General features: G+C 34.6%; 1 protein-coding gene across 1 annotated transcript; it reads left to right on the top strand.

The window, feature by feature from the left end:
- Positions 1–3,622: 3,622 nt before the first annotated feature.
- On the top strand, positions 3,623–105,615 carry LOC143227384 (histamine H1 receptor-like). The gene is made up of 2 exons (XM_076458836.1): positions 3,623–4,669; positions 103,885–105,615. Exons 1-2 carry the CDS (start codon positions 4,331–4,333, stop codon positions 105,613–105,615), a joined length of 2,070 nt encoding a protein of 689 aa, XP_076314951.1. The 5' UTR covers positions 3,623–4,330.
- The last annotated feature ends 38,564 nt before the right edge of the window (positions 105,616–144,179 follow it).

Consider the following 144,179-nt stretch of genomic DNA (forward strand, 5'->3'; position numbering starts at 1 on the left):
CCAACGAATAGTGGGATTGATTGTCACATTATAACTCCCCCACAATTGAAAGGACGACCAAGTTTGGTGTGACGGGTATTCAAACTCGTGACCCTCAAATTACGAGTCGAGCGCCCTAACCACCTAGCAACGCCGGGGCCTGTCACTACTACAGACAGAGGCTAGCAGTCAGTAGCACAAACATTACGTGAATAAGTGGTTCATTTTTATTTCTCATGTATATCCAGTATTTAGCAATGTCTAGTATTATCTTTGTATTTTTGCACAGATATCGAAACAAACGAAAATAACAAACAACCAACATGGGTACGTGTATAGTTCGTGGTATTAGTAAAACATTAAAAACTTAAATACCAGGCTTAAAAGAACGAATGTTATTAAAAGTTCTAGATTTCCAGATACCTTGAAAGCCATTGAGTAAAGTAATTTGTATTATAAACCATAATTTCTCTAGATCATATGCATATTTTGACGTAGCCATTGATTTCAAAATTAATGTGGTTAAAGTTTTACTCAAATGGGTTTACATAATTGTGATCAGCTGTACTTTACTGGGGAGGAAAAAAAAGAGAGAAAAGGATACAAAAAGTGTTGAAATTAAATACAATTTGCACATCTTTAGTGAAAGCTACTACCCCTTAGTTGTGCAGTCTGCCGTTTGGTTTGTTTTGAATTTCGCGCAAAGCTACACGAGCAATGAAAGACTATAGGGAATGCAGTTAGTCATCATCACCCACCACCAGCTCTTGGGCTACTTTTTTTATCAACGAATTAACCACGTAAATTATAACGCCCCCACGGTTGAAAGGGCGAATATGTTTGGTATGACGGTGATTCGAACCCTCGACCCTCGGATTACGAGTGAAACGCTTTAACCACCTGACTGTGCTGGGTCGCAGTCTTCTGTCCCACCCAAAAACAACAACAACAACAGGAAAACAAACATTAGTCGTAGTTTTACCTTGAACAGATCAACATCAAACGTCTGTAAAGAAAACATTAACTACTTTATAAGGTTGTCTATGCAATATCTTCAAATATGGTGTATCCTTGCATCTGTCTTAAATAAACAATTTAGTTGGAGTTAAATACGCCATCCTGAAGGCTAAGCGACCTTTTAAAATGCAAATGTACTCAGAGATGAATTTTGGATCCAATACTAGCTAGCTGGTCACAATTATAAGCGAATAAACGTCAAAACAGCTGAGAAACACTCGTTTAACTATTTACAACATTTTGATAAAACATCTCATTCGATTGGGTCACGTACAACAAAGTTTCTGTTGGGTTGGTAGACGATGTTAATACGACATCTTAGCTTATGGTACAGGATTTAATAGTTCTAATCCACTTTCTGTGTTGTTTTTTATCATTATTTCCATTAAACTTTTTATATATTTTCCTTGAACTACTGCAATTCTGTGGTGCGAATAGGTCTAATGACCTAAAATACGTAACTTAAACGTTAAAATCGATAAATACGTGCAGTTTAACTCACTACGTCCAAATAGATTGCAGCATTGTTATTTCAATTCACGATGTAAAGTGCTCACACATGGGTCAGCTGTAAACTTAAGAGCTTGAAACGCTAAAATCTGGGGTTCGATTCCCCAAGAGGTTGTGAGAAAGCGAAGATAGCACACTAGGAAGCTCTGTACAAAGAAAACAACAACAACAAATCACGTGACCCTCACGTGTATCAGTAGTAAGTTTACGGGCTTAAAAATCTAAAATCCAAGGTTCGATCCACCCGGGGATAGAGTAGGTAGCTTTGTACTAAGAAAACAATGACATTGTATGTAAAGATGAGGGCGAGATTAAACTTAAATTAATTACTACATACTACATACTACAACAAATTCTGTTGTTCAAAACTCAATACTGAAAACATACGATAATTAGCACTAAATAATTGAATTTTGCATTTTTACAGAGAAAAGAACGAAATGTTGGTTTGATGTTTTTTGTTAACAAGCAGCAGACAGATTTATCGAGTTACAAAGATTCTAAAATTTTATCAGGTATGTCAGAAAAACTAACATAATGTTTGTTGTGTGTCTAGAAGTAAAACAGTTTTTATTTCTTTTGAAAATAAAATTATAAATTGTTGTTCGTGTTGCGTTTCCTCTCTGCCTCTGTCGTTAAGCGCAAAGCTACACAATTGACTACTTATGTTGTTACAACAGCCGGTATCGAAACCCAATTTTTAGTTATAAGCCCCCAGACTTGCCGCTGACACACCAGGGGTCGAACCGATTAAAACGGTGGAATTATGACCAGTTATGATATTCAAATTCTATATTTTTGTCATCGTGAGAAATTTGTTTTTAATAATTTATAATAAACGCAGCAAGATGATTTCTACTTATTTGCTTCCCAAATGATATATATATATACATAACTCTAACAAAACATGCACTCAAACAGCTAGTTCGTACTTTATTTTTGTTATACTTTCGCGCATAACTACACAAAGGCTACCTGCGCTAACCGACCCTAATTTAGCAGTGTAAGACAACAAGAAAAGCAGCTAGTCATCACCACCCATCGCCAACTCTTTGGCTACTCTTTTACCATTATATAATACCCCCACGACTGAAAGGGTGAGCATGTTTGGAACGAAAGGGATTCGAACCTCTGACCCTCAGATTAATAGTTGAGTGCCTTAACCACATGGCCATGCCGGGCCTAGTACGAACTTAAATAACATTTTATTTTATAATAGCTCTGGCTATGTTGTTAGGTCACTTGACTCGCAATCTTTCATCAGTGAGTTCGAATCCCATCCCTAGATGCTTACCTTTTCACCCGTGGGGGTGTTATAATGTGGCGGGCACACTCACTATTTCTGAATAAAAGAGTAGCCGAAAAGTTGGCGGTGATGACTAGATGCCTTCCCTCTAGTCTTACACTGCTAAATTAGGAACGGCTAGGGCAGATAGCCCTTGTGCAGCTTTGCGCGAAATTCAAACCAAACCACTCTCACTATTCGTGAATAAAAGAGTAGCTCAAGAATTGGCGGTGGGTGGCAATAATTAGCTGTCTTTCCTCTAGTCTTTCAATGCTAAATTAGTGGCAGCCAGTCATTTTGTATCTTTGTACGAAATTCATAACAAACCACTCTATCATTGGAATTCCTTTTCTACATTATTTATTAGTGTATTTTTATCGTATGGCAAAGTTACAGTGGGCTGTCTGCTGAGTCCATCGAGGGGAATTGAATCCCTAATTTTAGTGTTGTAAATCCTTAGACTTACCGCTGTACCAGCGGGGGACTTATTTATTAGTGGTTTATCTAAAATGAATGTTTGGCCTTAAATTAAAATTATGTTTTGTATAGTAATGTTTTCTAATCGAAATTTATTATTGTTCATTGTTTTGAAAGCGCAAGCAGAAATACACAAGTAAAAAAAAATTATGTGCATTTCTTTTGCTTTTAGGTTACACAAAATGTAAACGCGAAATATTTTAGGAAGCTAATTTTATAGCCACAAAGCAGAAGCCATACAGCTGCATTTAAAACGATCAGAGCATTGTTCACGAGATGGCGCTTTATTAAAACACGAAATACGAACAAGCATCTGATCAGGAATAGAGCGTGGGCTGGACAGCGCATGTCACATTAAGGCCGCGTTGAAATACCACCGGCAAACATCAATAATATTCACTCTGTATTTCTTCGATTAACGTGCGAGAGTGAAGAAATAAGTACGGTGGTTACTTGGGTGACCTGTTAGATTGGATCATTAAGAGAGTATATAACTTTAATTAACCGGGGCAGCATCTGTTATGGGGCCCTTAAACGAGAACGGGTAGGGGGAAAAAAAGTCAGTGATAATATTTTATTATATTTTAAAATCAGATGCTTTATTGTATTATCATAGATTAATACCATTAACATTATATTTTGTCCGTTTCTGACCGCTTACATTGATTCATCCAAACTTCACGGATCTCCACTGGAAGCAGGTATAATTCAAAGTGGACTTATAAAATGTTTTATTTTGTTCCTTCTTTCCTGCTGATTGGACGCTCGAGAACTCTTTGAAATAATAATAAATTACATCAGTTCTGTGATTTATGGATAACTGAAACGAAGAAAGTGATTGAGTGAGCCCAACGAATTTCAAATCCTAAGGTTAAAGAGACTTATCGCTTCAAAACGTTCAACCCGTTGTGATAGTAGAAGCTGTCTTGAAAATATTTATCTAGATTAATAAGACATTTGGCTTGAGAGCCTTTATGTTCCAATCAAGTCCCAAATGGAGGTCTTCAAGAAATCCAGAACTTAAAACAAGAAGCGTCGACTCCATTAGAGCCAAGTCACTCGATGAATCCTAAAAGATTATATGGTTCAACAAAATCCTGGTGGATCCAGTCTCAATTGTTGTTACTTACTAACAACAGTGTAGGACTGAGCTACCGAGACGCTGATAGCACGTTTAAGATCCTTCACAATAGCTCCGGATTTCTCCCAAAGAGCCCTGGACTTACGATGCCAATTGATGAGGATCGAACCTCGTTCGATCACAGCTACAACAGTGGTTACTTGGATAACCCAGCAATAGCAGTACCTATGGGTGTCAGCTTATATGCACTTAGTTTACTTACGTTCGTCGGTAACGCTATGGTTCTGCATGCTATCAGAACGGAGAGGAGACTTCAAACAGTAAGTAACGCCATACACTTATCTATCATAGTACTATGTTCGTATCACAAGTAATGCCGTACATTTATCTCTTATTGCTATGTATTTGTATCACAAGTAATACCGTTCATCTATCTATCATTGCTAAGTATTTGTCTCAGAAGTAATGCCGTACATTTATCTATCATAGTACTAAGTTTGTATCACAAGTAATGACGTACACTTACGTATTATAGTACCCTGTTTATATCACAAGTAACGCCGTACACTTACCATCTATAATTGTACTGCTGTATTTGTACCACAACGGATGTCATACATTTGTCTGTTATCTTATCGTATTTGTGCCAAAAATAATGGCCTTCACTTATTTATTATTGTACTATATTTGTATCACAAATAATGCAGTACATTCATCTATCATTGCTATGTATATCACAAGTAATGATGTACTGTTAGTTATAATTGCTATGTATTTGTATTACAAAAAATGCTGTACACTCATCTATAACTGCTATGTATTTGTATTACAAGAATGCCGTATATTTACCTATCATTGTTATGCATTTGTATCACAAGTAATGTCGTACATTTATCTATCATTGTTATGTATTTGTATCACAAGTAATGTCGTACATTTATCTATCATTGTTATGTATTTGTATCACAAGTAATGCCATACATTTATCTATCATTGTTATATACTTGCATCGCAAGTAATTCCATACATTTATCTATCGTTTTTATGTATTTGTATCAAAAGAGATGTCATACACTTAAATGTTGTTATTGTTATGTATTTGTATCACACATAATGACGTACACTTGTCTATCATTGCTATGTATTTGAATCACAAGTAATGCCGTACATTTGTCTATCATTGTTATGTATTTGTATCACAAGTAATGGAATACACTTATTTATCATTATTATATATCTGTAGGTAGAGGAGTGTACTCCTCTCTCATTGTTATATATTTTTATTACAAGTAAGGAAATATACTGGCATGTTTCTCTTACAGATCAGAGAATCTGAGATATGTGTTGCATCATACGCTATTGCCATCTTATACTTTAATATTATGTCCTGCTGCGATGCATTATTACTTACAACGTCCAAACTTAATACTGGTTAATTGATAAGTTTTTTAAACAGTTATTATTATAAGGTTCTTGTCTTTTAATCGTGGCTTATATGTAGTCTTGAGAACTTATGTTAAAACAAACCATTAAGCCTGTCATCTAATTGGATCATAGTGTCTGAAGTGAGAGACGAACGTATTTTGAATTTTTAGTGAAATAAAATTAAAATTGATGTGAAAGGAATTGTAATAAAAACAACCAAGTTTCTCATAAACACAAAGTAATAAATGCACATAAAGGAAAATGTTTTCACTTCCGAAGAATATTTTTAAGCTTTAAAATTGTAACTATGCTGATGTAGCATTGATGGCTACAGAGTTATAAATAGCAAAAGAGTCTTACTCTCTGAATAATATTATGATTGTTTGTTTTTAAATTTCGCACAAAGCTACGCGAGGGCTATCTGTGCTAGCTGTCCCTAATTTAGCAGTGTAAGACTAGAGGGAAGGCAGCTAGTCATCACCACCCAACGCCAACTCTTGGGCTACTCTTTTACCAACGAATAGTGGGATTGACCGTCACATTATAACGTTCCTACGGCTGAAAGGGCGAGTGCCAATGATGACGACGAGCTGCCTTCCCTCTAGTCTTACACTGTTAAATTAGGGACGGCTAGCACAGATAGCCCTCGAGTAGCTTTGTGCGAAATTCAAAAACAAACAAACAAAACAATCAAAAACAATTATTCAGAGAGTAATACTATGATAACTACCTTAGTCAACGTTTCGTTATTGGGGCTTCATCAGACCTAGTTGTACGTAAAGCGGCATACATGTGTATTAGATCACAAATATCTCAAGCTATTTTATCTTCAAAAACAAAGAATGAGAGAGGATATGATTGAGGGGTTTAAGATTGTTAAGGGAACAGATACTGTTGATGTATAATTTTTTTTTCAATATTTAACAGTGAGAATAGTAGGACTAGAGAACACAAGTATAAATGTTGGCAGGATAGGAGTCATATTCAGCTAATACAGTTTCATTTTTCTTGCAGGGTGGTTGGCCCTTGTTCGGGTTTGCCTTCAAACATTGTAGAAACAGTAAATTTAAATGAGTTTAAAAAACAAACTACATAAGTATATGAATGATAAGGGGTGACTTTAAGTTTATTTATTTAATTTTTAAATTAGTTTAATTTAGTGTGGATGATGGAACAGCCGAGATGGATCAATAAATTCCATGTTGTTCCAAAACAAATTAAAATTCCGAACATTAAACTTGTAAATATTTGTACATCTTGTGGGTTTAACTATACAGATATTTCTGAGTCGCTCTGTAAAGTGCTAACCCTATTTTATTGATCACAAAGTTTCGTAATTCTCTAACGAGTTGTCTTCCTCGTTTATTAGTTTAATAACGAAAAGTTTTTGTCTTAATTAGAACATGATTCAAAAACCAGAACAAACAAGCACACTACAAACCACTTTCAGAATGAGCGAGTTGTGTTTTTAAATTGTTGGTTGTTTTAGCACTTGATAGAACAACGAAGCTCATTACTTGATATTTACGTTAGGGTGTTAAGTTCTAAATTATATTTAAACAGAGGTGCAATACGTTATTTAGAAAACAGGGATATAATATTTGAAAACAAAGTTGTTATGACTATTTTTTCCCTATTTCACCAGCATTACACAGCAAAAATTATTAAAATATTGTTGTTTGTTTGTTTTGGAATTTCGCACAAAGCTACTCGAGGGCTATCTGTGCTAGCCGTCCCTAATTTAGCAGTGTAAGACTAGAGGGAAGGCAGCTAGTCATCACCACCCACCGCCAACTCTTGGGCTACTCTTTTACCAACGAACAGTGGGATTGACCGTAACATTATACGCCCCCACGACTGGGAGGGCGAGCATGTTTGGCGCGATTCGGGCGCAAACCCGCGACCCTCAGATTACGAAGTACACGCCTTAACGCGCTAGGCCATGCCAGGGCTGTATTAAAATATAAATGTCAAACATGATCTATTATATTCGATTTACCAGTTACACGGCCTGGCATGGCCAGGTGGTTAGGGCGCTCGACTCGTAATCTGAGGGTCCTGGGTTCAAATCCCTGTCATATCAAACATGTCCGCCCTTTCAGCCTTGGGGCGTTATAATGTGATGGTCAATTCCACTATTCGTTGGTAAAATAGTAGCCCAAGAGTTGGCGGTGGGTGGTGATGACTAGCTGTCTTCTCTCTAGAAGAGACATTGCTAAATTAGAAACGGCTAGCACAGATAGCCCTCGAGTAGCTTTGCGCGAAATTCAAAACCAAACAAACCAGTTACATCTTATTTCGAAGGATTACACCCCTCATTATATTTTTTATGACTTCTGACGACTTCTCTTCTCCTCGGATCTTTTTAACGTTTCTATTCTCTCACTTCCAAGCATACACACTACTACTTGTAGCTTTTCAATTCACTAAACTGTTTTCAAACTTTCCTTACGTGTAAAGGTTAACCCTTACTGATCTGATGCTATGGAGGATTTAATAATATACGAGAACTCCGGGTGTCAAATAGTTTGAAACTCTAATATTGCATCCTAAACTATTGTTCTTCTAAATAGCTGCCAAAGATTTACTGTTTTTGAAGCCTAGTTCTATTCTTTTATGTCTGGAGTCACTTATGAGTGATGGAAACCCCCAAACTAATAGAACTCAGTGGTATTTCGAATGATAGATTGTGTTTTGCTTTTATGGTTTAGAAACTGAAACAGCTTGTCGGATTCAGAATATTACTGGAATAAATCAGCATTACCAATACAGCGTTTCTAGAAATTTCTATACAAATACAGGATATTTATACAAGTAAAAAATGACCAAACTACGTACATGCAAAACAAATTTCTTTAAAATTTTGACGTATTGGACAGAAGTTGAATATCAGATGGTGGCTCTGGAAGTCTGGTGGTTCGATTTTCATGTCGACTGTAACTACCGAGTGAGTTTATTATTTTGACGAGTTTAACGTTTCTTTTTACCAATAGTTTCACAGCTTTTAACTTCGTTTTGATTATAAAAGATTCAGTGGTTGCATGGTTGAATGTACTGGATAAGTTTTTTTTGTCTGCAGTGCCGGATAGCCAAAAGGGTTGTCTCTTAATAGGCCTAATGCTAAGTTTAATATCATACAGAAAATGTATCAGTTTTGCGTTAACTGATAGAGTTAAAATCAATATCGTTATAGTGAAAATGTTGTACCAATCTATATGAAGTTCGCTTCTTCAGATTGTCATAGAGTTATATTAACAGGAACGTTATAACTAGTCATAGCTATTTTACCTTAACACTTGTCCCCAGTTTTTAAAATCAACAATATGGAATGTCACGGTGATGTCATATTTCACGATGTGGAGTCAAAGGGTGCGTCATGATAGGCGAAAGTTGTCTTGAAAGCGTGTTGCTCGTGCTACGGTATGGAACCATGATAATCTCATTATAAAGTGTCTCAATATATGATTACTAATAACAGTCTGTCTAAATAATTAAACAGTTATTAAGTATTCAATATATTCTTGTTTTATTTCAACTTTTTTTCAAGTAGAAAATATAAACCGTAACATAATATTTTTTGAGTTTGTTTAATAAAAGAAATTTGAGAGATGACTGAAAACAAAAAGTCACCAATTGCTAAGCTTAACAGCGCATAGTTGTACTGGTATAGATAACACAAGCTAAGCCTTTTTTTGTGTCTTGGTTTTTCTTTATTCATCACCAACAGGTTTATACTGAAGCTGTGATTAACAATCTGTAAAGGCAAAAAAAAATGAATAAATATTTTTAATGTTGAATCAAGAAAGAGAGTAAGTGTACATGCTACCAGCATGACTGAAGCAAAATCCAGTTTCGCTCTTAACTTTATTCAATATTTGATTTGATTTAATGAATTACACAGTTATTTGTTTCTCATAATTTTAGGCTACCGAATTTAGAAACTTAAACACTACACCGCTTACAGTTAGTTAAAATATTATTAAGCCTACTCGTTTTGTTAGTTAGCTTCACTGAATTTATCCATGAGCCTGATTTTCATATACAAGCTTCAGTTTTCCTCAAAACATAACAATAATTGAATGCAGTAAATGAAAGTGGAGAACTGGCAGATAATTTTGACACTGAAAGGTAGAGCACACGATTACCATTAAATGCAAAAGTGTGAATTTGTTATGCTTGGATTAAAAATAGGGTGTTTAATAGATAAATCTCTGTTGAACATAAGGTACGGAGTACGTTAAGTAACCTCTGACGTCACCTGTTATCTATCATAAACCATAATCTACTATAACTTACCAATATATTTTTTGGTTATAGTAAACATGTGTTTGAAATGGACTGAAACATTTCACTCAAAACGTGATCCACTTCTGTACCAGGCAATTCAAGTAGTATCACTTATGTACCAGACACGTCAAGTAGTACCACTTATATATCAGACATATCAAGTAGTACCACTTCTGTACAAGACACATCATGTAGTACCACATCCGTACCAGACACGCCAAGTAGTACCACTTCTGTATCGGACATGTCAAGCAGTACTACTTCTGAACCAGACACATCAAGTAGTTCCACATCCGTACCAGGTACCAGACAGATTAAGCAAAGCCAATTTTGTCGCAAAAGATAGACCATATTCATGTAAGACTGAGAAAAAAACACGAAAACATAGTTAGTGTTTTATATAATATATCATGTATTGTGAAGTATTCAAAAGGAAGAATTCTAGAATGTGCATATGTAAACATAAATACATGTGTACTAATAGTAACAAAAAGTAAAAGTAAAAAAGAATTGGTTAAATGAAAAGCTATTTATAACTGGCTAGTAAACTTGAAAATAAAAAAACAAAAAGAAAATGGGGATGGACCCGGCCAATGATTGTATAGCAGATTAAGGCGTCTTAACTTTACATGGAAAATAAAATTTCCACGTTATTGGCTTCTACACTTTGTCTATCACAAACTAGAAGTTTGAATATAATCTCAACTTTTGTAATTAAACGTATATTTAACTTTACAACACTACTGTTTGTCGGTATGTTTGCCAACCTATACCGCTAGAAACCGGGTATCAATAACCATGGTGCGTAGAACACAGATGGACCTTTGTGTAGCTTTGTGCTTAACTACAAAAGAAAAAAAAATTCTATGTTAAGACAAGACGACTTAGTCTGCTATGTGATCATAAACCGATCATGTGATATGTCCACTTCCATCCTTATCTTGTTTGGTTTTTTTTTATCAAGTTCAGTAGCCAGCCATTCATAGCTGTTTTTCCGTATACTTGTTTGTTTAAGATGGCGTACGTGGATTGTTAGGTTTTATAGTATATTCTAGAGCTCTATAAATTCTGCATAGAATAATAATAAAATAGGCAGTGTTAGAGAAACATGAAACTTCGCCATAAAATCATAGCCCTATCTTATTAAATACGTTATTTGAGTAAGGAAGCATATCATATTACCATAATAATAAATTGGAAAAGAACGATTTATAAACATAAGGAAGTGATTTAGTTTTGGAAGAACATATGTGTTTCGATAAATATACATTTGTTATGTTCCCCCAAATCTAAATCACTTCTTTATGTTTATAAATTGTTTTCTGCCAATTTATTACTGTGTATACGTTATGAAAGAGGTAGAAATACAAAATATAAACAAACTACACCGACATATAAAATACTTTCAAATCACAAAATATTTTGAAGTCAAAAATGGAATTCAAATTTATCTAATATGATTAAGCACAAAGACAGTTAATAAAATGCCTAATATTTTATATTTAATTTATATCGATATTTGTCTATTTATTTATTGATTTATGCCATCAGAGACAACTCGCGACATGCAAGCCTTAACTTAAACATCACGCTGTATGCCTTGACCAAAAAACTCTAGCGGAGAGAATAAAATCTAATTGTAATAATGATGATAAAAAAATAAACAAAACTACTTTATCAGAGTTACCGAAAGTGTTCTGTTTCAAGAATAAATAAAACCAAAATTAAGATCAACAAATATTTTTATTTCTTGCTTTTAAAGTTCATATGTCATGTTGTGTTGTAGCGTACAAAGTGCATAATTCTTCTCGTGATTCATGGCACTCTCACGTTTTACTGACGTCACGGCAGTACAAATTGCAACTTTAAGTGTCCCTTCTCTGACGCCAGTTTAGTATCTACTGACTGAATGACAGACAACACGTTACTTTATTAAACAAGAAGGGAGCATAGTTCGTGGATGTCTGCTTCACCTCCCCTTTATCTCGTCTTCTGGTTTTGATGGTAACAAACACGCACAGAGACCCACAGACATGCTCTTTTATTACCATAGATATAGACGTTACTTCTTTTGTATTTTTACATCTCTCCGGGTGCAGGTTTCTGATGGCCCAGCCAAATTTTTAGACTAACTTTGAAATGACAAATAAAAAAGAAGTTACTTGTCGTTCTGGCGGAATGACAAAGTCGATACGTGAGGTTGAACTCAAAATGTTGCCTGGAATGTTATGATATGATAAAAAAATATGTAATCAGTACAATACTTTAATATTGTTTTCTTTCTTTCAAACTTTGATGAGCACTCTTGTCTTGTATTTATATTGGAGAATCTCTTCTGAACGGACAAAGGAATTTTCCACGGTGTTTTTATGATTAGTGCACTCTGATTTTTTTTTCTTTTTTGTTCTGGACTTGATGTCATAATTTCGAGGACTTAATCCTGGTTTATTTATCCTGAATACAGGCTTGAAATAAGTGAATCTTTTTATAAACACGCAGCTACCAGTCAAAGAGAACGTTTACTTTGAACAAGGTCACGAACGAAGAACGTTCATTAGATACAATTTACCCTTGTTCCCCAGTGTGGTAAATTTCCACTCTTAGTACGTTAAAATCCGAGGTTCTATTCCTCGGGGAGGACACAGTAGGAAACCCAGTGTGGTTTTGATCCAAAATTACGAAACGTTTTATACAAGCAGCCAAACTTTTACTGTACAGACCATTTTTGTAGCGTACTTAAAATATGATATATTTTTAACGCACGCTCTTAAACAGTTCACTGTCCATAGGAATAGTTTTAAATTTATTTACCAGTCATTTTACAATTATTTGGAATTAAAATATATCGAAATAGATATATATATATTTTTTGAAATAGGAGATGTAGAACATAGATTTATTACAGCCCGTGACTTAAACAAAGAATAAAACAAGAATGAAGAATATTTGATGAAATATTACTTCAAATAACTGGGTGTCTTACCCAAGTTGAAGACTCACACAGACACGTATATATTATGATCATAAAATATTTGGCCCGGCATGGCCAGGTGGGTTAAGGCGTTCGACTCGTTATCTGAGTGTCGCGGGTTCGAATCCACGTCGCACCAAACATGCTCGCCCTTTCAGTCGTGAGGGTATTAACACGTGACAGTCAGTCCCATTATTTGTTGGTTAAAGAGTAGCCCAAGAGTTGGCGGCGGTGGGCGGTGATGACTAGCTGCCTTCCCTTTAGTCTTACACTGCTAAATTAGGGACGGCTAGTGTAGATAGCCCTCGTGTAGCTTTGACTATTATACTTAATCAAAAGAGAACACCGACTGGGCAAAGTTTAATGATATTTAGACTTCTTATCTGGTTCCCCGACATTACACTGGAAGAGGGTGTACGTGCACCTTCTGATTACAGAATACCACACCACAATCATTAGGTGACTCTTCTTTCACTGAAGTAACACCTGACATCAGAAGGCAACAGTTAGAAGTGTAACTTGAGATTTCAAGTGGTTCAAAATAATTTAGTATATTCGTAAGAAACAAAACAAGAACAACAGTCTTGTTATTCAGGAAGCATCAGATTAGTTCCACGTGTTGGTAGAACTGTTTTACGTTCAGTAGGTGTAATAAGAGTTTGGGCTTTCAGGTTGACATCTTAACACACTCGTAAAGCACGAGACTTTAGTTTAGTTAGTTCCACGTGTTGGTAAAATGTTTTTCCGATTGATAAATTGCTAAGATAGTCAGTTTTACTTGAGTCTTTCCCTGTAAGGCAACAAGATGGCTGGAAGGTATAATTCTTTCAGTACAATATCCAGTTTGAAGAGACTGAAGTGAAAAAAACTGTATAAAACCAGTAAATGCTAGGTGTACTTACGCAGTCTCCGACAATGTTCTGTTTTTCAGAGTAAATAAAACCAAGTTTAAGAGTAACAAACATTTTTGTTCTTGTTTTCGAAGCTCATACATCATGCTGTGTTGTAGCCTGGAGAGTGCATAATTCTTCTCGTGATTAACGGCATGTACATATTTTGCTCACGTCATAACAGTGCAACTTGCAACAATAGCCCTTAATGTGACGTCATTTTAGTGTCTACTGACTGACAGACAGACAGCACACTAATGGTTGAGAGTGGCTAAAACAAGTGACTGATGAAATATAATTGTATTGGTTACAGTTTGTCAGCTAGTCTGTTTTTCAGGGTTTTATTTACTTTAAATAAAACCGGTGTCTCCACCCATTCCCTCTCCTTTTATTTGTATACAGCATCATCACGAAAAGAATTAATATACTATTCACGAAAAGGCAGTCTAATTAAACAGGAAAGATTATACAGAAATATTTTTATTGAGAATTGCTCAAAGTTTAGTTTAGATCATTAGTTTGTTGTTGTTTTTTTGGGGAAAGGATCATTTGGAGAAACTACAATATACGTTCTGGTTTTTCATTAATTTTTACCCTCAGTAGCACAAAGCTGTGTCTGCCAACTTACAACGCTAAAAATCGTGTCTTCGATACCCGTGTTGAGCACAGTACAAATAACTCATTGTGTAGCTTTGCGCTTAACAAAAAGCAAACAAATCATTAATCTCACGGAGTTCTCAAGAGTATAGATATTAGAAAAACAAGACAAAAGAAAAATCGATATTTATTTACCAAGGTTCACATTTTTTGAAGATTAAATTTGTTGTTAGCCAGTAACAATAACTGGTCCAATCTGTACACTTTACTTAGAAAAATAAAATCATTGTCTGTGATATCAGTACTTATAGAATAAAACTTTTAGTTGATACACAAAATATGTGTCGGAAAATATTCAAAATGAATAATTCTACTACATGTAATTAAAGCCTTTTGAATACTTTAAATTTCCCCAGTGGATGAGAGGTAAGCCTGTTAATTTACAGCACTAAAATACGGGTCTCAATTCCGCTGGAAAGACAGGGCGCAGATAGCCAATCATGTGGCTTTGCGATAGAAATCTAACTAAGGTTGTTATACCAGTCCTTTGCTGGTACAGCGGCAAGTCTACGGATTTACAACGCTAAAATCATGGGTTCGATTCCCTTCGGTGAACACAGCAGATAGCCTGATGTGGCTTTGCTATACGAAAAGATACACATATACATTTATCTTCCGACAGCTTAGTTTGGCATGAGTAAAAAGTATCGAGCGATGTATGTAACAACATGGCAGTGTTACATGAAGAGATAAACTATATGATCATTGCTAAACACAAGTCTACACAATCGGTCGTCCGTGCTCTACTCTATACATACGAGTATCGAAACCCGATTCTTAGCATCCGAGGATCGCGGGTTCGAATCCCCGTAGCACCAAACGTGCCAGTCCTTTCAGCTTTGGGGGCGTTATAATGTGATGGTAAATCCCACTATCCGTAGGTAAAAGAGTAGCTCAAGAGTTGGCGGTGGGTGGTGATGACTAGCTACCTTCCCTCTAGCCTTACACTGATAAATTAGAGACGGCTAGCGCAGATAGCCCTCGTGTAGCTTTGGGCGAAATTCAAAATTCAAAACAAATTTATTGCTAAGCTGCTTTAGGAAACTCAAAGATAGACTAAAGGGACAACGACACCATCTCTTCTTGTAGAATTATAAGCCATATTGTTGCCCGATGCAGGCTCTGGTGAAAACACCGAGAGCTTGCAATACAAATAAAAGAACATATTAACGCAAAGTTATTAGTCTCCAAAAAACAGTAATCTTCTTATTGCAAGTGAAAACATAGAAACTGAAACCTATATTATTATAACAGTTATAATAAGACAAAATTCAAGACGTTTGTTAACCCTACTTTTAAACGAGAATAAAAAATTGAATAGAGAAATAATTTTATGCTTTGGAACAAAAATTATATAACGATTACGCTTTAAAAGCTTTCTTTGTGAAAACAATAGAAAATAAATTACAGAGTTAGAACTAGAATTACTTTCTTACCCAAATCTCTAAAGAACCACTCCTATAGAAAAGGTTGTACGAAAACAAAATTAGTTTTTTGTTTTAATCTTATGTTGAACGATGATGGAGTTTTCTAAAATTACATTCTAACAATTTTCACGAGTCTTTATTCTAACTTACGACTTTTTCACAGTTAATGCGATACTTAGCTGTTCTACTGAGAAACGTTATGTCGTCAAAAATTATAACGTTTCCACTAGACCAGGCCGAATCCAATGTCTTCATGGAAAGTCTGGAATTTCACCACGTTCGATGTAGCATAGAAAAAAAAAGGATAAAACATTTGCAATAAACCTTTTGGAAGTTTGTTGTTAATGTGATACGACTAGGTAGTTTTGTATGTTTACTGACTGTTGTAAACTGCTAACAACAGAATTTTAAATTTTTCCTCGTAAATTTAACGATTCAAAAAGGATATTAATACCATTGATACAAAGATGAATCTTAAGTTTAACATTAGTGATATGTAAATGGATGATGTATGCTTCGTTTGTATTGATAAAAAATGTCCCTTAAAATGAGTTCATCGGTGGATCAGAGATACGTTTACAGGCTTACAACACAAAAATCTGACATTTGATCCTTGCTGTCGATTTAAAAGATAGTTTAGTGTGGATTTATTCTAAAATAAACATATATTTAAAATTAGAAGTTTACTGAGAACATTCAGGCTTACTTTACTGTAAAATCTCATATTTCGCCATGTTATCGGTGAAAATTATTATTAGAAGCTTACTGGTGAAATTTAGGTCTTTGTTAACCTGAAGATGACCTAAGAAGGTCGAAACGCTGTTCTGTGCTTTATTTTAATTAAAGTTTTAATACCCACACCAGCCGTCTTGAGAATACGTTTTTACTTCAAGTTGGTTTCTCGTCATCATGAATTAACGGTAATACAGGGTGTTCGGAAAGACACTGTGCAGTTTTATAATCATATTTTATTCAGTCTATTTTACGCCAGCAACTGATAGCGATGTTTAGAAACAAAATAAGAAGGATCCAGGCCTATATTGATGCAAACGGGGGTCACTTTCAACATTGTTTATAATTGTCATTCATATTTACCTCCTATATTCTATATTGAAACATGTCTGTTAATAAATATATAAGTGCACAGTGACTTTCCGAACACCCTGTATTTTGTCCTTTGCTTGTACAATAACATCAACAAAACTAAGGATAATAAGAGGTTTTGATCACGATAAAAATTATATTTTTCGAAGGTAAATATTTTTATTGAGTTTCGTCAAAGATTAAACTTACGCGAATTGTTAAACTCATCTCACAGTGTTTGTGAAACAACAACAGAAGACATTGGTAAACAAAGTTACTCAAATAAATAAAACCACCTGGTGTTGAAAGAAGTTCAAAAGGGTTCTTTGCGTTTGCTTTCCATTGGCTCACTGGAGCGGTTAATCAATTTGTTTTAAATCAACACCAAATTGGATTATGTGTTGTACACGTAACGGAGAATCAAACCCTGGACATTAACGTTGTAAATATGTGAATTTACTGCTGAAGTGTACATCTATCCGTGGTAGGAAGAATACAGATAGCAAGTTGTGTAATATGCCATTAACAACAACCAAGTCAAATTCTTTACGTTCCACGACTTAACATAAGCTTAGCTGACTGCAGAACTTATTCGAAACATTTATCTGAAGTTCGTTTGTTTGTTTAATTTTGTAAAAATATAAGTGAGAGCTATTTGGCTAGCCATCCCAAATTTTAAAGTAATAGAACAAAATGGAAGGCAATTAACTAGTCAAACCACCCATGTTCTGGGATAACATTCCAATCTCTGACTCCCAGGTTGGGAGTCAAGCATGTTCAGGGATATGATTCTAATCTCTGATTCCCAGGTTGGGAGTCAAGTGCCATAACCAGCAGGTTTTGACAGGTCTCAACTTAAGAAATACAATTTGCGTATAAAAAACAAAACAAAATACTTTTATATTTGGCTGTTTATTTGTCTTTGAATTTTGCGCAAATCTACACGGAGCTAGCTGAGCTAGCAATCCCTAATTTAGCACTTTAAAGCTAGAAGGAAAGCAGTTTGTCATCACCACCCACCGCTAACTCTTGTGCTACTATTTTACCAACGAATAGTGGGATTGACAATTGCATTATAACACTCCACCGTTGAAAGGGCAAGCATGTGTTTGGTGTGACGGGGATACGAACCCGCAACCTTTGGATTACGAGCCGAGCGCCCTAACCCTAACCATCTGGCCATGTATAACCCGAAACTCTTGTAAACAGCTATTGATATTGAATAAAGTCTATTGTTATAACTCAATGGAAAAAAAAACAAACCTCAGTAGCAGACGCTATTAGATGGCGCAACTATCGGGAACCTACGTAATACTTTTATTAAGTTAGTTCTAAAAAAACCAAAAACTGCCAATGGTGAGCTAATATTTTCTTACTTCCTTTACTTGTTTGTGTCGTAGGTCATTAATGTCGGTTGCAGGAATGGTCCTCATCAATAACCATAGCAACTCTGACTCAGACGTCCTGATGTGCTAATCTTTTTTGGCACGTTCTCTAGATGTAGAAGAATAAACCAGAATTGTACCCTAAAGTACAAAGAAACAAAAGTAAATATTTTAACTACCATTTTTGTGGACCTTATGTCGCTATAGATCTTAACTGGAGTTAAGCAATGCGTGCTGTACGTATAAAAACATAAACTATAGATTAGAGATGATCAAACTCACACCTCTGTTTAAATTCCCGCTGAAAATGAACTTGTATACCTATATATATAAACTTTCCTTGATGACGAGAAATCTTTATTAAACAGCAAAACATTCACATACTATTCTGTTATACACCCATTTTTATGATCAGAACATTCACATACTATTCTGTTATACACCCATTGTTATGATCAGAACATTCACACACTATTCTGTTATACAATCGTCCTCAAACTGAGCGACCAATTGGATGGTTACGGAGGGTCTTCATAAAAAGTTGTTCATTTTCATTTTTGCAACAAACAGAAATGTGAACCTTTAATGAAACAATATAAATAACGAAACGATGGCAGACAACCTACCATGACAAAGTGCTGTTTTTTGTTGTTGTTTTTTGGTGGGTGTCCAGACTTTTCTTTTCCCCTCCTATTAGTAATACCTTGATTTATCAGAGCCAATAAATAGCCTCATTTTTTTTCAAACTGGCACAGCGGCAAGTATGAAGATTTATAACGCTAAAGTTTTTGTTTCAATACCCGTGGTGGCTACATCATAGATCGCCCATTGTACAACATTGTGCTTAACAAATAAACTTTTTATCTTATTCTCGTCTGTTGGGATTTTCAGAAATAGTAACCAATGAAGACAAGTAATTAAAAATAATTGTTTTTGAGAATAATGAGTTTCCCTGGTCCACAGACATCGCTCTATAGAACTTTTGTGCTCATCCGATTTACAATTAAGTTCTATACATTGGTATCTTTGGTTTCAAATATAACACAATGTAGAGAATAGAGATGGGAGGCTGCAGATACGAAAGTCAGCAAAAAATGAAGGCTGTGTTAAGAATCTGAAAAAGTAGCCTCACGGTGGACTTATTTCTGAGTACAGCATTAAGATATGTAACACATTTTTATTACATATTTTACTGAATAATATTGAGATATCCTATAGTAATTTGAAGATATTTCTGTAATTACTTTTATTCAACAGTGAGGAGATTGTCAGTTAATCTGTTCTTTTATCCTTAGCTTTTCTGAAACGATAAAAAACAGAATTCAGTCGTTTTCTCAGTGAGATCGAGAAACAACCATCCAACTTGAAAACACGAGAATACAAAGTAGAGCAAGGAATAAAATGAAACAACTGCGATGTGGAGAATATAATTAATTAAACAGAAGTCGAGATATGGAAATCAGGGAATTACAGGCGTACCAGATGAAACGAGAAAATAAAACAACACAAAACAGTGTGGGGAGAATTTTACACAAAATGGGAAGTAAAAATCGCGTCAAGAGTAAAAAAGTTGATAAAGATCTAACTGTAAGTAGAAGTTCTGTAATACGTTTAAGAACTTAAAGTGCTAAAATCAGGGGTTCGATCTCCTGCGACAGGCCCGGCATGGCCAGGTGGTTAAGGCATTCAACTCGTAATCCGAGGTTCGGGGGTTCGAATACCTGTCACACCAAACATGCTCGCCCTTCCAGCCGTGGTGGCGTTAGAAAGTCACGATCAATCCCACTATTCGTTGGTAAAATAGTAGCCCAAGAATTGGCGGTGGGTGATGATGACTAGTTGCCTTCCCTATAGTCTCACGCTGCTGAATTAGGGATGACTAACGCAAATAGCCCTCGAGTAACTTTGCGCCAAATTAAAAACAAACCAAACCAGTTTTCTAAACCTATAATAGCAAGATTTAGATTTAAGGGAGCGAGAACAAAATTCCTAGAAGTTAATACAAAGTACAGGCTAATAAGCATTGGTACAACACATTAAATATGTTTCCTTTCAGACATCTGTACACTTAAATAATACTGCTAGTTGTAAAAAAAACAAAACATTGATGCTCATTTAAAATGTTTCAAAAAAGATATAATGTTAAACAAGAGAGCCTCCTCAATAGCTGTAGATGTAATTATATCTCAAATCGGCCAAGAGATGGAGTTATAAGTTAAAAGTTTGAACTGAAAGAAAAAGTCAGAGGCGATTTACTAGCCGCATTGCAGCGGCTAAAAAGAGAGAGACAATTCATTATCATCGCTAGTAATGCTTAGCTCCAAACATTTAACGATTTACTAATAAATGTAATCCCCTCTTTGGGTAGCGCACAAATAGCCCATTGTTGACAGAAAGTAATAAATTTAAGGAAAGAAAATAATACAAACAAATGTCCAGTAATTTTTAAGCGAATATTTATGGTACATGAGGAAAATAATAGATTTATTTGTATTATTGAAATAACTAATTATATTGTATGTTATATAAAATTACTCTAAATTTCAAATAGTTATTTATTAAATGTACTAGTGGTGAGTATAGTACCCATAGTGTAACCCCGAGCTCGACAACAAAAAGCAAACTGATAAAACAAGAAACTTATATTCTACGCCATCTAATAACACCATCTAGTGGGAGACAAACTAACCGTACACAAGTATTTATTTCCTGTAAATGTTGCTTTAGAGGAAGAACAAATCAATTGATATTAAGCTAAGAAAGTACAAAAGTAAAAAGAACAAAGTATTTCACTATTATGTGGAGAAGGCAGCTGGTGACAGAGCAAACTTGTCCATTGTAGCTTATAGGTTTATTATGTAGGTGGTAATATGATCATTCTAGTACCTCGTGGCAAAATATCTAGTATAATAGAAATACAAAACTTGCTTGGGTAAATTATTGTTCTCCCCATCTCAGGGTGGATGTTATAACAGGCTTGTAAGAGGGATAAGATAAGTCTAGATGGTTCTTAAATAACTAGGTAAAAAAGTTAACATAGTAAACAAAAACAATTAATGCGGAACTGTTTTAAACGCCCCCATTTATGTACACCAAATTATAAGTTTTTTCTTTATGCATTACTTTTTCGTTTGAAAACAAACCAAGAATGAATATAAGTGGTAAGGAAAGCAAATTCAATAACCAATTACATTTAAGTGACTAATTTCAACAACCAATCAAAATTCTACGACTTAATGTAATAGCCAATCAAACTACTCTGATTTATTTTAACAACCAATCAAATTTTTCTTTTCCTAAAGTAATTTTCACATTAAATAAATCATGGTACACATTTTGAAAATTAACTGTTCTATTTTATGAAAACCTTTTAACTCCGGTGGTTATTTTTAGTAACAATTTGTATTTTCTAATTGAAACCAGTCTTATCATGCTGGTTGGATTAAGCGATCGAAGGAGGACTCTGTAAACAGCTTTCCAACGATAGAAGAAACAGATTATGTTTAAAAAGTGAAAATGGTATTATTTAATTAAACACAGTTCGTTCCTTGAGGAATAGACCATTTTAGTAACATCTTCATTGAAATAAGTCACCGAACGTATTTGTACTGTCTTATAGAACAGGTTAAAACATGATTTAAGTGACGAAAATGAAGTTTTTCAGTATCATCTGTGTTTTTAAAAATCTAACATTTAGTTCCACCATTTTTGTGATCAACTGTAGTTATAAACGTATCAAATTCTATAGAATTACACGTGTTTACCATTCACACACCTGCACCACAATCCCTAATTTTAATCATATAACGTTCGATGCGTGTATATTGTCAGATCACACAATTGCTATCTTTATCCTGGTGCGTTTATAATATAAACATATCACAGTTCTTTTATCTATTTACGATTATAAAATGTTAATCAATGAGAAAACCAGATAATTTAAAGACACTCACTAGGCCTTCATTGTTAAAAGTGCTAAACTGTCAGTTAACTGTTTGTGGGCCCGGCATGGCCAGGTGAATTCAAACGTTCGACTCGCAATCCGAAGATCGCGGGTTTGAATCTCCGTCGCACCAAACATGTTCGCTCTTTCAGCAGTGGGGGCGTTATAATGTGACGGTCAATCCCACTATTCGTTGGTAAAATAGTAGCCCAATAGTTGGCGGTGGGTGGTGATGACTAGCTGCCTTCCCTCTAGTCTTACACTGCAAAATTAGGGACGGCTAGCACAGATAGCTCTCCTATAGCTTTGCGCGAAATTCAAAACCAAACCAAACCAAACTATTTGTGGTAACCAAGTTAATAAAGTTATTCATGTTTAGTTGCGTTTATGTTACCAGTTGTTGGACAAATATGATTTTAGATTGTATCTACAGGAATACTGAATACAAGTCTAAAGAGGTTATAATTTCATTGTATAGGTTAAGCCACATTTGGAATATTGTGTTCAGTCTTGGGCTCCTTACCTTAGAAAAGACATTGAATTATTGGAAAGGGTTCAAAGAAGTGTGACTAGAATGGTGTCTGGAATGGAGGTGTTGTAATGTGAGGAGAGGCTCAAATCTCAAATCTCTCAAATTGTTTTCTCTTGATAAAAGAAAAGTTCGGAAGGATCTAAGTGAGGTGCTTAAGATTGTAAAGGGAATTTATAGTATTGATAAAACATTTTTTCATATTTAACAGGGATAATAGGAGGACTAGGGGACACAACCATAAATTTTGGCAGGATAGGAGTCATATTCAGCTAAGACAGTTTTATTTTTCTAACAGGGTGGTTGGTCTTTGTACGGAGTTGCCTTCAGATGTTGTAGAAACCATAAATTTAAATGAGTTTCAAAACAAACAAACTTGATAAGTGTACGAATGATAAGGGCTGGCTTTAAGGTTCTTTATTTATTTCTAAATTATTTTAACTTAGCTCAGAGAATGGGACAGCTGAGATAGACCAATAGGTCCCATGCTATTCCAAACTTTATTTTATGTTTTAGTACAAAGTTACAGAAAATTCTACCTGCGTTCTGTTTACCACGGAAAATCGAACCCTAATTTTAGCGCTGTATGTCCGTAAACTTACTGTTCGGCTATCAGACAAGAATATTTCTGAAGGATAAATTTCACATGCAATTCTTTAAAAAAAATAATTATTTTACTGACGTATAATATTTTTTTCTTTTACCGTTTAGAGAAATGTTTCATTGAATGGCCTTGTTTTAAAAGACATCGAGATCTCAGAATTGTTCAGTTTTGCTGGTTTTTTCATCCAGATCTTATTAAGTAAAGATCTTCAATCCGACGTTTATACCTGTTTTGTATTTAGCTTAAGCTTATTGTAAATTTTATATTGTTTATTGCGTTTCGTAGAAGGACCCTTCTTTTTTCTTCTTCTTCAGAAAATGATGTAAGTGTACAGGATTTGTCCCAGCAACGAAACAAAGAAAATACAATAAAAATCAAATTATCGTGTAAGTAATCTTAGCGCATATTTTTCTTAGTATCTAAGCTTGTTTCAAGATGTTTGATTGTTTACTGGGTAAGAAAATAAAGGTAGAATTGTCCACAGATATTTGTTAAAAATAAATTAAATTATTTGAAAACAAAATCAGAAGATAACCGTATTTTGAAATATGTCACGTATAATGCTGAGATCAGTGGACTTACCAATATGTGTTAAAATGTCCAACTTTTCTTCCCTTTACTTAGACTATACCACGAACATCCATTGGAAAATAGGCACGACTGGTACAAAAACGGATAAACCAATACAGTAAAACACCCGATATAAAACAACACTCTTGTCTTTACCGAATGCTGTTTTATTATTATTATTTTTTCATTTTCTTCAGTTTACTTAGTGAAGAAACAAAAACAGATATGAAACAATATTTATTTGTAACCAAAGTAACTTACTTTGTGTGTGTGTGTATGTAAAGACTGTCGCTTCAAAGTATTGCACAAAATAATGATTTTACATAAACTAAATTTATTTCAAAGTTTGTTTTCGAAAACTAAAATTGTAAAACATTTTACTCACAAAAATAACCCCTAAACATGCCACGTAAACTATGGGTTGACAAAGACATTACAATTTTAGTTTTATTGTAAAGGCTTAGACAAAGATCAAACAACAACACAAAAATATAAAACAAGATCAACAAGCATAAAGTAAAAGTCTGAGCGAAGATTAACTTTACTTAGAATCATACTATCCAATATAGATTCATCAGACTATTCCAAATTGTTACGTTATCAATATCACTAGACACTAACAACAAAAACAAAAAAAAACTCTTCCGATTTTTCTATCTTTAATAGCAGTTGTTGTACGCGAAAACTGGTGAGATATATGACTTCTAGACTTCTACCGCGTTTGTTGTATCCCAGCTGGCCTGATGAACCCTAGTATTGAACGAAAGGCCCCTTTGGCACTGACTATAGCAATGGGTTCTCTGTGTTCTGCCCACCACAGACAACAAATCTCGATTTATTTTACCGAAACTTACTGCTAAGCCATCGTGGGCCTTAAGACCGAATTGGTGAATTCAAGCTGGAAATGTTCTTGGCTTAAAGTGAGTGACAATCTATAAAAGCAAAATAAACACATTCAAGGCCAAACACACTGTGTTCTTCTATAACATGCAACATAAACAGAGCATACCATGTTCTTCTATAACATATAGCATAAACAGAGCACACCATGTTCTTCTATAACATGTAACATAAACAGAGCACACCATGTTGTTTTATAACAAGCAACATAAACAAAACAATCCCTGTTCTTCTGCAATATATAACGTAAACAAAACACACCTTATTCTTCTCCAATATGTAACATAAACAAAACACATCTTGTTCTGCAACATGTAAACAGAGTACATCATTTTCTTCTATAACATATAATATGAACAGAACACATCACGTTCTTCTATAACGTATAACATAAACAGAAAAGTGCTCTAAACTTTAAATAAATGTAAATAAAAAAGTTTTTAGAAGTTTTTAACATGTTATATGGTTATTCTTCTTCTAAGTAATGTTGTTGTGGTCCTCACTGGCAGGCTTAAGTACTTAAAACACTAAAATTTAGGATTTGATTCCTTTTCGTGAACTTCTATTGAGAAAAGGTAGTTAAAGGTAAACCGTAGAAATATTTTACTTTTACATTTGAACGTTAACAGCTATACCTTTTTTTGTTATACTGCTTACTTAAAAATGGCTGCAAAGTATGTCACTGCAAATAATTCGTTAAAGATAATAAATCGTAAAATAAACTAAAACAAACAAATTTCATTTTCATTGTCAGCAATATTAAAAGCATGGAATATTAGAAGGCTATGAGTTGAATTTTGTTTTCTAAAAAAACTCTTCGGAAAAAAGTGAAGTAAGATGAAAGTAAGGTAGAGTTTGTGATTAACTAACTGGCTGATGATAAAAAACGAGAAACACAACTGGGTTAAGAATAGAGGGAGCACCGGCTGTCGGGAACTGATAAGCTCTTTACGATTTAAGCTTAAACTTGAAAAAAAACGCATTACGAAAGATACGACTTCAAAAATACTGTAAAGTGGAAGGATAAAACCAATGGAGCAGAATTAAAACAAACACAATCATATGTCAACTCTTTCGGTTTTTGGTTTTTTTCGCCTAATATATATTTTAGAAAAACATTTAGCCTATGTGATTTTTCTATAAAAGTAATATATGTGTACCATAGCATGGTTAAGCTAATCTTTCAAGCTGTTATCACATGCAAACTTGAACTGTAAGAATATTTTACTTGAATAAGGTTTACTTATTTCTAATTATGCACGAAGCTACACAATGGGCTATCTGGGCTCTGCCCACTACGGGTATCGAAACCCGGATTCTAGCGTTGTAAGGCTTGTGCCACTGGGCGCTACTGGATGAGGGCAGTTGGATAATTATTTAATCAAATAATCCCATTTCGACATTCAAAAGACCTGTTATTTTGGCTCGGTAAAAAACTTAAATCCGGGTCTCGACTCCCTACAGTGGTCACAGCACATAGCTCAACCTGGATTTCCCCTTAAAACAAACGTATTACTTTGAAGAATTTAACGGTAACATAAGTATTTGTTGATAGGTATAGGTTTCTTCAACAGAGATGTTTATTATATTGTTTAATAATAATAATACATACAAACAACAAGTTAAGACTAACAACTTAATCGTCACCAAATAGCTTAGCGATATGTCTGAGGCCTTTTCACGCTAAAACTCGAGTTTGTTTATTCTTAAGCAGATAAACAAAGTAGTCTTTTGCTTAACAGCAAACAAACACAGTAATCTATTGTTTAATAGCTAACAAACAAAATAGCCCATTACTTAATAGCAAACAAACAAACAAATCCATTTCTTAACAACAAACGAATAAAAAATAATCCACTATTTATCAACAAACAAAATAATCCATTGTTTAATAACAAACAAACAACCAAAATAATCCATTGTTTTATAACAAACAAACAAAGTAATCCACTATATAACAACAAACAAAATGATCCATTGTTTAATAACAAACAACTAAAGTAATCGAATATTTAACAACAAACAAAATAATCCATTGTTTAATAACAAACAAAGGAATCCACTATATAACAACAAACAAAATAATCCATTGCTTAACAAAAAACAGACCTACTAAGTATTCCATTATTTAACCAGAAACAAAATAATCCATTGTTTAATAACAAACAAAGGAATCCACTATATAACAACAAACAAAATAATCCATTGCTTAACAAAAAACAGACCTACTAAGTATTCCATTATGTAACCAGAAACAAAATAATCCATTGTTTAGTAACAAACAAACAAAGTAATCCACAATTTAACAACAAATAAAATGATCCATTGTTTGATAAGAAACAAACAAAGTATTCCTGCTTTTAATTTTGCAAACTCTTGTGAAACTGTATTTGTTATGATAAGGTGTAGAAAATATTTAAATTATTGCAAAACAAATCCAGTACCATAGCTTATAACGTATTATACACATACGCATGTAATTTAAGGACAACATGGGACCTGTTGGTTCATAGAAGCTGTCTCAACTACAATATAAAACTAAAGTAAAAGTAAATCGCTCACAACCAGCTTACGTCATTGAAGTATATCTCAAAATTTTCCTTAAACTCCCTTAAATTAAGTACATCTACAATATCTGAAGGCAACCCCTTTCAAAGGTCAGTGTATGTTTTCTTATGGCAAAGCCACATCGTGCTATCTGCTAAGCTTACCGAGGGGAATCGAACCCCTGATATCAGCGTTGTAAATCCGTAGACTTACCACTGTACTAGCGGTGGTTTCGAATGTCACCTACCCTGTTAGAAAAATTAAGTTGTTTTAGCTGAAGATGACTTCTACCCTGGCAAGGTTTATATTTGTGTCTCTTAGCTTTACCAGTTTCAGATATTTGTTATTCATATATTTATTTCTATGCATCATAATTAGAGTAACCTTTCCAACAGTTTGATGTCCTTTCCAAAGTAAGGAGCACAAGAGTGAACACGATACTCCTGATGTGGCCTAACCAGTGACCTATACAATGATCTTTAGACTGCTTTCAATATTTTTGTAGGTAAAACCTAAAATTCTGTGTCCAACCACTAGCAACAGCACAGTTTTTAGGTGGCTTAAAAGGTCAACTAAAACACCAATATTTTTTCTTGCATAAATACTAGGGTTATTCCAATTAAAATTATATTTATAACTGAAATTGTGATACTCCACCCGCATTACCTTAAATTTATTGTGACTAAAACTCATTTGTTATCTATTTATCCAACTCATCAAATCCTTTTGCAAAACAGTAACATTTTCCTTACTTTTTACAATCCTCTTATGTGTCATTTTGTCCAACGCTTTCTGAAAATCCAGATACACCACATCTACACCCTCATCTACATAAACAGTAACCTTTTCAAAGAATATCAGAAAGTTTGTAAAGATAGATTTTCCCTTAGTAAAACCATCTTGAATTTCCAATAAAATTCTAAATTTTGTTAAATGACTTTGTAAAGTCTCTTTTATCAAACTTTCCAAAACTTTTCCCACATTTGACGTAAGACTAAGCGGTCTTTATTTACTGAGATAATTTTATAGTCTAACTTGAAAAGAGGAGTTACATTACATAACTTCAAATTCTTTGGTACCTGAACACTAGTCCGTGACTGACAAAAAGAAATCAAGCACTAGTAAGTGGCTCACATATCCAATCTTTAACTTCCTTCAAAACCCTTGAGGAAATATTCTTTGGCTCGGTAGCCTTATCATCCAATTTATCCTTAACCAGCTCAGAATTAATGTGATTATCTTTCACGGTTTTGTTTCTATCTAACAGCTCTTTAGGACAAGGAATTTTGCTTAAATGTTTTTAAGTAAAAACTGAAGGAGTAAAATTTAATAACCCACACCTCCTATAATAATTAGTTGTTAGTCTTACTGTATCATTCCTCAAAGGTCCTCCTCCAGTTCTAACATTTTATTTACCCTTATGTGTTTAAAAAAATCTTACGCTGTTGTTACATTGTCAGCTAACCTATTTTTATTTTATTGTTTTGGTGTGAACACCTCTCTTAAGATGGCGACGGATGATTATGAATACTTTACTTATCAACAAGTATTAGTATTATATTTTTAGATAGTGCATTCTACATCTAATCTCTATATCTAGTTCCTTAGAAAATATAAAAAATAGAAAGGTTTTTAATATTAGTATTCGAACCACAGTTTGCTTGATGTAAGTTTTGATTTACCTACTTCCTATTACACTAACACTATTGCTATTCTGTAAAGCTCTTATCATTGCAACCAGTTTACACTTTTTATATTAATAGTGCTTTTCTTAAATTTTATCCTTTATATCCTTTGTAACCTAACCTGTCTTTTTTTTTTAGTTGCAGTCATTCTCTAATTAATTCAGTTGCCCAGTTCATAACGGATCCAGAATTCGGATCTCCATACGCATCAAAACATCAAGCATAATTGATAAATGATCACTTGAACTCAGAGATGTTCCTCAGTTTCTACCCTACGAACCATTCCTTTAGCAGAACAACAACTCTAAAATAACATCGTTCCTGGTAGGTTCGTTAACGAATCGTTTAAGAAAACCATCCTGAACATCGTGATTTCAATAAAAGTTCCTAATCTATATGTGTAAAATTGAAATATCTCATAATTATAATTCCATTAACAGCTGAATTATTTGTTTGACTGTAAAGATTCTCATCAATTTTAATCGACGATCTGTAACACAACTAAAATCCTTTATTTTGTATCCACTAACCCAAATGGATTCAACCACATTACTATTATTTTTAATGTCCTCAACTTCAACACAATGCAACTCTCCCTCTTTAGTACTCTATTCCTATTAATTAACCTGTCACCTTTTATACTCTATCCCTGTATTTCATAAAATAATATATTATAAAACTTGTCTAGGTTCCAGTTATTCCTATTGTATCAGAATCCTCTATTTCTATCTGTGTTTTAAGGCCATCTGTTTTGTTTCTTATATTTCTAACAATACAATAGTAACAATTAAGCTTACACTTATAACTAATTTTGTAGTTTCTTCCTGCGCTATACCCCTCTCTACATGTTATCGATTCTTCATTACTTTGACCCTAACTACTGTCTAGTCCTAGTTTAAAACTGTCCTCACAGTTTAGTTAACAGTTGGAAACAAAGCCCGCCTCTAACCAATTTAAATTTAAATACAAACCATCCATTCCAGAAAGATCCTTTCTTCCTTTGAGCTGATTCCGCAGATTACCTATCTAACCTGCTCGTCCATAGACATTAATATAGGGCCAGCATGACAAGGTGGTTAGGGCACTCGACTCGGAAACTGAGAGTCGCGGGTTCGAATCCCCGTCACACCAAACGTGCTCATTCTTTCAACTGTGACATTATTAAAAGTAACTCAAGACTTGGCGATGGGTGTTTATGACTAGATAATTTCCCTCTAGTCTTACACTGTTAAATTAGGGACGGCTAGTGCAGATAGCCTTCGTGTAGCTTTGTACAAAATTTAAAAAAACAAGATATTAATCTAAGCCTAACATTTATCCATAATGACTTACTTACAATTTTATTCCCACAACTAAATACTGGCAGTACAAATGAAATAATTGAGTTATTATGACCCTTTTCTTTGACTTTCTTTAACAATGAACTCTTCTGGCATACCCTTTCCTACACCACTAGTTCCTATGTGCATTACAAAAAAGGGCTAGCATCTTTTATTAGTTTAACTTGCTCTATTAGTTAAATCCTCTACCCTTGTGTCTGGGTTACATAATCTACTTACACCCCTCTCCAAATACTCATGAACTAACAATTAAAAGCCTACTGAAGATCTCGTATTTGAAACAAAAGGAAAATACTTTAATGTAAATAAATCCCCATGATAAATAAATTAGTTTAGTAATTACATTTTTAATTACGATCACTTTTCCAAGTGATTAAATCTGAGCTCTGAGAAAAGTTGATTTATAAGTAAATCAGGAGTAAATGACGAGAAACTAAAAGACAAAAACCAAATTGTGTTAGATTTATTTCTACTCTTGAATTTCAACATCGGATTTTTTTTCAGCACGACTCCATTTTTAACCAGAAACTGTTAAAAAAATAAATTAGATCTTAAATCTTCTAGTTCTGTAAATTGTCTAAAAGATATTTGAAAGTTAACTACGTCTTCCAATGTAATCGTGAGATGGGCAAACATTTCTGGTTCGATTATATCCACGTGTTAATAATTTAAAAAAAAAACTGTGGGAATGTAGGAGTTTTAACCGCTTACACAGATTACGACAATCTACGATTAATCAGTTTTTTGTATGTATTTACAATAATATAAAAAGTATTTTAAAGAAATACGGGTTTTTAAAACCTTTTATCGAGGACACACCTGGATTAATAGTTATCAAATTCAAGTGCTTCTCGTAGCAACGTATTGGCCCGGCATGGCCTAGCGCGTAAGGCGTGCGACTCGTAATCCGAGGGTCGCGGGTTCGCGCCCGCGTCGCGCTAAACATGCTCGCCCTCCCAGCCGTGGGGGTGTATAATGTAACGGTCAATCCCAGTATTCGTTGGTAAAAGAGTAGCCCAAGAGTTGGCGGTGGGTGGTGATGATTAGCTGCCTTCCCTCTAGTCTTACACTGCTAAATTAGGGACGGCTAGCACAGATAGCCCTCGAGTAGCTTTGTGCGAAATTCCAAAACAAACAAACAAACTATTACTGTATAGAATATTGATGCACTTCAATACGTTGCTTTGTTTGTTTAGCGCTATCTGTGCTAGCCGTCCCAAATTTAGCAGTGTAAGACTAGAGGGAAGGCAGCTAGTCATCACCACCCACCACCAACTCTTGGGCTACTCTGTTACCAACGAATAGTGGGATTGACCGTCACATTATACACCCCCACGGCTGGGAGGGCGAGCATGTTTAGCGCGACGCGGGCACGAACCCGCGACCCTCAGATTACGAGTCGCACGCCTTACGCGCGTGGCCATGCCAGGCCTACAGTAATAGAGTTCGTATGAATTAGATTATAATTTGTAGGCAGACAACTATGAGGTTGCATAATAACAGGTCCGAATTACTGATTTTTTGAAATACAGCAAAATAAATTGATATATTAAATTCTTAACACGAGTTATTTCGTACTAATTTCAATATTTTATACGATATATTACAATATTTTAAAAAATAAAAATATTCTCCGTATTTATTGTTTCGTTTTCTGACCATCGGAAGCATTGTTCATAACAATTGCCAGGACTTTATATTTTAATGATTAAGACCAAAGATGTTTAAATTTTATTTCGCTTTCGTGCAAAGCTTCAAAACAGGCTGTTTGTGCTTTGTTCACTGCGGCGAATCGAACCTGGGATTTTAACGTTTTAACTTTATAAATGTATCGGTGGTCCACTGGGAGATGAGCCTGAAGAAGTATATAACCCTAGAATAGCGTAGATTATTAAAAGCATTCTGTTCAAAGACGTTTCATGCTTTTATTATTTGTCAGCGTGTTCCGAACGATGAATCCGAAAGATGACAGTTCATTACGCCTTAAAGAAAAAATTTACAAGGCATTTTTGTGCTATGAGTGTGTTATAAGAATAGCTGTTCGGACAGACAAAAGTAATCCAAGAGTTGACGGAGTGTGTTGTTGACTAGCTATCTTCCATCTAGTTTATCGGTTTAAAACTAGTGACACCTAGCGGCAGATATGTTATTTATGCAGCTTTGCGTGAAAATTGTAAATACCATTATTACTAACATAAGACAGGACAGAAATTTTATGTCGTATGTTTAAAGCTAAACACAAAGCTGGTCCAACATGGCTAAGTGGTAAAGGCGTTCGACTGGCAATCTGAAGGTCGCGTGTTCAAATCTCCGTCACAATAAACATGCTCACCCTTTCAGCTGTAGGAACGTTATAATGTAACGGTCAATCCCACTGTTCGTTGGTAAAAGAGTAGACTAAGAGTTGGCGGTGGGTGTTTGACTAGTTAACTCCCCTCTAGTCTACCACTATTAAATTAGGAACGACTATCGCATATGGACCTCGTGTAACTTTGCGCAAAATTCAAACAAGCACAAAGCTACACAATGGGCTATCTGTGCTCTGCCCACAGCGGGTATCGAAACCTGATTTTGTGACAGACTAAAGCGGTTGGGATATTTATAGGGAATTCAATAAAGACAGAGTAACGAAATTTAGTACACTCGTCTCTTTATATTCTTGGATCATGAGAAACCTTATAGAACATTATACTATTACATCCAATAAAACATAGTTGAGTGTACATGCAATAAAACATAGTTGAGTGTACATGCAATAAAACACAGTAGTGTGTACATCCAATAAAACATAGTAGAGTGTGCATCCAATAAAATATAGTACAGTGTATATCCAATAAAACATAGAGAGTGGAAACACGTAGTGGAATAGAACTTAAAACATTTTGACGTCCATAGATGATTGGATGGGTCTTATTCTTTCGTGGTTTGTTGACGTGAAAGGAGAAAGTGCTATATTCAAAATATGTCTTTAAATATTCCAGTACAAATATATCTTATTTTGGTTGTCAGAAGCCTTTTTATGTTGTGAAACTTCACATGGGTTGCATAAGCCTCATCAAAGTTGACACTCTATTGAAAGCAGTGAAGTTTCCAGGTTCATATCTTGAAAAATTCTAGTGCTGGTGTCCAAAGGGAACCCGCTGCAGGCGCACAAAGCTGTTTACAGGAATTATAAATTTCGGTTTGGCAACAGCTAAAGGATTTATCTTAAAACATAGGAGCTGTTTTATTACTTCCAACGTGAGTAAAGTAAAAACAACTGACAAATAATCCGTTATCTTACATGAAATCATCTTCCAAATTTATCTTTCAAATGGCAGACGCAAGAAGATGTAATATAGGCTACTACCGCAGACTTTAGTGTAAACTGAAATATGATGTTCGAAAACCAATTTGATAGAAGCAGCAGTCCTAGCCGTATCGAAGAATATTAACAAAAAAATTAGCATATCTGTGCTTGTATACTGAAGCGATGCAAGGATAAAAGTATTGACTGCCCATTTTCCAGAAGTCATTACATAAAACAGAACATCTACTGCTTCTTCTACAGAAGACATTACAAGGAACATTACGAATAAAAAACTAAGTTTGTTGAAAATTATTGTATATACAGATTTTATCAAATGTGCAAAGTTTCAAATTTTGACAGCGTTAAGTTCTAGGATAACAGACATCAGATACAATTGTTAAGTGTTTTAAATTTTTTTGTTTGTTCTAGAGTTTAAAATTACAGAATGTGCTAGAGCACTGTGCCAGAGCAGGTATCGAAACCAGATTTTTAACGTTATAAGCATCCTGACTTACTACTGAGCTATCGGTGTGGGGGGTATGGTTGACAGACGAAAGCGGTATTATATCTAAAACAAGTTTAATATAAGGCAAAGCAACGGAAAACTGTAGACAGACACAAGCACTTGATATTTTCATTAAAATCACCTCGTTTGGAATACTTCATGTAATTCTGGGATGATGTAACTAAAAATATATTTCAAGATAAAGAGGGTAAGATCTTCGAGGGAGAAAAACTTTGGCATTTGAAATCTTAGCAAGGATATCGGACAAGACGTAATTGTGTACTTACAAACGGAAATACAGAGAATAGGGCAAAAAAAAAAGAGTACTATATTCAGAATTAAGGGAGCTATCTGTACACAGTCTACTTATAACACTTGTAAACCATAAACCAACTTGGATAAACATATCTAGAATAACTTCACCTGGTGAAGCTAACACCGGATTCAAAACGTTCTTATGATAATCAAGAGACTTGTGAAAACAGAAACATCCATTTTAAAACCAACTGTGGGCCTTGTACCACTGTATAGAAAATCATTCGCTTTGTTTGTTTGCTTGAAGTTAGGCACAAATGGGCTATCCGTGCTCTGTTCACCACGGGTATCGAAACCCGGATTTTAGCGTTGCAAGTCCGCAGACATACCACTATGCCACTGGTGTTTGTTTATTTAAATATATTTTGATTGGCTACTTATCTTTTGTTAGTTTCCTTGCAAATCAGCGGCATGTCTGGGACTTATAACCTTAAAAATCGGGTTTGATACCTGTTAGAGGCAGAGCACAGACTCTCCATTATAGCTTTGCGTTTAACAACAAATAAACTAATAGCGTAAAGGCTGGTTACAGCCCATAATGACTTGACCTATATAATTCTTAGCAAAACAGAGGTTATCTCTTGAATAATTTAGTGTCTACTTTGTAGTATACATTGAATTAAATGGTCATCTTTGATTATTTAATACAACAACATTATGTGTTTTTGCTTTTAGTTTTGCATCTTCACTGTTCCAATGTTGTTTATCATTTTGATGTTTACATCCTAATCGAAAAATATATTACATTTGAAAAAATTAAAATATATCAACTGAAGACATAAAACATTATAAATATTCTTGAAGTGGCTCTTGTGACGTTATTAGAAGGCGGACAAGAATCGCATGTTGAACATTCATTACACAAGTTTACTTTAGGGTTTCAATATAGCTTCATCACTTGGTTGACGTATTTTAAACACGAGAATACATCATAACTGTAATAGCTGACTGCTATCAATAACTTCTTATTTGAACTGAATCGTAAGTATTTTATTGTTACAGATGTGAATCATTTGTGACGTCATGTAATAAGGGTGTTTTAATGAAGAACAAGATCACAGTTCATAAAGAAATTTATTTCTGCTACGATGGTTCAAAGCATTTAAGCATATAAACAATGCTTACTTATTGTTACTTTCATTAACAATATTTGTTATATTAGTTAATATATCTATTGTTATTAATTTTTACTTTCATTTATTATTATAAAGGATATTTTACACTGTTAGCTCAAAATATGTATTTAAAAATTTATCTAAATCTACTGGCTGAACCTTGTGAGATATTACTGGGTTTACGGCCGAAAATATCGTTAAATGCGAGGGTATTCAACAGATGAAACAATGTATTATAATATTTATGAGTTGAAACATAAGAAAATTATGTTTATTTAGCTATACTAATGATAAGCTTGGGTTTCAGTTGCGCTCTATGTCAGGGTCAAATAAAGGGCTCGTGGAATCTTAAGCTCAAATAGGTTAAGGTCCCTTATATATTTTAGTGAAAATTAATATATTTTGATAAAGTGAATTATATAGAAATAATTATTGATATATAAATAGTAGACAAACAAAAACAAATCTATAGCACATAATTTTTGTTGTTGTTTAGAGCACGTATTTTTTAAAATACCCATTTTATATTTTACCTGTCTATCTGTTGATAGTAACTTGAAACTGGTAAATCCATGAAATGATTAGATAACAGAAATATATCTTACCATAGTAAGTGACTACTAGAAAAGGTATTTTACCTCTTTTGGGGATCCCTAATTTTCTTTATTTGTGAGGGAAGAGAGGAGGACATGCTACAGCTTGCTTAGACCGCTCGTTAACCTGACTCTGCTCTAAGTACCTGTTTTAGTCTGATCAGAAGCTATTATCATTTGAAAAAGAAAAACTCGAAAACCTCGTGGTATCAAAAATAAAGGTTGAACCTAATACAACAATCATCTATTAACCTATGTAGATATTATTTACACGCATGCGTACACCGTTTATTAGGTTTAACCTCTATTCGCAAGTCTTACACATCAGACTACACACACAGAGAGCAGATATGGGTGTGTGTGTGTTTTTCTTATAGCAAAGCCACATCGGGTTATCTGCTGAGCCCACCGAGGGGAATCGAGCCCCTGATTTTAGCGCTGTAAATCCGTAGACTTACCGCTATACTAGCGGGGGGCAGATAAGGGTGTATGAGATGATTAAATATTATAGAGTTTGTATGTCGTACGCTATGCGGGTTCAATCCACAAACGTCTCTCTTACTCGGGTAAATTGATCATTCCCGTATTGTATAGTTTTATTTGTCTCCCTTTTTGTGTAACTCTTTTGTTTTATCTTAATTACTGAAGTGTTTGTTTTCAAAATCTCACAAGATATGCTGTTGTTTTCGTGATGATGAGAAACCCTCTTGAAATAAAAATGTATTCTCAAGACGTTTCAACTTCTTACGGTTTCAGTAATCTTACGTGCTAACGGATAGACTGAAGTGGATGTTAGAGTACAAGGTTCTGTATTTACGAGTCATGATTGTGATGGATCCTAATAGTTGACAGTATTAAAACTTCAACTTATATTTTATAAGGATTGTTTCTCAACATTATTTATATATATATCGTATTTTCTATTAATACATACGTTAACAATCCATGAAGTAACTGGTAGAACAATCAACAAACATAAACATACGGTCCATTTAAATCTCAGATGAACTTCGTCGTAGACGGGATTGTTTGTTGTTCAGTACAAACCTACGTCATGAGCTATCTGTGTCTGTCCACCGCGGGTAACAAAACCCAGTTTTTGCTTTTTTGTTGTTAAGCACATATCTACATAATGGATATTCACAAAAAATTAACAAGAACCCGAATTTGTGAGTTTCCAACTTTCATACAGGGCTAACTACACTAGACATTCCTAATCATGAGGTAAGAGACGAGAGGGAAGGCAGCTGTTCTAACCTTAGAATCCACTTAGTTTGTTACTGTCGCTAGCACGTGGATATCTTATCGTCTGTACACTAATCTAAGAATCCATTTAGCTTGTTACTATCACAAGTCTGCGGTTATGATCTGTATCCTAATCTTAGAAACCATTTGAGTTCTTACTATCGCTGGATTGTGGTTGTCATCTGTACCCTAATCTTAGATTCCATTTAGTTTATTACTATCACAAGTCTGTGGCTAACATCTGTACACTAATCTTAGAATCCATTTAGTTTCTTACTATCACTAGTCTGTGGTTATCATCTGTACCCTAATCTTAGAATCCATTTAGTTTCTTACTATCGCTATTCTGTGGCTATCATCTCTACTCTAATTTTAGAACCCATTTAGTTTGTTACTATCACTAGTCTGTGGTTATCATCTGTACACTAATCCTAGAATACATTTAATTTGTTGCTGTCACTAGTCTGTGGTTAACATCTGTAACCTAATCTTAGAATTCATTTAGTTTGTTACTATCACTAGTCTGCGGTTATCATCTGTACACAAATCTAAGAATCCATTTAGTTTGTTACTATCACTAGTCTGTGGTTAACATCTCTACCCTAATCTTACAATCCATTTAGTTTCGTACTATCGCTAGCATGTAGTCATCATCTGTACATTAATCTTAGAATCCATTTAGTTTCTTACTATTGCTGGCATGTAGTTATCATGTGTACATTAATCTTACAATCCATTTAGTTTTGTTACTATCACTAGTCTGCTGTCATCATCTGTACACTAATCCTAGAATCCATTTATTTTTTTTACTATTACTAGTCTGTGGCTAACTTCTGTACACTAATCTTAGAATCCACTTAGTTTCTTACTATCACTAGTTTGTGGTTGTCATCTGTACCCTAATCTTAGAATTCATTTAGTTTGTTACTATCACAAGTCTGTGGTTATCATCTCTGTACACTAATCCTAGAATACATTTAGTTTGTTACTGTCACTAGTCTGTGGTTAACATCTGTAAACTAATCTTCGAATCCATTTAGTTTGTTACTATCACAAGTCTGTGGTTATCATCTGCACAATAATCCTAGAATCCATTTAATTTATTACTATCGCTAGTTTGTGGTTATCATCTGTACACTAATATTAGAATCCATTTAGTTTGTTCCTATCGCTAGTCTGTGGTTATCATCTGTACACTAATACCTGAATGTAAGACAAATAAGTAATCCAAATTAGAGCATGTCGTGACGTTACACTGGCAGGAACACAAAAGTGAACAATCAACACGGCCTATCTTTATCTAGCTCTTCTCATAAGGTTATCAGCAGGTTAACAACAGTGAATATAACTCAGGTATTAATGGAACTCGTTACACAGAGCAAGTACAACACAACTTATACTCGTCTCGAACACATGTTTGCAACAAAGTTTCTCTGGGACATTGAGTACATAACATAAAACAGAAGGTTCGAGACATTAATCACACCGTCTTATATTACATGTTAGCTGGGTCGTAGTGGGACACTTTAACACTAATGTTCCAAACGACGAGAAAAGTCACGTAAGTTATCTATGAATGTTTTAGTTTACTATACTGAAAATAATCAATTAATTAATTATATTCAAATTAATGTTGTAGAGAAGTGAATGTTTATGTAATACTGATCGTAAGCAAATCGTTTTATTTGATTAATATTTACATTATCCTAGATGTGGAACAAATAACTTAGAAAAATTTCAATAACATATAGCATAGAACATATAGAACAGATTAAACAGCAGGTAATTCCACAATAACAGACACATTATACTGGTGATACAGTTGTTGATAATAATACAATAACATATATACATTATAATGGTAAGAACATACAGATTATATTGGTGATATAGTTGTTGGTAATACGACAATAACAGATACATTAATAAATGCATTTTTTATAACAATAGTGCATTTAGTGAAAGATATTAATCCAAAGGATAATAAAGATAAGTTTATAAGCCCAAAATTAAAATAAAGTTGTAAAACCAGTAACCACTATTAGTGTAAAATAAACATAAAACACTTGTTGGATTAGACAGTACTTTTTTGTAGATGTACCAAAATTATTGTGCCTATAGCAACAATTAAGTAAATTTTCAAAATATAAGAAAAAAATAAATTTATGGTAGATTTTGGTGTTTTGTTTATAATTAGTTTATTGTTTCATTATCAGTATGATTTTCATAAAAACCATTCGACAGAACAAACTATTCAAGTTGTATGTGAAGATATTTTTCATAAACTGCAGAAACGAATTTGCTATAACAGTGATTTTGGATTTAGTTAAAGCATTTTATTATCTAAATAATAAGTTACTGTTAAAAATATACACTATAGAAATAATAGATATAATGTATAATTAGTTAAAACATTGTTAAAAATAGAATCTTAGTAGTTAATAAAGAAAACAAATATCCTGATGAACTTATAAATGTAACACGTGTTCCTCAAGACTCAGCTTTATAACCGCTGTCGATTTTAGTATATATTCACGATATACCAAGTTTATTATTTGTTATAACGTAGAGTTTAGTTGCAGACGATAATAGAATTTCAGTTCATAATGAGAATTTAGGATTTTCAGTTGAATTGGTTAATTTGTTTTTAGATAAACTAACTTATTGGTTTAGTAACGGAGATTTGTTTGTAAATCTTAAAAAGGCCGAATTTATACTTTTTCAAAATGAAAATAATAATAATAGTAAATAACTATATATATAAATAGAGTACTTGGAAGATATTCGTCAGTAAGGTCTTACATGTGACAATAGACTAAATAGATTTCAACACACAAGAACTATTAGAAAAAAATAGTTGCAAGATAAGTAAATACAATAAATAAAATTGAAATAACGATTAGTTGGAAAACTTCGATATAACTATTGTTTTAATTCATTTACGTTTAACCTATACCAACACCTGTTGGAGGTTCACCAGAATATAATATAAAAGATTTTCGACGGTTATTTTGTATTTAAACAATCATGAGTTTGTAGTTGATTTAGAGCAAATCCTCTCTATGTATCTGCTGTATCCACTGCGGGAATCGAACCCCAATTTTTCCATAAATGCTCAATATTATATATTTATCCAGCAGTTATTTAGTAGGTCATTTTATGCTTATTATAAAACATAAATAAATTAATATACCTAGTTCTAACAGTTGCTAAAAATAACAATAATATCCGGATTTAATACTGATTTACACAAACTACCTTTTTTAAAACAAAATCAATAGTTTATTAATTAGTAACTTACGTAGTGGTAAAACATTTAGTAACACCAAATAATACAACAGAAATAAACCATTGTAACTATGTTTATTTTATTTTTAATCATTAATACTTCTTTCCTGCTAGAGTGTATAAGTTTTGTATAAGCGTTCTCTGGGATCCGTTGACTAAATTCTTGCTTCAGGCCTACCAGCTTAATTTTAGGGAGAGTTAGCGCATGCGTAGCTTTGTGTAATTATCCTGAACAAGCTCATATCTGATTACATACCTATCGCTTAAGCCTAATTATATTAATTAGTCACGTTTTTAAAATTACTAGATAACATTTACTACTTAGTTTATATTCTAAGTTCTGACTGCTAATCTACAGCAGTCTTCATGAAAGTCCTGAGATTGACTGTATTTTATGACTTCTATTTAGAAGATCCAGGATCTAACCTGGCAACAGCATTTTCACATTAAAATTATTTGTAAGTCAAAAGGTTTGGTGAGTGAACTTGAAATTGGACAGATAATTAAGAATGAGTTTACAAGATAGATAAAACCAATTGTAAGATTAACTGATCACACTGTTAACATGCATGCAGCTATTATGATTAAAAATTCGCCCCCTCCCAGGGGACTTACAACGCTAGATCCTGGGTTTCAATGCCCGTGATGGGAAGAGTACAGACAGTGCATTGTGTAGCTTTTTTCTTAACTTCAAACGAACAAATTATTAAATACTGTTTGTCTGTTTAGAATTAAGCACAAAGATACACAATGTGCTATATGTGCTCTGCCCACCACGAGTATTGAAATCCGGTTTTTTAGAGATGTGAGCTCGTAGACATAAAATGTTGAAATTGCATAATAACTATAAAAAAACGTTATGAAAGACACCAGACCTCACCTAACATGTTCTGCATGTCTTGATGGACCACAGATACGCCACAGCCATGAAGAAAACAGCAGCGAAAACCCCAATCGTATTTTTCTGTCTTTAACACAAAACAAACAGCTATAACCTGGAAATTAGGATATAACTTGAGGGTCGCGTGTTCGAATCCCCGTCACACTAAACATAATCGTTCTTTCAGCAGTAGGAGCGTTATAATATAATGTTCAATCCCACTAATTGTTGGTAAAATTACTAGCTCAAAGGAGTTGGCGTTTGGTAGTGTTGACTAACGGTATTCCCTCTAGTCTACAGGTTCCTCAAACATGGATGTTGACACCCCTTGGAGATGCGAAATGAGGGTCGGGGAGTTTGCACGGAAGAGACCTGTATTAACACGACAATGGAAACAGATTTTGGTTTTGATATTTGATGTGTAAGGAAGGAAGTTTGGTTTGGTTTGAATTTTGCGCAAAGTTCCACGAGGGCCATCTGCACTAGCCGTCCCTAATTTAGCAGTGTAAGAGTAGAGGGAAGACATCTAGTCATCATCACTCACCTCCAATTCTTGGGCTACTCTTTTACGAACGAATAGTGGGATTGACTGTCACTTTGTAACGCCCCCACGGCTGAAAGGGTGATCATGTTTCTTGTGATGGGGATTCGAATCCGCAACCCTCAGATTATGAGTCGAGTGCCTTAACCAACCTGACCATGCTGGACCTTAAGGAAGAAAGAAATGAACTTGCTTTAAGTGCGCGTGTCAAAAATGCACAATTTATAGAGAAAGGGCGCAAGGGCTTTCTTAGTGGGTACAAAGACCACTAAAGGCTCGGTAAGATATTCAGGTCTATTGCTGTCGAATTAGAGACGGTATCGCAGATAGCCCTCGTGTCGTTTTGGACGAAATTCAAAAACACATCAAATCAGAAAACAGTTACCAATCAGCTACCAAAAATAGTGTGCTGGCGTCTATTTATCTTTGATTTTAATACATATTTCCAAAACTAAATTTCTATAATCACTGAACAAGGATCTCTGTATTAAAATGGCGTCGAGTTCGCAAATATTTTCAACGATTCTATTACATATAGTTTGTATTTATTATTGAAATATATAATTAATTTGGCATTAGTCCAATTAACACTGTAAACAAAAGTATTGCTCGCCCTTCGTTGAGCTGACGTTGATTAATTATTTTTCCGTGTTTCTATAATTCACTTATGTTTATTAAGATTAAATTTAGATTTTCTAGATGTTTGACCATTATACACTGGATCACAGCTACAGTGATTTTATAAATGCTATACTTATTTGTTAATGTAATTTTATCTTGAGGTGAAGCAGTGAACTGGCCAATGTGAAAAGGTTACACAACAAAATATTTGTCTTGAAAACACAAATTAAACATGTATCATATATGAGAAATAGGTTGAGTGTGTGTTAGGAAATTGATATTAAATCGTTGAACGTATGTCAGATAAATGTTCTCTTACTCAACTTTAGTAACTAAAATTTGGTTGCTTGTTTCGAACAGTTTCCACCAAGATGGCGGCCTGCTGACGTACAAAGGTTGGATGGTTAGTGTCTTCTACGTAGCTCCGGGTCCTAAACGTTCGCTCAGTTCATTCCAGTCTCGGAGTGATAATACAGAGAGCTCAAATATAATATCTACCACATCAACAACACTTGTTTATTTGAAATACGTTGTCGTTGGACACATTTAACGTAGGCTGTCTTGACCTGTCGTGGATTGTTACCTCCGCCATCGCATATGGACGGAAGTTATGTTTTCATTCGTGTGTGTGTGTGTTTGTAAGATATTTGAAAATGTCTAAATGAATTTGAACGGAAGCTAGTATGACCTAACTAGTGGGACTGTGACCTCTCAAAAGTGATTAGCTCTTGAAAGATCAAGGTCACAGCAAGGCCAAAAAATTCTTGTCTGGTAACATGGCACACGATTTTTCACACTGTGTTTATTCTCTAACACAGTTGATGGAACTTGGGGGACACATATAGAATATTATTCCTCTCTGGGTCGCTGATAACTACGGACACACTTTCGTATATTTTGATAGGCTTAAAAGGTGTGCATTCTACTGAATTCTTCTCTATTATGGACTGGAAGCCCTACGTAGAGAGGGGGGTATTGCTCCCTTTGTAGGTGATTACTTTCAGTTCTGAAGTAAGATGAAGAAATTTTTTCTCGATATTCCTTGACACAGGAAGATGTGTACCAATTTACACCATCACGATAACAGATTCATGCCCTACTCATGTCTCTATTCCTGTTAATGTTGTGCAAGGATTGGACATTTTTTTCTACGAACAGTAAGGTTTCAGACTGTCATCTCGGTAAATAAATACCCTTAACAGAACCAGTCTTTACAATGTGATCATCTATGTTTGACTATGACTACTCCAAGGTTTACAGTTCACGAAGCTACTGAATCTCTGTGACTGGAATTGAGTTAGAACATCGACATATATACATTTATCCTTGAACGTACATGAGGAGGTATAGACTTTCTGCTTAGAGGTCTTAAGAGATATAGAATCGTGATCCCTTAAATAGAGTTTATACACACATATACATAGGAGAAACATTTAATTAGAGTATATATTGGAGAGATGCTTTGAAGTTCACCTTATCAGAACGAAAATATAGAAAAACGTGACCTTCCCGAAATTGTTTTTGTCCGTATATCTATAGATTAGGAAGAGCTTTATTTTCTCAGGTTAAGGTATTGGAGAAACAGATATCCGTGATTTTTTTGGTCTGTATATTATATGTACAACTACGAATCTCAAGTGCTTATAGTACAAGCGAATCCTTGTTTAGAGACGCTATTGAAATATGATGTTTACATTTTATTACATCCAGTAAATTTGATTTTTTTATTAGGTATAAAAAAACGTTTAGTTATTTGTTCACCCTTTCTCCCCTGGGTTTTGATACTTGTGGTAAGCACAGTAGATAGTCCATGGGGCAGTTTTGTACTTAACAACAAGCAAACAAAATGTGTCGTATAGCTTATCTTCTCTCACGTTCTTGTAAGCATGCACGTTATCACTTATATTTGTTCTTGTGAATACTCACGCTAAGGGATATCTGCTCTAGTTGTCCCTAACTTTGAGCTGATAGACTAGAGACAAAGCAGCTAGTTAACAAAAACCTATTGTTCAAGCACGAACCATAGATTATGTTAAGTAACTGCATTATAAAGGTGGCAGTCAAATATCTCTAAGCACTGTGTTCACACTCGACACTTCAGTTATTGTTTCACTTTAATTTGTAACTACGTCTTATAAAAACAAATTCCTAGAATTTTAAAAACTGCACATTCTACTCTTATTTACATATCAGTTCATGTGTCCAGTGGCTAAAGATTAGATTACTTCCTTAGGGTCATCTAAAGTGTTCTGTATCAAAGTAAATAAAACCCAAATTAAAAGTAACAAATATTTTTGTTCTTTCTTTTGAAGTTCATATGTCTTGATGTGTTGTAGCCGAGAGAGCCCATTATTCTTTTCGTGTTTCATGGCATGAGACCCTCTAGTGGCACAGCGGCATGCCTACGAACTTACAACGCTAGGAATCGGGTTTCGATACTTGTGGTCGGCAGAGCACGGATAGCCCATTGTGTAGCTTTGTGTTTAATTACAAACAAACAGGTATTATGGCTTGCGCACGTTTTACTCACGTCAGGACAGTACAGATAGCAACGTTAAATGTCGTTTCATGTAACATCATTTTAATACTCACTGACTAAGCGACAGATAACACACTACTATATAGGGGTGCAAGTACTTAAAGCATATGACTCCTCTAAATTGCCTTAGTCTGTATTTCGTGGAAATAAATATTTTTTATTCCATTAGGTTAGAGTTCTGTGAATTGTATCAAGTATTCTCGATTAATATATAATAACCGAATTGAAAATTATAAAATTATTTGAGGTTCGCTGGAAAAACTGCATACTTATTTATCAGATTACACGAATTCTTCTCAAATAGAAAATAAACACGTTTCAAAACATGTTTCTGTTTCGTGGATAGTCATTCGAGTATACAATCACCTTTGGCATTCTTGTGAGAAAAATAAGAGATAATTTTAAGAAAATTATTTTATAAATTAATTTAAAATCATTTTAAATTACATAACTTGACTAATAGAGAGAGTTGAAAGCGTATATGGGGTTTTAAGACAAAAAAGATTAGAGAAGTTTTTCGTTGTTAAATAGGCCTTATCAGAAATCTTGTTCCTTTATATATTACTTGTATTATTTTATTATAAAATGAAAAGTGTAAGTAAATACACGAAATCAGAACTTATGTCTTCATTTCTTTGTCTAAAATTAACAATAATAAAAAATTCAAAAGTAGTTTAAATAATTGTATTTTATTTAATTACACACATATATAAGTCGTTATTCATATTTAAATAAATATTGGGGAAAAAAGTATCGCTAAATAAATAAATAAAACTACTTAGGCCTCGCTTCTGAACTTGAAAAGGAACCAAAAAAAAGAAAGAAAAAGTAATGGAAGTGGACAATACAATCCTTACAATATTGGTTCCACATTTTGTTTATTTGAATCTTGGTGTTTTAAAAAATCTCACCTTTCATCCTTATATCTTTATTTTAGCTAACTTTACAAATACTACTTTTATTATTAAACAACATAAAATTTTTACTTTTTCTTATTTCCTAGGCAGAATAGTATTATTTTCCAATTGCTTATGCCTAAAGTAAACGGAAATGACCTATTTTTATCTTCAAACTTTACTTTTGTGATCTGGGTAAAGAAATTTTCAAATTTACCCATTTTCCAGAACATTCCAGGTAGGTTCAGTGCAGAGTGGTTGATAGAGAATTTTCTCGAACTTACAAGAATTTTCTAGAATGTTGTAGAACTTACGAGAATTTTCAAGAACCTTTTAGAATTTTCTAGAACTTTCCATAGTAATATATATACATTTTTCAAGCTTCTTTACTCGTCAAGATGGGCTTCTGCCACAATGTATCCGGTCTATGTGATATTGCCTGTGACCCGAACAATTGGCGCCTCTTCATTGATAGCTCATCCAGAAGCCTCAAAGCTGTGCTGCTCCACAATGGGAATTAGTATCGGTCTCTTCCTCTGGCTCATTCGATGCACCTCAAAGAGGAATATAACAGCGTCAAGACCTTGCTAGAAGCCTTGAAGTATGATGAATATGGCTGAAAGGTTATAGGAGACTTCAAAATGGTGTCATTCCTGATAGGTCTCCAAGCAGGCTTTACCAAGTTTCCCTGTTATCTTTGGGACAGCAGGGACACCGCAGCGCACTACAACGGATAGCACTGGCCACAACGGACTTGTTCTTTGTGGGGAGGCACAACGTCAAGCGTGAGCCGCTAGTGGGCCTCCAGAAGGTGTTGTTCCCACCATTGCACATAAAATTGGGTCTTATGAAACAATTTGTCACAGCTCTTGATAAGAAGTTTGCAGCCTTCAAGTACCTTCGAAACTTTTCTCTAAGCTGTCTGAGGCAAAGGTCAAGGGTGGTGTCTTCGTTGGACCACAAATAAAGAAGATCCTGGAGTGCACAGAATTCCCAGGAAGCCCAGTAGGAAGGAAAAAAAGCTTGGGGCAGCTTTGTTGCAGTGGTTTGGGGCTTCTTGGGCAATCACAAGGCCAAATATTATGTGGAACTGGTTGAGGCTCTGGTGAAGAACTACAGCAAAATGGGCTGCAGGATGTCCCTGATAGTTCATATCCTTGACGCTCATCTTGATAAATTCAAGGAGAACATGGGAGCATACTCAGAGGAGCAAGGCGAGAGTTTCCACCAAGATATACTGGACTTTGAACGCCACTATAAAGGATCGTATAATGAAAACATGATGGGAGACTATATTTGGGGGGCTGATACGTGAAAGTGATTTATATTCTAAACTACTCACGTCTAAACATTTTTGTATAACTTTAGTATAAATACATGTAAATCTTGATTCATATGTTGTTTTATTCAGACCTTATGTAAATGAAAACATGCAAATTTGCCCGTTGTTACATAAAATATAGGTTAATTTCTAAATTTCATTATCCAGGTCACAAAAGAAAAGTTTGAAGGGAATAATGGCCATTTTCTGTACTTAACATAAGCAAATAAGAAATAACACATACTATCCAGGAACAAAATTCATGTTACATGGTGTTATTTTAAAATAGAATAACATTTTAAAATTGATATTTATAGTTTTTTCTTCTTTTTTGCCAGTAAGGAAGCCAGATATATATATATTTTATTCTCCATATAAAGTCAAGACAGCTTAGTATGTTATGTGATACTTAAGCAAATCAAGTGATATGTCAACTTCCGTATCTGCCTTGTCTGGTTCCTTTTTTTCAAGTCTAGTAGCCAACTCTGCACATTCTTTTCACTTTTCTTCAATACTTGTATGTTGACTTTTTATAAGATGGCGTACGTGAGTTACTAGATTATAGAGTGTATGTTAAAGCGACATAAATTTTGCATATAATGATGATAAAACAGGTAACCAAAGATCAAGACTGTTTTGCACTTCAGGCTGGTTTTAGACTTTGGGACGATTTGGATAGCTGAAAAGCGACGTGTAACTCATAGCTAAAGTGATTGTGTCAGGTAACTTTTCATATCTAGCTTCTGGTTACCTGTAGAGAAGAAAATCCAGATGACTTTTATATTGCTTTAGTATGGGCATCCGTGTCATCCGTACATAGATAGTGGTAGCATTGTCTACAATATACTTCGCATAAATAATGAAATCATGTAAAGGATCTTAATTTTATTTCACTTGTAAAATAAATAAGGTTTGTTTGTTTAAAAATAGTCGTAGCATGCACCAGACCATGTGGTTGCGTGCATGTGACCATTAATATTTTATTGGGAACTATAAGCATATGACTCTCGTGGCAAACACGTTCCACCTTGTCTGTCGATTTAAACAAAACTTTTTGGTTATATTTATATTTCTTCATACCCTACATATTCAATTCCCAGTAAACATTACACACATATTAGTTAAATAGTTAATTTTTAAAAACTAAAAGATGTGAAAAATGTCCTTTAATCAAGATTCGAAATCCCTTGAAAATTTTCAGTTTCCATAAACTAAGTGGATAAATAACATTTATACATCCTAGTATTCGCAATTTCTAAGTGATATTGAACCATGACAATTTTCGTAATTTTTACTCAACAAAGGCCCCCATCCCAGTGGTTCAAAAATATTAAAGTCCGAAGGCTTATAACGATACAAAACGGGTTTCGATACTCATAGTGGGCACAGCACAAATAGCTTTGTATATCTAACAACAAACATTTAGTTATTCAAATGCTCATAATAATTTAAACTCCACGATTTTCCTCGAAAGTTTTCAAATACGTAAATAATGATTTTCTTTAATAAGATATACAGTTAGCTATATAAGAGGCATATTTTAATGAAGCTGCTTATAGACAAAGCAAAAGTGTGTTGTCACCTGTCATTTCGGTTGCTTAAGTAACTGTTTTAATTATTTCTGAAATAGTTATTCTTTTTGTTTATTTTTAGAGATATTGAAACATTTTGTGAAAAAATGTATTCTTAACATCAGATAGTTTGTAGAATTACAAATGAACCTTCTTCCTGTTTTGAAATACTTTTAATGAGAGCTAGCGACCCACTTACCAGAGCATTCATCGGGTAACAATATACTGAGCAAAAAAAAAAAAAAATGTTTATAATTATACACATTAACTTAACTGCGTTATGAGTTTTAAACAACAACACCAGATGGTGTTGTACGCCTAAAGGAATATTTGAAATAAAACAAAAATTCAAAAACCTAACATTAAGTCACAAGTAAGCAAAATCGATGTTTGATGTTTTTATAATAAGCATATTAAAAATATTATTAGTATTTTCTTCAGTTTATTTGCAAGATTTAAAATAATATTAACTAAAATGTCATGAAGTAAGATTCATTTATAAAGTCAAATTAACTACGGTATTAAAACAATAATAGTGGTAATTTAAATCTGAATGGTAAAACTATTAGATCAGAACGTACTTATGATTCAAGTATAGCTGCCTCTTAATTTTAAATTACTGAATCGGGCAGATGGCAAGTTTGTCAGCTTCGACCGGTTTTGAAATGAATAACACAATTAACTGTAACCCTTATAACATACGAAAAAGAAAAAAATAATTTCGACAATAATGAAACTTTTAACGTTTTTAGCATACGAAATGAATTTACAATTTAGTATTACTAACTCAATTAAACTGTAGCTCACCATTAGTCCGATATGTTAATTGCAACTTAAACAAAAAACAAAAAAAAAAAAAAACTGAAAGACATTTCTGGATAGAAGTTTTACATTGCTTTTCATTAGTCTGAATACTTTTGGTCATAGGTTCAAATACTATTATTTTTCTAATTCTTTAACATACTTCTTGTTTTCGTAAGATAACACTAGAATTTATTGAGGATATTGGCAAATTCCAGAAACTTCCCTGGAAAGAGAACGGCCATTAGTGATACTGGTATTGAATTTTGGTTAACTGGTGGTCGCACTTTCGATATAATCTTCGTTATATAATACTAATAGAAATAACAGTTTGTCTCTGAGATGTTCAGAATAACTTAAAAATACTGCAGAAGTTTATTACTTTTTTGTTTTAAATAAAATTTAAATACATTCGACACGTAATGAGATATCAATATATCTATCAGAATATGTAGAATTCTAACAACTTGTATTATATTTTGTATTTTCTATAATTCAAAAAATAATCTAGGCAACAGAAGCTTGGTTTGATAAATATGTGAGTTTGGCGTGGCCAACGTAACCATATCGTCACTCTCAAATATTGATCCGTGTGTTTGGGCCATGAGTGCGTTATAAAAGTAACGGCTGAATTCCCCTAGGCACACTGTCTAGCCTACCTCTAGTTTATCAGTTCAAATCTAAAGACTGCTAACACAAGTAACCCTTTGTAATTTTTGGAGAATATTCGAAGAACAAATAGTCAGATTTTATCAAAACATAAATATTTGTGACCATAGAAAAGTCGCAAAATGTTTCCTTCAGATATTTTTTACTTTAAATAATTAAAATTAATATATAAGAATAATCTATTCCAGCTAAAACGTCAAAATAAAAACCTTCCACTGGACTTACAGTAGTTTGTTTGTTTGTTTTTGAATTTCGCGCAAAACTATCTACGCTAACCGTCCCTAATTTAGCAGTGTAAAACTAGATGGAAGACGGCTAGTCATCACCACTCACTGCCAACTCTTGGGCTACTTTTTTACGAACGAAGAGTTGCGTTGACTATCATATTATAACACCCCCACAGCTGAAAGGGCGAACATGTTTTGTGAGATGGTGGATTCGAACCTGCGACTCGCAGGTTACGATCTAAGCGCCTTAACCACATGACTATGCTGGACCGCTTACCGTACTATAAAAGTACATTTCTCTCAAGTTAACGATTGGAATTTAATAGACGTTAACATTGTAAGTTATAGATTATCTTTGTTTATATCCTTTATTTTGTAACTGAACTTATATTTAAATACATAATCATCAGAGAAAAGGATACAGAAATACACCGTATTATGTGTTTATCATGTGAAAATATATAAAATAAAATTTAATGCGTTTGTCACTTTAAATAGAGCAGAACTCATTTTGTATTCTATGATAACTGTATCGGTCTATAATTGTCGTGAAATACTGTTCCAGATATTCTTTATTACTTACTATAATTTAACCAAGTTATATATTTGCGATTTAACTTTATCAGTTTACACAAAGGTCTATATCAGCTAGTACTCTTCACAGCAGAAGTTTAAACACACCAAGACATGGTTCAAAACATTCCACAGGTTTCGTTCCAAGTATCGTTCTAACACATTTGAAGCATGATTGGACTCATTGTTTGTCTGGAGTAAGAACTCAACGGACTTTATTTCCAAGGAAACGACATTGCGGACAAGGAGAATCTGTTTACGCCTATTAGACGATCTTCAACATCACTATACATGTTATACCATCATCTTCAACATCACTGTACATGTTATACCTTCATCTTCAACATCACTGTGCATGTTATAGCATCATCTTCAACATCACTGTACATATTATACCTTGCCTTTCAATATCACTGTACATGTTATACCATCATCTTCAACATCACTGTGCATGCTATACCATCATCTTCAACATCACTGTACATGTTATAGCATCATCTTCAACATCACTGTACATATTATACCTTGCCCTTCAACATCACTATACATGTTATACCTTGCCCTTCAACATCACTGTACATGTTATACCTTGCCCTTCAACATCACTATACATATTATACCTTGCCCTTCAACATCACTGTACATGTTATACCATCAACTTCAACATTACTGTACATGTTATACCTTGCCCTTCAACATCACTGTGGATGTTATACCATCAACTTCAACATTACTGTACATGTTATACCTTTCCTTTCAACATCACTGTACATGTTATACCATCAACTTCAACATTACTGTACATGTTATACCTTGCCCTTCAACATCACTGTACATGTTATACCATCAACTTCAACATTACTGTACATGTTATACCTTGCCCTTCAACATCACTGTGCATGTTATAGCATCATCTTCAACATCACTGTACATGTTATAGCATCATCTTCAACATCACTGTACATATTATACCTTGCCTTTCAATATCACTGTACATGTTGTACCATCATCTTCAACATCACTGTGCATGCTATACCATCATCTTCAACATCACTGTACATGTTATAGCATCATCTTCAACATCACTGTACATATTATACCTTGCCTTTCAACATCACTGTACATGTTATAGCATCATCTTAAACATCACTGTACATATTATACCTTGCCCTTCAACATCACTATACATGTTATACCTTGCCCTTCAACATCACTGTACATGTTATACCTTGCCCTTCAACATCACTACACATATTATACCTTGCCCTTCAACATCACTGTGGATGTTATACCTTGCCCTTCAACATCACTGTACATGTTATACCATCAACTTCAACATTACTGTACATGTTATACCTTGCCCTTCAACATCACTGTGGATGTTATACCTTCATCTTCAACGTGACTCGCTGATTTAGTCCACATTGTACTGTTCCACTACCATACAACTTTCTATATGTTGTGTATAATTAGACAATTTTGTAATTAAAAGATAGTTGGTTTTAAAACTCTAAACAATCAAAATATATAAATGCGTATGACCAAAATAAAAATTGAAATTTCATCACGTGAACTGGTTCATACGAGTCAAACCTCAAGCACTTGAAAACCTCGTAACACCTTTATCACCGTGTGTACTAAGTTACTCTATTAGATTTATATTCTCACTAAATGATTGTATACAATGTCAGAAACGGAAAGAAGAGATATCTTTACAAGTAATGAGATTCAGAAATAAAATTAAAAGAAATAGCGACAAGATTATAGAATAATATTTTCTTTTTATCTAAAGAGATGTTTGTGTGTGTGTGCGCGAGCGCGCGTATTTAAGCAGGTAGCAACGTAGCATGGATTGAATATTTAGCAAGCACGAGCGTTAGTAATAAATCTTCCTCGCATAATTTAATGCTTACAATAACTTTTCAAACCTTCTAAGTTTCGTTTCTAATCTTGTACGTAAAAATATGCTTATACAAAATGAGTTTGGGTTATCAAATAAAATATTACGATAAAAATTCTTTCGAGTGTTAAATTAATCCGGCAAGTTCAATTTAAAATAGGAGCTATTACAAAAAACATTTTGAGACTGTGAGTGGAGTAATACAGTCTATTATAAAAAAAATAGTTCAGTCTGTGTAGTTCTACTAGTTTTGATTCTCAGCTACATAATCGCTTTGGAGAGAGGGACATAAATATATAACTGATAGAATGCTACTGTTTGTTTGTTTTGGAATTTTGCACAAAGCTACTCGAGGGCTATCTGTGCTAGCTGTCCCTAATGTAGCAGTGTAAGACTAGAGGGAAGGCAGCTAGTCGTCATTACCCACCGCCAACTCTTGGGCTACTCTTTTACCAACGAATAGTGGGATTGGCTGTCACTTTATAACGCCCCCACGGTTGGGAGGGCGAGCATTTTTGGCGCGACGCGGATGCGAACCCGCGACCCTTAGTTTACGAGTCGCACGCCTTAACGCGCTTAGCCATGCCGAGCCGAATGCTACTGTAAACGTTTAGACAAGTAATTTATTTTTATTTCAAATATTGACCATTTGCCTAGATGTTGGACGCGAAAATAAACTTAAAGTAAGTGATTCGTTTGGAATTATTTTGTTTAGAAACTTTGGAAAACAACATGCTGTTGTATTTAAGTAAAAAAAACCAACAAAAATTATCCAAAAGTCAGATTGTTTTAACGGTTTATCTTTAATAACTTAGGGTTGGTTAAGCCTAAACAAAAATGGTAATTAATAGTTAGTAAAGCGCCATTATTTTTTATTGCTTCGCAAGATTTGTACAAAGCTACTCAAAGAACATTGTTTGCCCTAACCTTGATATGATACACTAGAAGAAAAGTAGCTAGTCAACAGCACCAGCCACTAGCTCTTGGATTACGAGAGATTTGTGATAAGACGTTGCCAATTATGGAATATGGATTCATAGTTCAAACACACTAATCAATAGGTCATGCTTGGTTCTAGTGCGTCTTATCAACCTTTATAATATTTATTTTCAAATCTTGTTTTATTGGTCTTAAATAAAGGTGTAATAAAACTTCTTTTAATATCATTGTGACGTCACCTGACACATACTACCAATTAGTGTATCATTATACATCGTAAAAGAGGCATTGGAAACTACAGATGTTATTAATGGCTAGGTATAGTCAAAGTTTCTTTCAAAACAACGGCCTAGCATGGCCAGGTGGTTAGGGCGTAATCTGTGGATCGCAGGTTCAAACCAAACATGTTCGCTCTTTCAGTCGTGGGGGCATTATAATGTTACGGTCAATCCCACTATTTATTTGTGAAAGAATAGCACAAGAGTTGGCGGTGGGTGGTGATGACTAGCTGCCGTCTCTCTATATTTAAACTGCTAAATTAGGGACGACAAGCTCAGATAGCCCTCGTGTGGCTTTGCACGAAATTCAAAAAGGAACAATGCTTTCAAAACAAAGTATTCTTCGTTCGGGGCCTTAACAAGAACATTAAAGTAAATCATGACAATAGAACATGTTCACAGTGAAAGCATTTACCCTAACGAACCTGACGTGCTTTCACATCTAATTCCAGGTCCCTCACGTGTTCAAAGGTGAGTTTGTGGAATGGTAAACATAGGGTTTCGATTATATGTAACAACAAATAAGCAAAATAATCTGTTGTCATCTGTTGGTGGTATCACATTGTTGATGCTACCATATGTGCCACGACATTGTTTGTTATAATCAAGACAAGTGGTAACCAAAACAACCTGGAGAACACTGTGTTATTAACAGGAGTGATTGTTTAGCTATCTTCTATTTTCTGTATCTCTGACTGTGGTAATCGAAGCTACCACACATTTTCAGTGGACGTGCTCTATTGGACCATTACTTCACATATCAAAGTTTAAGACAATCTGTTACGAAATTTACGAAATATAAAATATCCAACTTTGATTTAATTTCTTTTCTTCTTAATTCGCGGAGAGAATAAAAAAACTTTACTTGATAAAAAAATACTTAATTTTCAGGTATGTTTTTATTTCAAATTTGATACACGTATACTTTTACAACCAAGAATTAGGTTTTAAATCTGGTCTACGTTAAACTCATTTGTACAAAGTTATTTTGTTTTGTTTGTTTTTTGTTTGTTTTTTTGGAATTCCGCACAAAGCTACTCGAGGGCTATCTGTGCTAGCCGTCCCTAATTTAGCAGTGTAAGACTAGAGGGAAGGCAGCTAGTCATCACCACTCACCGCCAACTCTTGGGCTACTCTTTTACCAACGAAAAGTGGGATTGACCGTCACATTATAACGCCCCCACGGCTGGGAGGGCGAGCATGTTTAGCGCGACGCGGGACAAAGTTATTTAACAAATACAACCCAGATATAACGACACATTTTCTATACGCCTACGCAAAACGTCACACATTTTTAACACAGCTTCACCTGGTATTAAAGTTGAACCACTTGTAGTAGCGTTGTTTTTTTTTGTCATTCCGATTAAAGATGGATGATATAGAACGGTAAAACTACAGGGTGAAAGCACGTCTTTAAAGTCGCGTGCTCAATCCTTTTTGGTCCGCACTTTTTTTTCACACCTGAGATGTTTTTTTATTAAATATTAATATACACTAACATATTTCGAGACTGTTTCAGACAGCCTTTAAAAATAAAAATAAATTATCAAATGTAAATAAATATGTGAAAAATACGAGTGCATCGAAATAACCTCCCGAAATATTTCACAGTTAACTCAGATGGCTCAAGTAGTTGTTCAGTTGTTGTTAAGCGCAAAGCTACACAATGTGCCTACAACGGAAATCAAAACCTGGTTTTTAGCATTGTAAGCTTTCAAGCTTACCGCTGAGCGACTGGATGTTCTTCGTGTAGCCAAGTAAAAGGTCACCTTTAAAATATTTGTGCACACCATGCTGGTGGTCTGAGAAGAAGGTGTAATGTTATTATGTTTACTGAACATCTAAACATTTAAATTGACAATGTATGCACGTTCTTTCCATACAATCTTGAACAAAAGTTTAGAATATTATTAGTTTAAATTGACAATGTATGCACGTTCTTTCCATACAATCTTGAACAAAAGTTTAGAATATTATTAGTTTAAATGATTATGAAACTACAGGAATAAGAATAATGAAACTGCCTTCACGGTAACACAAACAATTTGTGTTCCATTCATTCCCTATTCATATTTTCTGAATAAGCAACAGTTTTTGTATTTAATTTTATATCGATGTACTTTCGCAGAGTCCCCGAAAGTGCTCTGTTTCAACAGTAAATAAGCCAAAATTAAATTTGTCTATTAAAACTATCTACGTAAGACTCGTTAACGTGTATCAGGTGTTCGTGATCGGTTCATCTTTTCTTCTTACTTCGCAAGTCTTTGTCTGGAATAACAGATGTTTTTGTTTCATTTGTTTGTTTTGAATTTTGAGCAAATGTTGCGGTCAGTCCCACTATTCGTTGGTAAAAGAGTAGCCCAAGAGTTGGCGGTAGATGGTGATAGCTAGCTGCCTTCCCTGTAGTCTTATATTGGTAAATTAGGGACGGCTAGCGCAGATAGCCCTCGTGTAGCTTTGCGCGAAATTCAAAAACAAACAAACACTAAAGCAAAGCAAAACATTAAATATAAGTTAATTAACTTAAAAGGCTTGTTGTTTTTAACTCACAGTTAAACAAAACTCTACATGCTACCTCTCCAATGTAGCTCCGCTATTGTTACCGCTACACTAATTAAAATACAGCGGCACTACTGCTGTTACTACATATTTATAAATACATCAGCATTTCCTTAGCTTTCATCATTGCCGCTTTCCATCTTAGTTATTCCCGTACTTGCCCAGTAGAACCAGAGGGCGTCACACACGTGTCGACTTCAGGCAATGAAGAGACAATTATGCCATAGTCCCATAAGGTGTTACCAGAGGGAGCTTACGCCATACAGTGATATCACAAGAGACAATGATGTTCACGAGAGGGTGTGTTGTTAGACCGCCATGACAGGTGGACAAGACGTCATAGTTTCATGAAGTGGAACAACAACCTTGATGAGATCATTATACAGGTCTTACGTATAAAACATTTCACTAATTCATTAGTCCTATATTTATTCATACTTTTTACAATTACCGTCCTCAAAAAGACGCTTATTTAAATCTCTATATGATTTAAGATAAAAACTTACTGTTTCACTTGTTTGTCTTGATGTTATCCATATAACTATGATTTTTATTATTCTTGACCAAATATATCATTCTACATGTGTATCCTATGTAGAGTTTTCACTTACGTAGTTTTTGCAGTGTTTCTATGAGCCAAAGATGTACTATTACAAAGTGTTACTATGAGCCAAAGATGTACTATTACAAAGTGTTACTAAGGATAGTATTACATTAGGCGTATAATATTTCTATAGTTTCACAGGATTTAAACACACACCTACTGTTTAATTTTCACAAGTAAAACCATTATTTCAACGAGACAAACTATTAAAATACACTTATGTTAATACATATTATCCATTATTTGAATAAGACATTTATTTTTACCAATAATTTGCTTTGCATACTTCTATCGTCCTGAAATGGACGCTTATTTAATTTTCTACATAATTTAACATACAGTTTCATTTTATAAGTACACATGTGCATATAACACACGTTTTAATGTTTGCCACAAGTCATATTCTTATGTTTATCTTCTATGTAAGATTTCATTGATATCGCTTTGCTACAACTAAGTATAACAAGTGGAAGACTTACAGTTTATACAATCATTTTACTACTATAGAATTTATACACACATACACATGAAGTTTGTTTGTAAACAACAGAAACGCGAGACAACCGTGTTTTATAACAATCAGCTCATAATAGCCTTTCAATATGAATGATATTTCATTATATAACGAGTGGTAACAGTCTATTCTATAACAATCTAGTTTTTATTTGAAATTTTTTACATTATATTTTTGAAAACTAAAATGTATTTTGCAACAGTTTTATGGTAACACCTAAAAATCATTGTATTTAACTTGCATAAAATTTAATTTTACTGGAACTGGACAGTGTTACTATTACATTTAACCACTGCTGCAAATTTTTTATTAGGCCTACTGTTCTTATAAGTACTTAAGGATTTGATGATTTAACATACAGTTTATCATTTTCGTTCTAAAACTTTTTTCTCTACATTTTATGTGCAACATCCTAAAAACGACACTTTTCAAACATACAAACTCACTATACACGAATTTTTCACTATATTTAATTTTAATGTCTAATAGTAAATCGTTTTACTAAATAATAAATGTGTCCAATCAGTATTATGGAATAGCAACACTTATCATTTTTCATAAACCTTTGAAAACAGATATGACTTAACTTTTTTCCACATTAGAGATGCAACTCGCATCACATGCACGTTTCAAACCACCGTATCAAGTGGGAAATATTAAGTTAAATGTATGTCTATTGTGAGTAACTGACGTCATTAACATTGAAAACAAATGTTAGAATCGCCAAAAGGCACTACACCCTCACTGACTCATAGCTGATGGTACGTCGACCTTTCACTAAGAAGACAGGACTGATAGGATTAAGGTTCTGTTTGATCATTAATATTGTTGGTATTTAGTCTGGCAGCCTCATGGTAGAAAAACGTTTAAAATAATCAATTAATGTTGTTAGTTAATATTGAAAATAAACTACTCAAACTTAACATCAATTCATCTTACAAAACACTCAATATTTATTAACACATTTTAGTTATTAACAATGTTTGCATTCGGTTATGTGTTACTAAAATTGTGTTTATCATTGTTTGTAAATAAATTCCCAAGCTCTAAATAAGATGGATTTCAAACTTAGTGAAATGTTTATTAACAAGACTTTAATATGACAGACAATTTTTTTTTAAGGAAGAGAATATAACTTGAGAATTGTGGGTTCTTCACACCAGAGGGAGATCAAGAACTTAGTGATGTTGTCAGAGAGTCAAGAAGGAGAGTTAGGTTAGGTTAGGAGAGTATGCACGCTGATCTTGCCGTCTAAAGCTTTCTTTGTTACCTTATCCATTCCTAATTTTAAACTGACTGAGTAGAGACAGCACGGCATGGCCAGATGACTTAGGCACTCAACCATGGGTAATCTGAGGGTCGCGGGTTCGAATCCACCGTCGCACCAAACATGCTCATCCCTTCAACCGTGGGGGAGATTATAATGTGGCGGTCGAATACACTATTCGTTGGTAAAAGTATAGCCCAAGAGTTGCCAGTTGGTAGTGAAGACTAACTGTCTTCCCTCTAGTCTTAAACTGCTAAATTAGGGAGGCTAGCGTAGATAGCATTCGAGTAGCTTTGAGTGAAATTCAAAACAAACTAAACCAAACCAATTACACAACTAAAATAAATACATCCTAATTTGAATGTGAAGCGTAATTAATACACATTATTATGAAATAAAACCCTTACTCAGTACAAATAGGTTTGATTGTTTGTTTGTTTTTGGAATTTCGCACAAAGCTACTCAAGGGCTATCTTTGCTAGCCGTTCCTAATTTAGCAGTGTAAGACTAGATGGAAGGCAGCTAGTCATCACCACCCACCGCCAACTCTTGGGCTACTCTTTTACCAACGAATAGTGGGATTGACCGTCACATTATAACGCTCCCACGCTGGGAGGGCGAGCATGTTTGGCGCGACTCGGGCGCGAACCCGCGACCCTCAGATTACGAAGCGCACGCTTTAACGCGGTAGGCCATGCGAGGCCCGTACAAATCGGTATTAACACTTTTATTGATAAGCAGAGAACAACGTTTCGACCTTCCTAGGTCATCTTCAGGTCTCTGGTTATCAATAAAAGTGTTAAAAAACACTTAAGCGTTTGATTTCGTAAATCATTTTGAGGTTTTTATTTATGGTTAAAAAGAAAAAAATAGTTTGTAGACCGTAGGCAATAGTCCGGTTTAAAAAGCCGCGCGTGAGGAAGACCAAGGCAAAAAGCAAGGAAAACTTTTAACGTTTTTTTTTTTGGCCCTAAAAAACAAAGTACTAACATGTAATCGGTGAACAAATGTCTTGGTTAGTAACAAAATTAGTGTTTATACGAAAAACATTTTCCATGTTATATACAAATGCCAGTTTTACTGAACTACTGAAACAGATATTAGATATTTCTAAGATTTAGGCTTAATCATACTTAAAAGTTGTAATTAGAAGGACAAAAATTGGTGCAGCGGAGATTGATTGTGACACTTATGACGCCTCATCATATGAAGTACGAAGCGTAACCAGAAGCATATTATGTCTCGAACCTTATACAGTCTAATCCACCAGACTAATCACTGAATCATGCTCCCTCCACTCACATCAAAGCTCTTAAAATTAACACAAGAAATAAAATGATTCGCTTGTTTGTTTGTTCAATTACGCGTAAAGCTACACAAGGACTAGCTATACTGATTTTTATGAAGTGATAGATTAGAAAGAAGGTGGTTAATCAGCACTACCTGCGGCGAAGTCTTGGGCTTACTTCTCATCAATAAGAGTGGGGTTGACCATCACATTATAACATACACACATTTGTTTGGTGTAGGGATTCGAACTACGAGCTGCAGATTACACGTCAACAGTCCTAACCACTAATCAGGTCATCAAAAAGAAGCTTTGTGTGTTGTGGAATTATTCCCCATTTTATTTCGTTTGTGGCATTTGTGCTACTTATAACCTAATTCAGCTGATATCTTTTCACGTTTTGTATTATATAATAAGCTATATCGTGACTGTTCTAGTTCTAGTAGCAATAAGCACGAGGAAGTAAGCTTTTATAAAGATAAAATTAATGGTTCTTTTGGAAACTCTTCCTACATTGCCCATTATGCTTGTGCCCTTGGGTTATTGTTAAACTTATCTTATAGTTATGGTCAACTTGTGTGAAGGATAGTGAGGCCGACCTTAGAACACAATTTATAACAAATTGTATACATATTTTCAATTGTATAAAGGTTTTTAGTTCTTTAATTTACATTTAAGCAGACCTAAGTTAAAACAATTCATTAGGGCTAACCCAGGATATATAATAAGTACAGGATAGAATGGGAACAGTTTGATTCCAATTTATTGATTTTATTTTTCATGAAAAAAGTCGGTTTTGAGATGTCACTGAAAGCTTTTCAACTTGTCGTTCTAGTTGGATTGGGCTGTGAGTTCGAAGCTTTCTTTAACTATTTTGATACATTCCTTCCACGAGATGTCGTGACTTATAGACCTTCTTCGCTTAATAATATCGTTGTATGAATATTTATTTATCTTCAAAACCTTTACAGTGTCGCCATAAGTTTACCTGAGGCAGCAATGCTCTGTCGAATGGTCTGAAATCCGTTTAAATCAGATATATAGGCGCTAAATGTGCTGTCAGTGGTGCTACAGTTGTAATTTATGTGGTCATTGGTCTTCTGAAGCGTGGGGATCCCTTTACTAAAGGTCACGAACTTTCATATTTCTCTGAATGGCGACAAAAACAAGTGTGTAGCTAAAGCACAAAGCTACGCAACACACCATTTGTGTTGTGCTTACCACGGCTATCGCAACCGGGTTTCCAGCGTTACGAGTCCGAAGACTTACCATTGTGCCACTGGAGGGCAACAGATGTGTCTTGAACAATCTTACGAACAAGTCACCGCTATGAAAAGTAAGGTAAAGTATATTAAACATTACTAAACAAAACAACATCAATGTTGAACCATTTTTAGCTCGCACCAACAAGAGCTCCCTCATTTAGATTAATGTTAAGGATCGCCATCTAGTGGGGCCCGGCATGGCTAGGTGGTTAAGGCACTAAACTATTAATCTGAGGGTCGTGAGTTTGAATCTCCGTCACACCAAACATGCTCACCCTTTCAGTCTTGGGGGCGTTATAAAGTAACGGTCAATCCCACTATTTGTTAGTAAAAAAGTAGCCCAAAATTGGAGGTGGGTGGTGATGACTAGCTGCCTTCCCTCCAGTCTTACACTGCTAAATTAGGGATGGCTAGCGCAGATAGCCTTCGTGTAGCTTTGCGCGAAATTTAAAACAAACCAAACCACCTAGTGGAGGAATAAATATACACTTACAAACTATATTTTTACTAACATTACTTTAATAATTTATTTTTATGTGCTCGTTTCTTTTATTGAACTGCAAGTGATCCAGTCTCAAACGAGAACAAATTTCTAACAAAATAAAACCATAGCTTTGGAACAAAATTAATAATACATGAAATACTAGAGTATCTTTAGTCCTATTAGTCGGTAAAGTTGTATGAAATAGTTTGTGTCCGACAGCGATGTGAAAATTGTATTGATAGCGACAGTGTATGAGAAAAAAAAATCGCTATTATCATGGTGACCGAGTTTACAATTATAATGAATTACAGCTTCGAGAACATGGCGATGTATTAGGAATCACATAATCTATAAGAGTTTTTATTTCTGTATATACACGATCCGGCTGCACAGGATACGCCCTCGTAGTAGACAGGAGTGAAGTATAAGTTTATACATTTTTCATACAAATAATGCGTAGAAATTTTTCTACGCGATGACAGGCTATTTCTATGCCAGTGAATGATGATTGACTGATATATCAATCATTACGTATAGGGGTGGATAATAAAAAGGTTTGTGTATACATTCGTTAGCGTCAAGAGATTGAAACTTGCTATTTATTACAGACGCAGTCATTACTATTGAACATCGATAGCCATATTCAGCTAAATTAAAGTGAATGATTTAAAAGCCTAAGAGATTTAACTGCATGTGAAACGTATCTGGTCGGGAACATTCTGTTCTCCCCAGCCCACCAGGGGAAAGATTAATGTGATATCGTTTGTGCACGCTTAGAATTTATTGTATCTCTCCTCTCAAGATTCAGTACCGAGCGTGGCATAGTGAGTAACGTAAAGGGCATCTGTACGGAAAGTCGGAGGTTTGTACTGTGATATCGTTCAATGTGTCCCTCATCTTGGGTCAAGTTCAGCGTAGATCTCTTCCATCCATCTCGAGAATTATTATTTTGTTTACACTGTTACTGAACGCTGGGTAATAATCCTTTTTACGTTGTTACATTACTCACTGTTTGTTCATTTTAGTCCATTGTTCACAGTTTTAATTAACATGCCCTTTTCGTGCCGTGTCCAATTCGTGAGAAATATTAATTCGTATATTTTCACTAGCTTCATTATGTATGAGCATATTATTATTTATGATCATGCTATTAGTCCGACAAAGAAAAGAGATTTTTATTTTTCTTTATGCACCTCCAACCCGAAGTGGCACAGTTTGCGGATCTATAAAGTTATAAACCGAGTTTCGATACCCGTGGTTGGCAAAGTCACATAACCCATTGTGTAACTTTGTGCTTAAGTACAAACAACAAAACTCTTTATTTTGAATATTTACATCAACAGCTATCTTTACTAGCCATCCCTAATTTGACTGGCTAGAAAGAAGACAGCTAGTCAACATCCTCGACCATTAATTCCAGGCCTGGCATGGGCAGGTGGTTAGGGCGCTTCACTCGTAATATGAAAGTCGCGGGTTCCACTCCCCGTCACATCAAACATGCTCGCCCTTTCAGCCATGGGGACGTTATAATGTTACGTCCAATCCCACTATTTGTTAGTAATAGAGTAGCCCAAACTTGGCGGTGGGTGGTTATGACTAGTTGCCTCACCTCTAGTCTTACATTACTAAATTAGAGACTAACGCAGATAATTCTTGTGTAGCTTTGCACGAAATTCCAAAAACAAACAAACATTAACTGTACTAGTGAGATTTGACAGTCTCTGTTATAACGCATGTGTGGCCTATAATGTGAAGAGACAGGGAAAAAAAAACGCTTTGGTAATGAAACAGAAACAATACAGACTCGGATCGTTGTCCAATCTGCGCGGAAACAAATTTATTTAACTCTTAAGCTGGCGAATTGACTCGGCTTGCATGTAAAGAAAACCGAGTAAATAGTTTCAACAGAAAAAGCTTTAGTTAGTAAGCATTGCTCAAATTTATTATATCTATATGCACGTCATATTTAAATTATTACTGATACTTTAACACAGCTGCCGAATGACAAGAATTTTGTGTAGTTCCGAAAAAAATTCGTATTGCCTTTGAAACTGTATATAAGTCTTACAAACTTCAACTTACTCGTATACTAACATGACTTTTAATAGTGAAGTCGGTGTTCGTAACTTTATGAAGACCTTTTATACTCACAAGCAAAAACTTTTTAAATATTAAAAAAAGAGTTGGCGATACGACCAGATTTGAAGAAAGAAATGGAATAAAAACATCGAAATTACGATTTTATTGCAGAGAATTTGAAGAATGAAAATAACGTTTCCTACCGTAATTTAGACACACCTTACTTCATGATCTCTGCTTGTTTTTGCTTAATTTCGCACAAAGCTACCTGGGAGTTGTCTGAGCCCCTAATTTTTAACTTATGAACACTTCCCACTGACAATTCTCTCTTTTACCAATAAATTGTAGAATTTACTGTCGCACTATAACGACCCCACTCAGGTCTTGAGTTGTATAGAGCAAGTATATAAATAACTCTAGAATGGCCAGTCACTAGTCTTTAACAATAAGGGTTATGGGCGTATGCGGCCGCCATTACTATGTGTTCAAGTTCGATCTGGTAGACAATGTACAGGGTGGCCCGTAAGTCCTTACCCATCCATATATCTTATGTATCCAGTGTATCTGTGTTGTGTCACTAGTATTCTTGCACTCATGTACCCACGTACTTGCCACAATACGCTCTTCAAGTGTAAATGGGCTTACATCGGCCATATTTCTCTGATACAAAAGAAACAAAATTATAATGCCTGCGTAATTGAACATAACATAATAACATATAGATGTGTAGGGACTTACGGGCCACTCTGTATAATGGCTGGGAGTATCAAACGTCCATTTAAGTCACGACCCGAAAGGACAAAGAGAACACAGTGCCATATCATTAAGTGTTATATATATATATACAGACACATATCGTAACTAATAGTAGAAGGCGGAGGGTGTTATATTTTTTCTATGATATATTTAGTTACAATGGGCAACATCTACGTGAACATGGTATCAACGTCGAAGAAGCTTGGATTTTTACATCTAGTTTAAAAGTATACGCGTGAGACATTTTTGTAAAGCATTTCACATGCAGTAGCTAGCGTGACGGTTTGACAACTTTTGATTTGAAACGCTGGCAATATTAAGAACTCACATAAGTTGAAATAATCATTCACGACATTCTAGTGTTGCCTGCTGACCAGTCAGTGTTGCCTGCTGGCCAATCAGACTACGTACACACTATACAGAAACATCGCCAAAACATACACTGCCTACTGATACAACTGTGTACATTCACTTTTGATACAATCACTGAATGTCAAAGTAAAAGTTCATCAAATATACCATTTCGCTAACAGATGAGAGATCAAACCTCTTTTAATTTTTATGGCTTAAGACAAGTCTGATCTTATCAGTGACGTTATGGCTCATCAAACAGTTTAAATGTAATACTAATACTGTCAACAGAATCATTATCAGAATCATATTAGAGATTAAATATTTGCATGTGGGGCCCTTCCAGTCCAAAGTCCTTGAGCGGTCAGTTTCATTATAATAAATAATCAGTATGCAGTACAAGTGACCCAATATATTTTGTGTTGCTTGAACAAAAAAAAAAGTTAATGCTTTTATAAGCACTTTCATATATATATGAGAGTGATTATAAAAGAATGAATCTAATTTTATTGGAGTATATATTAATTAATATATACATGCCTATTTTGTTACATATAATTGTAATGCATCTGTGAAATATCAGTTGAATGTGTTGGATGTATAAATGTTTTGCTCATTGTGTATTTACTTGTTCACATGAGAACAAAGTACTGCTGATATGATTTTCAAATGAAATAACAGGATTTGGCTAGCGTATAATCATCTTGTACATTTAATGGTGAAAATTGTTGATTATTGTTTAATATAGTCTTGCAGTATTCGTGAGACTTAATCCACTGTAGCGTATTGTACTCAGCTGTGTATGTTAGGCATATGTCCCTGGTATTTCTGAAAGAAAAGCATTAAGGGAAAAATTGGATTTATAATTTTAATCTTTTCATTTGTTATTATAAATGCTAAAATTATTGCACAACTGCAAATTTATAGAAGTTGAAAAAGGACCATTATGAACTGTATTGAACTGTCCATCATGGGAAAAGGTACTCGTCATTAAGATTTAAGTATGTACACTGTAGAGTAAGACACATAGAAAATATTGGACATATATTATCGTATACAAATTAAACAGTGCCAGCCTAATGAATGGTAATGAAAAGTGACATGTCTCATTTATTTTTAACTATTTAACTTTATACTCATAAAGTTGGACAATTTAAGACGTACAACTTTATTTGCGCATCGAAGTTTATATAATTCTTAATTTCATAACTTATCTTGTTTTTTTGAAGTCAACATCAGTTAAACATATCAGATCAAATTTAAAAACTGTTTTCTGATTTTCAACTGCAGGTGTCTCGTACTGCACCAGTAATACATAATTTTCATGTGAAATAAGATGTTTTATTACATTAACTAACCTGACTTCATTACGTTGACATTCCAATAAACACACAAACATATTTTTTCCAGTTCAGTGTTAACTGTCCTCCGCTGATACAGCGGTAAGTCAACGGATTTACAACGCTGAAATAAGGGGTTCGATTTCCCTCGGTGAACTCAACAGATGTGGCTTTGCTATAAGAAAACACACTCAATGTTAACCATTATTTTAGGCGAATACTTATTATGATAATTCGACTAGTCTGCACTTCATTTTTGTTTAATTAGATATTTAAATAAAAACAGTTAATGGAAACGTTTATTTTTTTTCAAATCATAAAAATTAAATGGATCTATTTTCATTTAGAACAAAAACAGAAATTTGTATTTTAACGAAGTCAATTGTTTTCGAGTTATTGTTATAAAAATATCGGAGTGATTATTATTTTTAATTTAACACTGCTAAAAGAAAACTGTTTGTTTTTTTTAATTTCGCGCAAATCTACATGAGAGTTATCTGCGCTAGCCGTCCCTAATTTAGCAGTGTAAGACTAGAGGAAGGCAGCTAGTCATCACCACTCACCGCCAACTCTTGGGCTACTCTTTTACCAACAAATAGTGGGATTGACCGTCACATCATAACGCCACCATGGCTGAAAGGACGAGCTTGTGTGGTGTATCGGGGATTCGAATCCGCGACCCTCGGATTACCACTTGAGCGCCGTAACCACTTAGCCATACCGGGCAAAAAGAAAACTGACGCTAGTGTCATACCTTCTTCAACCAATACAACAAAGTATTGTTTGATCAGAAGACTAAAAAAATGTTCTTATGATTTATATATCAATTCCAACGAATGTAAACAAAACGCAAATGTAACTATACTTTAGTAGGTCTTTTGCATAGGCCCAGCATGGTCAGGCGGTTAAGGCAGTCGATTCGTAATCTGAGGGTCGCGGGTTCGAATCGCCGATATACCACACAAGCTCGCCCTTTCAGCCGTGGGAGCGTTATAATGTTATAGTCAATCCTACTATTCGTTGGTAAAAGAGTAGCCCAAGAGTTTGCGGTGAGTGGTGATGACTATCTGCCTTCCATCTTGTCTTACACTACTAAATTAGGGACGGCTAGCGTAGATAGCCATCGTGTAGCTTTATGCAAAATTCAAAACAAACTCTACAACACGGATCTCTTTGAGATTGTGAAACTTCTTTGAAAATTAAAACCCAAGCTTGACAATATTTCAAATTAATTTTGATTCTTGGGCTTTTTTAATTCTATTTAAATTTAAAAGTTGTTTGAAAAAGGTATTTTGAATAAAGCTACTTTTACAGTGGTAGATGAAACATAGATAATCATTGTGTAGCTTTGCGCTAAAACATTTTTTAAATATCAGCACAGATTGTTTTATTAACTTCGTAGCAAACAAACATTCGAACAACAAGTTTTAATAGTGTTTCTCTTAGTTTAAATTGTAACGTTTACACAAACTATTCTAAAACATCAGTCAAGATGACTTTTTGAAGAGACAGTTGTCCAAGGTTTTATTTGCATGAAAATTCACTTGTAAAACATATAAAATTAATAATATTTGCGCCAAATGGCCTGCCTGATGATATTCAATCCTAACTGCTACAGACCTCATTTATAAGACACTAAGTTAACACTTTTAGGACTCAAGGACCTCCTAATACACAACTGTAACTCAGTGAAAGATTGAGATCATTTGTGAGGCACAATTAGAGGATACCTTACCCCCTTTAAAAAGACAACCCCTTAAAGGTGAATTTTCAACAAAGTTAATAATTGCCTTAAATATATATGTAAAAACGGCTCGTTTGGGTTGAGAAAATTTTTTTTGCGTAGAGGAGTGAACAACGTTTCGACCTTCTTCGGTCATCGTCAAGTTCACAAAGAAAGAGAGGAGTAACTGACCGGAAGCTGACCACATGTTTGTAAGGGGTTGTGTAACTGAGTGTCGGAATGTAAAGGGCGGTGTTAGATGTTTGAATATATAATTTTATATTATTTATTTTATTATTATTATTTATTATATTCTCGACATCACTGAATTGCCTTAAAAACTGTACTTTGGTTAGGTACAATTCCTGTGTGGTTGCTATATTTTTAAACACTTTAGTTTTTGAGTACAAAATAAAACAAAATATGCGGGTCCTCGAACTCGAGTTCCTCTCGGTCATTCGGCTGTTTCCGTGACGTTTTACAACTATGATGTAATAGTTGCCAAACACGCTTCATTGCCGACCATTGTGTTCCTTTCAGTGCTGATGTTTTATGTAAATCTATTGGTGCTTTTTCAAATTACATACTTTGTGAGACTATTTTTTGTCTTGATATTGCTACTTTATGTTTGTTTTATGATAACATGGTTTACTGCGTTCCTTATGGTTGTAAAAACGATTCGGCATCGGGCAAAAGCTTCTTTTCGTTTCCGTGCAAGGAGAAGGAACCGGCAAGGTGGTGACAGTGGGTGGCGACAATGGTCAATAGGAAGAATTGGACACTTTCACACCATGCATAGCTTTGTCAAGATCACTTTGAACGCTCATGTTTTGTGTCGGATCCCACAGTTTTGGGTTCCGTGAGTTTCAAGCCAGGCAGGTTGAGACTGAAAAACCATCGACAGTAGACAGGATCGTCCCCACTATCTTTTCTCGTGTATAGCCTGCAATGTCCACCTCTCTGAAGCCATCCCTTGCCATTACGAAAAGAACAGACTTAAAGGTATGTGTGCAGTATAAAGCAATAAACAATAACTAATATAATATAATAATTTAAAAAAGTACAAGTTTTTGAAGAATGTAACAAGACATACACATTTCACATTCATGAGCGTGTTTTGCATTTGTGGCACCTGAAAGTCAGTGAAACCTTGATTTCCTAGTCTAGACAAGTGGACAAATCTATCCCAAATAGAGTATATTTCAAGTTTAAAAACTGGTAGATCATTCTGTAGATGTTTTTGTATCATTTTTAAATATGGAAAAGTTTGAAGAATTCTATTTTTCAAATTTAACATTTAAAGATAAATTAACTATTCAGACTGCTACATCTAGTTTGATTTTATAGACAGAATTATGATGTATAATTGAAATTCATTTTGTTACGAGTCATAAATACCCGGTACAATGATTGTGGAAGGGCCGAGTATTAGTTACCATAGTCGGCAAAGTATAAACAAATAAAACCCAGTCTGTGATACCAATAATTTATAAACACCAGACAGGTTTCGAGATGCTTAAAATTGCACGTGAAATAATACAGACCATATTTGTTGTCATGACTTAGGCTTACCATTCTTCCATTGGAGGTATGACCGACTCGCAACCGGCCTGGGCGCTATCAGTATGACTCACAGTTCCGCTACTCTCGCTCGTGTCGGGCCCGGCATGGCCAAGCGTGTTAAGGCGTGCGACTCGTAATCTGAGGGGCGCGGTTTAGCATCCCCGTCCCCCCAAACATGCTCGCCCTTTCAGCCGTGGGGGCGTTATATTGTGACCGTCAATCCCACTATTCGTTGGTAAAAGACTAGCCCAAGAGTTGGTGGTGAGTGATGATGACTAGCTGCCTTCCCTCTAGTCTTACACTGCTAAATTAGGGACGGCTAGCACAGATAGCCCTCGAGTAGCTTTGTGTGAAATTCAAAACAAACAAACTCGCTCGTGGAACTGTCCTCATCACTAGAATTTGTCAGATCTGTGTCAAAAGTAACTGTTCTAGGTTCGTTTAGAGTAGGTTCGAATTGATATGGCACTACTCGGCACTATTCAGAACACAAAGTCAAAACAGACTCCGCCTCTGTTTCTCCGTATGCACTGGACATGTTTATTTACATTCAATGCGCTGGCGTTGGCGATTTGTTTGGCAACTACTACGTCACAGTACTTTTCCTAGCGGCAAACGTAAAAACTAAAACGTTCGGATTGCCGCTCGGAAAGGGCTCTTTCTGCACCAAGTTATATGTTTAATTTATTAGCATACATTTTTTATAAAAATGTGAACCTGCCAAATCAATTAATATGAGTAGTTCTTTTGACTGCAAAGTTTTCTTTTTTCTGTAAAATTCACCTTTAAGACTGGCTGAAAGCTAGTGATGTTATCAACTGAAAAGGGAATGACACGAAATTTCAAAGCTTTCATTTATACGGAGGAAGAAGGCTTAGAAAAGTTTTTATTATTACTGAGTTTATTAGGTATTCGTCAAGTACTAGAAAATAAAAGTTTCACTATTCAGTATTAATTATGTGCTTGTTGACATTATTTAATGAAGTTAATGAAACGTCACTTTAAGCCCTTTACTTCTAACTTTTTTTTTCTTAACCGAGCTGAACTGTGGGGTAAGGGGTATCACTTGTTCAACATAGCCAGCAGAACGTGTATTAATGAGCGTCTTTATTACTTCTATGACACGTTTTCTTAATTTGAAAATTCAAAATCTAGCCTCATTTGTTACCGTTTGTGAAACTTCAGACAAAATTTGGTTCTTTTATCTCGTTCTCACATCGTTTCAATGCTGTCACGAATGAGAAAACAGTAACAATCTGTGTTCTAATAATATATTTTATTGTTGAGATTAGTAATTTTAAAAACCTTTGAACACTTCAGTTGTAGACGTCATCTCTTTTTATTATCTGCTGTCTTTCAAAGGATCTCTTTTGTTAACAACTTGTGTTACTTGAGAATAATTAATATCACGTGTCTTCCTCTCACTAACTCGAGGACACGTCTTATAATTGATAATACTATAAGCCAGGTATCAACACAGCTTATTCCATAGCTTTGCGTCTAACAACAAATAATATCTAATTTCACATCATTTGTTAAAATGTTTTTTTCTTCATCGCAATAGTTTAAAAGAAAATATTTGTTTGTTTGAAGTGTGTGTGTTTTTCTTACAGTAAAGCCACATTGGGCTATCTGCTGAGTCCATCGAGTGGACTCGAATCCCTGATTTTAGCGTTGTAAATCCAAAGACTTACCGCTGTACCAGTGGGGAAAATTGTTTGAAGTCAAGCACAAAACAACACAATAGGCTATCTGAGCTCTGCCCACCCATCACAGGTATCGAAACCCTGTTTCTAGCAGTATAAGTCTGCAGACTTGCCGCTGTGCCACTGGGGAGAAAGGAAATTAATTCTCGATATTATAAAATATGAGAAAAGCACGTCTCGAGACATTGTCTGATATATGTTTAGAACTAAGCTCCTTATCTCTTACATCGAATTTAAATAGCAGTTTATTAATGAGCTGCCTTTTGTATTTTAGCTTACAACAGATGAAGATATTAGTGGCCGTGTGACGAACATTAATCATGTTACACTTCAGAAGCTGTTGTCATCTGTTGAAGTTACACATTGATAGTACCACAGACCAATAAAGACTTTTAGATTCTAAGTAAACGTATTGATTTCCTAGCTGGAATTGATAAATTGTCGTTTTCTAACAACCGCGTATGGGTATTTTTGGGTTAGGTATAAGCTGTCTTTAAAAGTGTTTGAAAGTGGAGGCTCAATCGTTAATTTCTATGTCCGTGCTTCATTATATGTCGTATATATGCACTGTGTTTTTCGAAATTAGGGTTTAAAGATATATAACTGACCGGAAATGTCATGTATAATGTATTTTAAACATTTCCAAATACTTTAAAAATGATCACTATCGATTTATTTCGGTGTTGTTCATCATTAAGCACCATCTAGCGTTGTCTTGCACTATTTTATAGAAAACGCATATTATTGCTGATACTATCACGCATTTCCTCCTGATTTAAGTTATAATGAATCAAGATCGTGGTTCATAATAGGGATCGTCCGGTAATTTCACAATACTTCTGATAGAACAACCGGGAAATATGCATCTTAACAAACAGTCTTGTTCTTGAAACAACACTCAAGACCTTCTATCTCAATGGTTAAGACTGCTAAGATATTGATGATAGCAATCATGATGTGCTAAAATCACGTAGACCCAAGACGTCTTGATAAAACTGAAAAAGAAACCCTTATAACCCGAACGCTTTCGAAAGGTGGACCTTTCTTCTTTAGGAGCAGTCTGGGAATGCTCAGTATAATTGAACGAGTTATATATAAAGATTTAGTTTAGTAACGTCATAGAGGTCATCGGACTTTTCGGGTATTGTTTATTTCTCTGTGTAGTATTGTAAACGTCTTATTTCCGGTGCTATGTAGCCGATGGCGATAAGGTATATGAAAAGGTGTTGGTGGTATTTTAACTATGGAATGGATAAAATATGTGTGTGTTTGTAAGAACTGTGCTGAGGTGTTTAAGTAAAAAAAGTAAAGATAACACTTGGAGAGTGAATGAGAAACATGTTATATAAATCAATTTAAAAACAGGAAAAAATAATTATTTCATGAAAAAGTACGTGAAGAATGAAGTTAGTTTTCTGACAGAGATGAAACTAATGACCAGAGATCACTGATTCCTGGTTCTAGATTAATTCAGAAAGGTTGAACAGTGTTTAGTTTGGCAATGAAAGTTATTTGTGTATGTCCTATATATGATTGTCTTTTTTACACTGTAAGATAAATGGTGTCTTTGTTTCACCAGTGATATCTTTAAATATTTTAAAATTTCATCGATTGTGCTTCTCAAACCTGCAAATTCATAAAATCCACTGATTTATTTTCCGACAAGAACGTTTTAACAATCACAAATCCTCTATTAACACCGAAAAAGCTCTCCCTGTCGCTCAACACTTCAACCAACACAATCATTCCATTAACAATGTTACTCTCACTGGCATTGAAACAGAATTCAAAACTAAGGCAGACAGAGAAATGAAAGAAGCATATTGGATTGCCAAACTAAACACTGTTCAACCTTTCTGAATTAATCTAGATCCAGGAATCAGTGATCCCTTGTCATTAGTTTCATCTCTGTCAGAAAACTAACTTCATTCTTCACGTACTTTTTCATGAAATAATTATTTTTTCCTGTTTTTAAATTGATTTATATAACATGTTTTTCATTCACTCTCCAAGTGTTATTTTTACTTTTTTTACTTAAACACCTCAGCACAGTTCTCACAAACACACACATATTTTATTCCTTCCAAAGTTAAAATACCACCAACACCTTTTCATATACCTTATCGCCATCAGCTACATAGCACCGGAAATAAGATGCTAACAACACTACACAGAGAAATAAACAATTCCAGGAAAGTTCGATGACCTCTATGACGATAATAACAATTGTTATACAAAATTCTTCCACTTGTTCTTTATATTATTATTATCATCCATATTATTCTTGTTTCACAAACCTACAAATAAACGGCTATGAATATTTTATTGAAACCTTAGTAAATCTGCTATAAACTCTTGCGCAGATCATAACACTATTGTTTTGTTGATTCTTGAAGTGGCCAAATTCTCTTCGAAGCCTTTAAGCATTAAAACCTACAGAAATAATAGCTACATATACTGCGCCAAAATATATGCATAATTACCAAACCTGCAAAGGTTGTAAGGCTATTTTTAAAGTCGTGATTTCCATCTTCTAAAATTTGTCTGTTCCTCTTCTCTAACAATACAAGTTTTTCGAAGCTATTCAGACATCACAGAAATGTAGAAGCCATTCAAGCACTGTTATATTAATTAAAAATGCTGTTTTATTAGAGTAAACAATGTGTATATTTATGACAGTGTTTCCAGCCTTATTATTATTGTTTATAGTTTTACAAGCCACTACAGTAAAAATGGCTATAATGAATACAGTATTGAGTATATCATAGGGTAGTTTAAACATTAATTCAAGTGCTTTCGTTTATCGTCCTCAAGAATTTCACTAAGTTCTTCATTTTTGTTTGTTGAAAAAAACCCAGTGTTTTACTAATGCACACGTACTGGAAAATAAACTATGCCGTTTATAGTGTATTAATTTGAAACTTTTACGTTCAGAATTCATCATTTCTGTAGTTCACTGTTGTAATTTGTCTCTATGTGGTTTTTTGCGACTATTTCGGTGAGCTTTCTATTTCTAACAATAGATAAATATCATAGTACATTTTTCTACTCTCGTAAGTGGTGGTTTAGTGTACTGATTTTCGTACTTCGCTTGAACTGTGAGTGCATGTTTTAGTATTATTTTATTTTTATTCATAATTTTTTTCATAAACCTACAACAAAATCGTCTGGGTATTTTGCAACAAAACTTGAACATATAGTATACGAAACGTTGCAAATGTTTATGACCTATTTAAAAAGTTGATTTACGTGGCTATAAATACATAATATATACGACATTGTTATGAGTGGCTTCCTTTATACTCGACGCTTGTTAAACACGTGTTTAAAGGAAACCTCAGACATAAAACCACCCGATTATGTAAATAATTTTTGGATAGATAATAAGCCAAAGATGTTAAAAGACGTGTAACATACATCGAATGTATGTACATTTATGTAGCTTAAAATTTATTTTCAATAAATGGGCATAAAAACTTAGGAAACAAGATAATTAAAAAATGTTAATTTAAAAAGGGGGGAAGGGATAGTAAAAAATACAAAAACAAGTCGAATTAAAATTCAAAGATTATATTTTGAGCCTACAACTAGGGACTCTAAAAGAAGTAAACAAACAATGCTGGCAATAACGTCTCATTATTTTCTCAAGCTACAAAAATCCCTATTTTGACTCCGCTAAAATTAGCTACTACTGTAAACACTGTTTTAATGCAACAAGTATTAAGAAATTGAAATTCGACAAACGAAACTTTCCTTTAACTTTGGGTCCCATAGACCTACTTGTTACGATGGCTCTCAGTTCAAAATTATAAAAACTATAGAACATTCAGTTTTTAAGTTAAATGGGTAATTAATCAGTCATTTATAATAAAACAACAACAACAATGAATCATTCAGTTTCTGAATTAATCAGTTATTTATCTGAATAATTTATTTTTGGGTAGAGGGTTAATTAATAAATTATTTTAGTACTCATGATATGAAATAAGAAATTGTCGGATAAGATATAAGACTACAACATAATGACTTGTATAGTTATAGGAGAGAAGTGGGTTACATCAGATCTGGTGTATTCTTTGATATTTACACTACATCCAGTTTTAAAACTAAATATAACAACATACTAAAATATGTGGTGAATGTTTCCAAAGACAATATCCTTGTTTGTAAATATATCATAAACGATACGCATTACATAATTCGTAATACCAAGCCAAGTTTATTTTTGTCAAACACGTTTCCCAGGAGACCTCATCTAGTTAGGTTCGCAAAGCCAGTGGTAATAGAAGAGGGCGACCTATACTCTCTAGATAACAATATATATATTTATTTATTTCAACCTTCTTTTCGCCATTGCGGCTTCATTACGAGCGTGTACACAAGACAAGAAAAGTTACATTAACTTATTAAATTACTAGATGTTCCATTCCTCGGAACGGTCGTAGCATGCCTTTAGCAATAATTAGAATATTATTGTTATTTCACAGTTGTTTTAATATGATTGTTATGTTACACTTTTTCTAATATTATTGATGTTGTTCTAATATTACTGTTCTGTCACACTTGTGATAATATTGTTGTTGTTTTACAGTTGTTACGGAGACGTAAATTGAAAATAAACTAAATCACTAACTGTGTTCAGATAACAATGTTTTAGTTTATCCGGTCTTTCTATAGTGTAAATACAATAACGACCTAAACGTTCAGAATACATCTTCAGATCTTGATAAAGCTGTAACAATGAAATATTGAGTCAATAGAAAGGCCTCGTAGTTAATTTAAGTTTGTATTAAGTAAAGTTAAGAATAATAGTTTATACGCACTTTTTAGCTGAACTGCCAATGTGCAGTGTTAAGTAAGATAGGTCTACCTAATCATACTTATCATAAGACATTAGTATTAAGTTTGTTACATTTTTATCACTACATTAGGGGGGTTTCAAGAATAAGACAGGAATATAATAATATTTCAAAATACTAAGGAACTCGATAAAGAATGAAGTGTGAAAATATAATAGGCCTGATAATAATATCTTACGAAAATAATAATTATTGGTAGTCATACCTCGTCAGCTTAGAAAATGCGTCGACACCATAACACTTGCAACAAATAATTTATCATGAACCAAGATAGTGGTTCATAATAGGGATCATCCATTTGTTTATCGTTATTACTTAATATTGTTCCGCCAGTCAAAAGCAAAAATGGCAGTGAGTATTGTAATAACATGTGTGCAATATTAATAAACGCATCATTGAGTAGAGTAGTTTTAAGTTTATTTGACTACCTAACATTTAACAGCGGCTTTATAACCATTTGCACACCCAGTCATTTTGATGTAGTCTTTATTTTATATGGAGTCTTATAATCTATTACATGCGTCAGTGTATAGCCGAATGCAGGTCGTAATTTACTGTTTATATGGCAGGCATAACACATGTACCATAGCATTTAATAACTTATTGTTGAAACTGTATTAATGTCACGTAACGTCTGTTTATGTATTAGATTCCTGTCGTTTGGGACACAAGGCTACTGACAGGATAACAGTATTTTAACCACAGCATGACCGATATCGAGCACGTTACACAAACGTCTAGACTTTTTCCCACAACAGAAATCTATAGCTCAGTTTCAGGCATCGGATCGGTAATTACGGTGATGGTTGATGGTAAATGTCGAATTATACCCAATACTGCGTGAAGGGGGATTTTATAGATAATGCAAATGGAGTACCCATCCCTTGAAGGTGACTGTAAGGAGTGACTAGAATCTTGCAAGCAGGAAATGGCGATTCCACGCGAAAGTGAGGCAGGAGTTCAGTAGAACTATATATTTTATTTCGAAAACAATTAGTTTCAGATAAACTATGCATCAGAGACGGCTCGCTAGAGCTTAGAGTTGTAGAAGTGTCACGACCCAAACTCCAGCATAAATGGAGGGCAGAAAGGTATATTAATTCATAATTATCAGATTGTGTGTGTGTTTTCATATAGCAAAGCCACCTCGGGCTATCTGCTGCGCTTTAAAAAAATATGGTCAGCTGTAACAAAACTGTGACTGGCATTAACATGGATAGGGGAGAAGGAAGGGGAAATAAAACAGCTATAAGACATTAAAAGCATAACAACTATAAGAAATATTAAAAACATAACAACTATAAGAAATATTAAAAACATAACAACTATAAGAATATTAAAAACATAACAACTATACGAAATATTAAAAACATAACAACTATAAGAATATTAAAAACATAACAACTATAAGAAATATTAAAAACATAACAACTATAAAAATATTAAAACATAACAAGCATAAAAATATTAAAAACATAACAAGCATAAAAATATTAAAAACATAACAACTATAAAAATATTAAAAACATAACAACTATAAAAATATTAAAATATAACAAATGTAAGAAACATTAAAAATAATAGCTATAATAAATATTAAAATTATAACTACTATAATAAATATTAAAAATATAACAGCTATAATAAATATTAAAAATATAACAGGTATGATAAATATTAAAAATACAACTATAATAAATATTAAAATATAACAACTATACGAAATATTTATAATGCTAATTGTATACATATATTATTATATTATGACACATTGTCTTATATTTGCATTGAATATAAATGCATGAATCTGTACAACTAGAAAAATTTACATAACATTACAACTTAAAAACTATAAAACCTTCATGTACTTATACACTACTATTTACTGTAAGCCAAAATCTTAAGGCCAATGAACATAAAGAAAAAATATGCATTTTGCGTTGTTAGACTCAATAACTTATTTGAGTAGAGCTTCGAAAGATGAAATTAGAAAAGGGAAAATAAAAATTAAAAACTTTTTGTGGCCCGGCATGGCCAAGTGTGTTAAGGCATTCGACTTGTAATGCGAGAGTCGCGGGTTCTAATCCCGGTTGCACCAAACATACTCGCCCTTTCAGCCGTGGGGCGTTATAATGTGACGATCAATCCCACTATTCGTTGGTAAAAGAGTAGCCCAAGAGTTTGCGGTGGATGGTGATGACTATCTGCTTTCTTACACTTCTAAATTAGGCACTGCTAGCGCAGATAGCCCTCAAGTAGCTTTGCGCGAAATAAAAAAAACAAACTTTTTTCACATTAAATACTAGCTGGTCAAAAGTTTAAGACCATACCAAAAAAGTCCTAAACAAGGTAGAAAATGCCCAAAAAGAGGTCTTAATAGTGAGTTGCACGGCCGTCATTGCGAATAACTTCAAACATTCGCTCTGGCATGGTCGATATAAGAGTTTGCAGAAGGCTAGCTGGAATGTTATTCCAAGTAGTGAAGATGGCTTTACGAAGCTCATGCACTGTTTGGAATTGACGTCCATTTCTATAGACTTCCCTTGCCATCCACCCCCGAATATTTTCAATGGGGTTCAGTTCGGGCGAACACGCTGGATGATCCAAAAGAATCACGTTATTCGCCATTAAAAAGTCCTTTGTCCTGCGAGCATTGTGGATTGCAGCGTTGTTCTACTGAAATATCCAGTCATTTCCACACAAGCGAGGGCCTCGAGTCAATAAGAATGCTCTCTTCAACATGCCAATGTAGCCAGCTACTGTTTGACGCCCCTGTATTACCTGAAGCTCCATCGTTCCATGGAAAGAGAAAACAATATTATGATGGAACCTCCTCCACTGTGTCGTGTAAAAAATGTCTCCGGTGGGATATTCTTATCGTGCCAGTAATGTTGGACGCCATCTGAACCGTCCAGGTTAATTTTTTTCTCATCAGAGAACAAAACTTTCGTACGCTTTTCTACGTCCTATGTTTGGTGCTTCTCAGTAAAATTTAACCGAGCTGTTTCGTGGTATGGAAGAAGGCGTGGTCTTTGAAGACGTTTACAGTTTTTAAAGCTTTTCTCTCGTAGATGCCGTCTTATTGTTCTTGAGCTGCATTCTGCGTCCGTAAGGGCCTTAATCTGGTTCGACGATTGGCTGGTGTCTTGCCGGACAACCCGTCGAATCCTCCTGCTCAACGCCGGCGAAATTTTCTGGGGTCGATCACTTGAAATTCTCGTTCCGTATCCCTCAGATACATTTGCAACAGCAGTTTTACTACGCCCAATCTCACCAGCAATGGCACGTTGAGAGAGACCTTGCTTTTGCAGCTCGACAGTTCTGCCACGTTCAAATTCTGTCAACTTTTTAGCCTTTGCCATGTTTTTACTTAATGTAACACAGGAGATGTCAGTGGGTAATGTTGACAACGCTAATGCTTGAACACAAATGACTGAATTTCGTTTACCGATTAACGCTTCGTTTCAGTATGGTCTTAAACTTTTGACCAGCTGGTATTTAGGCTAATTTCACAGTATTCACATTTTCCCTATTAAATGCTAAAAAAAGTTCTTTGCTTTTGTTTCTATTTCCCTTTTCTTATTTTCATCTTTCGAAGCTCTACTCAAATAAGTGGTTGAGTCTAACAACACAAAATGCATATTTTTTCTTTACGTTCATTGGCCTTAAGATTTTGGCCAGCAGTGTATATACACTATATACACGCACTGTATAAAAGTCATACGATTACAAAATCCAGTCCATGTACTATTCCAATATAATCCAGTTGTTCCTCCAATCCAATGTTTACAAACTCTCCATGCAGCTACAGGGTATAAATATACCAGCGACAAATATTTTACAAGGATATACATAACACATGTTATGTTGATCATCATAGTGATCATACATGTCGTATCAATGATAACACTGTAGCAGTAGCCATCCAATTTATATGAAGCCAATCTAAAGGTCGTCATTGTATTCTGAAAGACATCATCAAACATCAACTGTGCATTTGATTAAACTAAAGTGTTTCAAATAGGACAGTATTGATGTTATATAGATTTATGTCCAAGTAAAGAAACAAGAATATAGTTGTTAAGAAAAATACAAAAGCAAGACAGGAAGCTTAAAGTGAAAATTAAATCAGAAAAAGTAAGTAAACAAACTTAAGTTTAAGACCATGTTGGCGTTATTTACTCAAGCTACAAATTCCTCTTTTCACTCGCCTAAATATTACAACTTTAAGACATTTTCACTTTTATCTCCCTATCTCGTGTCTGTAAGTTTTTAACGATTCCAATTTCCCTTTTTTAAATTATTGAAATTGTATAAATAGATTTCCGACCAGCCCCGTGTTCCTTGAACCCCATCTGGAATGATGACCTGAAATAAGCGAAACGCGTCGTTGGTAATGGATATAGCGGACATAATGAGATTAAAATGTTGCTATTATAGACGTCATTAACTTTTAATAGCTCCTAATGTCGTGTTAAAAATATAATAAGTCTAACGTTAATCTCTTATGACAAATGTAATTAAACTTACAATCATGATTGGCCAGCCTGGAAGAAATGTTTACACCATAACATCTGTTATTTTAACAAACGTCTTGTGTAAGATGACTAGTCTGTGTCCATGATATTACTGTAACAAACGTCTTATGTAAGATGACTAGTCTGTGTCCATGATATTACTGTAACAAACGTCTTATGTAAGATGACTAGTCTGTGTCTGTAATATTATGGTAACAAACGTCTTATTAAGATGACTAGTCTGTGTCTGTGATATTATGGTAACAAACGTCTTATGTGAGATAACTAGTCTGTGTCTGTGATATTATAGTAACAAACGTCTTATGTGAGATGACTAGTCTGTGTCTGTGATATTATGGTAACAAACGTCTTATGTAAGATGACTAGTCTGTGTCTGTAATATTATGGTAACAAACGTCTTATTAAGATGACTAGTCTGTGTCTGTGATATTATGGTAACAAACGTCTTATGTGAGATAACTAGTCTGTGTCTGTGATATTATGGTAACAAACGTCTTATGTAAGATGACTAGTCTGTGTCTGTGATATTATGGTAACAAACGTCTTATGTAAGATGACTAGTCTGTGTCTGTAATATTATGGTAACAAACGTCTTATTAAGATGACTAGTCTGTGTCTGTGATATTATGGTAACAAACGTCTTATGTGAGATAACTAGTCTGTGTCTGTGATATTATGGTAACAAACGTCTTATGTGAGATGACTAGTCTGTGTCTGTGATATTATGGTAACAAACGTCTTATGTAAGATGACTAGTCTGTGTCTGTGATATTATGGTAACAAACGTCTTATATGAGATGACTAGTCTGTGTCTGTGATATTATGGTAACAAACGTCTTATGTGAGATGACTAGTCTGTGTCTATAAGTCAACTGTTAATCGTTGTTGTAAAACAGTGTGAACCATTATCTATAGTCTGAAATAACTGTAGTTATGATATACAGTCTACACCTAAACAGTTTTGATACACAGGTTATAATATTAACTGTTATAGGTAAGGTGTGTGTGTGTGTGTTTACCACATTCCACTACATCTGTTTGTTTCTCGATTTTCTAGTTTTTCTTCTCCGTTAACGAGAATTGCTTCCGTATAATTTCTTCTATTTCTAGTCTTTGTTTTAAGACAGAAACTGTAAATAGTTTTGGATTTCTATGTTTCTGAACGAAATATTCTGTTGTCATGTGTTTGTAATGCTCATATTGACATAACACATTAATGTGCTCCTACGCGTGTGTCTAAAGATGTCACACTTCTCCTACGCCTGTTACCACACGTATATCGCATATGATTTGATAGACTATTTTCTCTCTAATTTAATTTTCCAAAATGTATAGATATATCCAATATGCGCTACAAATTCCGAGAAATAAAGTATTTGATAAAAACAAACAACGAAAAAAAGAATACGTGAATTAAAGTCACAAACCTTACACACCAAGTGTCTAAAGTTACATTTAGTTCCAGTAAAAAAATAAGTTATTTACCATCATTCCGTGAAATTAAATGGTTTCATTTCTGGATTACGTGCCTCAGAGTGACGAAAAGTTAAGAACCCACTAATCCAGGAGTAACTAACTATTAATCCTTCTACACTTTTTAAATCACCCAATTCAATGCTGTACGAGCACGTGGTCTTATCCCTTATTTCCAACGTCACTAAAACATTTTAATTTGAGAAACAACAACGATTCTCACTTCTGTTCGACCACCGCACGTGATCAATACAGTTGTTTTTTTTTGTTTGTTTCGGAATTTCGCACAAAGCTACTCGAGAGCTATCTGTGCTAGCCGTCCCTAATTTAGCAGTGTAAGACTAGATGGAAGGCAGCTAGTCATCACCACCCACCGCCAACTCTTGGGCTACTCTTTTACCAACGAAAAGTGGGATTGACCGTCACATTATAACGCTCCCACGGCTGGGATGGCGAGCATGTTTGGCGCGACTCGGGCGCGAACCCGCGACCCTCAGATTACGAAGCGCACGCCTTAACGCGCTAGAACATGCCAGGCCCCGATCAATACAGACGTTTGTCAAACTGCGCGTAAACACGAAACCTTGCAAATCCGTCTACGATTTCAAACGTATTAAATCAGCCAACTTTTAACACGAAGTCACAACGCATATATTCAACTTTATTTATTTTAACAAACAGTTTGACAATATTTATCCACCTTGTGGTAGTGTCTAAAATTAAACAAATAACTTTTGAGTTGTGTGCTTGACTAATAACGACACAATTTATAAAGGGGTGCTTGTTGAATCTACCAATTAAAACACAACAGTGAATTCTTATAACGTTTCTACATCAGAAACTGGAAAGTGTGTCACGTGGAACGTGGGCTAGCGTGTCGATTATGTCTATCAATCGGGGAGCTAAATCATATGCTTTACTGCTTGCTTTATTCATGAAGCTTTAGTGAATAGCTTACTTATTAACCCTTTCACTGTGCCGCTATTTTGTAAAGTATAGTTTGTCGGTCACTAAAAAAGTTGTTTTGATTTCCCGGTAGAATCCATCTTTTTAATGACATTATGTTAATTCTTTACGTGGTGTCTTGCAAACGTCGCTTACAGTAATTATGAACATACTGGTCCAGTAATGTTATTTTATTTTTTATCTAGATACACGTGCAGGTAGAACATACTTCTCAGGCGTCTATAATTCAAAACTTGTCTATATAAATATAATAATGCTGTCTGTTGTATCTATATAAATATATTAATGTTGTCTGTTATATTTATATAGATATAATAATACTGTCTGTCGTATCTGTATAAATACAATACTACTGTCACTTATATTTAAATACACATAATAGTACTGTGTGTGATATTTATATAAATATATTAATGCTGTCTATTATATATATATAGATATAATAATACTGTCTGTTGTATCTGTATAAATACAATACTACTGTCACTTATATTTAAATACACATAATAGTACCGTGTGTGGTATTTATATAAATATAATAGAACTGCCGATTGTATTTATATAAATATATTACTGTCTGTTGTATCAATATAAATATAAAAGTACTATCTGTTATATCTATATAAAAAAATAGTAATATCTGTTGTGTCTATATAAATACTATAGTGCTGTCTGTCTTTTGGCTTTTTAATGAAATAACTCTAAATGTATATGTAAGAGACATAACTTTTCTTTGGTTGTTGTCAATTTGACGATAAAACAAGCCACTTCCGTAAAATGTTACTCTACCCAATATTCGTCATTCCCAGTAATATGGCTTACATGTATGTTTGGAACTAATAATCGCGTTTTTAAAACGTTAAAATATATTGGTTTGTACGTAAGTGATATTACCTTAATTTCACATTTTATTCTGTGTTCACTATTTATAAAAAGCTATGGTATCTTTATAAGTAATTTAAGAGTTTGTGAAGTTGGTATTTGTGAAGGAATTAATTTCTTTAAATGTTTTATTATAATATAAAATAAAAAAGATACAAAATCAGCCTCGGCAGCTACACTGCGTTTTATATAGATATATATTCGAGAGAAGCACAATAATTACTGAAATAATGTGCAGCCATCTCTCGAATATAATATACCAAATTTAATACTTATATAGTTCACGTTATATAAGTAGATAAATTGAGCGCTATTTGAATGCAGGAAAATGTTACTGTAGGCTTATTATAGTTGTATAAACCTATATTACGAGTTCAAGCCTAAAAATAGATCTAAAACCTCACCCTGTATTCTTGAATGTGCAAAAAAATAAAAATATTTTTCCTCAAATAAAGGTTAATTAGTTCCGTCGCCATCGGCAATATATCACACAACGGGACTTCTAACAAACGAGTTATCCTTAATAAGAAATAGATCTCTGACATTTTGGATATGGTATGGTAACATATAATCTATAAATATATGACAGTACTGTCTGTTGTATATTGTATCTATATGAATATAACAGTGCTGTCTGTTGTATTTATATAAATATAACAGTACTGTCTGTTCTATGTTGTATCTATATAAATATAACAGTACTGTCTGTTGTATGTTGTTTCTATAGAAATATAATAGTACTGTCTGTTATTTGTAGTATCAATATAACTAAGAGTACTGTCTGTTGTACGTTGTAAGCGGGTTCATTGAGTGCGTGGGGAAATTTCATACAAATCTTTACTTTTCCATTTTACGACATTTAATGGCGTATATTACAGTAATATACATATATAAAGGAGCTACTTTTTGTATCTTACCATGGCCAGGTGGTTAAGGCATCAATTCGTAATCTGAGAGTCGCGGGTTCATATCCTCGTCACGCCAAACATGTTTCCCCTTTCAGCCGTGGAGGCGTTATAAAGTTACGGTCAACCCCATTATTTGTCCATAAAAAAGTAGCCTAAGAGTTGACGGTGGGTTGTGATGAATAACTGTCTTGCACTAGTCTTACGCTGCTAAATTAGGGATGGCTAACGCAGATAGCCCTCGTGTAGCTTTGCGCAAAATTCAAAAACAAATAATCTTATCTTACGCTAACATTTCATTAGTCATGAATTTACATATCGATCTACACATCTTAACCTTCCTTGTAAACAGTCAACTGAGAAAATAACCTTGAATTTTACACTTCTTTTTTAACTTGAGTTGTGTATTATAAGGTTATGTACATTCCTAGTATTAAAATAAGTTTACGGTTCTTGTTTCTAAAGTTCTGTTTTTCTCTCAAATGTTTAAAGAAAATATATTTTTTACTAAATCACCTAAGTAATTAACAGAAGGCAAAATAGAATGCTTCAACGTCCATGATGTAGATGTTCTGTTGTTTGTAGTCTAGACATTCAGTGATGTAGATGTTCTGTTGTTTGTAGTCTAGACATTCAATGATGTAGTTGTTCTATCGTTTGTAGTGTAGACGTTCAGTGATGTAGATGTTCTATCGTTTGTAGTGTAGACATTCAATGATGTGGATGTTCTGTTGCTTGTGTGTAGACATTCAATGATGTAGATGTTCTGTTACTTGTAGTCTAGACATTAAATTATGTAGTTGTTCTGTTGTTTGTAGTTTAGACATTCGATGATGTAGTTGTTCTGTTGTTTGTAGTCTAGACATTTAATTATGTAGTTGTTCTGTTGTTTGTAGTCTAGACATTTCTGAAAGAAAAGTATTGTTATCACATAATTATAACAGTACTGTCTGTTGCATCTATATAAATATAATACTACTGTCACTTGTATTTAAATATACATAGTAGTACTGTGTGTTGTATTTATATACATCTAATATAACTGTTGGTTGTATTTATATAAATATATTACTGTCTGTTGTATCAGAAATTGTATCATGTAGAAATTTAAGTAAAATATATCTCTTTATGAAATCTAGAAGGACTTAAATGTCTTAAAGTAAACATTTAAACAAAAATAAATAGCCTCTTAGATACTGCAGAAAGAGAGGAAAGTTAACATAAAACTTAAAAGGGTTCATTATCGGAGGTGTCGAATAGATTTTGTCATATTTGTTACGTAATTTGCCTTTGGTATTAACACATCTTTTGTGTATAAGAGACTATGTACGTGTGGTTGCGACAACAATTTATATATGGATAGAACGGGTTCGAATATATCAATCTTTATAAAGCGCGAGTGCTAAGAAATGTCAATAATAAATGTAGATTGCTTTATTGGAAATTGTACGTACATGAAGGAACAACGTGGGAAGAATCGTGAAGTAAGATAGAATGTTTGACATATACATAAAGAAATGTTGTAGTTACATGTGTGAAGTAACAAAGAATCTGGGACTGAAGAATGATGTTCTTCTGTTTGTCCAAAGTATTTTAGTTCCATAGGAATGTCGTTTATATAAGCGAAGAAATGTAAATATATTTTCGCCTTCTATGTGTAATCTAACTATCTATAAGAAACCAGTTTATTGATGGTTAAACAAAAGAAATAGAATAATAATACTTACAGTTAAACTATAATGATACGTATGCCTCTTCCAAACCTCGTTAGTTCTGTGCTGTTCAATAATGATTTTGGTAGAATATTTTTTTCAGCTGCGGCCGAACGGCTCTCAGATGTTTTTTTTTTTGAAGCACAAGTTTTTAACTCATAGCTAATAATTATCTGGGTAGTGATATGTAAACACACAATGACAAAGTTCAATTTAAACCCGTTTCTTTTATAAATGTCAACATGCATTATCAGTTTTATGTTCACACAGCTCACACTATATCATCCAAAGAACATTACACACTACAGAGTGTATACTATTATAGTACAGTACACATTGGATACTCACAATGTGTACATACATCGTAACTGAAGATAATGCCCATAACACATATAAACTACCATTTGCACATACTACATAGGAGATCAAATGAATGAATGATGCGCTGGATCATATCACCTGGTATGGAAAGAGTGTTTCAACAAATGATAACAAAAATTATACAATGAAAGTATAGGAATGCTTGCACCAAAAAGTAAGGAAACGAGGTAGAAATAGCCATGGTGTAATAAAACTTACTCTGTACTCTGTGTCCAACATCCTGTCCATGTTCAGTTTGCAGTATAATGATGGGTAAAACAAAATACGCTGCGTAGTTAACTAATGAATGAATATTTGCTGTAAAATTATTATCAATTCTATGAGTGTAGCGACCATTTTGGCCGTCAGTTTTTAGTTCATACCTTTAAGTTGCACGCCCAGTTCTTTTTTTCACATTTAAGATGTTTTTATTAAATATCATAACCTTTTGTCAACACACACCAACAAACAACACCAAATAAGAAAGTAACACTCAATGGTAACTAACAGACCTATATTTTACAGAACCATCCAGATCATTTAAAATATATGGTGATAGATTTTTCTCTAATGTTAATAACCTTCTTTATTGTAAAGCCATGAAATCTAGATTAACAGTTTCCTGTCACCACCCGCATGCACTTGAATACAGTTGTATCAACATCATTATTTACGCTAATTGCTTAAACTAATATCACTTGACGCTAGAGTCTCTTTAATTAAATAAACTGAGCTTTAAGTTGCGAATGAGTAATACATATTAACCATCCACCTGTATAATTCTTTCTAAAACTTCATCTAGAAAATTGCTAAACCAGTTTATTAGGCCTAACCATTATGGATGTGTCTGCACGACCTTTCACTTGTTATTTTTGCTACAGTAAATTAGCTTTATTTAATCCGAATGACAAAAACTAAAAATGATCAACTTTTACTCCTGGTTCAAACTGTATAAAAAAACGACAGACCGATACCTCTCGTGACTTTTTGCGTAGGCATACAAAAATGTTCGTTAAATTTGAGCGGTATTTGTCAAACATCATTTCACATATTGGTTTTATTTAGACCAAACTTAACATCTAAGTGTAGATTGTAAAGATCTATGTCTACCAAATATGAAAAAGCTCCATTAGAATTAAGTATGTTTATCTATCAAATAAAGTTTCCGTATTTACAGGCCTCGCAGTGGCACAGCGGTATGTCTGCAGACTCACACCGCTTGAAACCGTATTTCGATACCCGTGGTGGGCTGAGCACAGATAGCTCATTGTGTAGCTTTGTGCTTAATTCCAATGAAACCAAACCGTACTTACAGTGAGAAAAATGTTTGTTTTTTGAATATCGGGCAAAGCTACACGAGGGCTATCTGCGCTAGCCGTCCCTAATTTAGCAGTGTAACACTAGAGGGAAAGCAGCTAATCATCATCACCCACCGCCAACTCTTGGGTTACTATTTTACCAACGAAGAGTGGAACTGACCGTCGCATTATAATGCCCCCTCGATTGAAAGCTCGAGCATGTTTGGTTTGATGAGGATTTGAATCCACAACCCTCATGCTGCGAGCTGAGCGCCCTAGCCGCCTGGCTGTGTCGGGTCCGGTGTGAAGAAATTCAGTCGAAATTGGATATTTTATATATGGTGTATTATGAAACAGATTGCCTTCAAATTTGGTATATGAAGTAATAGTTCAGTAGGGCACATCTAATAGTGCACATAAGTTGTATTAATACTGTCCAAGATACAGAAAGTGGAAAATCGCTAAACTATCACCCTTGTTATTAACACACAGCATTTCTTACAGGTTGTTTTAGCCACACAAGACACTATGGTGTTTTTTAATTGTATTATTATAGTTTTCATAACTTCTATTTGTACTCTCCTGTAGATCCACATCTCAAACGCCTCGATCTTTCTAACAATCGCTTTAGATAGTGTCCTTGCATTAGCACCTTTAAGTAGGGTTGACCACAAATATCATTAGGCTAGTCTCATCCATGTTGCTATGTTAATATGTTTTGCAGTTAATATTTCAACATCTTGTTAAACACACTCGTGGCTGTTTCTATACTTCACTGAATTTGCACTTCGCACTTACCTCCTGCAATGCTCGTGTGTTGGATTGATCCCTGCCACAGCTTTGTTCTCACTTACAAACACTGATATCATCTTTTTAGTATTCATCTCAGTTCCAGTCCTTTCCTTTATAATGCACTTCGTTCGCTAACTCTTACAAATCTGATACGCTTACAGTCAGTGATGCTCGTTTGTTATCAGTAGGTTGTTCATATTAATTCCACTATTCTAAACGCCTTTATATGTTCTAATTTCTTGTCCAATTTATTTTGTGCATTAAAGCGTCGACTACGTGTTACGTTTATATATATTGCATTCTAAGAAGTCGACTACATGTCATACAAATGCACTATTAACAGTTCTTATACAACAAGATGAATATCACACTAAAGTTATATTAACAGTATTTATATAACAAAATAAATTTCACACTAAGGCATTATTAATATTACCTATAAAACGAGATGAATGTCATACAAAGACTGCATAAACAGTACTTATATAACAAGAGGAATACCACACTAAAACAACACTAACAGTACTTATACACCAAGATGAATGTTACACTAAGACATTATTAACAGTACTTATACACCAAGATGAATGTCACACTAAGAGACTACTAACAGTATTAATATAACAAGAAAAACAGTGTCACACTAAGACACTATTAACAGTATTAATATAACAAAAAAAACAGTGTCACACTAAGACACTATTAACAGTATTTATAAAAGACGATCAATGTTACACTTAAACACTATTAACGGTGCTTATATAACAAGATGAATGTCACACTAACACTCTATTAACAGTATTTATATAAGAAGATAAATGTCACATTAAGACACTATTAAGAGTAATTATATAACAAAATAAATGTCAACTATGACATTATTAACAGTAGTTATGTAACAAGATGAATGCCACAGTAATACACTATTAATAGTACTTATATAAGAAGATGAATGGCACAGAAAAACAATTTAACAGTAGCTATATAATAAGATGAATAACGTAAAACTACAGTATTTATATTACAATATGAATGTCATACTAAGACTCTATTAACAACATTTATATAACAAGATACATGTTACACTAAGGCACTATTAAGAGTATTTATATAACTAGATACATGTTACACTAAGGCACTATTAAAGTATTTACATAAGAAGATCAATGCAACTAAAACACAATTAACAGTACTTATATAACAAGATAAATGTGATACTAAGACACTATTAACAGTACTTATATAACAAGATAAATGTGATACTAAAACACTATTAACAGTACTTATATAACAAGATAAATGTGATACTAAGACACTATTAACAGTACTTATATAACAAGATAAATGTGATACTAAAACACTATTAACAGTACTTATATAACAAGTTGAATGTCACATTAAGATGTTATTAGGTAATTATACACAAGAAATATCGAATCACAGCTACTCATCCTTTCTTAACACAAACGGCCTCCTAGTGGCAAAGCAGGAGCTCTGTGGACACACATCACTAGAAACCGTGTTTCGTTACCCGTAGTGGGCAGAGCACTGATAGCCCATTCTGCAGCTCTGTACTTACCTTAAAACAAGCATAAGGTATACGATAAAATGTGTAAAGCATTTTGACTAGGCAGTAGAAGAAGTTGGCTCGATGGCACATGAAAGATGATAAAAATTATTAACTTAGTTTGAATGTCTTCCCTCTTTTGGAATATTACTTTTTATAACTATACCATTTGACGCTCATAAAACACACGTGATTTAAGTAGTAATCAGGGCTAGGAAACTTTTACTTGAAGAAGTTACAAATATTTTTTGGCTCTGGTGGTTTTTATCTACTCTAGAGTTTAATGCCGAAAGGAAAAAAAAAACAAAGTCACCGTCAGACACAGAACTGACTCTTCAGTGACTTAGTAATTTTACAAACTAAGGTTTATTTCTTTTAACATTGGTCATCTAACCAGTATTAGTAATCCAAATATTAGTAATTATATTGAGAGCATTTATCAGCCCCCAGCTAGTATAGCGGTATGTCCACGGATTTAAAACGCTAAAATCAGGTGTTCGATTCCCCGCGGTGGGCTTTTCTATAAGAAAAACAACAACACACACACACATAGCATATACCACTAGGTTTTATAAATCTTAACTACTTCCACATCACACACTGAAGTATATTAGTTGGATTTTAAAATAATTGTATTAATAGAGCCCAGCAGGACCCGGAGGTTATGACGCTTGACTCATAATCTGAGGGTCGTGGGTTCGAATCCCTGTCACACCAGCTGTTGGGGTGTTATAATGTAACGATCAATCCCACCACTCGCTAGTAAAAGAGTAGCTCAAGAGGTGGCGGTGAGTGGTGATGACTAGCTGCCTTCCCTCTTGTGTTACAGTGGTAAATTAGAGACTGTTAGCGTAGATAGCTGTTGTGTAGTTTCACATTTCTATTATATGGACTCCCCTTATCAAAGAGTCATACACCAAATTATTTTTATTATACATTCACAACTCCTCAGATATCGAAGAATTTTAGCAACAAACAATTCTTAATAAATAATGTAAATATATTACTACAAAAATTAACTTTTAATGGTTTGGGTTTTTTTTTTTATATAAAACCTTAATTGGATATTTTGAATTATTTTGTGATTATTTGAAAAATTATTTACCCAAATTTCAAAGTAATTTGAATTTTATCAGTAACAAGAGAAATAATTAGAATTGCTTAGTTTCGATTTTTGTTTCTTATGCAGTTGGACAAACATAGTTGTATAACTTTCCGTATATAAAAACCTGTTACTGTGTGGATTTCTTTCGAACTATAAAAGATCCACAGATTAGGATAAAATAGGGGGAACATGGAAAATAAACTTATGGGGAAAACTAGGTTTAGTATAAAAGTATCAAAACATCCTTACATTTCGTGATGATGAGAAACCCATTTGAAGTACAAATGTATCTCAGGACGCCTTGTATGGTATTAACAATTAAAGCAATTTACTATTAAAGCAGGTTACAACGTTTCGACCTTCTTAGGTCATTTTCAGATCAACAATGAAAGAGTTTGCAACTGACCGTTGCCGGGCACATGTCTTAGGGACGAGAGTGTAAACGAGCTCAAGATTGTAGAGGGCATTGCAGTGAGATGTCCTGTGATACATCTTTACATTTATGTCAACTGTTGCTGTCTTCTCCAGTGACGTATAGTACTGTAATTATTATTATTTTTTACTACAATCTCTTTTTATCTAACTGTAACAGAGACCACTTCACAGTTCCATCTGTGGACAATGAAAAATGGTAAAAAATGTTGTACTTAATGGGCTCTACCTCCTACATCTGATTCTTTTCCGCAAAATTGAGGCTAATTCGGATAGATTCTATCCCGATAGAAGGAGTGCCACAAACCTAATTTGGTTACCTCAAAACCAGGACACGTTAGATAATGATCCAACTTTGTACCTCAGTGATCCAACTTTGTACCTCAGATCGGATGTTTGTTTTGTAGCAGATATTTTTTTGTTTGTCACGCCTCTCTCATCTTTGAAAATCTAACTATATTTCATCAAAAGCTTGGATACGTTATGTTCGCTTTTTTATTCCTTTTGATGTATATTTGTTTCAAGAAAATGTAGCATATGTAAAGATATACGTTTAGATACCACTGTTTCTACGTCCAATGATGTTCAATCTGACGACCATACATATTGACAAAAACCCTGCAGCATTATTATAAGGGTGTCGTGTTCAGAGCACACCTCCTCCTTCCTGATACTTTCCAACATTCAAAATTTGGGGACGAAGATTCCCAACGTCCTTTTCAACACTTTTATTGCACAGAAATCCACAGACGCTGAGTTCGGGGACTTGACTGACATGCCTTCATATGTCTAAGAGCCTGTAAAAGAAAGCGAAGAGAAATATCTAATAATATGGTTTACACACTGTGTCTGACATATACATTGCCGACAAGACATTTTGCTTAATAACAAGAATCTCGTAAAGTTGGCTCAGATATAACTGGCATAGTAGTGGGCTAGGCACTATTTATGTCACCAACTAAATAAGTAAATCGTAATAATTATACATTTTATTCAAATCATTTACTAGTCAGAATTACAGTGAGGATTAATAATGCATATTTGTTTATTTTTAATACCAATTATTTATCATAGCCCGAATAACCACTTCACCTTTCAGCTGCCTCAGCTATGGGACGGTTAAACATATATGTCGTGGAATCAGCTTGTGTACACGCAACTTGTAACGTTTGTCTAACAAGTGGTCCTCCATGATTATATTGAGTAGTGTTGCCTGGGCCACGAAGATGGCTTTTTGCTGCTGACCTTTGTGTTTGTGCGTTTCCATGCGTTATCGCACCTGGGGTGCGACTAGTTGCTTGCCTTCCTTTCTGGATGGTTCTGGTACCTCATGTTAATCCATAACCTTTAGTTTTTCAACTCCATAAAATACATGGAACATCTCCGTCATTAAACTCTTAAATCGTCGTCCCGAGCATATTTTAATGATGTGAGTGTACGAATATTTTGTGGCATAAACAGCTACTACGTACCCTTTTCAAAAACGATCAGTTTTAGTGGCATCATACAACCTGAGTTAATGCCCAACAATGTGAAAATGTAGTTTTGATACAAGCAGTTCCACCACAACTTAATATCTACTAACATTTTACGCTACTTACTGCTTTGCATATGTGAAGTAGTTTTGAAATAACGTGTTTAACTTCCCGTGTAAGAACGAACCAATGAGGATCAAGCATTTTTCAAGAAATTTAATTTATGTCTGTGTTTAGCTATTTAGAGACCAGAAACATCCAGTCTTGGCAAGAAAAATCACCTGACGAGTGAAACTTAACATCTGCAGAACATCTAAGAAAGGCTTTGTGAAGCCTTTATATCCCATAGTGATAATAATTACGATTCATTCTTGGGACAGCTTTTTCATTGGACGATCTTGGTTTTAGCTTAAGAAATAGGTCTAAAAATAAAGCTTCCTTAAGAAAAGGTTCGAGTGTGAGGGGTGGGGTATCTAAGGTACGAAACTTTTGAAAATGAAAGCATATAATCATATAATTAAGAACGTGTGTAACTAATGTATTATTTAAACCATTTGACGACCTCCACTGGTTCAGCAATAATACTGAAGACTTATAAAGCTAAAAATTAAGTTTCAATAATTACGATGGAAACAGCACAAATAGCCCATTATGTATCTTTATACTTAGCAAACAAGGCATTAACTGATACTTTACAGAGAATTTAACTTACGTTTTGGAACTATAAAAATATCACGCAATAACATATTTGAATTTCAGAAGGAAAGAGAGAAAAGCTGGCCTTTTCTTTTGTTTAGGATCTCTGACAGCGGAAGAGTTCATTTAATTTTATTTAAGTTATTTAGAAATCGAAATTGTGTGAAACGCAATACTATGTATTTATGTTATTTCTAAAACCAGTTGTTTTGTTTGTTCATTTGAATTAACTTTAGTGTCACTGAGAAAACCTGATACTCCAGTAACCTTGTGTTGACTGTTGTGAGTCAATTAAAGTTATAACCCCATGGATAAATATTGAATTTTTAGTGTTCGCAAGTTCCATTAACCCCACAGAAAACTAAATCTGACTGGAGTCCAACTTTCAAGTGTTCAATTAGGTTTATTTTTTAAATTAGTTTATGTGGCATATTTATACAGTGGTTAAACCAGGACTTTTAAAGATGTGAAACTTCCTTTTGTAATCCACTTACATATCAATTAGAAGAACGTGAAAGCTAACGGTATGAGTCCTCAAGAGGTGGAACATTGTTCTGACCCAATTGAACCTCTGCAAGTATTAAACTAAAAAGTGTAAGAGGATGACTGTAACATGTGTTAGCATATGATGGAATCAAACGGTCACTAGTATTACAAGGAGGTTGATTGTAGCAAGTTTTAGCATATGATGGAATCAAACGGTCAAAAGTATTACAAGGAGGTTGATTGTAGCAAGTTTTTGCATATGGTGGAATCAAACGGTCATTAGTACCACAAGGAGGTTGATTGTAGCAAGTTTTAGCATATGGTGAAATCAATCGGTCACTACTGCCACAAATGTTTCCAGACTAATAACCAGTATTATCTTTATTTTCTGTGTACAGCATCCCAGAATTGGTTTTTCTAGTTTAGCATTATTTTTCAACTAGTTATAAATTTTCCGTAACGTTAACCTTTGGTCTTGTGTAACTTTTATATGAAACTGTTTCTTATTCTTCTCCAAATATCTCTTATTCAACATGACAGTGTAATTTAGATCTAAATTTGACTGCATTTCAGCACCAAAGTTAGTTAAAACTCATCTACTGGATATTGCGTGACGAAATAGGTTGTTTCGAAACTGCTTCTTTATAGCCGCGTACTATCAACTGGAAAATATTCTTCTAACCATTACAAACTCTCCACGCCACCATGTTTCACGTTCTTTTTACATGGTCAGCTTTCCACGCAACAACAACTACGAGAATTTTCAGATGTTTTCTAATCTTCGAGTCATTAATTCATATCCCAGCGCCCCCTTTGGGATGTTAATAATTTCTGACGTTTCATCATTTTTCACAAATTAAATACTAAGTTTCCTGAATGCCAAGTATTGATGAAGACCACCTTCTCGTAGCTTCCTCTTAATAGTTTTTTCTGATTCTATCTTAACGTGTATCCTGTGTTTCTACAGTTACTTCCGGTGAGATGTTTTTCTCACTTGCTCAATTTTTCAGTATTTAAACACAATATGATTAAATACAGTCTCTGCCTGTCGGTTACCGAGTATGGGAAATAGAAAGCAGCAATAGGAGAGTTGGAAAAAATTCCATGAAGTCCATAATAAAATTTGTGATGTAACGTTTCAACGCAACGAAAGAATATGAAAAGTTTAAATCAAAACTTTGCAAAACTAAACCAGCAAAAGAAAGTATTTTCATCAGGAAGAGAACTGTTTATCCTTGAAACAGTTTAAAAACTAATAATGTACACAACAATGGAAAACTTTCACAAAGATCATAGTACGTCCTTGAAATTAAACGAGATTCTTCTAAACAGCTGAAAGTGCTAAACTAAAAAGGTTCAATACAAGTAAACGTTCAGAATTTATACAAGGAAGCTACTTGAAGTATCTGTTACAAATGTTGTTGTATTAGACAGCGTCTCCTATTATTCAATTAAACGCGATGCCTCGCGTTATTTCTTCGCGTGAGCACACGTTAGCTTGATTGGTAATCTTAGGTATGGCCGAAAGAGTACAGAGAATATATTATGTAAACATAAGACTTCACTCGGTGACTGGAAAGCTTCTAAGAATGGAAATAATTAATAGTCTGTCTAGGGAAGGAAGATCAGTTTAATAACTACACTTATAACGATATCTATAGCTGCGGCCCGGCATGGCCAAGTGTGTTAAAGTGTTCGACTCGTAATCCGAGGGTCACGGGTTCGCATCCCGGTCGCACCAAACATGCTCGCCCTCCCAGCTGTGAGGACGTTGTAATGTGACGGTCAATCCCACTATTCGTTGGTAAAAGAGTAGCCCAAGAGTTGGCGGTGGGTGGTGATGACTAGCTGCCTTCCCTCTAGTCTTACACTGCTAAATTAGGGACGGCTAGCACAGATAGCCCTCGAGTAGCTTTGTGCGAAATTCAAAAAAACAAAACAAACAAACAAACGATATCTGTAGCTGAGTGTCGGTAAGGCATTTTAAACAAACTTTATAGTTAGTATTCTGCGTGGCGACAACAAAGGTAATTTTCTAAGTTTTTATCTCGTTTTGGTACTGAATTAAAAGAACGAGTGAAATCGCAGGATATTAAAATAGTAAGTACAGCTGATAAAATCATTTATGACTTTGTGAACTTCGCAAAGATGCAAAACTTTAACCCCATTGCAATCAGAACGTGATGACAACAATCGTTCGATTCGTCGAAGGAGATTCGATAAATTGACAGGATGAAATAAAACAAAAAGATTCGAACAGAACTGGCAGAAGCTGCTACTGATAAAAACGTAAAGAATTACAACATCGCCTTAAAATTATTACTAGAAATGCAGTTAATTAGAAAGGAAAGAACAATACGTCTCACTTTAAATATCTACCACTAAATATAAGAGCATTCATATTTTTAACAGCGCTAAAATGATCATGTTTGAAATTGTATCCAATTTGTTTTAAAGTGATTTTGGAACTTTGTCAGGGAGTGTAACTACACTAACTGTCGATGGGAAAGTAGACTAGAAATTGTGTATGCTATCAGTTACCTAGTTACAGATCTAGTCAGACTACGTGGGATAACAATAAGTTGTGAGATGAGAATATCGAGGTTAAATTCTGAAGTTTTTAAATATTTCTGAACTTACAGCAGAGTTCTAATTCCTGAACTTGCTTGCCCTTTCAGCCGTAGAGGCATTATAATGTTACGAGTAATTACATTATTTGTTTGTGAAGAGTAGCCCAGAAGTTGGCGGTGGGTGGTGTTTAATAATCTGTTACTTCTAAATTATGGACGACTGGCGTAGACAGCCCTCAAGTAGCTTTGTGCAAAATCCAACTAATAAACAACAACAAAAAAATTTTTAGTGCCACGTCACTTTGGATAGCTCTAATCGTCACAAATCTATTAGTATAGAAGTTGGCTACGGCTTCAGAAACTTTGGAAATCCATTTCATATCATTAGATTTTGCCTCACACTGGCAGCAAAAAAAATATATTTTGTTTTTTTAAGCAGCACGCATAGGATCGCCAAGTTTAGAAATAATTAATATCTTAATAACTTAATGTCTTCGTCTCCTGTCTCGTACATCTAAATTATTGATTTATTTTTCGATTTTTAGTCTTGTCGAAGCATTGAAAATCGCTGGTTACTGTCGCTCAGTGCAGTTTAATTCAATAGAAACAAGTGTGATAAAAAGAGGGCGCTTTCATGGAACAAGACTATTAAAATATCAATTATTGGCGCCTGGCATCATGAGGTACAGTTGAAATTAGGTATTGATTTTATTGCAATAATGACAAAATATAGAATAAAAATTGGGTAGCAGAGCAACTCGTTTTATCAACAGTGGATCCCATAGGCTTAGATGTTTTGATAATAAATTTACTCATTTATTGTGTTGGAATGTGTGTTACAATCTCCACCTAGTGTGTGCCAGCAAAAACTATAACTCCAAACCCAAATCTCCAGAAACTCTAAGTCAGCAGAGTCTGATTCGAATTGATAAATGACTTAACGAAGGAAAAAATAAGTAAATGAGACATTATAGTGTTATTTATACATTCACTGTATAAATAAACACAGGACGCATTTGTAGAAAGGCTGACGATATTTACATAACGTTGTAAGATGCCTAAACTTATCAAGCCTTAAAATCTCTCGTAAAAACTCATGCGCAGTTTTGTCGCGATAGTTACCCACATAATATTCTTTTTTTTCCTTTACGAGGAAAAAAAATCTCTCGAACACTTCATTATTAACTATTGTAATCAAACTTAAGAGAATTCGTTTATATATAAAATTCTAACGTGTTAAGGCTTAAAGTTCACAAACAAAATAACGTAACTACGATGTATCGATGTTTGCATTTCAAGTTATACTCTAGGTCTATCTTCTATAACGCGATTTCAGATTGAGTGCAGACGAAGAATGCGAAAAAAACAAATAAATAAGAAAAAAACCAGAAAACAAACATAAAGGGATGTGAGTGTAACGCGATTTTTATAACGGATATTAGGCGTATTGAGTTCGAGCCATTACTTTAAAAGTCAAACTAAAATTATTCGAATATTTTTAAAGAAAAGCTGTTACTTGGAGATTTGGATAGTTTGATGTACTAAAGCAAATGTTGCATTAAGTCTGAAAGAAATAAAATAATCGTTAGAGCTATGACAAGAATACTTTGATCCAAACGCTACGAAGTTTACGGTAGTTTAATTCACGAGATGGGACAAATGAATTATTTTTGAAGATATGAGTTTAACTCGTAAGAATGAATTCTACACTGCAATATAGCACATGATAACTCGACTGTGAACTGAGCAGCCAAGACAAAAAAAAAGCACACTATATCAAAAACCTTTTTTTAACTCGGTAAAAATAAGTCTTTGCGCCAGGCAATAAAACAAAACCGTATTTATTTTGATACTGTAACTGCGTCGTTTCAGCATTGTTCCTACACTTTTGTTATTCAAGTACTTAACTTGTGAGATTTATTGATTGGAAAGTCAACGCGACGGTTGTGAATGAATAATAGTAAAGAAACGTGGGGTGTCCAGCTCCCCAAATATCAATTTTTGTTCTGCAAAAACGTTAAGCCTACACTTGACAGATATTGGTCAATAACAAGCACAAGTGTTTGTTTGTTGTTTTTTAATACAAAGTTGCACATTAGGCTATCTGAGTTTTGTTACCCGTAAGGAACCTAACACCGAATTTCAACGTTTTAACCCGTAACTTTTCCGTTGAACCACCAGTGGACACAGGCCCGGATCCAGCTCCATCCTGGTCGGGAGAGGGACTCAATAGAGCTTTTGAAGGGACCCCACACAATGTTTCGATTTTTTAAAATTAAAAATGTGTGTGTTTTTAACCGCTAGAGTGAAAGTCCTACTTCAAAGCTAGTCATAAGTAAAAATATGTACGGGTAAATCGAGTGTCCGAAAAAAAAACTCACAAAATTCACAGACCATTTTAATTTCAAATGTGAGCCCCATATTTTATTTTCTTATTTATTCATGCCCTCACCTCCTTCCATTGGCTCAGCGGTGTGTGTATATAATAAAATAGTAATTTCGATACCAGTGGTAGGCAGAGCACAGATAGCCCATTGTACAGCTTTGTGCTTATGAAAAAAACAAACAACTTATTTAAAGGATAAACAAACAGAAAAAATAATACGTGAAAGTAAATACTAGGTTGCAGAGTTTGGACAGATGGTTGAGACGCTTGTCTCGTAATCCAGGGTCGCGGGTTTGAATCCCCCTTACACCAAATATGCTCGCTCTTTCAGCCATGGAGGAGTTACAATGTTATGGTCAATCCCACCACTCGCTAGTAAAAGAGTAGCCCAAGAGTTGGTGTCGGATGGTAATTACTAGCTGCCTTCCATCTAGACTTATACTGCTAAATTAAGGACTGCTAGCGCAGATAGCACTCGTGTGGCTTTGCGCAAAATTCAAACCAAATCTTTCATTTTGCTGATTTGTTATTACACGCTTTGTTTTCCATCATTTTATGACGTCACATTAGTATCAATGATTCTGATGTCAAACATGTTTAGGGAACTCCAAACATTGTTGGACAGGCAGGAATAGGTTAGTTCCTAAGTGCAACATCCTATCTCCAAGGCTTATTTAAATATGAATATATATATATATAATAACACAAATACTATCGTAAAGAAACAAAGTTAATTTTTAGTTATGCTTCTTGGAGATTATGTCTTCTGGTACCAGGATCACAGGATCAAAAGATTCAATTACATTTCTCAAAGTTTAAACTAATACAGATCAGTCTAACAAAACGTTGACTAATGATAGCAAACGTTACTATTAAGCAATAAATTGAAGTCAAAGATATTCTCAAAAAATATTATACGTTTGAGGACAAACGTATTAATAAATATAAAACATATTAACACTAACAAAGCCAGGTTTACACACGAATTCAAATAGCACACTCGATATTTATCTACTGTGAACCAAATAGTAGGGAGTGGAAGAACCTGACTATTATCCGATTCGCCGACAGCTTTTTTTTCTATTTCAAGATGTCACGTGTTATCTTCGCTCCAATGAACCCGTTTAATCACCAGTTAGTGAACTAGCATCTTCTGTACACAAAAATATTTAAAATGTGACTCTGTACCTGAAAAGAAAATACTTTGGAAGTTGTAAGTATTTATGTTACAATCTTTAAGTAACCTGTATTTCCCTACAAAGCATTAGTGTGCAAGAGTATGTTATTAGCTTGATGTAACATATATTGTTTTTTTTTAAATTTGTTACATTTTTACTACAAAAATATAAACGCAAATATTTTGTGATTTTTTTCCCAGTTCTGATATATACGTATAAAATGGAACTATGAAAGAGGAATAGATTTTTTTTTTACAAGTTGTCGTAACTTTGCGAGCAAAATCATAATGCTATATACGAATTATCGAAAACACAATTCCGAGAATCTCTCTATATACTGGGCCTGGCATGGCCAAGCGCGTAAGGCGTGCGACTTGTAATCCGAGGGTCGCGGGTTCGCGCCCGCGTCGCGCTAAACATGCTCGCCCTCCCAGCCGTGGGGGCGTATAATGTGACGGTCAATCCCACTATTCGTTGGTAAAAGAGTAGCCCAAGAGTTGGCGGTGGGTGGTGATGACTAGCTGCCTTCCCTCTAGTCTTACACTGCTAAATTAGGGACGGCTAGCACAGATAGCCCTCGAGTAGCTTTGTGCGAAATTCCAAAAAAAAAACTCTCTATATACTACTATTGTCAAGATAACTCATTGAGAATTAATAGTGTATGTACACATCCATGCATTCACATTTGAAACTTTTTAAATGTATCAACTGCAACAGAATTTATTGATATGTATTATATATTCTATTTCCTCATGGTCTGGTGGTTAAAACACTGAACTCGTAAACTAACAGTCACAGGTTCAAACACCGTCATCGAACATGCTCGCCCTTTCATTCGTGGGGGCGTTATAATGTGACAGTCAATTCTTCCTATTCATTTGTAAAGAGTAGTCCAAGAGATGGCAGTGAGTGATGTTGACTAGCTGCTTTCCATTTCTAATCTATAACTTTTAAGTTATGGGATTACTCTTTTACCAATGAATAGTGGGATTGACCGTCACATTATAACACCCCCACGGTTGAAAGGCGTGCATGTTTGGTGTGACGAGACAAATCGAACAGATAGCGCTCTAGTAACTACTCACAGTCCCCCGCTAGTACAACGGTAAGTCTACGGATTTAAAACGCTAAAATCAGGGGTTTGATTCTCCTCGGTGGACTTAGCAAATAGCTTAGTGTGGCTTTGCTATAAGAAGAGATACAAACCACGCGTAAAATAAAAAAAAAATTATTGGACACTTGCAAATAAGTCTTTCATACATTAAAATTTGATAATTGAGAATATTTTGTAATATTTTCCTGTTTTTAATTGCTAGATAAAAACAGTATAAAAGACTGAAAAAAAAAAATGATTTATTATTAATTAATATAACTAGATGAACCGTACAGGGTTCTTGATAACTGGTAATTTACAAATATAACGAATGCTAGGGTAACAGAAATATTTTATTTTCAGAGGATCTGATCTGTACCACCTAGTGAATAATTAATAGAAACTAAATATTCTGACATTTCTACTATTTTCAGTATTTCTCTAGCACTGCAGCTGAATGGAATTCCTAAAGTAAGATTTTTTACATTTCTAGTTGAACTTTAACGCTGTTTTTCTCGTTTTATAAGGAGGACTTATTGACCATGATACTGAGTTTGAAGGTGTTGTTAATTTTAATAAGTTTAAGTACAAAAGCAACTCTGTAACGCTATCTTATTTTGTGTGTGTGTTTTTGTTTTCATTCAAAATATCCGGGTATAAAAACAAATAATATAGTAGTTTTCTCTTTGATATAAAAAAATTCCAAAGCCAGTAATTACAAGTGTTTTGTATTTTGTAGTTCGTAACAATACTGATAGAGGAAGCTAATTTGAATCATAATATCTACAAAATTACATCTGCAAAAAATAAAATAAAGTAGTCACAGGTTGTTAGTTCTTGAGTTATTATGAGCCTAAATATTCGAAAACTAACTTTAATATGTTTCTTTGCTGCTATTTGTTTTTCTTTTTCAGGTGAGTAATATGTTCATCATGAGTTTGGCGGTGGCTGATCTGACAGTTGGAATAATAGTTATGCCTATCAGCTCAGCATATGCTATTACAGGAGACTGGATGTTTGGAATAGTCGTTTGTCAGTTCTGGCTGTCGATGGACTACACTGCTAGCACAGCTTCCATCTTAAATCTTTTCATCTTGAGCTTGGATCGCTACTGGTCTATAAGGTCCCCTTTAAAGTATCTTCGGAAAAGGACTAAAAAGAGGGCGCTCCTAATGATTGGGATCGCGTGGCTGTTGTCGGCTATGTGGATCGTGCCGATCATTGGTTGGCACTACTGGTATAATGACGGTGTTCGAAAGCAGCCTAAAGAAATCTGTGAAACAGAATTTGCCGACAATGTCCTTTTTAAATTGTCAACATCGACGGCAAATTTCTACGTACCAATGGTTCTGATGATATGCTTGTATGCAAGGATCTTCCACGAAATAAAGAAACGAAGTAAATTTGAGATTGGTCAGTGTAACACAGGTGGAGGAGGACCTAATGATGAACGCGGATTCTCTGTGGAAGATAACGTTCCGGATCAAACAAGACCACTAAAGAGCACTCGTTGGAAGAATGGCCGCAGTCTCAAGAATAGAGACGCTTGTGAAAAACAGATTCCTACTTTCTCTTTCGATGACGAATATGAGGATTATGAGGTTATTGATAAGCGAGTAGGACTAAACTGTTCTCGAAATAATGATTTTGTAAAGGTAGCTTGTTCCAGAAAACGACATGAAAACTATGGAAGTCGAAGAACTTGTATCCAAACGACGAGCAGAGGTTCTAATATCAGCTCGCGCTTTCCAAAACAGTCTTCCAAAGACCGAGAGTTTCGGGACATGACAGTGGTGATCATTCCGTCGCCGGAATACAGCAAGAGAGATCTCGAAACAGTGATTTTCAAGCAGAACTTTGACGAAACTGGCGAGAAAATGGAGTTCTTGCCCGACAACGGAACTAATCAACGCGACACGATGTTGAAAGGAGCTGAAGTAAGTGTAAACTACCCTACCACCATCACCCTTGACAAGAAAAGAACCTATAAATTGAAAGACAGCAGAGAGGCTGTTTTTGAGATGAAATCTAAACTGTGCCAACCAAATATACGAAAGTCCCAAAAAACTTTTTTTGGACGGAAAAAGAAACAAACAAACCAGTCTTTAGAACTGGTTGAACTTTATTCTTCTCCAAAACCAAGCAGAAGGCAAACGGATAAATCTAGGTGTATCGATGATCCTGAAACAGTATCCCTTAACCACCAAAGGTCGTTAGAGCGATTTGATTCTGTTCCATCTCGGTCTGCAAGCCGTTTGAGTTTCAGGCCAGGTACCCGATTCTTACCAAACCTTACAAGCACAATGCGCATGCGTGTGACAAGAAAGAGCATGGCGTCTTCTTTACGACAAGAGAAAAAGGCAGCTCGACAATTGGGAGTTATCATGGGTGCGTTCGTATTGTGCTGGCTACCCTACATAATATCTTTTATTGTTACTGCTTATTGTGAGGATTGCATAGATCCTAAAATTCATATCGCTACGAGCTGGTTAGGTTATTTAAATTCCACCATGAATCCCTTTCTCTATGCGTTATGTAATGATAACTTTAAGAGGTCTTTCAAGAAGATGTTCCGAAGAGGTTCCATAAATTCAATGTTTTTTCCAGCTTCAGCTAACGCTAAACCTGATCACTTATTTGCCTAACTTATTACAATGTATTGGTTTTTAAAAAAAACTATTATTGTAAAACTAATTCGTAATAAAAAAAAATTGTTTTTCAACTGAACTGAAAATATGTGGTATTCCAAAGCTTCGACTATAACGGCCAGTTTTAGGTTCGTTGCCACAAAAGGTTAGGCCCGGCATGGCCAGAAGTTCAAGGCGCTCGACTTGTAATCTGAGGATCGCGGGTTCGAATCCCCGTTACATCGAACGTGCTCGCCCTTTCAGCCGTGGGGACGTTATGATTTGACGGTCAATCCCACTATTCATTGGTAAAAGAGTACCCCAAGAGTTGGCGGTGGGCAGTGATGACTGGCTGCCTTTCCTCCAGTCTTATACTGCTAAATTAGGGACGGCTAGCGCAGATAGCCCTTGTGTAACTTTGCGCGAAATTCAAAAACAAACAAACATAATAGGTTAATCCAGAGCGTTTACGAGCTTTATACCAAAGCGAGGCTGTTTGTTTCATTATTCTTTCGCAGGGATGAAAGATACATGTAGGTACACGATATAAAACGACCTACTTACATTATAAGTAGGTACGTAGCGCCCGTGAAAGTTTTTTTTATAAAAATTAAACTAACTGATGAAATAGTTTTAAATTTGTCTTGCCCGATCCTAATATTATGTAGTTTTAGAAAACTAAGACATTTAATTTTTATATTTTCTATTCTTTGTAATGAAACATTCATTATTTAATGTAGTTATATGCACTCAGAATCAAAATAGTACATAGGCAATGTGATTTTCATTATAAGTGAAAAATGCTATTTATTACCTTATAGTTTTCAAATTTCATTTGCATGATCTCTAAATCCTCTTAAATGAATATGAAACGTGTTTTGAAGTAAATGTTTATATTTTATTTTACACTTTACCTATTATCTAGTTAGCTCTACATATTATCATTAACGTACGGTGCAATGAAATGACTAAATTTAAGAAATGGAAACATGTGCACACCTTTTAAATGTCTATAGATCCTTTTGTAATATTTTTATCATACGCATTATTTCACGTCTTTATCTTTTCACTTATAGTTTATTTTTAATTTTCCTTCCCTCTTCTTTGTCTCTTCTATTCTTGAAGCAGATATGCCAACTTGACCCTGTGGTTGTAATAGTTATTGTAGGTCAAAGGTCGTCCACAAACTCTAACTAACGCTTGCACACGCGAATGAAGCCATCTTGCTTAGACGTTTCCACAAGTTAAACTACATCGCGTTAAATGTATACAATCATAAAATGTTCAAAAATGCATTTATAGACACAAATAATACATAACTAATTAAAATACAAAAGTAAACCTAATTTTATCAAACAAACACATACAAGACGGGAAATACCGAAAACTAGGTTCAAAATTGTTCAAGAGAACAATGGACTAGGCTTCTTTTCTATCTCATGCAACAAATCTGTATACTGGTAGAAGTTTCTGCAGGCTAGAACTGAATAATACAAAATCTCATCTTTTTAACTGGTTATAAGCATGTCATTCAACTTCAAACTGCCACTTAGCAACACAGCTTTGATGATGCATTTGGGCGCGGCTAACCTTAAGTTTAAAAATATAAGAATATAAAATCTCCATGGAGAAATTATTGAAATATTTCCAAACGTTAATGAAAAACAGATAGAATTTTAACTTGACCTTTTCTGCCGAGAGCCTTTATTTTATTTTCATAGTATCTTGTGTAATAGCTTAGACTTGTAACCTCAGACGGATCACATCACAGTAAAACCTGTAGTTTTGATTGCTATTTTAAATCTTTCCTTTTAAAATAAAGGAATAAAGCTTAGATATTACAAAACTTTAAGCTTTAACATATTTGATAATAGTAATTTCATTAAAATACATTCATTTTAAAGTGGTTTAATTAAATTTTGATAATTTTTTAGCTACTCGAGGGCTATCTGTGCTAGCCGTCCCTAATTTAGAAGTGTAAGACTAGAGGGAAGGCAGCTAGTCATCACCACCCACCGCCAACTCTTGGGCTACTCTTTTACCAACGAATAGTGGGATTGACCGTAACATTATAACGCCCCCACGGCTGGGAGGGTGAGCATGTTTGGCGCGACCGAGATGCGAACCCGCGACCCTCAGATTACGAGTCGCACACCTTGACACGCTTGGCGATGCCGGGCCCTTAAATTTCGAATGTCACTCAGTGAGTTGTTCGGATGTGGTTTAAAAATGGCGACTTAAGCATACGGTTAAAAAAAACAATATATAAGCATTTTATTCGATACATCTGCAAACCATTAAAAAAGCAAACTCTTCTATATCTGATCAATAGTTTATGTGCTACTGCCCTAAAGTAACTAGCCTTAAGTTTTAATCACAACGCTTTAATTTGTTTGTTTGTTTGTTTTGGAATTTCGCACAAAGCTACTCGAGGGCTATCTGTGCTAGCCGTCCCTAATTTAGCAGTGTAAGACTAGAGGGAAGGCAGCTAGTCATCACCACCCACCGCCAACTCTTGGGCTACTCTTTTACCAACGAAAAGTGGGATTGACCGTCACATTATAACGCCCCCACGGCTGGGAGGGCGAGCATGTTCAGCGCGACGCGGGCACGAACCCGCGACCCTCGGATTACGAGTCGCGTGCCTTACGCGCTTGGCCATGCCGGGCCAACACAACGCTTTAAAGCTTCTTTAGAAGAAATGTGTCTCAAGACGTGTGGTATGGGTATTAAAAATTTTATTAAAATAAAGTAGAGAACAACGTTTCGACTTTCTTAGGTCATCTTTAGGGTAACAAAGAGAGTTTGCAACTGACCGTTGCCGGGCGCATGTCTTAGGTAAACGAGTGCGGGATTGTAGGGGGCGTTGCAGTTGGATGTTATGTTATTAATTAGTATAGGTATAAAGGTGTTCCTTTATATTGGTTTAATTTTGGTTTTAGTTCTTGTATAGATAAGTAGGGCTTCTTTGATTTTGCGTTTGTTTATGTTTGTTTCTCTACTTAATATCTGGGTGTTTTCTATGGTTGTGTTGTGTTCCTTTGATTTGCAGTGTTCAGAAACGTGTGAAGGTGTTTTGTGTGTGTTCTTTGAATCGGGTTTCCATTTGTCTACTTGTTTCTCCAATATAGAAGTCAGAGCAGTTGTTGTATTGTATTTTACAAATAATGTTGGTGTGTTTGTCAGTGTAGTTTTTACATAGTATGGACTTCAGTTTTGTATTTGGTTTTTGAATAAATTTGGTGTGTACTGGAATGTTTTGTTATAAGTTTTTTCCAAATGTTGGTAATTTTTCCCTGATGTCGGGAACATATGGTATGCAACAGTATAAGGTTTTGTCGTTTGTTGTATCTTAAGATTTATTGTTGTTTGTTTGTTGTTAACCGTGTTGTCGATCTTTTGTGTGTATTTATGTTTTTTTTCAACGGTTTTTGGAGAAAATTCGTTGATGTTGATGAAGCGTTGTTTTATTTTGTTAATTTCATCATTAATTTTACGGGTGAGCATAGTTTTGTGGCTGCGTTTATATGGTTTCTTAATATGTTGAGCTTTGTTTTGTTACATGTGCTGAGTCCCAGCGAATGTATAATCCAGTATGGGTGATTTTTCTATGAATTTCTGTTTTGAATTGGGTATCGGTTCTTGTGGTATTGAGGTTGAGAAATGCTGCTTGGTTAGTTTTTCCTGTTTACAAGTGGATTTAATGTTGGGAGGTATGGAGTTAACGTGGTTGAAAAAAACTAAGTGTGTTCTATAGATGTGAATCGAGTAATTTTAACGTCCACATATCTGTACCATTGCAGTGGTGGGTGTAAGGCTGAATTGATCGCTTGTGATTTGATTTGTGTCACGAAAATGTTGGCTAGAACTGGTGACACAGGACTGCCCATACTTAAGCCATTTCTTTGTAGGTAGTTTTGGTATGGGTAAGAGAGAGAGAAAACAAACCTAAACCTTATTGTTGAAACTTAAATTTTCCATTGTTATATGTGACCTCTATTTATAGAATATCTCACTTTTAATTTATACAAAGAATTTTAACAAACAATCGAGAAGCTTTAAGAATCACCTAGATATATTTATTGCGAATTAAATTAGTAACCAAATGTTATTTTGTCTTTCGCTCATTAGGGGGCAGGAGAAATAAGAGATGTAAACATTCACCTCTTATTAATATACTTTATAATTCAATTGTCACGTTTAGAGAAACCAGTAATTTGTTTTTAAATTACGTGTTTGTTGATTTAATTGGGTAATTATACTGACTGAAGAACTAAAAGAAACCGATAACAGAAAATATTCGTTATATTTTTAATAAATTATTCGTTTGTTTTGAATTTTTTGCGCAAAGCTACACGAGCGCTATCTGCGCTAGCCGTCCCTAATTTAACAATGTAAGACGAGAGGGAAGGCAGGTAGTCATCACTACCCACCGCCAACTCTTGGACTATTTTTTTACCAACGTATAGTGAGATTGACCGTGACATTATAACGCCCCCACGGTTGATAGGGCGAGCATGCTTGGTGTGACGGGGATTCGAACGCGCGACCCTCAGAGACGACGGGTCAAGTGCTCTAACTACCTAGCCTAGACAAAACAGAAAATCTCCTTCTCTCTGAATTTAATATGTTATTATCTCTATAGCTTAAAGATAAAAGAAACGTTGGACTACGAAAAAGGCACAAGACGTATGGAATTTAGAGATCATTACTGTTGGAGTTATTAGGACTACTGTATTATAAGAAATTCAATCCTATCATCTCGAAGAAGTGTTTTAATCTGAAGCCAATATTTAATTTTTTTTAAAAAACGTTAATTAAATTTTAAGGAAAAGGTGGCACTTTTAATTTATTCTATTGCACTTGTTCAATCAGCTCGAAATGTGATAGTGAGAACTTTTCTCATCAAATAAACGGATAAATCAAAAGTGTTTTTTTATCTTTTAATAAAACTTCGTTCTAAAGAAATATTAATTTGAAAATGTCCTAAAAAAGGGAAAAAAGAGAAACAAGAGTAAGAGAGATATTCTAATTCTTCTATTTCGGTTTTACGTTGTTAGATGCAAAACTACCAAAAACAAAGTCCTATACATGACATAGTTATTAATCAAGTTCGTTTCCTTAAAAGCCTGAACTTTATTTTGTAAACGATGACCTATAAACAAAAAATAGGAGGCTGGTGATTTTTAAACCATCGACAAAATATATATATTTTTAAATTGGATAAATATTCCTTTTCTCTTCTTGCCCAGCATTATTTTAGAAAAAATGAAATGATTATGTAATCAAGGGTCCACCTCTGGTTCAGGGGTGAGCTTACAAACTTATAGTGCTGAAATCCGAGGTTCGATTCTCCGCGATGAACACAGCTGATAGCCGAGTATGGCTTTGTTATAAAACAAACAACAATAACTGGACTCAGGGAATTAATATTTTCACCTATTAATTCGGATATCGATTATACTCCCCCTAGACTCAGAGATAAATCGATATCCGTGGTGAGAATAGGACACATAACCCATTGGGTACCTCCGTATTTAACAATAAACAAAGAAAATAAGAACTTAATTATTATACCAATGCTAAAGCTCGTAGTCTTGAATCACTATAGTTAATATAAATTATTCTGTAGTGTACAAAATTATTTATTTGCACAACGTTATATAAGATATATATATATAAAAATTCAGTATTCAATGGTACAGAATTATCATACTTCCTGTTCCGTTTATCACCTGCCCACTATGGCCAGATGGTTAGAGAGCTCGACTCATAATAGGCGGGTCGTGGTTTCGAATCTCCGGCGCACTGATATAACCAATTATAACATCATTTCACGAATTGAAAACAACATTACCTAAGAAAATGTTTATGATCTTAACTTTTCAGTTACATGAAATGAATCGTGAACTACGAATAGCTCATGATGTGTCTTCATGACCTTTCAGCAATCGATCCCTCACAGTCCAACCCTTCTAACGGATTTATTCTCGTTTTAGTTTTATATGTGGTTTAAAAATAACTTCGCAAAGGCTCACAGGAATTTAATGTACCAAAATATAAAACCCTGATTTTCGTTATACGAACACTCTGATAACTAATCAATAATTCTTTTGTGCTGTTTTTATTTACAAAACTTAGGATGAGTATTTTACGAACAATTTAAAATATTAAAAAAAAAATTTTGTCTTGAATTTCGCGCAAAGTTACACGAGAACTATCTACGCCAGCGGTCCCTAATTTAGCAATGTAAGACTAGAGGGAAGGCAGCTAGTCATCACCACTCTCCGCCAACTTTTGGGCTACTCTTTTACCAACGAATAGTGTGATTGACTGTCACATTATAACCCACCACGGCTAAAAGGACGAGCATATTTGGTGTGACTGGGATTGTAACCCCTCAATCCTCAGATTATGAGCCTTACTTAACCCACCTGGCCATGAAAAAAACAAAGTGTGCAGTAAGTGGACAAATACGATCAATATTATTGTCTTAAAGGTTTCACTGATTTTCTTAAAATAATTCGACTATATTTTGAACAACACAGTAACAATAACATAATGTCTTTCAATCCTATAACTTATTTTAATTCATTTTTCTAATAGCAATCGAAGAGAATTTACGTAAAGATAAAAGTACATTGTTCAGAATAGTATTTATCAGTTACTTAAATGTTAAAAAAAAAAATAAGTGGCAGAGCTCTATGTTTGCGGACTTCTAACGCAAGAAACCGGGTTTCAATACCCGTGTTGGGCAGAGCACAGATAGCACATTGTGTAGCTTTGTGCTTAATTTCAATCAATCAATCGTGTACGTGAAGTATCAGATATTAATTTACAACAACATAATGTTATCCTACAAAACCTGAATTGTTAAAACTGTTACTTTTTTAACCATTTATTCTGTCTTGTTTTTGGCGCAGACAAACAACCAATGGTCTTGTTTGTTAGAACAAATTTACTGAAGTTTTCCAGCGCCATTATTAGATTCTCATCAAATACATTATTTGTCAGCATCATTACCAGATTCTCACCAAATACATTGTTTGTCAGCATCATTACCAGATTCTCACCAAATACATTGTTTGTCAGCATCATTACCAGATTCTCACCAAATACATTGTTTTCAGTGCCATTATTTCAATGTAAGTAATACAATAATTTTATTTTTAAGAAATCGGGTTCTCACCAAACATAATGTTATTTATCATATGCAATTTCTCATGAAACGTCAACATAGCTACTGTTATTTACAATATCAAATTATATAAAAAAGTATCACAAACTTAGTTTTTAAGGTATATTCACATAGCTCATGAACAATGTGAAATTTCGAAACTACTGTTGGTGGGATAGTCGATTTATTTCTACAAAACGTTTCACCTCTAACAGTATGTAATTGTAAGAGACGAAACGTTCTACAGAAATAAATCTATTATGTCACAAGTAGCTGTTGTCAAAACGTCGTATTAAACACTCATCTACGACGTAGTTCATAATAAACAGAAAAGCCGCTGTTTATTATATACTTGATAATTCAATGAAAGTGTTGAAACTATAGAAACGAGTATAGCACTTCTGGAAACAAGATTAAGTTTAAGAAACACGACGCTCTCGCTGCCTTTATCAGTGTTTAAAGGATATCGAAAACGTTTCTTAATATTTAGGCCTTAATCTAGCAGATATTGAAAGTTTATGAAAGCCTTTATTTATTAATGCCTTCTAGTGGCGCAGCTGGAAATCTTGAGGTTTACAACGCTAAAATCGGGTTTCAATACTTGTGGTGCACATGATACAGATGATCCATTGTTGTAATTTGGTTTTACCGACAAGCAAACTGTCTTTGTTTGTTCATTTACGGTTAAGCACAAAGCTACACAATGGACTATCTGTGCCGTGTCCACCACGGGTATCGAAATCCTATTTTTTGGCGGTATGGACCTCAGCCTTACCGCTGTGCCATTGGAGGAGCAAATTAATAATTCATTTTTTCATTTGTTTTTGTGAAACCATTTAAGAAAAGCATAAACTTTTTTCATTAGGTTTAATAAAAGAAAAGTGTATTTGTTTTTTGTTATGTGTGTTTTGATACCCTTTCAAAGTTTCCACCCCAGAGAGCTTACATGTAGTGAATGATAAACCTTCTTTGTCCAGCTGGAAAAGCAAATCACCTTTCTGACGCCACTAAGTCTTATTAGACGCCTGATAGCTAGAAGTCGACAGGATAAATGAATAGATAAATCAAATAATTTAAAAAAACAAAACCTTTCCTCTGTTTTCCCGCATTATTGTAAGTAATGTGGGAAAGCTGATATACGGAATGTGTTAAGAACGCAAAAATAGATGAGACTCATGTATATCACGTGATCATCTTGATCGCTGAGAGATGTTTGAGGTCAAAAGTATGAAACTTATTCAGAGATTGTCAGTTACTAACAATCTATTTGTTTATCATAAAACAAAATAATGGGGTATCTGCGTTCTATCATTAGGTACTATGACTGATTACTATTTATTTTATGATTATTAATTTTATTGTATTCATCTGTCGTTATTAACGTTTTTCCTATTACAACGCATATATTACACAGGATGTACTTGCGCAGGGCCCTTTAAACTTCCCTGTTTCATGAGTAAATAGAACCAACGAGTGGCGGATTTAAGGTTGAGTGGGCTCAGGCACTAATAATTTTTGTAGGCCCTACATTTCATATGATTTTACATGGAATAAGATTATCAATGTGCTCCTATTAAGACCATTGGCCCTGGGGGTGAGCACCCTCTAGCCCCGACCTAAATACGCTATATGAACTAAAATTAAGAATAACAGATATTTCTTGTTATTTATTTTGAAGTTCATGTGTCTTGCTGTGTCGTGTCCCTACGGTGTGTTTACTTATTCTCGTTATTCATGGCATGTGCATGTTTAATTGGCGTAACAATGTTAAGCGTCCTTTATGTAACGTCATTTGATTGTTAACTGACTGACAGACAAAACACTACTGCATAATGGTGTTAGTGGTTAAAACAGGTGAACCCTCGAGAAAATTAGCTTAATTCGACATACAAATGGAAATTTTGTTTGAAAAGTAAGCTTTCTTCAATGAGACTCTCGAAGTAGTTAAATCTTGTAAAATCGGTCCAGAATATTGTTTGTCCAGCAGTCTGGTTGTGTATGTGGATAGAAGAGAAGCAGGCATATGAAAAAGGACGACCAGTTCTAAACGTGATCCCCATGTCTTCATAGATACCTACATCTAAGTGACGTTAGTTTTACAAATGTAACTTTCCCGCTACCATACGTGTCTGAGTAGATGACCCGCAAACAAAATGGAGTCTTTCAAAGGAAAAACATCTTTAAATTCGTGAATCAAATAAATAAAAGTACCAACTGCACTTGTATGTAGTACTATAAATTAAGCTGTGTTTACGTAAGGTGTTTCTAAGGTGATTGAATTTCCCATTCAAAATGTCGTGGGAGATGGTTTCAAAAAAAGGTCCGAGACACCTTTTTCTGGAGAAAGATGTAAAATTTAATTTCACTGTGTAGAAGGAAGACAGAGATAAATAAGAGCAAATGTTAAAAGTTTGAACAAGTAAGCAAGTGATTAGGTTACGTTAGTAGGAGAGAAACTATTAAACTGAGTGCAGAGACCAAGGTGGCCCGGCATGGTCAGATGGTTAAGAAGCTCGACTTGTAATTCTAGGGTCGCGGGTTCGAATGTCCATCATGCCAAACATGCTCACCCTTTTATCCGTGGGGGTGTTATAATGTGACGGTCAATCCCACTGTTCGTTGGTAAAAGAGTAGCCCAAGAGTTGGCGGTGGTTGGTGATGACTAGCTAACTGCCTTCCCTGCTAAATTAGAGACACTTAGTGCAAATAGCCCTCGTGTAGCTTTGCGCGAAATTCGATAACATACAAGCAGAGATCATTGTAAGTTTTGTCGTGGTAAATAGGCATAAAAGACCAAACACCATTTAACTATTTGTATGCATGAAGAATTCCTGTACGACCCAGCTGGGGACATAATCACTCGTTAAAGAAAGTTTAATCTACCAATCTTGCTATCGAGTTAAGCCTACTTTAGCTAATTCTTTAAGTAAGATATTTTTTACGAATTCATTTATTGTGGACAAACATTACTTTTGTTTCACTCACACGTTTCTAAACTACTCCTCTTGTTATATGTGTTAACCGTAACACATAAGCTTTATTTAACAGTCTTGTGTTTACTTTTTATTATAGTTTTTTTTATTATTTACTATAGGAATCCTGAAGTGTATATTTCAAAACTTACAATTAATATGATGTTATTCGTTTCATTTTGTTGTCCATCGCTACTGCTAATGCATACGTCGTTTTCCCAAACTCCTAACACCAACGAGAACAATATACAAAATTCATGATCTTCTCTCTTTGAAAGACAGAGATTTTATATTTTGTCTCAACAGATGCTTGAAAGGCTGAAAAAAAGAAGTTGGTTTTGGTTTTGTTTCTACCTACAGTTTACACTTAAACAGCATCTGGTGGTATTCCATCAAACTTCCAAACTTCTCAGTAGCACAGCGCTATGTCTGCGGACTTACAACGCTAGGAATCGGGTTTCTATACCAGTGGTGAGCAGAGCACAGATAGCCCGTTGTAAACTTTATGCTCAACTTCAAACAAACAGCCTTCTGGGGTTACTAAAAAGCTCGTGCTGGTTGCTGCATGAGAAATATGTTATGCACGTTATCGTACGCTTGATACGAATAAAGTTATTTACTTTGTAAAATGGTTTTAAAGCTAATTATGTGAGTATTATTTTAAAAAATGCAGTACCTGGTTGTTTCACCCTTAAACAGCGGGAACGTTGTAGGTAGCAGCATCAACTGATAATGGCCGCCGTTTAAGGGTTAATTTACAGAATTGGTCTAATGATAGAATAAATGCGCGTGGCGAGGGTTTGGTTTGTTTTGAATTGCGCGCAGAACTACTCGAAGGCTATCTGCGCTAGCCGTCCCTAATTTAGCAATGTAAAACTAGAGGGAAGGCAGCTAGTCATCACCACCCACCGCCAACTCTTGAACTACTCTTTTACCAACGAATAGTGGGATTGACTGTCATATTATAATACCCCTACGGCTGAAAGGGCGAGCATGTTTGGCATGACGGAGATTGGAACCCGCGACTTCAGATTACGAGTCGAGTGCCTTAACCACCTGACCATGCCGGGCCCGTGCCGAGAGAGGGGGAGATTACGAGGAAGTAACGCCAAACGTTGTCACCAGATGACGCGTCGTCTAGGACACACTGATAGGCCGCCATTACAGGCGGCCATGAATCATACGATACATGTCCCATCATGTCGATAATTAATTATTCAAATCGTCCTTAAAATGACACTTAGCACTAATTCATTAAATCGTCATAAAAAGGACGTTTGGCACTTAATTAATTAATAATGAAATCATACTACCACAAGGTGGGGAACATGTTTCTAGTGGCCATGACTCATATTATTCGTGTCTTTTCATGTTGATAATTACTTAATCAAATCATCCTAAAAAGAACACTCAACACTAATTCATCAGTTAATTAAATTTTGTGTCCTGAAAGAACGGTATCTTAATTAAAATTTACTCTTTTAATTATCAATGAAGTGTTTTTCAATAACATGCTATATGATTTAATGTAGCATGATCACTATTATACACATTTTTACAGCACATACAACACATTGCTATAGGTTTAAATCACTCTCAAAAGGTCGATATCATACAATAATCAAAACTTGTACTTTATACAACAATTATAAACAATGAAACGTTTATTATGCAATAACACTTTTTGTAATTTGTGACAAAATAAATTACACATGTTTTACAAAGAAGAACTTTCACATATAGTTAACCATCATTATTACCGTAGGTTCTTAACAAATATTCTATGACAATACAAGTTATCAGCGTCTAGATTTAATGATGTTAAAATTCATTATCTGAACTAAAAATAATAAATGATTGACAAATTGTATTCGTTCATCTTCTAAATAACCATTGATCACCTCGAAAAGCACACAAAACTTGTGAAAGTATGGAATACATTTCTAAACTGTTTATAGCTTCTTTTAGACATTGTTCTGTAGAACATTTAATGTTTCACAAATTATACGAAGCTAGTATTTGTCGTACAGCTAAATATAATAACTGAACGACTTACTCTTTACTATTATTTAAAACACTAGAACTTTCAGACTGTCTGAAGTTAAGACACTAATAGAAAAGCGCATACATACAACGAGGAAGCAGAAGTTTAAAAATTACAAAAGTCAGGGACGATCAGTGTGGACAGTGGTGTCAAGCCAAGATTGTTCGGAGGGTGTCGAGTTGTCACACATACAATGTTGAGTTGTGAGATATTTCCACTTAACCAGTCAATGACCTTTGCTTCTTAATCACATTAAAAAGAACATTACATGTTCTTTTCCACATTTTTCAAGACTTTTTATACATTTAAACTTAGTTGAACTAAGACTACGTGGGGTGGGATATAATTACTATGTTACAAGTAGAAGAGAGTTAAAAGAAAAATATATATGTAAAAACAGCTCGTTTGGGTTGAGAAACGTTTTTAAAAAATCACGAAACCATATATTGCTGCATAACATATATTCCCAACATCAACAGAACAATAGCCAACATTTGGCAAAAACTAGTAACAAAATAAGACATTCCAGTTAATACCAAATTTATTCAAAAAACAGGCACAAAACTAACGTCTATGCTATGTGAAAACTAAATTGACAAACACCACACCAACATTATATATGTAAAAACGGTCGTTTGGGTTGAGAAAATTTTTTACGTAGAGGAGCGAACAACGTTTCGACCTTCTTCGGTCATCGTCAGGTTTACAAAGAAAGAAAGAGGTAACTGACCGATAGCTGACCATATGTTTGAAGGGGGTTGTGTAACTGAGTGTGGGAATGTAGAAGGCATGCTTAGATGTTTGATTACATTTATTAATATAGGTATAAAGGTGTTCCTTTGTATTGGTTTATCTTGGGCTTGAGTTATTGTATAAGTAAGGCTTCTTTAATTTTGCGTTTGTTTATGTGTGTTTCTTTATTTAGTATTTGGGTGTTTTCTATGGTTATGTTGCGTTTATTTTATTTGCAGTGTTCGAATACGTGTGAAGGTGACTTTTTGTGTTCTTTGAATCTGGTTTCCATTTTTCTACTTCTTTCTCCAATTTATTTTATAAATAATGAACACTTTTATACCTATATTCAAATGATATAATAAATAATAATAATAAAATAAATAATATAAAATTATATATTCAAACATCTAATCACGCTCTCTACATTCCGACACTCAGTTACATAATCGCTTTCAAACATGTAATCAGCTTCCGATCAGTTACCTCTCTCTTTCTTTGTGAACCTGACGACGACCGAAGAAAGTCGAAACGTTGTTCGCTCCTCTACGTAAAAAATTTTCTCAACCCAAACGACCGTTTTTACATATATAATGTTGGTGTGGTGTTTGTCGATGTAGTTTTCACATAGCAAAGACGTTAGTTTTGTGCCTGTTTTTTGAATAAATTTGGTATTAACTGGAATGTCTTATTTTGTTACTAGTTTTTGCCAAATGTTGGCTATTGTTCTGTTGATGTTGGGAATATATGTTATGCAGCAATATATGGTTTCGTGATTTTTTAATTCGTGGGATATATTTACTTTTGTTAGTTGATTTTACTTTTGTCTAGGTGTGTGCGTGTCATGTTTTCTATGGTTTGTGGAGGAAACTCATTGATGTTGATGAAGTATTGTTTTATTTTGTCTCATTCGTCGTTAATTTTATCTGGTGAGCATAGTTTTATGGCTGTGTTTATTTGGTTTCTTAGTATGTTGAGTGGGTTTTCTCGTCATTACTGAGAATTAAAAGAAATATAAGTAAAGAGTGACAGTCCAAAGTCTTTGACATTCAAGTCTTGTTCAAGAAATATAATATACATAACTAAAAAAATGTAGGGTTAGGTTTGTTTGTTTGCGCGAAGCTACACAAGGGCTATTTGCTCCAGCTGTCCTAAATTTATCAGTGTAAAACTAGAGAGAGGGCAACTAGTCATTGTCACGCACCACCAACGCTTGGACTATACTTTTACCAACAAACACTGGGATTTACCATTACATTATAATGTCCTCACAGCTGAATGGGCGAGTATGTTTGGTGAGAATTTGAACCCGTGACCCTCAGATTACAAGTCGGGTACCTTAACTACTTGACCATGAGTGGCCCGGTAGGATTTGGCTTACGAATTGTATTTCACAATAACTGGCTAGCTAGTACAAGGATCAAGTGAATGAACTGCTAAATATACCCACTTAGACCGTAATTATAATACACAATATATCCACTTAGACCGTAATTATAATACACAATATATCCACTAAGACCGTAATTATAATACACAATATACCCACTTAGACCGTAATTATAATACACAATATATCCACTTAGACCGTAATTATAATACACAATATATCCACTAAGACCGTAATTATAATACACAATATACCCACTTAGACCGTAATTATAATACACAATATATCCACTAAGACCGTAATTATAATACACAATATACCCACTAAGACCGTAATTATAATACACAATATATCCACTAAGACCGTAATTATAATACACAATATATCCACTAAGACCGTAATTATAATACACAATATACCCACTAAGACCGTAATTATAATACACAATATATCCACTAAGACCGTAATTATAATACACAATATATCCACTAAGACCGTAATTATAATACACAATATATCCACTAAGACCGTAATTATAATATACAATACATTTAATACTGAACTCTACATATGTACATTACACCTTAATTACTAAAATTTCTTTAGTTAACGTTTAACTGATTAATTTATTACGCAGTATAGATTATTACTAAAACTATCAGTATTTTAAGCCACATAGAATAAACTGAAGGTTTCACTTAAACGTGTAACATTCACACTTACACGAAAATTTTATTAAAACAAAAGATAATTACAACACATTGTCACTATGTGCGTACTTACAACTTGTTTAGAATTTATGGTTCACTATAACTATGTAATGACGCATAATAGTTAAATCCATTTTTGTATTTAATTAAACTGTATATTTACTAAAACCTAATTACAAATGGTAAAACACCAGTTACAGCATATCATGCCCAGCAGATATTGAAAGTTTATGAAAGCCTTTATTTATTAATGCCTTCTAGTGGCGCAGCTGGAAATCTTGAGGTTTACAACGCTAAAATCGGGTTTCAATACTTGTGGTGCACATGATACAGATGATCCATTGTTGTAATTTGGTTTTACCGACAAGCAAACTGTCTTTGTTTGTTCATTTACGGTTAAGCACAAAGCTACACAATGGACTATCTGTGCCGTGTCCACCACGGGTATCGAAATCCTATTTTTTGGCGGTATGGACCTCAGCCTTACCGCTGTGCCATTGGAGGAGCAAATTAATAATTCATTTTTTCATTTGTTTTTGTGAAACCATTTAAGAAAAGCATAAACTTTTTTCATTAGGTTTAATAAAAGAAAAGTGTATTTGTTTTTTGTTATGTGTGTTTTGATACCCTTTCAAAGTTTCCACCCCAGAGAGCTTACATGTAGTGAATGATAAACCTTCTTTGTCCAGCTGGAAAAGCAAATCACCTTTCTGACGCCACTAAGTCTTATTAGACGCCTGATAGCTAGAAGTCGACAGGATAAATGAATAGATAAATCAAATAATTTAAAAAAAACAAAAACCTTTCCTCTGTTTTCCCGCATTATTGTAAGTAATGTGGGAAAGCTGATATACGGAATGTGTTAAGAACGCAAAAATAGATGAGACTCATGTATATCACGTGATCATCTTGATCGCTGAGAGATGTTTGAGGTCAAAAGTATGAAACTTATTCAGAGATTGTCAGTTACTAACAATCTATTTGTTTATCATAAAACAAAATAATGGGGTATCTGCGTTCTATCATTAGGTACTATGACTGATTACTATTTATTTTATGATTATTAATTTTATTGTATTCATCTGTCGTTATTAACGTTTTTCCTATTACAACGCATATATTACACAGGATGTACTTGCGCAGGGCCCTTTAAACTTCCCTGTTTCATGAGTAAATAGAACCAACGAGTGGCGGATTTAAGGTTGAGTGGGCTCAGGCACTAATAATTTTTGTAGGCCCTACATTTCATATGATTTTACATGGAATAAGATTATCAATGTGCTCCTATTAAGACCATTGGCCCTGGGGGTGAGCACCCTCTAGCCCCGACCTAAATACGCTATATGAACTAAAATTAAGAATAACAGATATTTCTTGTTATTTATTTTGAAGTTCATGTGTCTTGCTGTGTCGTGTCCCTACGGTGTGTTTACTTATTCTCGTTATTCATGGCATGTGCATGTTTAATTGGCGTAACAATGTTAAGCGTCCTTTATGTAACGTCATTTGATTGTTAACTGACTGACAGACAAAACACTACTGCATAATGGTGTTAGTGGTTAAAACAGGTGAACCCTCGAGAAAATTAGCTTAATTCGACATACAAATGGAAATTTTGTTTGAAAAGTAAGCTTTCTTCAATGAGACTCTCGAAGTAGTTAAATCTTGTAAAATCGGTCCAGAATATTGTTTGTCCAGCAGTCTGGTTGTGTATGTGGATAGAAGAGAAGCAGGCATATGAAAAAGGACGACCAGTTCTAAACGTGATCCCCATGTCTTCATAGATACCTACATCTAAGTGACGTTAGTTTTACAAATGTAACTTTCCCGCTACCATACGTGTCTGAGTAGATGACCCGCAAACAAAATGGAGTCTTTCAAAGGAAAAACATCTTTAAATTCGTGAATCAAATAAATAAAAGTACCAACTGCACTTGTATGTAGTACTATAAATTAAGCTGTGTTTACGTAAGGTGTTTCTAAGGTGATTGAATTTCCCATTCAAAATGTCGTGGGAGATGGTTTCAAAAAAAGGTCCGAGACACCTTTTTCTGGAGAAAGATGTAAAATTTAATTTCACTGTGTAGAAGGAAGACAGAGATAAATAAGAGCAAATGTTAAAAGTTTGAACAAGTAAGCAAGTGATTAGGTTACGTTAGTAGGAGAGAAACTATTAAACTGAGTGCAGAGACCAAGGTGGCCCGGCATGGTCAGATGGTTAAGAAGCTCGACTTGTAATTCTAGGGTCGCGGGTTCGAATGTCCATCATGCCAAACATGCTCACCCTTTTATCCGTGGGGGTGTTATAATGTGACGGTCAATCCCACTGTTCGTTGGTAAAAGAGTAGCCCAAGAGTTGGCGGTGGTTGGTGATGACTAGCTAACTGCCTTCCCCTGCTAAATTAGAGACACTTAGTGCAAATAGCCCTCGTGTAGCTTTGCGCGAAATTCGATAACATACAAGCAGAGATCATTGTAAGTTTTGTCGTGGTAAATAGGCATAAAAGACCAAACACCATTTAACTATTTGTATGCATGAAGAATTCCTGTACGACCCAGCTGGGGACATAATCACTCGTTAAAGAAAGTTTAATCTACCAATCTTGCTATCGAGTTAAGCCTACTTTAGCTAATTCTTTAAGTAAGATATTTTTTACGAATTCATTTATTGTGGACAAACATTACTTTTGTTTCACTCACACGTTTCTAAACTACTCCTCTTGTTATATGTGTTAACCGTAACACATAAGCTTTATTTAACAGTCTTGTGTTTACTTTTTATTATAGTTTTTTTTTATTATTTACTATCGGAATCCTGAAGTGTATATTTCAAAACTTACAATTAATATGATGTTATTCGTTTCATTTTGTTGTCCATCGCTACTGCTAATGCATACGTCGTTTTCCCAAACTCCTAACACCAACGAGAACAATATACAAAATTCATGATATTCTCTCTTTGAAAGACAGAGATTTTATATTTTGTCTCAACAGATGCTTGAAAGGCTGAAAAAAAGAAGTTGGTTTTGGTTTTGTTTCTACCTACAGTTTACACTTAAACAGCATCTGGTGGTATTCCATCAAACTTCCAAACTTCTCAGTAGCACAGCGCTATGTCTGCGGACTTACAACGCTAGGAATCGGGTTTCTATACCAGTGGTGAGCAGAGCACAGATAGCCCGTTGTAAACTTTATGCTCAACTTCAAACAAACAGCCTTCTGGGGTTACTAAAAAGCTCGTGCTGGTTGCTGCATGAGAAATATGTTATGCACGTTATCGTACGCTTGATACGAATAAAGTTATTTACTTTGTAAAATGGTTTTAAAGCTAATTATGTGAGTATTATTTTAAAAATGCAGTACCTGGTTGTTTCACCCTTAAACAGCGGAAACGTTGTAGGTAGCAGCATCAACTGATAATGGCCGCCGTTTAAGGGTTAATTTACAGAATTGGTCTAATGATAGAATAAATGCGCGTGGCGAGGGTTTGGTTTGTTTTGAATTGCGCGCAGAACTACTCGAAGGCTATCTGCGCTAGCCGTCCCTAATTTAGCAATGTAAAACTAGAGGGAAGGCAGCTAGTCATCACCATCCACCGCCAACTCTTGAACTACTCTTTTACCAACGAATAGTGGGATTGACTGTCACATTATAATACCCCTACGGCTGAAAGGGCGAGCATGTTTGGCATGACGGAGATTGGAACCCGCGACTTCAGATTACGAGTCGAGTGCCTTAACCACCTGACCATGCCGGGCCCGTGCCGAGAGAGGGGGAGATTACGAGGAAGTAACGCCAAACGTTGTCACCAGATGACGCGTCGTCTAGGACACACTGATAGGCCGCCATTACAGGCGGCCATGAATCATACGATACATGTCCCATCATGTCGATAATTAATTATTCAAATCGTCCTTAAAATGACACTTAGCACTAATTCATTAAATCGTCATAAAAGGACGTTTGGCACTTAATTAATTAATAATGAAATCATACTACCACAAGGTGGGGAACATGTTTCTAGTGGCCATGACTCATATTATTCGTGTCTTTTCATGTTGATAATTACTTAATCAAATCATCCTAAAAGAACACTCAACACTAATTCATCAGTTAATTAAATTTTGTGTCCTGAAAGAACGGTATCTTAATTAAAATTTACTCTTTTAATTATCAATGAAGTGTTTTTCAATAACATGCTATATGATTTAATGTAGCATGATCACTATTATACACATTTTTACAGCACATACAACACATTGCTATAGGTTTAAATCACTCTCAAAAGGTCGATATCATACAATAATCAAAACTTGTACTTTATACAACAATTATAAACAATGAAACGTTTATTATGCAATAACACTTTTTGTAATTTGTGACAAAATAAATTACACATGTTTTACAAAGAAGAACTTTCACATATAGTTAACCATCATTATTACCGTAGGTTCTTAACAAATATTCTATGACAATACAAGTTATCAGCGTCTAGATTTAATGATGTTAAAATTCATTATCTGAACTAAAAATAATAAATGATTGACAAATTGTATTCGTTCATCTTCTAAATAACCATTGATCACCTCGAAAAGCACACAAAACTTGTGAAAGTATGGAATACATTTCTAAACTGTTTATAGCTTCTTTTAGACATTGTTCTGTAGAACATTTAATGTTTCACAAATTATACGTAGCTAGTATTTGTCGTACAGCTAAATATAATAACTGAACGACTTACTCTTTACTATTATTTAAAACACTAGAACTTTCAGACTGTCTGAAGTTAAGACACTAATAGAAAAGCGCATACATACAACGAGGAAGCAGAAGTTTAAAAATTACAAAAGTCAGGGACGATCAGTGTGGACAGTGGTGTCAAGCCAAGATTGTTCGGAGGGTGTCGAGTTGTCACACATACAATGTTGAGTTGTGAGATATTTCCACTTAACCAGTCAATGACCTTTGCTTCTTAATCACATTAAAAAGAACATTACATGTTCTTTTCCACATTTTTCAAGACTTTTTATACATTTAAACTTAGTTGAACTAAGACTACGTGGGGTGGGATATAATTACTATGTTACAAGTAGAAGAGAGTTAAAAGAAAAATATATATGTAAAAACAGCTCGTTTGGGTTGAGAAACGTTTTTAAAAAATCACGAAACCATATATTGCTGCATAACATATATTCCCAACATCAACAGAACAATAGCCAACATTTGGCAAAAACTAGTAACAAAATAAGACATTCCAGTTAATACCAAATTTATTCAAAAAACAGGCACAAAACTAACGTCTATGCTATGTGAAAACTAAATTGACAAACACCACACCAACATTATATATGTAAAAACGGTCGTTTGGGTTGAGAAAATTTTTTACGTAGAGGAGCGAACAACGTTTCGACCTTCTTCGGTCATCGTCAGGTTTACAAAGAAAGAAAGAGGTAACTGACCGATAGCTGACCATATGTTTGAAGGGGGTTGTGTAACTGAGTGTGGGAATGTAGAAGGCATGCTTAGATGTTTGATTACATTTATTAATATAGGTATAAAGGTGTTCCTTTGTATTGGTTTATCTTGGGCTTGAGTTATTGTATAAGTAAGGCTTCTTTAATTTTGCGTTTGTTTATGTGTGTTTCTTTATTTAGTATTTGGGTGTTTTCTATGGTTATGTTGCGTTTATTTTATTTGCAGTGTTCGAATACGTGTGAAGGTGACTTTTTGTGTTCTTTGAATCTGGTTTCCATTTTCTACTTCTTTCTCAATTTATTTTATAAATAATGAACACTTTTATACCTATATTCAAATGATATAATAAATAATAATAATAAAATAAATAATATAAAATTATATATTCAAACATCTAATCACGCTCTCTACATTCCGACACTCAGTTACATAATCGCTTTCAAACATGTAATCAGCTTCCGATCAGTTACCTCTCTCTTTCTTTGTGAACCTGACGACGACCGAAGAAAGTCGAAACGTTGTTCGCTCCTCTACGTAAAAAATTTTCTCAACCCAAACGACCGTTTTTACATATATAATGTTGGTGTGGTGTTTGTCGATGTAGTTTTCACATAGCAAAGACGTTAGTTTTGTGCCTGTTTTTTGAATAAATTTGGTATTAACTGGAATGTCTTATTTTGTTACTAGTTTTTGCCAAATGTTGGCTATTGTTCTGTTGATGTTGGGAATATATGTTATGCAGCAATATATGGTTTCGTGATTTTTTAATTCGTGGGATATATTTACTTTTGTTAGTTGATTTTACTTTTGTCTAGGTGTGTGCGTGTCATGTTTTCTATGGTTTGTGGAGGAAACTCATTGATGTTGATGAAGTATTGTTTTATTTTGTCTCATTCGTCGTTAATTTTATCTGGTGAGCATAGTTTTATGGCTGTGTTTATTTGGTTTCTTAGTATGTTGAGTGGGTTTTCTCGTCATTACTGAGAATTAAAAGAAATATAAGTAAAGAGTGACAGTCAAAGTCTTTGACATTCAAGTCTTGTTCAAGAAATATAATATACATAACTAAAAAAATGTAGGGTTAGGTTTGTTTGTTTGCGCGAAGCTACACAAGGGCTATTTGCTCCAGCTGTCCTAAATTTATCAGTGTAAAACTAGAGAGGGCAACTAGTCATTGTCACGCACCACCAACGCTTGGACTATACTTTTACCAACAAACACTGGGATTTACCATTACATTATAATGTCCTCACAGCTGAATGGGCGAGTATGTTTGGTGAGAATTTGAACCCGTGACCCTCAGATTACAAGTCGGGTACCTTAACTACTTGACCATGAGTGGCCCGGTAGGATTTGGCTTACGAATTGTATTTCACAATAACTGGCTAGCTAGTACAAGGATCAAGTGAATGAACTGCTAAATATACCCACTTAGACCGTAATTATAATACACAATATATCCACTTAGACCGTAATTATAATACACAATATATCCACTAAGACCGTAATTATAATACACAATATACCCACTTAGACCGTAATTATAATACACAATATATCCACTTAGACCGTAATTATAATACACAATATATCCACTAAGACCGTAATTATAATACACAATATACCCACTTAGACCGTAATTATAATACACAATATATCCACTAAGACCGTAATTATAATACACAATATACCCACTAAGACCGTAATTATAATACACAATATATCCACTAAGACCGTAATTATAATACACAATATATCCACTAAGACCGTAATTATAATACACAATATACCCACTTAGACCGTAATTATAATACACAATATATCCACTAAGACCGTAATTATAATACACAATATATCCACTAAGACCGTAATTATAATACACAATATATCCACTAAGACCGTAATTATAATATACAATACATTTAATACTGAACTCTACATATGTACATTACACCTTAATTACTAAAATTTCTTTAGTTAACGTTTAACTGATTAATTTATTACGCAGTATAGATTATTACTAAAACTATCAGTATTTTAAGCCACATAGAATAAACTGAAGGTTTCACTTAAACGTGTAACATTCACACTTACACGAAAATTTTATTAAAACAAAAGATAATTACAACACATTGTCACTATGTGCGTACTTACAACTTGTTTAGAATTTATGGTTCACTATAACTATGTAATGACGCATAATAGTTAAATCCATTTTTGTATTTAATTAAACTGTATATTTACTAAAACCTAATTACAAATGGTAAAACACCAGTTACAGCATATCATGCCCGATCTATTGTGGAATTAGTACAAAATAAAAGTTCTATCATGACTGTAATTATTATAGCAAATATAATGTTTCAGAAACAGTGAACACAAACATTAAGATACACAAAACAGGACGTTGACTTAATAACAAAGGTGCCTTTCGAGTTGAGAAAGACTATTTCGCAATACCCAGCCGAACCTGGTAACTTCATCATATTTAAATAGCTGCCCATTTATCTATAAATATACTGTACCTTTTACCATTAATAACCAGACTGAGCAGTTCTACTACATGGAACAGAGAATGATCAACCAGTCTTTATATCGTTATATATAAACCTAATTTCTGTGTTTTTAACATAATGTTACTGTGACTTAATAATTTTATAATATTTTATATTTTAGTCTGTTGTAAAGAAAAGAAAGGATGTTGAAAATAAAGAAATGTTGAAAAAATTTAAATCCAGCATTAAAGAAGAACAAGTTAAACATAAAAAACAGTTAGGTTCCTCTACTACTATATAACAAAAGATACAAAGAGAAAAATCAGCAAATCATAAAAAACAACAGTTAGGTTCCTCTACTACTACATAACAAGAAAAACTAATAAAACATAAACGACAGTTGGATTTCTCTGCCATTATACAAAAAGAAAAACCAGTAACACAAAAAAACAACAGTTAGATTCCTCTACTATTACACAACAAGAAGAACCCGTGAAACGTAAAAAGAAACTACGGTTAGGTTTCTCTATTATCATACAACAAGAAAAACCAGTAAAGCATAAAAAACAACAGTGAAATTTATCTAATATTATAAAACTATAAAAACCAGTAAAAACATAAAATACGACAGTTAGATTCTTCTACTATTATAGTCACAACAATAAGAACCAGTACAACACAAAAAACACCAGTTAAGTTCCTCTAATATTATAGAACAAGAAGAACCAGTAAAAACATAAAAACCAAGAGTTAGTTTCCTCTACTATTGTGCAAAAAGAAAGACTAATAAGACATTAAAAATATGAGTTTGGTTCCTCTAATATTATACACCAAGAGGAACCCGTGAAACATGAAAAAACAACAGTTAGGTTCCTTTAATATCGTACAAGAAGAAGAACAGGTAAAACATTAAAACTACAGTTAAGTTCATTCACTATTATATAACAAGAAGAACTCGCAATACATAGAAAAACGACATTTAGATTGCTCTACTGTTATATTCAAAACAGTAAAAACTAGTAAAACAAAAGAACAACAGTTAGCTTCATCTAATATTATACACAAAAAACCTAAAAAATATCCGGCAATTACGTTCCTCTAATAACAACTAGAAGCTGTGAAACATAAAACAAACGACAGTTAGGTACATCTACTATTAGACAACAAAAGGAACCAGTAAAACATAAAGAAACAATAGATAGGTTCCTCTGTTATTATACAACAAGAAGAACCAGAAAAACATAAAAAACAACAGTTATGTTCCTCTACTGTTATACAATAAGAGAAACACGTAAAACGTAAAAAAGAATAGTTAGATTCCTCTATTATATAACAAAAAGAACAACTAAAACATAAAACAAACAGTTAGGTCCCTCTACTATTATACAACAATAAGAACCAATAAAACATTAAAAACACCAGTTAATGTATCTGATATTATATTCCAAGATGAAACAGTGAAACATAAAAAAACAACAGTTAGGTTCCTCCACTTTCATACAACAAGAAGATCCGTGAAACATAAAAAAACATGAGTTAGGTTTCTCTACTGTGATGGAAAATGAAAAACCAGTAAAACATTACAAATAAGAGTTTGGTTCCTCTATGTTATACAACAAGAAGAGCCCATGAAATATAAAAAACTACAATTTGGTTATTTTAATATCATACGAGAAGAAGAACCGGTAAAACATTCAAACAGTTCCTCTACTATTATATAACAAGAATAACTCGTAATACAGAAAAAGAGACAGTTAGATTGCTCTACTATTATATTCAAAACAATAAGTAGTAGTAAAACAAAAGAACAACACTTAAGTTTCTCTAATGTTATACAAAGGAAAAACCTCAAAAAAATTTGGCAGTTAGGTTTTTCTAATAACAAGTGGAACCAGTAAAATAGAAAAAAAAAACTACAGTTAGATTCCTCTACTGTTATACAAAAAGACGAACCAGTAAAATAAGAAAAACAACAGGTTCATCTACTATTATACAACAAGAAGAATACGTAAAACTTAAAGAAACAACAGTTTTGTTAGTCTAATATGATAACATGAGAAGAACCAGTAAAACATAAAATCAAGCGTGAAGTTCCTTTAATATCATACAACAAGACTAACCAGTAAAATAAAAAATAAAAGTTATGTTCCTCTACTGTTATACAACAATAAAAACAGTAAAATATAAAAAACAACAGTTGGGTTCCTCTATTATCACATAACAAAAGGAACACGTAAAACATAAATAAATGATAGTTAGGTTCCTGTACTATTAAACAACAACAAGAAGTCGTAAAACATCAGAAACGACAGTTAGATTCCTTTATTGTTATACAAAAAGAAGAAATTGTAAAACATGAAAAAAACGACAATTAGGTTACACCACTGTAATACAACAAGAAGAGCCAGTAAAAACATTAGAAACGACAATTTGGTTTCTCTAATATTAGACAACTACAACAACAACCAGTGAAAAAAAAAACATAGTTAGAATCCGCTATTATTATACAAGAAGGAGAAACAGTAAAACATAAAATACCACAGTTAGTTTTTACTACTGTTAAACAACAAGAAGAACTCGAGAAACCTAAACAAAACAAGAGTTACGTTCCTCTATTATTATACAACAAGAAAAACTCGTAAAATATAAAAAACAAGTAACCAAAGTCTCTTAATTTTAGAAGATATACGAGGTCTGTTCAAAAAATAGGCGGACTGACGTCATAAAACAAAATGTATTTTATAAAGAAGTTACAGGTCTGGGACCCCTTCAAAGTACTCTCCTCCCCAACGCACACACTTATCCCAACGGTGTTTCCACGTGTTGAAACAGTCCTGGTACACTTCTTTTGTAATGTCCTCCAGCTCCTTCGTCGAATTTGCCTTAATCTCGGGAATCGTCTCAAATCTTCTTCCTTTCAAGGGTCTTTTGAGTTTGGGGAACAAGAAAAAATCGCAAGGAGCAAGGTAAGGTGAGTAGGGGGGTGGGGAAGAACAGTTATCGAGTGTTTGGCCAAAAACTCACGAGTTCTGAGGGCTGAATTTCGCAGCAACGCGGTGCATCTTCAATTTTTTGGTCAAAATCTCGTAACAAGATCCAACTGATATCCCACACTCTTCAGCAAGCTCCCTGACAGTCAGACGTCGATTTGCCCGCACCACGGTGTTGATTTTGTCGACGTGTGAGTCGTCAGTTGACGTGGAAGGACGTCTAGGACGCTCATCATCTTCAATGGACTGTCGACTATCCTTAAAACGTTCATCCCACTTAAAACATGCCGTACGCTTCATAGCAACATCACCGTAAGCCGTGTTAAGCATAGCAAAAGTTTCAGTCCATATTTTCCAAGTTTAACACAAAATTTCACAGCAAGTCGTTGCTCCTTCAGGTCATTCATTCTGAAATCCGCCAAACGAAAAAATCGCACTTCACTTAAAACCGCGTAGCTAATACACAAATGAAGATATCTGCAATCGGGAAATGGCGTCGTAATCAGCTGATCTGTGCAAACCTAGCGACACCAAGCGGATTCCCCTGGAACCAACTGGAGCCGCGCAATTCAAACAGTCTGCGTATTTTTTGAACAGCTCTCGTATAAGATATTTGAAATTTAAATCGTGTTATTTAGTAGTAACGAAAAGCTAATCATTCTATCTACACGTATTGTTGGTTTCAACAGATTTTAATCACGTTTGATCTCTGGTATTACAAGGGTCTTTTGATGATAATAAACAAATCGAATCTTCAAAGTTACCATTGTTAACGATGTTCCTCTATGTATTCCTCTATGTATGTGTGTTTCATGAGCGTTTATTCTTTTGGCGTGTTATGTATTTATTTCCTTTCCTTTCAAACGCACTATGTTTTAGTATGTCGATCTTCTCTGAAACTCTTCCGTGGGTAGAATTCATCTTTTAGAAAAAATAAAAATTTAAATAACGGAATTTTTCAGAATATTTTGTTCGTTTTTGTTTGTCATAAACAGAAATTATTTAATACTTGATAATAAAGACTCGTTTCAAGACGTGATACTCTTTTGATTGCGAAGTAACAAAACTGTCAACATTTTTTATGGAAGTTTGTTTTGAATGTAGTGCAAAGCTACACGAAGGCTATCTGCGTTAGCCGTCCATAATTTAACAGTTTAGGACTAAAGGGAATGCAGCTAGTCATCACCGCCCACCGCCAACTCTTGGGCTACTCTTTTACCAACGAATAGTGGAATTGACTGTCACAATCTAACGCTCCCACATCTGAGAGGGCGAGCATGTTTGGTGTGACGGGAGTTCGAGTGCCTTAACCACCTGGCCATGCCAGGTCACATCACTTTTTTGCTTCATTCTTATTCCTTTAAATAGGTGTCGCTTTTAATTTAACTTAGAAAAAGTAGCTGCTTAATTTGGAAGTGTACATGTAAGATACTTGGTAATTGTCTCCAATATGCAATAAACTGCCAGTTTAGCGGTTAACGTATTCGGACTGTACCCTTCTGAGGTTCCTAGCTTCGAGTCCCGTCGCCGCAAGTGCTGCACATTCTGGGACTGTTGATGCATTATAAGATTGGATGTTAAATCTTGCTATTCTGTCAGATAAGAGATAGCCCAAGAATTGTCAGTGGCTGCTGTTAGCTATCTGCTTTCCGTCTAACCTATCAGTTCAATATTGAGGATGGATATGCACAGATAACTATTGTATAGCTTTGGGCCTGAATGCTAAAAGAAACAAGCAGACTCATATATATATATGCTATTACATTTCAAAATAACCAGCCCAACATAGCCAGGTGGTTAGGGCGCTCGACACGTAATATGAAGGCCGCGGGTTCGAATTCCCGTCACACTAAACATGCTTGCTCTTTCAGCCGTGGAGGCAGTATGATGTCAATTCCAATATTTGTCAGTAAAGGAATAGCCCAAGAGTTGGTGGTGGTTGGTGATGACTAGCTGCCTTCCCTCTAGTCCTACTACACTACTAAATTAGGGACGGCTAACGCAGATAGCTCTCATGTAGCTTTGCTCAAAGTACAAAACAAACAAATAAACTATTGCATGTGTTCATAATTACGAATAAACTTGGCTGGCAATAGAAAAGTGAAGTAAAGTCCACTAGTTATAAAAGATGTTAAAATGGCGAAAAGTTCTAATCTCTAAAGTAATTGTTCTATAAATATACACATATTTACAAAATAATATTGTATCTTTTATCTTTGTTTTATTCATTGTTTTAAAAACGACTCGTGTTTGCTTTGCTATTTTGATCTGTACATAACTTTATCATGCCAAGAAATTAATTTCTGGGTTCATTTTTTAAGCTCGAAACCGTTCTTTTACTTTTACGGCGAACCATGTTTATGTGAATAATCATGAGATTTAAGTCAATCGCCACGCTGTTTGTGTGATTAATCACAAGATTTAAGCCAATCACCATTCAGTATTCTTTCTTTACAGATCTCAATAGACACCTCGCATGGTTGTGTGTAGATGTTGAATTTATGTGGGTCACTACACTGAAGTACAAAGCCGATTCTGTCAGGGTAAAGATAATGGATTATTGTTTCTATTCATTAATATGTTTGATGCTAAAGTAATTCCTTTTCACGTAGTCAGTTCCAGCTGACGTCTTTCTAGATCGGGAATTATGAATTATTGCTGGTTTCTTTGAATATTTTCATTGAAAATAATTTGACTCATTGAGTTGAATTAACACAACTTCATGAAATCCATTAACGTGTAATATATCATTACACTTCCGTCTCCTAGTGCCCTCTGGTGAATAGGCGGCAAGCCAAAGGACTTTGAACGCCGATATCTGGAGTCCTGTTTTCGACGATGGGCGGAATGCAACCAGCCCATTATGTAGCTTTGCCCTAAAAATCAACAACTGCCGTCTCCTGGACAAACCCGACGGGTTTCCCGAATAGAACTATCAACTTTTATGAAACTGAGACAGATACACGATTGCAAATAACATACTAACTAGTTATTGTAGATTCCCATAAAATAAACTAAAAGTAGCTTTGATCTCATACACAAAACTGGCTTTGAATCCCTTTTCTTCTTTTTAATATTTGTTCAAACACACACAGAGAAAAAATATCTTTAGAAAATGATCAGAATTGGAATAAAAATATTTGAAATTAAGGGCAACATCAAACATTTTTGCTTAAAAATAAACATAAATAGTTTGTTTTCTACGTGATACTTATTTGCCCTGACCACGGCTCGGCATGGCCAAGCGTGTTAAGGCGTTCGACTCCTAATCCGAGGGTCGCGGGTTCGAATCCCAGTCGCATCAAACATGCTCGCCCTTTCAGCCGTGGGGGCGTTATAATGTGACGGTCAATCCCACTCTTCGTTGGTGAAAGAGTAGCCCAAGAGTTGGCGGTGGGTGGTGATGACTAGCTGCCTTCCCTTCTAGTCTAACACTACTAAATTAGGGACAGGTAGCCCTTGAGTAGCTTTGCGCGAAATTCAAAACAAACAAACAAGCCCTGAACACTTAAATAGGCTTAACGTCATTTGAACTATTGTTTTTTTTTATGTTAAAGATTCGCAAATGTAGCGTAAATGATTCAATGTTTTTTTAACTTTTAACGGTCTTTAAACAAATATGATTAATTTTATTTCAATGCAGATTTGGAAATTTAATTCACGGAATAAAATGGTTTGAGGACTTGTTTTTTATTTCTTTACGGAGTTTGATTATTTAATTGCTTTTGTATGGGTTTTCTATAGGTTTCATCTGCCATAAAATTGAACTTATCGATGTTTCGATCTGACAAGCATATACTGTCAGTACTTTTTTTACGTGTCTTCAGTTAACTTAACAGTGCAGACAAAATTCGATATATCTTAAGCAAGGTTTGTGAGGTGTTTGTTGTATTTTTTACTCACGTCTGTACTGCCCCCCAGTGGCTCAGCGGTATGTCTGCGGAGTTACAAAGCTAAAACCCAGGTTTCGATATTCGTGGTGGTCAGAGCACAGATAGCCCATTGTGTAGCTTTGAGCTTAATTTACAACAACAACAACTCACGACTAACTGTTTAAGCTCTTTATAAAATACACTTAAGACTGTCTCTGTTTCAAGATGAAACCATGCAAAACGTTCTAGTGGTTAAGGCGCTCGATTCGCACCCTGCTGGTAACGGATTCGAAGCTCTGTCACTGAATGTGCTCCTTCTTAGCCCGGCATGGCCAAGCGTGTTAAGGCGTGCGACTCGTAATTTGAGGGTTGCGGGTTCGCATTCCCGTCGCGCTAAATATGCTCGCCCTTTCAGCCGTGGGGGCGTTATAATGTGACGGTCAATCCCACTATTCGTTGGTAAAAGAGTAGCCCAAGAGTTGGCGGTGGGTGGTAATGACTAGCTGCCTTCCCTCTAGCCTTACACTGCAAAATTAGGGACGGCTAGCACAGATAGCCCTCGAGTAGCTTTGTACGAAATTCAAAAAACAAACAAACTGCTCCTTCTTTAAAGTGTTCACTTCCAATATTCATTGGTAAAAGAGCAGCCGAAGAGGTGGCGGTGAGTGCTGTTGATTAGCAGAGTTCCTTCCAGTCTATCAGTTCTAAATTATACACAATTAGCACAAATAGCTATCGAGTAGCTTCAACAAAGAAACAATTAGCAATCCGCTGTTAAAGATTCGACAGTTATATTCATTGGTCTAGTCACTAAAGTTATGTCTGGAGGGTGTTTCTCATTTCATACGAGCATTAGGGTCAAAGGTTTCAAATTTATCTTAGTGATAATCCTAAAATTTCAATTCACTAAAATATTAATAATAAAAGAGGAAAGCTTATAAAACCTTTTTTGGGGAATGTGAAAAATTTATTTTTGTGTTTTGTCTTTGACGAAAAATAAGTTTCGGAGTGAATCTGTCTGCAAAATAGAAATGAAAAAAATGGCCTAAAAAGAAGGCTTACTATACAGAGGTTAGTCGATTTGATAACAGTAAGTTCTCTTGGGTTTTTATAATTCTTATAATTTTCTCCAGAAGAATGAGTTTTCCTCATAATAACGCTTAAGGGATACGATTTAATTTTTGAAGCTGAGAAAAAAATGAAAAATTAACGTAGCTCGTAGATATTCACTAGATTTAACCACTAATACGGTAAAGATCTACAATAACTATATTTGGTACGTGGTGGTTTTTCATTCCTCCAGGGCTGTTTTCTTCTCTCTAATCATTTCAGCCGTTCAAATATTCTGTAGAGATAACGTGGACATGTTACAGAAGTAATTCCCTATGTTATGGGAAAAAAAAGTAGTATTTATTTACGCACGCAAGGATGAAATCAAAAATATTTTTAAAATATGCATTTTTTTCATAAACAATGCTTTACCTGAAATATTTAATTTTAGAGAGAATTCTAAAACATTACTTACCACAGATACCTTGTTTAATGTGTTTTTATAATAACAGGTAATAATTAACCAAAGCCCAAGAAATTCTCAAATTTTTAATGAACAACACAAACATTTTTATTAGCAGTCAGAAAATGGTGGTGTAAAGTCGTAAGTTAATAGTATTCTATGTCTCCACAGTGAACCGATTTAGTATCAGAAACGTCGTAACAAGCTTTGCCAGATCAAACCTTCTGTTACTCTTTGGCCATCTAGTTTGCATGAGGATGTGTGTGTGTGTGTGTTTTTCTTTTAGCAAAACCACATCAGGCTATCTGCTGTGTTTATCGAGAGAAAACAAACCCCTGATTTTAGCGTTGTAAATCCGTAGACTTTTCGCTGTACCAGCGGGGAATTCTATGAGGATGGACGGAGGAAGTTGTCTTGAATAGACTACTCATTGGTCACAGTTTTTCAATTCGTCATTTTCTTTTACCTGGTAATGGTCCACCAATATATGGCCTTCATGACACTCAAGCCACAACTGCCTACGTTTTACTTTAATGTCATCGTTATAAATGCGAAAGGGACAACATTTTAGACATGGTTTAACCCTGATGTTGGATGGTATTATTGGTGATGGTGACAGAGTCCATCATGTTTGTTGTTTTAACCTTTAATGGCATTGTTCATCCTACTTAATTTTTACATGATTTTTAAGCATTCTTTAGCTTTAGCTTGTTTTATTTATTTTTTTTAGTTTCACTTCATTTTGTATTTTTAACTGTTGATTGATTGACAAAGACAGCCATGTTGCTTTGGGCTGGGCATGATTATACTAGATACGTCTAAATGCTGAAACGTCAGACATGATTATAGTAAGTACATCTACGTGCTGAAATGTGAAATAGAATTACAGTATATACGTGTACGTGCTGAAACGCTGAATTTTCCCTCTTTAGATAATGCTCTTAAATTAGCCTGTTGTTTAGTACTCTCGACTAATAATATGAAAATCAAAGATTCGATTCCCGTCCCCACATATGCTCGCCATTTCAGCCGTGATGGCATTATAACCGTCAATCCCACTATTCATTGGTAAAGAATAACCCAAGAGTTGGTGGTGGGTGGTGTTGACATTACTTCTTCCCGGCTACGCCACTTAAAAAACAAAATCGTGGAGCCTAACCCTAAATCTCTATCCAAAATTATTTTGTTTTAACAGTTTCCAACGACTTTCTTTCATGTAATTCGTTTTTCAACCTCTCGAGAAGGATTCCTGCACGTGGTGAGAAGATCTCACAGGTTCTGTCGTTTTATCTCCTCTGTGTTTTGAACATTTCCACGTGTTTGTCATGCGTGGCACCCCCTGAAGGGGAGGAGAGGATCCTGGTGATTGAGGGTTTATGTCAGTGGCGCTTTAACACATCACTTTGGCCTTGAATTTCTGTAGATGGGGGTCCTTGGGGTGAACACCCCAGGATCAGTTGGTTGGTTCTGTTGGAGTAGAGTCCACTAATTATCAATTTTAACAGGTTCTCAACAGGTGTCGTGGACATTGTGTTTCATGATGGTGTTTGGGTATAGTGCCCATGAAGCCCTGGCATAGCTACAATGTCATTCTTTGGCGTTGTAGTTCGTTCCGCCGTAGGACTCCATGGTGAGTAGGTGTGTCAGTAGGTGTCATCTTTATGGATTCTAAACCCAGTGACTCCCCTCTTATAACGTCTTGAACTTCTGGATCAACTTCTGTTTAGTTTATACCATGTAACGTCTTGAGCTTCTGGAAGTCCTTCAACTTAAAACTGTTAAAATAAAGCTAAAGAATATCACACTAAAGTAGAAAAATGATAGACCAGTGAGTACCTAAAAGACATTTATAAACACCTAGGTAGTTTTCCGAAGTTTTCAATAACTATTAAGTCCTTCAGTCAAATGTTCTGGTGATCATTCTGACGTCAGAAGGGCTAGATCACCGATACCTGAAGCTGTTGTGATGTTTTACACAATAGAATGGTATATTTTAAGTTAGGAAATGCAGAAACCGTGTAACGTTTCACTGTCTTCAACACATGATGTCCATCAAGACAACTTGTTACACCAGGCTAAAACTACTGTCTTTCTAACGACTGTCGTTCATATTGATTGTAATTGTTTTAAAAAAGAAGGAAGACAATTGATAAAAACTGGAACAAAATAACTGTGATGTAGGGATGGAAATGTCAAAAAAGTACAAGATGAATACACAAAAACTAAACAGTAACTTCTACGTAATTAGCCACTAAGTCATTGTTACAGTTTTATGGTTATTAGCCACTGTAAGACAGTATGTATAGCACTATTCAGTTTAAGTGCTTTTGTTGAAACCTTAATTCATGCAAATGAAAGGAACTCAACAATTAGTTGTAGACCAAGATTTTCCTTAGAAATATCTCGCTACTTATGTCGTGATTTTTGTATGGTTTCGTATATCCATCTTTACTTTGTTTCTGTACTTTATGGTATTGCCATCCTTAGCTTTTCAATAATGTTTTATTACTTTTATATATATATAACGTCGTAGTTCAAGCTTTCGACACCAGTGTAAGCCTATAACAAGATGTTGATACAAAAATCGCTAATAACACATCATCTGATTAATGCACAAATACACTTACGAAAAACCGACTACTTTCGAAAGGCTACATTTTTCATTCTCCAAGTATGGAATAAATAAACTATTTCTTTCCGCCTGTTGAGAATGACAAGCTTGGCTTGTTGAAATATATATATATATATATATTGTATTTTCTTAAATCGTTAATCGTTTATGTATTAATATTGTCATTTTCATCGTATTTATTATTTATTATTATTATGCCACTCGATTCCACGAAGGAAGATAGGGCTGCAATCGCTTGCGGATTCATTAACAGGCTGGTTTTTTAAGTGAGCAGATTGTTAGCCTACCGCACAACCCCCAACCAGGAGGAGAAACATGAGCCGTCCCTAATTTTGCAGTGTAAGACTAGAGGGAAGACAACTAGTCATCACCACCCACCGCCAACTTTTGGGCTACTCTTGTACCAACGAATAGTGGGATTGACCGTCACATTATAACGCCCCCATAGCTGAAAGGGCGAGCATGTTTAGCTCGACTGGGATGCTAACCCGCGACCCTCGGATTACGAGTCGCACGCCTAACGCGCTCGGCCATGCCGGGCACATTTCTTATTTAAAGACAGCATTTCAAGGCATGTACCACTATCTGATAATTACTATTGCCATCTACCGGCTTATTTTAACAAGCAAAATCCAATCCAACCGCACAAGATAATATTCTACATCTCTATGAATAACAGAGACAGTACGGAGACATATCACCTTTATAAAACGCGTTACCTACAAAATATTATATGTTACTTATACTTTATCATTCTTATATTATTTTATTATATTTATTACGTCATGGTTATGCACTTAGCAAACTTCTCTTTTCATAAAATCCGCCCTCTGTTCCAAGTTTTTTTTAATTCGATAGCAAAATAAAAAATACTATTATCTTATTCCCTGTTGACAAATACATCAAACAATATCACTAATTAATCTAGTTAATATTTCTAGGTTACTTTTCTTTAAAATTTCTTTACGTCTTTATATCTTGAAAAATTACACTTTTTCTTCTTCAGGTTTTCCAAACGAAATTATATTATAATCGTATAATGGTATCTACATTAATTCCATTAAAACCTATACAGCATCAGATTATTTCATAATACGCTTTTTCCCGAATAATGCACGCTTCTTATTTCGACATCAACCTCTGTCTCTCTAATACTTAGGCTTTATATATATATATATAAATTATAAAACTTCTTTCTCTCTGATTTATCTAGTGTAAACGACAGTAACTATTTAATTTGTGTGATTTCTCCAGCAGAGAAAGCTAAAAGCTAAGCCTTGTTACGATTTCCGAGAGATGCCGTTGTACTTTAGATTACGTAGTCTTTAATTTTGTTGTTGTTGATTTTTGGTGAAGCGCAAAGTTGTATTATGGATTCTCTGTGCTTTATCCAAGAAGAGACTTAACACAGACAAAAATTATATAGTTGCCTATCACAGAAAGTTTGTGAACACAAACGGAAACATAAATAACTATGTATTTCTCTTATACCGTAGTATTTTTTTGCTAACAGAATTTTAAAAAATTATTGTCTGTTCATTAACAAATAACTCGGTTTTATTAATTTTCAATTTTTCTTAAAACCTAGATACGATATATAAGTAGGAAAAAATGAGCTAATATTTATCACCATAGAGATGGAAAAAAGTTTTCATGACATTGCCAAAAGTGGACGGCTGATGTTTGCCATTTCCTAGCGATTCATCTTCCACTTGATTGTTTTGTCACATGCCTTTCCACGGCGTCACGAGAAACTCCAATAAAATGTTTGATGGTCATTACTTTGATAGCTTGCATGGTTAAAATATACTATTCTCATCAAACGTAGACTGTTTGTTTCCTGGAGCTTTCACTTCAAATATTTCAGGGTATTAATTTTTCATATAACATAGAATATTCTTTGTTAATTGAAGTTACTTATGCATATATTTCATTTTTCTATAAATATTAAACAGTAGCCTTTGCGATTAATTAATTATAATCACGCTTCGTCAGCTAAGAGAAAGCGCTGACATTGTATTAAACATCGCCGTAGCTTTTTAAACTTATGAATATGTAACACTGTTCCTATCAGTACTGTTTGTTGCGTACCAACCGACCTCATGAGTGAAACGCTCCGTCGGCATCGGACTGGCGAACACAGTATAAGTGGAATATTATTATACACTATTATTTTCCTTGGGAAAAAAACAACAACAAAGAAACGGAATAAAAATTCAATTAAAAAAAATCATAATAGACCTAACACTAATTAATGTCTTACGGCAAGTGTAATTATTTATAAATATTATTCGCTAGCTTCAATAAGCATTCACATTAAAACAATTGTTGTTCTTACGTTAAATTGTAAGGAAAGAAACAACGCGAACATTTTGAACGAGTGACTTCGTTTATTGTTGAAGTTGGGCTGACATATTTATGGAATTTTTTGTAATAGTTGTAACATGTTTTTACATATTCCTTGCTTTGAACATTTCACACATAGATTTTTTCGGGCCATCTGCCTTTTTAATTCGATTTAGTTTTATGCCTGCATAATTTACGGTCATGGTTTATCTTTTTAATTTGTTTTCTTTTTACGTTCTATAGTCTATTACTTCTAGCATTTTAACCCCCAAAAAAGTCCAATCAACTAACCAACATTTCATAGCATTGGTTGTATTTATATATTAATCAGTTAAGTTTGACATAACCGTTGTTTATTTAGTTTTCTCCGGCCATAAACTATATTTAACCAGTCATTCTTAGCTTTACCTGTTAATTATCTTGGCCTTACTTGTGAAATGTAGAATGCTAATTATTTCTATTTATATTTGTTATTTTACTTCGATCTATATCATTATATACCAGTGGTTCTTAACCTGGGTTCAATCGAACCCCAGGGATTCGGTGAGTCAGTCTCAGGGGTTTGGCGGATTCGTGACGTCATGCTCCACTTGGCCATCATTGGCTGCGGCTGATCACGTCACATCACTTGGCCTTAATATCTGTGCTGCAGGAAACTTCGTGCGCTTAGCAGTCGACTTGTGACTGTAGTAATCGTGCGTCATTTGTGATTTTTTTCCTAATGTTTCAAACCCTTCATACTAACTATATCGAGCATAAACAGAAAGTGGTCGGACGAATACGTACAATATGGATTCACGTGTATAACGGAACATGATGGGAGTCAGCGTCCTCAATGCATGATTTGCAATGCCAAGTTGAGCAATTCTAGTCTAGCACCAGCAAAACCAAGAGAACACTCCCTAAAGCTGCATGGAGATGGGAAATACAAGAACACAACGCTTGCTGAATTCAAGGTAAAGAGAGCCAGGTTCGATGAAAAGGCTACTTTGCCTGTTCTCGGCTTTGTATCCATCGACAAACCGATCCTCACAGCATCGTACGAAGTAAGATCGAAGATGTGTCTGAAATTTGAGACATTTCTGTACCCGGGGAACTGAAGCAAGCAATTGCCATGCACTTAGATGAGCTCGCAAAGTTTTTCGACGGATATTTCCCCACCAAAGAGTCATATCCAGCATGGGTGAGACAACCATTCACGTTTAGTGTTGTGACAGCAGATGTCAATGATGAATACCTCGACGAAATCATTGAATTTCAGCAGAGCCAGGCTCAACAGCAAATTTTCAGAACAACAACGCTCTCAACGTTTTGATGTCACTAAATCGTAGCGTACCCTCTTATTGCTAAGAAAGCCTTGAGATACTCATACAGTTTGTTACAACATATTTTTGCGAGCAATCCTTTTCGAGGATGGTACACATAAAAACGAAGAAAAGGAACAGACTTTGTTGCGAAAATGATATGAGAGTGGCACTTGCCGAGGTGAAGCTGCGCATTTGTGAACTTGTCTCTGAAAGACAACAGCAAAAGTCACATTGATTTGCAGTAAATTTTCATTGGGTTATATTTTTGTTTTTGTGTGAAATTCTTTTGTTGGTTTTGTTCTTTGAACACAGTGATATTGTGTGCAACTGATGCATTGTTCATTTTGTGCACTAATAAAATATCTACTTCTGTTTTGAATGTGAAAAAAAATCATATTTTATTTTTCCAATTACGAAGGGTTCAGTGAATGCAAGTACGAAACTTCCGGGGTTCAGCATCTCCAACAAGGTTAAGAACCACTGTTATATACCAACCTTCCTTTCAATCGGCCTATCGCCTAATGATCTTGGTTGTGAAATTAATTTATAATTGCTAAATAGAATTTTTACTTTCTCATTAACAATAGGCTTAGTTAAATACGACCAACATATTTCTTTTGCTTTTATCATTGTTTCTTAGAGTTGCTCCAGTGATTTTTTCCTGTCAACCCTATGTTATGGATAATTCAAATAACAATAAACAGGCGGCGTCGAAAGAAAAAAAAAAAAAGATAATATTGCGTTATTTACCGTAACCTTAAAATCTGATTTGTAAAATGATTGCAATGCGATTCATAATAATCACCAATTACCTTTTTTTTAAATTTCGTTCAAACCTTAACAGTCGTTTTTCGTTAAAAACCACCTAGACCATTAATGCATCAGAAGTATCCCAGTCGGTCTGATATCGACGAAAGGGCTCATTAG

Source organism: Tachypleus tridentatus, chromosome 9, assembly GCF_004210375.1.
Source record: "Tachypleus tridentatus isolate NWPU-2018 chromosome 9, ASM421037v1, whole genome shotgun sequence".
Classification (NCBI taxonomy): domain Eukaryota; kingdom Metazoa; phylum Arthropoda; class Merostomata; order Xiphosura; family Limulidae; genus Tachypleus; species Tachypleus tridentatus.

Excerpts from the sequence above, each read along its gene's own strand:
- LOC143227384 (XM_076458836.1), top strand. The coding sequence starts at position 4,331 with ATGAATCCTAAAAGATTATATGGTTCAACAAAATCCTGGTGGATCCAG. Across the intron at positions 4,670-103,884 it reads CGGAGAGGAGACTTCAAACA|GTGAGTAATATGTTCATCAT; the intron begins GTAAGTAACGCC and ends TTTCTTTTTCAG.